Source organism: Parus major, chromosome 27 (assembly GCF_001522545.3).
Source record: "Parus major isolate Abel chromosome 27, Parus_major1.1, whole genome shotgun sequence".
In the NCBI taxonomy this organism is placed as follows: Eukaryota; Metazoa; Chordata; class Aves; order Passeriformes; family Paridae; genus Parus; species Parus major.
This window is the reverse complement of record NC_031796.1, coordinates 1,974,344-2,076,807: the sequence shown is the minus strand read 5'-3', so window position 1 is coordinate 2,076,807 and position 102,464 is coordinate 1,974,344. Positions and strand designations below refer to the sequence as shown.

Sequence of the window (102,464 nt, the reverse complement as noted above, 5' to 3'; positions counted from 1 at the left end):
CTTCCCAAACTTCCCTCTTCCTTCCCTGAACTTCCTGAACTCTCCTTAGTCTCCTTTCTTCTTTTTAAACTGGCAGTACAGTAGGAAAAACCTGCCCAAGATGATTTGTCCTTTCACACATTTGTCATTTCTCACATTCTGTTGTCAAAACTGCAGCAGCTGGGCCACATTTCCACTTCTGGACTCTCACAGAACCTCAAGCATTGTCTCTTGACAATACCCTGTGGCATGCAGTGTGCATGAGAGATTCCAAGCTGTACATCCTACTCTGCTCCCAGAAATATCCAAATTCCCATTTTAAATTACTGCTGTTGTCCTTTGGAGATGCAGACGGGTGAAACTGCCCCTTGGAAAGGGAATCCTCCCCACAGGGCTGTGATGAACTCCTGTGTACTTTGTTTTAGCTACTTGTTTATCATTTCTGCCATGTGCTGAAGGCATTGGAGAGCTGCTGCAGCCTCCACGAGTCTGTGAGGGCAGCACAGACCCCAGGGGATGCCCAGGGACTGGTGGCAAAGTTCCCAGCAACAGATCCACACTTCAAATCCTGATTCCCCACTGCTCCCTCCCAAATCACACTTGTGAGCCCCTGGGAAATGTGATAGCGTGTCTGTGCTGCAAGGGATGAGAACAAAGGGGATTGTTAAACTGAGGGCAAAGTCATGGGGAGAAACTTCTGGAATTTTGTTCCTGCACATTCCCCATCTTTATTTGTGGAGTTCTGAAGCAGCAAAACCAGTATGGAACAAACCAGACTGATTCCCTTGGAATGGAAAGTTCCACTTCTGATGGCCAGAGATCAGGTCAGCTCAGCCACCCAAGTCCACAGTCACACCTCACAGATTTCTCCAGTTTTACTACTTTGGCCACCAAAATGACACCCAGAAGATGAAGCTGCACATCATGGATAAAAATATTAATTGATTGATTTCTAGCTTTTGCAGACATTTGTAGAATTTAAGTTCATTTATACTGAAAAAAACATGTTTAGGCAAAATTGTTACCATTTTGCTGATCATTTCTGGGTAGAAATATTACACTAGGACACACAGAACTCCATTGCCTACTGGTTACACACAAAAATTAACTTACTAATTCTCAGCATAACAAAAATACTGCTGGCATGTTTAGTTCAGGGAATCTAGCAAGAGGAGCAAGAGGGGAGAAAGCATCAAGGAACTCATAAAACTGAGTCCCTGAAACACTGGCAGTTTGGACTTTGCTCACTAAAGGAAATGCATTTTTCTTTGCACTGCTTGGAGATTCTTTGAGCACCAACTTTAAATACACAGGAGGAAAAAAAACCAAAAAATAATAAAAAGAAAGGAAAAGAAGAAGAAAAAAAGAAAGGATTGAAAAAAATGAAAAAGGGTTGCCATAGTCTCAGGCAAAGTCAGTTTAAGTTTGCTTTTTATCATAATTGGTACAGCATCACTTTGGCTATGGCTTGAAATTTGGCCTTGAAATAAGACTCTTGACTGAATTGCAGAAATGTACACAAATAGCAAACAGGTTTTTCAGGACATCACAATGACAAGGATGATACTGAGGCCAGTCATGTACACAGACACCAGATCTGCTTGTAGTTTTCATTTAGCAAGGATTAGAAAAAGTAATGTACACACAGAACTGAAAGTCCTGGGATGTGGAATTATCCACTCTGTTATTAAAACACAAGAGTGTTCGAGGTGGGCCTGGGTAAAAACCAGTTTCTCTGTTTTGTTGTTTTACTGCCTTACATCCCCAGTATTTCCAGGCCATGCACCACAGCTGAGGGTGCTCACTGAGTGATTTGTTCTTATGTCCTGCACCAAAGCTGGGCACCAAACACTCCTAACATCCTGCATGCTGCATGTTCTTGGCTGCCTGCTGCATGGTAGATCAGGGGAGGATGAAAAAATGTATATAAGGAATAAAAATTATAATGTGGGGAAGGAAACTCTTTCGATGCAATGGCAGCAAGGAATGAGAGCTTCTTTCCCACAGCTCCTGTTCTGTGACTGTGCAGACCCAGGCAATTCTGACAACACTCCCCATCCTGACTGAGCTGTCCCACCTCTGTCCTCTCAAAACCAAGGCTGGCAACACCACTCAGTCATGCTGAGCTCGAGGGGGCATAAAGCAAAACATCTTAAAGCTTCCACTGAGCACTTCAAGGAGTTGTTTAGATCTCTGCAACTGCACATGTTCACACACAGCAATTACACAAGTGTGCTTGCCTCCTAGAGAACCAGAACTCAAGCAATAAGGCAGAAAGCAGCAGCAGATCACGGAAGGAAAGGACAGCTTTCACTAAGGAGCAGCTGCGGGAGCTGGAAGCTGAATTTGCCCACCACAACTACTTGACAAGGCTCAGGAGATACGAGATAGCTGTGAACCTGGATCTCACCGAAAGACAAGTACTTTCCAAACCCTTGTCTCCCCAGCTCCTTCTTCCTCCCCCACAACTTCTCCCTAATGCTAAAAACCAGATATGTTACTCAAGAGTCTGCTTTTGCAATGGCACAAAGGTATTTTAAAACAAAGCCTCCACATTCTTTCAGACACCTTTGTTACACATTTTTGTAAGTAGTTAATAAATTTAATTATGTTTCTCTAAACTAAAGATAGACTTGGTAATAATTGGTCTCTACTGAGTTCTTGTTTATCACCATTCATTGGTACATATTGATATATCAAAGTTTACATATGGGCTATGGATATCACCTTTGACTTAGAGGAAATTATTCAAATGAATGTTTGATACCCTTCCTGAGTCAGGTGGTATTTTGAGATGATAAAGAAAGACAATTATACAGAGTTTTGTGGAGAGAGGTATTTCTGTTCTCTCATTGTCATCTCATTGTCCAGGTTTCCTTATCAAGGCTAAGTGGACAGCAGAACAATTATGTAATTATGTGAGGCAAATTAAAAATCCTAAAGCATTAGATTGAATGGCCTAGATGTTAAAAATATATGAGAGGCACTGTGCCTTATTTGACATGAAGATAGATTCTAGGCAAAGCACTTGTACTATCTTTGAGGGTTTCAGAGGAACATCTGTGTGGAGCATTTTAGAAAGAATTGTTCCATAAAGGATTAGTCAAACCTGTGAGGCTCTGTTCACCTTTTCTTCTAGAATTCCACAAATCATCTCTCTACACACTTATGCATAGCTCTGCTTATACAGCTCAGGTTGAGGCAACAAGTAATTATTTTCTTTTTATCACCCAGGTCAAAGTATGGTTTCAAAACAGAAGAATGAAGTGGAAACGTGTTAAAGGTGGGCAAGCAGTGCCCCCACACGAACATGACACAGAGGATGTGGACTCTGCTGCCTCCCCCAGCTCTGAGTAGTCCCTGCAGCAATGGGAGAGGAGTTTGGAGAAAGTCATTGATTGGAATGTGGGTACAACTGCTTAGAATCAGCTCCACAATGAGATCACCCTGCCTGCCCCAGTCCTGTAGCTCATAGTCTTTAAAAGGTGCAGGATGCTTGAGGTTACTGAGGCAATTAAAGAGCACAGGGGGGAAAAAGCCAAGGGAGAGCATGATTTTGATTTTTGTCTCTCAAACTTACTATCACAGATGTGTCTACAGAAAAAAACAACAAACACCAAATAGAAAACAGAGACTCTCACCAGAAAATCCAGACTGTTAGTCAGCATATGAAGCTGTATTCTCATCCAGGGGTCACACCTATTTCCCTGGTCACACCTATTCATTCTGCATTTGGACTTGACAATGCACATCTTCCTGTGCCCTTCTTGGAGAGAAATAAATACTTTGATAGTCACTGGTTTTTCTTGCAAAATGAGTTGAACACCTATATAATTAGGCAATAAGATTACAAAATAAAATGTGAGACTAAAAACACACACAGAAGTCAACTCACCAGTTTTAGAAGAGATGGCTTTCACACTGACAGTCCGAAAAGGTAGGTGCCTTGTTGATGGCAGCAATTTGCAGAGGGAGATTTCATCCAGGCTTAATGTAAAACTGAAATTAAATTGCTAGATCTCAGTTTCAAATATTTTTTCAAAACAGTCATTACCAAATGTCCCAGCAGGCACAGCAGAGATTGAACTCTCAACACAACAGCTAAAATATTGTTATTTTGGTTTCAAGTTTTTCCAATAAACTGCCACAGCACCACCAGAAGTCTTAAGAACACCTAAGAACATTATCACTTTAAATTATCCCTGCTTTCAACCAGAACTTGTAGTGTATAAAATTATGATGATTTAGAAAAGCATAGTGCCTGCTCGCATTTCTTGCATCTTTTTTGTTTAATGCCATATTTTAAGCAGAATTTTACACTAGTGTACCACATCATGACTATTGAGAATGCTGAAACTTTGGTTTAAATATTTCAAATGTAACCATTAATTGCAGCTACAGCCTTCCTCTGATGCACTGCTGTTGTGAACTGTAGATATGCTGGGTATGAATTTGTATATCTGGATTCTATGTTTATAAAGTTGTTAGTGGTAATTCCACTTGTAAAAGACCTCAAATTTGATAAATATCAACTTCTTTTTTTTTTAAGAGATGCTGTATTCTTTTCAAAGAGGTGCTTACTGTACTTACTGTATCTACTAAGAGAAAACATACATTCTTCAGAGTTCCAAACTCTGACAGATGAAAAAAAACCAACAGTTTAGAGTAAATATTTATGCAAAACCAATTTAAAAGAATTAATATTTTTAAAAAGAAATATTTAAAACTAAAGAAACTTGAGCAGTTTGAGCAGCACTGAGGAAGTGAGTTTGGTTACTGTCTGATTTCTCATACTGCACTGCTTGCTCTTATCCACTTCATTCAAAAACAACACACAAACAACAAAACAAAAAAGTTACACAAAACAAAATGCCAACACTCCTCTGCCCATGAAAAAGAAAAAAAACAAACAACAAACTAAGAAATCAGCATCAGGGATTTCTAACACAGGTCCTTCCACAAACCTGCAGTCACAGCATGGATGTAAACCCATGTAAATTCTGTGAGTATAATAAATACTAAATGATCAGTTATAATATTTAGGGGCACACAAGTTCTCTCTCCAAGCTAGACCTACCCCTGTCTCTTCAGGTCTTTATGATAAGGAAAAAATACCCTCAGCTTCCTCCTGGGACACTTTTGGTAGATGTTTAAATGGAAGGTGGTACAGAGATGGTCAGATCCCAGTTACTTCAGCAGTGATAAGGGTGGAGAATGAGAGAACACCATTCTTTTGGTTAACAAACCTAATGTCAGAAACAGGTTAATAATCTCATTAGGTGACATAAAACTAGTTGGCTAAAATGCACAGATGAGAAGAAGTTACAGTTTACTGTATCTTTAAGAAAATAAATTGTTTTTGGCTTTACTTCTTGAACCTTGGTGCCTTCTGATTCGACTTCGGACTAAACTCAGTTTGGCTCTTGGCAAAGACAAAAGAAAACTGTATTTTGTGAAGAACTCTGGTGCTCAGATATCCTACCCTCTTCTGGAACAGAAATCACCAACAGAAATCAGGAGTCCTTTTTTACCTCTATCCTTGTAACCTCTTAAGCCATTTAATACTGTACATCACCTCCTCTCCACTGTGGTTAGAAAGTTTGCAACCTGCAGGAACAACTTATTTTGAGATGAAAACTTTCATGCTCTTGGCTACTAGCATAAACCAAAACCAGCTCACCAACCAGAGGAGAGGTTAATAAATCTTCCCTTTCAAGAAAGCACAATGAATCCTAATTTACTTAAAAACTGATCAATGGGATCTCGGTCTGTACCCATAATTACAGCTCCTAAAAAGTCCTTGCTCTGAATTTTGAGAAATAAGCTATGAGTCACCTGTGAGATTGTCTTGTGCTTAGGCAGTTTCTTCATTAAACCATCTGCTCACTCTAAGATTTTAGTGTTTTGAGAAGGAACATTTCACTCCTGACATCAAAGCATTTGACCTCTGAACCTCTGGTGCCAAGAATCTTCCAGGGAAGGCCTGTGGTCTGCGAGCAAAGTCTTTGACCAGCACTTATTTTTCTCAGAAATACACATCAGGCTCTATTCTCCTCACAGAAGGGAGGGAAGCTACCTGGGGATGTTTGGCAGTGTTTTCCATGCCTTACTCTCAGTAAATAATCTGAGCACACAATCACCCCATGGCATCAGAGAAGTCTGGCAGGGATTCCCCAGGAAGCACAGGCAAGCAGAGCAGTGAGACTTTCTGCCAGTGCAAACAGCTCACAGGGAACAGGGATATCTGGATAAACACAAAAATATGTGCTGGAGCCCTTTATATCTGTGCTGCCTCTTCCAAACAGAGCAGGAGAAGTGCTTTCCTTAGAGCCAGAGACTTTATGGACTCTTTATCTCTCTAGCCAGATGCCAGTGGAGCAGAGGCCCTTATTTGTTTTACAGGTTCTGTATCCTAGGAGTCCTCTCAGTTGCTCCATGCCATTCTACAGCTTTAAGCCAGTGATTTTTTCAGTCAATGGAGCTAATTAAACTCCAAAGACATCCCCAGGCCAGTCCAATGTTGCCTTGAATGTGTCCAGGGATGGGGCATCCACAACTCCTCTGGGCAACCTGTGCCAGGGCCTCACCACCCTCACAGTAAAAAATGTCATGGATTTGCTGTGAATAAGGAGCCAAACCCTCCAGTTCACACTGTCTGGGAAACAAAAGAGCCCTTAAGCAAATATTTCACAGCCAGAGATTTTGACTGGGACAGATTTTACACGAGCAAAGCTTACAAATCCTACTTCCTGTAGAATTTCCTACGCATGGAAACAAGCACACACAACAAATCAGGGCATTTTACAGAACACACCATTTTTCAATTACCCTATTTTCTTCCCCCACCTCTAGCAGTGCTTATATTAAGTTTGATCAGCCACTATCTCAAATTTTAGATAATTCCCTTCCCTTGAGGAGGGTGCAGAGCCCCTTCAAGTCTGCCTCAGTTACTGGGCTGAGCGTGCTGGACCCGCACAGCTCCTCTGGACAGATGGACAGGAAATCCACTTTCTTTCAGTGCTTACAGCAGAAGGGCTCAGTCTGACTGGAACTTGCCTGGTGTGGCTGTAAAATAACCTCAGGCTCAGGCTCTTGCCTTTCAGGCTGTATTTGTGAGTTATGATGGGGCAGCTTCCCCTCAGCTCCGGGTCCAGGTGTTGGCTCCCCATCCCCACCCTCCCCACACACAATGCCACATTGTTCTGCTTTCTGCACAAAGGAAGGATTTTCATACACTACCAGACTCTTACACCACCGTTCCCTTCCTCTATACCATAATTGTTATTTTATTCTTTTAAATAACTCTTAGACAGGGATAAACTTCCAGGGTTGTCTGGAAGCTCCTCTGGGACCAGATTGCAGAAGAGATAATGGGAGTGAGTAACAGAGAGGATGGTGACTTCATACCACAGAGCTTTGAGTCGTGTTTCTCTTTCCTTATTAAAGAAGAAAACAGTTTTTCAAGCCTTGCTGAATATCCCTGGCTTTGGAGCAGGGCACAGACACGTGACTTGACATGCTTTCTTACAGCCTTTAATTTTTAGTTCAGTGAAAGTTTATTATGGCCCATGCTCATACCTGAGGTTAATCTGTCACCCAGAATGCCACGTGTGAAGTATTTCCTATACCCAGGAATTCATCACCAGGTGAGTGTTAGCCCAGCAATGCTCCAGTTAAGTTGATGGTTGTAAAGACACCCAAAAAAAAAGGAGTTTCTTCCTTTCGACACTCACCACAAACATCCTAGCAGTTTTGTACCTCCATCTACTTTTAATTCTATATTTCTATATTTCTATGCTTTTGTATATCTACATTTCAACACTTTCCATTCTCTATTTCTTTCATGAGAGATGATCAAGAAAAGTGATGTAACTGTTGAGAATCTGTGCAGTTTCCAATCAAGAAAAAAAAATAAAAATATCAGATATAATTTAATTGCTCCATCCACTTTTCTTAGATGAGGAGGGCAGACCCCTGAATCTGGACTGGAAGTTATTTTCCAATAAATAGAAATATAACTCTCCATAATAATTATCCACAGTTGTTTCTGTCTGAAGTTAACTGGAAAGGAGATTCTGGGGAGAAGTGGAGCCAAGAAGACAATCTTCATTCAAGTATACAAACATCCAGTACTCTATTCTATGATTATACCTAGAAATGGCACAAAATATAAAATGAGGCCTCTTACTTAAGAGCCCTGGCAACATGGACTTGTGTCAGGCTACTTGGTGTCTTCAAGTCGCCTGTATTTAGCTGGATTAAGTTATAAACTTCTTTAAAGTATCCTAATAAAAAAATAAATCTATTAAAAAGAGGATAGAATAATGAGGTGAGAAATTGTCTGTGTCAGGAAAATGTTTTAGGCCCATCTCTCTGGTTTATTTGCAGGAGAAAACACAGACACAACTGGAATAAGTTTCACATTACAAGACTTAAGGGTTCTTGTATGCACTGAAGATGTGTTTATACTGCTGGGTTCCAGTCTGAATCTGGTTTATATCCTGTGAATGCTCAGGGTCCTTCATCCACTCCAGGCAGGAAGTCTTTAATGGACACACTGAGAAGACATTTTCAGCTATTCAAACATTAAATAAATAAGCATGAAAAAAAGTCATTCTACTGCAATAATTAAATTCTTCCTGTGTCTTTACAAGAGTTCTGGAAAAAAACAAGCCTCCCAATCCTGGCAGAGCTGTTTAAAAAGTCCAAGAAAGCCATAAGGGAAGGAAACTCAGTGGAAACCATTTTCCCTTTGCATTTTGTAGCACCATGAGATATTTAAGACCAGAGGCTCACAGCACTTGGCTCAGAGCAGGCCTTGTCTCAGAGACATTCTGTCATTTAAAATAGGCAATTAGCAAGAAGAAAACCAAAATGGTCATGTGTATGTACCCTCCTTCCCAAACTGGAAAGTGGGGACTTGCCCAGTGCTGGAAAAGCACTAGAGAGAGAACTGGGGGAACTGGGGGAACTGGGGGAACTGGGAGAACTGGGGGAACTGGGAGAACCGAGTCCTTGTCTGCTTCAATACTGATCTTCTTCAGGAGATGAAATATGGCCCACATTATCTCATTACTTACACATCATAGCTGCTTCTCCTTGTGCACTGTGAGGATTTCTCAGGCAGTAATTAGGTGAGAGAATAGCTGCAGAGGAAGCTGTGTCTGAAACTTTCTGGAGCTTTCAGTGCACTTGATAATATTCTCAGTAATGTGCTCTAATTTTTGGTCAGCCCTGAAGATGTCAGGTGGTTGGACTCAGTGATTGTTGTCACAATCACTTCCAAATGAAAATAATCTCTTCTAGTTGCAGTTGCTTTGACATCTTTTAAACACATGAATATGTAGGAAAAATGTAACTCACCATATGGAAAACAATGCAAGGGTAATAATGTTGGACTTGTAATCAGTGTATAACTTTAAATATGGAACTGGGCTTGAATTTTCACTTTCCTTCACAGCTTCCAGGGCAAACTTGACTAGCATTATTTTCAGGAGAAAAATGATCTCTCTTTTTTACAGTCTTCTCTCTGCTGTAATTTCTTTGTGTCTCTGCCAGAATCAAGATGAGGTGACGCCAAGAAAAAGGATGAGCTCATTGCATTTAATAGTATGAGATTTCACAAATAAAAACTACATTACTCAATTGAGAGGTAGTCAGTTGTATAAAACAGGGTTAAAGGCAGGTAGTTTTAATTGGAAACAAAAAGAATTAATTCAATTCTCATGCTGGTTGTCATTAGTGAACTGATCTGATTAGCCTTCCTTAGGGATGGAATTTTAGATTATTCACCATTATTGTATTGTTACTCCACTTTTATGATAACATTAAAAGAACAAGATAAATGTTGTTGGTAAAACAACACAGTGAAAGCAGTGAATTATAAGAAAGAGTCATTTAGATTTTCCTGTTCAAATCCAAAGCATAAATCTCAGCCTCAGGAACAACAGGTTCAGCACTCTCTCCACGACTTTTCAATTTCTAGCATCCCACTGAGCTCAAAAAGGTTTTATTCCACAGAAAACTGAACCTTTCTCAGTGGTGCCAGCTCAGAAGAATCTCTCAGACCTGAGGAAACTGTTGACCATCAGCTCCACAGCAGTGCATTTTGCAAACAAAAGCACAGTCTCTTTTACAGGTCCCATGCAGCCTTTGCCATGTGCCACCTGAAAATGAAAGAGCCTTCAAGAGGGAAGGACATTTTGGGTGTCTGAAATGCAAATCTGAGCTCATGATGAGTTTGACTGGGTGCTAGACCTTGGCACAAGGTACAACTGAATCATTTTGTGCAAGGCAGGCAGCCACAGGTGTCAGAGATCACCTCACTCTCTTATGGGAGCAAAATTTAAATAAAACTTACGGATCTGTGGTTTTCCTGTATCCTTATGAAAATCCTTTACCTATGCTGCCAAGAATGCCATGACTGCTATCTGGAAAGCAAAGGAAGATATGATCCATTCTGTCTCCCTCATTCTCCCTGCAGCAGAACTGGACCAGAATCCCCAGTGGTGTCTGCTCCAGTGTCTCACTGACACAGAATGACCTAATTTGTTATGGCTGGTGAGAACTGAGAGAAATTAAATCCAGGGTCTGTAGTTAATTGGGGTCAGGTTGAGATGATTTATGACCTGAGGAATGTACTCACTCTTTACACTTATCATACAAACAACAGTATCAATTGGACCCAGCAACCTTTGGAATCAAATTGAAATTGGGATTTTCCAGAAAATGAGAAGTAGCAGAGGCAGGAGCCATGGGAGGAGACAAGCTGGTGGGCAGATGAGGCTGTATCTGAACACAAAGCCAGGTTCTCTTCCCACTCTTGATCAGTTACCCTGCAAGTCGAGATTTATTGTGATTCAGAGGAGAGATGGAATAGGTCTATGCCAAGGAAATTTCATCTGTCTGGAATCTGACAGGAAAAAAAAATAGTTTGGAAATTTCAGAGGAAGCTGGGATTTGTCCCAGTTGCAGTCTCTGTGTTCACTCAGCCAGCTCATGTTAGCAAGTTAGGCTCACTGAAAAACAGAGGCAAATGCTTTTCCATCAGTCAAGAACCTGGAGTTTGGTCCCACATCAGAGGCTGTGCAGTGCAGCCTTCAGCAGGTCCCCCCATGCCTTTTGCAGGACATCTGAAACAAACATCTTTCTTTTCTTTGTGGACTTTAGAAAAGGATTAGAGGAGAGTTACTCTGTTTTCAAGTTCAGAGCATTTTATCACACTTCAGCAGTTAAGTTGAACATGAAAATAGAACTATTCAATAATGGTTTTCTATGGGGGAAAAAAAAAGCACAGTTTCTTCCCTAATTAGGACTCTGCTTCTTCATTTTTCCTAACTTTGTGGCCTGTTTCTGATTACACCAGATGCAGCCACTCTTGTGCCCACTGAAAGCAGTGACTGATTTGGTTTGTTTGGTTTTTTTAAAGTAGAAAAATCATCTCTATTCTGCTAATGTCTATCAAAATAGGCAGAGAAATTGAAGGAGAGAAAGAAAAATCGCTGCAATCCCAGGAGTGGAGGTTATAAAACCCCTCTCCATGGGTTTCTGTGCTTCTTATTGAAGTTTTACTCACACACACCTTAACCTGCCAGCTCAGTGAAAATACATCAACCCTTTACCTTCCTGTCCCCTCTGAGTGTCTTTACACTCCACATAGATATGAGCTCAAAACATGTAAAAGCTTCTTAGGAAAAAGAGTGGTTGTTACAGAAGGGTGCAGAATGCTGTGGGAGGGCAGAGGAGGCTGCCAAGGCACAAACCAGTCTGGGTGGAATCATCTCTGCTGCATCCCAGAGCCTTCATCCCAGGGCACGTGCTGCAGGAGAGCATCAGGCTGAGATATTCCCTGCTCCAGCTGCAGCACAGGGAGCTCCAGGAATTTTCCCTTGCCCTTATAAATCTTCTTGATTATAGGAATCTCATCTGTGGGACTGGCAGAGGCTGCATTTGGCAGAGCTCTTTGCTACCTGCAGTTTAACTCCCAGGCAAGCAGACTGCAATAACACAGGGTATTTATTCAGCTGTGCCTCTCCTGTGTATCCTGGGGAGAAAAGGTATGTTCTGGCCTCTTTAATCACTTCATTCTTTGCTGGAGTAAACAAGAGGAGCCACAGGGGGTTGTCTTTGCTTGTGAGGTTCTGCTGTGCATGGGGATTGCTGCAAGAGATGCCTTCACTGTTAGAGAACAAAGTTCTTGCTCTGGAAGGAGGGAAAGATGAGCTGGGGTGACTGCAGATGTTAGAGGGAATGCAAAAAAAGGACTGAATAATGGTCCAAACAACTGTTTTCCATCCCTACCAACAGACCAGGCACTGGTCTTAACTGGTGCACCCTGTGCTGCATCCAGGGTGGGACAATTTGTCACCACAGACATTGAAAAGGAGGAGGGAAAGCTCAGAGCAAGGCAGGAATCTGCTGAGTTTCTGCCATTGTGCACTGGGCTTTGTCAGGCCCTTGCTCCACCACCTCTGCAGCTTTCAGAAGGAGCCACTGCAGCCTCTGATGAAGGGCAGTGCTCTGAAAAGTGCTGCAATAACATGAGCTGACAGCAAAGTCCCCTAAGAAACATCTGGCCAACTCACTAGCATGAATTTACACTGAAAACTCTGACAAACAGAAGTTATTGGTAGGTTCTTTAAAAATATTGCCAGAAATGGTTGAGAAATTCGTGTTTGTTTTATTTTTTCTTGTAAGCAAGCCCTAAACACTCTTACACGCTGACAACTACTCTAAGGAAAAATAACAGTTTATTTCAAAAATTTGGATTCTTGTTTTATTTAGGGGCTCCTAAGAAAGAGTAACTTCAGTTGAGTTCAGAGCTGAGGAATTTTTACACTGCTGCTGCCCTTCACACAGAAGGTGAAGACAGAAGGATGGGATCTGGCAGAGGTGCAGGAGTGGCTGCAGCTGCAGCAGGACGTGCTTTGGGCTCAGAAACCTCCCCAGCCTGCACCCAAAGCACACAGAGCTGCCCCCTCCCCATCTCCAGGCAGGGCACACCTCTTGGCCAGAGCCATGTAAGGTGTCAAATGTGAAAGGACAAGTGTCTTCATCAATATTTACAATCAGGTTACTTGCCCCACATAAATATATCCAGAGCCAAAAAAAGGAGACACGATTTACTTCTCTAGAACAAGGGTGGATTGTTGTATGAGGCACATTTGTGTGACTTCAAATGGCTTTTAAACAGTGAATTTAACATTAATTTCATATATAATACATATTATGTTTGTCTGTCTTTAGGTTTTCAGTATGGAACACACCAGGTTGTCTGGCAAAGCAGTTTGAGCCCAGAAGGGGCTCAGAAAATGCTGAGTGCTCCAAATGGGCTCTTCACTCCTTCTTGGCCAAACAAGAGGACTAAACAGCTTTCAAAGAAAAGAAAGTAAAAATCTAATAAGGTAGGATCCTGTTTTCAGACTTCCAGAACCTGAAGTTTTAATATAATGATTTAATATAATGATTTAATATAATGATTTAATATAATGATTTAATATAATGATTTAATATAATGATTACTCCAGGCAGAAATGTCTCAGGTCCTGCAGCTCAGTGATCTTCCATTCCCAGGGCAGGTTCTTTGGAAAAAAAAGTTTTCTCAAATTGTAATCCCATGGATTCTTCTCACCACTTTTAAAAAGAGCAGAGGTTACACATGTTTTTTACACAGCCTTCCATTGCATAGAAGCTTTCTTCCTCCCATCTCTTTTCCTCCTACATGGAATAAAAAAAAGTCAGAGGTAGCAAGTGAAGATAAAGGTAAAAAGGGCTAAGTGTCCCTGGGGGCAGATTTGCTCTATTACTTCCAATACTTTGAAGATGTGAAAACACATTTGACTGATATTTCTACTTCTACATGGATAGTCTCAGCTTTTTTACTGTGATTTATATGCAAGAATGAAGTCTATATTGATTATCAAGACCTAGCTCTGGATAAAAAATTTTCCTAGATACTAGATTTATTTTGCATCAGTGAATTTCTCTTCATTTTTGGATAATGAATGGGGATGGCCTAGCATTTAAAAAATAATAAAGTCATTGAATCAAATTAATCTTAGCTGGAATTTAATGCAGAGGATATTCTGAATTTTCTGATTTTCAGGAGGTCTGTGTTAATAACTTGTTTCAAGTTGCTTTTCCCACTTTTATTGTTATTGAATTATATTCCAGGGACTTTGGATTCCCATTTATCTTCTCAGACATATCAGAAATTGCACTGATATGTCAAAAAAAAAAAAGGCACAGATTTTTTTTTTTTGTCTTCTAGTCTTAACAATCAGCCAATACTGTCTATAGGTAAACAACAGAAAGCTGTTTTTTGGACCAAAAGAAGAATCCTATGAAAAATGGATTTTTTTCCTCCCAAATTTAGTTGGGTGGGATATTTTGAATTTGTGTTTTCCTTCATAATGCACTCCTGTGTCCATCAGATTCATCTTCTGCACTGCCCCAGGCTCAGGATGCCTCGCTAACTGGGGTTTGAATATCTCCTTTGGTAGAAAAGAGCTGAGTGTTAATTCTGGGCACACTGAATCCACTGCTTGGCCAGGGGAAATATCAGCTCAAAGCCTGGTGGGATGAGGCTGTTCCTGGAGCTCAATTCCCAGCATTTGGATACTCCAAAATCCACTCTGAGAACTCCTCAGCTGGGTCTGAAAGGTGCTGCTGCTGCATCCTTCCCACCCCATTGTTGGAAAATGATACAAAATTTAATTGGTTTTGGTAAATTTAGTCACCTTTGCTTCAGGGGAAAGGAATTTTATATTTCTGTTCAAAGGACTGTTTCATCACTCAAGATGTGATGAGTGTAACATCTCAGCAGATGAGAGCAGCACAGAAGATACACAAAGATAAGAACCATAAATGAACATCAAACATCACCCCTGGCATGGGCAGAGACACCAGGTCTGGGAAAAGATCAAGAAATGAACAAAGAATGAGAACTGAAATAACATCAAGGGTGAAGGGATCAATAGGAAACCAAACCCTACAAACTGTGGAACCTGGGAGCAATGAACATTGAACCAATGAATTTCCCTGGGTTTTGACTGTATAAGTACAAGAAAAATCCAGTGAAAACCTTGAGTGATGGAAGGATTTTCTCTGCACAACCCACACAATGTGTGGATGAAATTATTTCTGTTGCACATCTTGGCCAGAATAAAGTAATGCCTTCATTTTCTAACACTAAAAAACATTGTTGGAGAGTTTTTGTTTTTCCTGCAGTTTTGGTGACACCATCACAGCCTCAGCACTTCTGGGCACTGCAGCAGCTGCAGGGTTAAAAATCTGCACTGAGTTTTTTTGTGGCTTCTTTCCAAAAGGTTTCAGTTAACACCAAAGGTCTCCTTATAGCTCCCTCACTTTAATAGATTTTTCCCATTGAGTTCTCACTTTATAGACTATCATTTCCTTTTCTGCAGGGGAGCTATTTTCTGGGTCACTGATCCAACCAACTTAAAAGGGATTTCATTGATTAGATTTTATTGGTGGTTACTTCAACCATAATGGCCCAAGTTGCTGGTACCTGCTAACAGCTGTGGGTCTTGCTTTGGTACCCTGGCTCTGCACACTCTTCTACAAGTGAAGTTCCTCTCTCCTGTCTTGATTGCTTGCTAATTACTTAGTACCCTCTTTACCATCTAACTACCTCAGTTGGTTTTTATATTTCAGTGCCCCAGGTCAGCTGCATGGAGAAGTGCTCCTGACAAAATCTGCACTTCACTCCTCTCATTTCTGTGTTTGCCTCTGGTCATCCCTGTAATCCCACAAAACCCTGATACCAGCCAGCATTGTGCAAACAGGGGGAGCTTGGAGATCACCACTTCCAAAGCAAAATCAGCTTTAATATTTTAATTTTAATTTTATAATATTTTAAGGGATTTTTTTTTTAAGTGAAAAATTACCTGACTAACATTGAAGAGTCCTCCCTTGACACTCTTCACTTTTGATGCTTCACTGCTTTGTTTCACTGCTTTGTTTTCCTGCATGAAGGACTGGGGGGTTGTGTCTATTGGAAACACAGATTGATAATCAAGACAAGCCTTTCTTCAAATGCCTTGCAAAAAGGTACAACTCCCTCTTGGCTCCTGAACAATGCACACTCCATGCTCCATCCTGTTCTTCGTGCTGGAATGATCCCATTCCAGCCTTTTCCCTGCTCCATAATCCTTTGCAGAGTTTTGGCCTGTGCATCTTTCACTACCTTTGTTTTACAGGGTAACAGATAGAATTTAAGGAGAAATTGCTGTGATTTCTGCCATTAGAGAAATGAAGGTGCCAAACTTTCATAAGAAAGCAATTACAGCAATTATAATTACTACAACCTCCACTGCAACAGAATTTAACCCAACACTTTCCCCTTTGTGGTGCACTTTGCAGGCTCTAATTAATTGTGTGTCTCTTATGAAGTAACAAACTACCTTGGCTCTCTGTAGGTGAGAAACTGAGGCACAGAAGTTTCCAGCTGACCCAGATCCAGACAGAATTCCTGCTGGTCAGTGCCTGCCCCATCTCTTCTGCCAGCCCCAGACACTGGAGAGCTGCACTCTTGGTCCTCATCTGCTCCTGGGGGTGTTCTCTGTGACACCCAACCAGCTGAGCTTTTTTGGATTTGTTTTTAAGTTTCATGGTGGTGCAGGGAAGTGAAAGCACCCCAGTGAAGCTGCAAGCCAGGCTAAAAAATTAAGCAGAAGAGGTGATACTACATGGTGTAAAATCTGTGAGTACCAGCAAGTGAAGACTTCACAGATTTTAAGAAAAGGACTCTTCAGAGCAATAATGCAAGTGATTTGTAACTGGTACCTCTAGCTTCATTTCCTTTCCTCTAACACAGCTGCTTTCCTGGCTCCATGCTTCTCTTTGTGCTAAACAAAGTGCAATGGCTTTATGAGAAAGGATATCATTTTCTTCCAGCTTCTTTAAAAACCTGTCTGACCAACAGGCCAAGAGGGTTTACAGAATGCTGAGAACTCTCAGAAAGGATCAGGAACAGTTCAGTTGGTCCAAACCTGCCAGGAGCAGCCTCTCTGTTTCTCTTATTTCTGGAATCCAACCCTGAAGCCTTTCTGCTTGCTGCAGTCATGAGGAGCACTAAGAGTGATCCTGCAGCATCAGGCTGTGGAAACTCAAGGACAGAGGAACTCCCCATCATTCTCTTTGTGAGAATTCTCTTCTTATCTATTCTCTATTATCTATCTTATTATCTATTCTCCTTCCACAGCACAGAGAGAAGGAACTGAGGGTGACAGCCCACTGCTCATTCCCTTTTCCCTACAAGATCTGGCCCTTTCTCTGCACTTCCTCTCCTGAGCAGAGATCTCTATTTGCTCTCACAGCTGTCCTGCTACATTATAGCCATGTGACAATCAATTAACTGCACACTCTATCAGAATAAAGAAGCCACCCAACCTTATATAACTCTTTTTAATTGTTTTCTTACATTATAGCATTTTGCTAAACTTATTCTGCCATAATTCACATAAGTTAATTTCTCAAAGTGCTAATAAAATAATTGCTTCCTTCCTGTAGACAGAGTGCTTGAAATGTCTTCTCTCATTCAGAACATTATAAAAAGTGGCTGTCATGAATGCTTAAAAGGACTGTTTTATTCACAAGATGATACAAATTTGTTCTCTCAAGAGTCTGTGCTGTGTCTCAGATGGCCACAAAAGTGCAAGAAACCAACCCAGACACTTCATTTCCTACTGGGACTACCTGCACTGGAGAAAGTCACTTAGACTTGAAAAGCATGGCAAGTCTCATGAGTAAAGGTCTGTGAGCTGGTGGAAATCTCCCATCCTATTGCCCTTATACAACAACCTGAAAATAAAACACAAAATTCAAACCACAAGTAAATAACTCAAACTACCATAAATCCTCTTGCAAAAAGAGACTGAACAAAAGCAACCTTTGTGATTTACATATTTAGGCTTGAGAAAGAGAACTTCCTACCAGGAGGACATTCTGTGCATTTCAAACTTTGGTCAATAACCCATGTCTGTAATTTAGATTTCTCTGCACATCACATCTCCCCTGCACTGATTATGCCAGATCCAGTTCTGGGCCTCACTGGGAACCTTTCTTTTTCTATGCTTTTTGCCTCAAAATTAACGAGGATGAGGAAACCTCCAAACTGTGGAAAGGTTCCTGGGGGATGAGCAGGAAAATGAGTGAGCAGAGTGCTGGTGCAGCAGAGAAATCACAGCTGCATCAAGCAGAGCATCCCCAGCACTGCCAGAGCTCTCACTGTCCCTCTCAACACTCAGCAGGCCATGCCTGGAATACAGCTTTGATCCCTGCTATAAAGAAAAAAAAGAGATGTGGACAGGTTGGAAAGGGTCCAGAGAAGAGCCACAAAGATGATCCAAAGCCTGGAAAGCTGCCACATGAGGAAAGGCTGAGAACTGAATGTTTTAATTCTTGGGGGGGGGGGAAAAAAAGGCTTAGGGGAGAGCTTATGACCGTGTTCCAGTGTTGTGGATAACAGCTGCAGCAGCCAGGATGCTCAGATGGACACCTCAGGAAGGGGATTGCAGAGCAGCCTGCATATTACCAGTCAAAATTCACATTTTCTGCTGTTCCCAGCACCCCTCTGCAGTCTGGTGGTTAATTACAGAGCTTCACACTCTTTTAGCAGACTTGTTGATCACACTGATTTGGAAAATCCTCATTAGGATTCTGGCCTAAGTCAGGCTGGATGGAAGATCACACAAACTTCAAAGGCAGAGCCTTTACTGACAACCTCATCAGCTGCACAGGCTCAAAATTCCAGAGATTCCAAGATTAACAAGAGGCTCCTGCAGGGACAGCAAAGCTGCCATTGGTAGGTGCAATGTCACCAACACATATCCAATAAAAATCCAAATACTGAGAACTACCTAACTTAGGACAGATGAACATTGAAGCAATGAATTTCTCTGTAAGCATCTGAAAAATCTAATAAAATTCATGTGTCATGGAATGATTTTCTCAGCACAGCCCAGGCTCTGTGTGGATGAAATGATTTCTGTTGCACATCCTGGCCGGAATAATGTAACACCTTGATTTTTTAACACTAAAAAAGTTCTTGAAGGGTTTTTTTGTCTCTCCCACAGCTTCAGTGACAGCCTCAGTCCAAGTGCAGAGCCTGTGCTGTGTGCTACTGAAACAGCAGAAGCACAAACAGGGTGTTTGTCCAGGGTGGGAGCAGTGAGAGGATGTGCTTTGCTGGGCTGAGCTGGGACTGCTCAGGTGTTTACAGAGGGATTTCTGTGTTTCCTGAGGTATTGCAGCAGCTCCAGGGTTGGTAACAATAGGAAATTCTAAACTCAGCACCTTACTGTGATATTCCTGCTCGAGCAGCAGAGGGGTATTGAGGAGCAGCTGGGCTGATTTCATGGTGATGTTAAGGAACCTGAGCTCTTCATCCAGCTGTTTGTTATTATTTTTATAAAGCTGCAGGTCTGTTCATGCTCCATTCTATAGTACAGAGAGGGTTTTTTCAGCTTTCAGTGTGTCACTTTCTAAGACATTTGTCATTTGATCCTGGCTGTGTCAGCATCTCTGTCTGAGAGCTTTCCATTACACCAAGCACAGCTGCTGTGGGCTGCAGGGGATGCAGCTGAAATTCAGGGTTGGGGGTTCTAAAACCAGTACAATAAATGGAAACAGTTAAACCTTAGGGATGGACACAGGAGGGGGAGGAGGATTAGGCACAAAATTCAGTTGGTGACTAAGAAAAATAAAATGTAAGTCTAGGGAAGAAACACCTCAGGCAGTGTGTGTTACAATGATGGAATAAATCTGTTGCTAATACTTTATAAGCAAGAATCAGCTCTCTGGTTTATGTGTCACATCTGAACTCTTCACACACTCCACATCTCAAGAAAAAAAAATAATGGAAGGCAAATAATCACCCTGAACATTAATTGCTCACATTTGATTAGCCAGCCTTTGAAAACAAATGTGACATAGAAATAGAAAAGGCCATTGATTGCATTGACAGGACATTTCTGTCAGAGAAAAAACCCACAAATTTAAAAGATGGCATTACTGCCTGGCTGGTACAAATGACTGTGAGGTGCAGAAAGGATCACCTGGCTTTCTAAACTCCTAACCAGAAAGGACTCTGGGTGCTGCTGGATCAAGTAGTCCAAAACTTTGTCAGCAGTTTATACCTAAAGGATTATGTAGGTGTAATTGAAACTTTACACAGCTTTGTCCCACAGGATTAAGGATGACAAATCAAGTATATTAATATAGAAATTAATTATTTATGATAATGATTAGACTAAAATATCTTCATCAGAATTTTTTACTGCACAGTATGGATAGCTATAACTACTAATACAGTGTAGTGCACTAATTTTGAAACAATATTGAATATTACATTAAAGCCAAAACTATTATGAAGTAGAGATTGATGTTGCTCACCCAGACCAATAACTCTTTCACTCAGCCAAGGAGTGAGCTTGAGAGCCATCCCCAGTCCAGGGAGGGATTTCCACACACAGTCTAAGGAGAATCTGCTGTCACAAGGTGGGACTGGGCTCTTGAAGTGCCCAGGCCATCTGTCAGCTCAGCAGGTTAATAAATATCTGTAATGTCACCTGGTGGTTCCTTCATCAGGTACTTCACCAGCTCTGCCACATTTTCATCTCGCTGTCAGGATGGTGAACTTTGACAAAGAGCCAGGCACCAGAAACACTGTGAATCCCTCCCTTCTCCATTCCCCACTGACAGCTTTGCAAATTGGCTGAAGTTTGAGTTGTTTCACCCCCACTCCAGGCAGAACATCCTGCTGCAGGTGAAGATTCCACCCCTGTCCTGGGCAGCCTGATCCAATTCCTGACAACCCTTCCAATGAAGAATTATTTCCTAATATCCAATGGAAACCTTCCCTGCACAACTTGAGGCCTTTTCCTCTTCGTCTTATCCCTTCTACCTGGGAGATGAACCTCACTACACCCTCCTTTCAGGCACTTGTAGAGAATGAAAAGGTTCCCCTGACCCATTTTCTCCAGGATGAGCCCACCCAACTCCCTCAGCTGCTCCTTCTCAGATTTGTGTTCTGGAGAGTCTCCAGTCCCTCTGCACAGTGACAGAGGAGTGAAAACACAACTGAGACCTAAGGCTCCTCAGACATCAACATTCCTGTTCCTGCCAGCTGGATGGGAAATCAGAACATCACAGAGTGAACAAATCCCACAGCAGAAAATCCCATCCTGTTTGGAGCTCAGAGCAGAGCCAGGGATTGAAGTCAGATCTCAGTAACAAGTTTTTATTATCACTTAACTAGTAAGGGTAGCATGTGAGTGTGTGTTAACACTTAGACTTCATAAGACATTAAAAGCATAAATTTTGTAAGAACAATCTAACCAGGAGAAATATCCTCTCACAATTGTCCCATAAAACTGGATTACAATTAAAAGCCCCAATAGACTGCTACAAATCATAAGGAGCAGGAAAAAATGTGGTAAAAGTGAAAATTTAGATTAATTCACATGCTTCAGTGATTTTCTCAAAGCAGAGTGAGCTGAAATTGTGCTGCATTTGACCATTGTAGAATGTTTGAGGATGTGGGAGCAGGTGCAGGTGTTGGATGGAAATTCCCTGGCAGTTCACAGATGTGGTTCTGCTCCCACAGACATGAACTGGGTCAGTCAGGTCCTCTGGCACAGAGGGGACTTGTAGCCTATTAGCAGAAATATCAAATATACATTGACTAGATACTTAAACTCCACAGACACCCCTCTGCAGCAAGCAGAGCAGTACAGGGAACTGGGAGAGGTGAGATCTAGAGAAAACATTAAAAATGTAAAGTTCCATTTAGCCTTACAGATAACTATCCTGTTTTCTTTTTCTCTTGAGTACCTATTTCTCTTCCAGGAGATAAAATTCCATGAATGATTATCTTACTATCACCAGGTCCTGCCTGTCACTAATATTTTTTGGAGGATAAAGAGGAATAATAAATGTTATATAGTATCTTGGAATTTTAAATGAGAAATTTGGGGGGGGAAAAAAAAAGCACAGGGCCCAGGAGACAGCATCTGGTATCTGGAAAAAAAAAATACACTTTTTTTTAGTGTGAAAATCCCAAGACTAATTTTTTTTTCTTAATGGTCTCGTCCCTTAACATTTGCATAAGTAGAACTGATTCTGGTAGCCAGGGCTTTAATTATTTTCGCTCCTGTTGGATGTGTGAGATTTCTTCCAGCTCTTGCTGAAACTTCCTCAGAACAGAACTGAACGTGAAGAGTGTTTGAAAATGAGCTCCGAGTGTGAATGAAATGAAAACGGGAGGAGGCGCAGGGCGGGCCCGGGGCGGCCGCTCATGAATGAACTCGGCGGAATTTTAGGTTTTTTTTATGAATGGGAGCTGGGCCATGAATGAACCGCAGCTCTGCGATGTGATTGGTCCGCGGGGCAGAGGCCACGCCCACCCGGCGATGAGTCACGGCCGAGGCGAGCGGGGATTGGCGGGCGCGCCTTGACGCGAAGCTCCATTCACAAATTCGGTGAAACAAAGGAGTGGGCGAGCCGGGCCCGTGAGCGAGGGGCCAATGGGCGACCGGCCCCGGGCCCACGGCGGCCTCGGAGCGCGCACGGGGCGGCTCCGCGTGGGCCGGGGCCGCCGGCGCTGAGAGGCGGCTCCGGACGGGACCCGGACCCGGACCCGACCCGACCCGAGCGGGGTTCTGTCCCGGGGCTCCGTCCCGGCCGGGGGCTGGCGGGCTCGCTCCCTCCTCGAATTCCAAGTTTCGGCAGCTGCGACGCGGTCGCCGCCTCTCCCGGACAGCGGCAGCGCCGGGGAGCGGAGGCGATCGCGGTTCCGCCGCTGCTGCGGATCTCGGCCCCCGGCGGCCCCCGGAGCTCCCCTCCCCTCCCCCGGTACCCCCCAGATGCCCGGGGAGAGCGGGGAGCGCCGAGGAGGATGAAGGGGTACCTGGACCAGCAGGTGCCGTTCACTTTCCCGCAGGTGAGTGGCGGCTCCGGGCTCCGGGCCGGCTCCGCTCCGCCCGGGGCTCGGTTCTGACCCGCTCCTCCCTCAGCAGCCCCCGGGCCGGGCCGGGCCCGCTGGCGGAGCCGTGCTGGGCGCTGCGGAGCCTCCCGGGGAGCCGGGCGTGCCGCCGGGACAGGACTCGGAAGGTGAGGGGGGCCTGGGGCGGAGGGAGGGCCGGGCACGGCCGGGCGGGGAGCGGCGCCTCCCCCGGTGCCGGGCCCGGAGCGCTCAGCGTCCCGCCCGTTCCCGCAGAGCTCTTCCACGACCTGAGGCAGCTCCAGGAGACCTGGCTCTCGGAAGGTAGGAGGCTCCTGCCCCCAGCTCCGCTTCGCTTTTGCTCGAGTTGTTTTTCAGGTTCGCCCCGCTCCTTTGCTGTGTTTGCTCGCCTCCAAACAAAAGTGGTTTTTTCAGACTTGCCAACTTCTGCCTTGTGTAAATTAAGACGCTGAATGACACCATTGTGCTGGGCATTTGCTTATGAATGGAACTTGGCTGCTGGCCCACTTTCCTGGGTACAATTTTCCCTTCAGGCTATTTGTAACTGCTTCGATTTTATGCTAATTTGTCACTTAGCTTTGTTGGTTGCCAGAACGTTGATATTTTCTTAAACAATAAAGTAGGTTTTAATTTGGGGAACCAAATGGTTCTATTCTTTCTCCTTTTTTTTTTCCTTTTTTTTTTTTTTTAATGTAATACTTCTGGGGGACCTTCCTGGAATTTCCATACTTTTCAGTTTGGTGTCTTAATTGTTTTGACTTTGAACTTCAAGGAAAACTTTGAATGCCAGAGAGTCACATTCATTCCAAGTGAAATTAGTTCTAAACATGGTGATTTTGCTCTAATTCCAGTACTACAGATGATCCATTTTCTAGAAAATTCAAAACACTTCCTCGAGTACAGACTCTTGATAAACACAGAAGTATTTATTGTGATCTAGGTACTTAAAAAATATTTAATAATGATGTAAAAATATGTGTGGCATTTTGAGCGGGGTTATTTCCTCTAATTTTACCACAAGTGTGGGAGAATCTTGTCAAACAATTCTTTTTTTAAGCCTTCAAAAAGATGTTTGAAGGAAGATTATTAAGGAAAAAACATCAGAAGTTTTATGTTCATTTCAAGCTGAGCTGAAGTGAGGTGAGGTTGATCAGGCAGTGTTTTAGGAGGGTTGGAAAGGTGCAGCAGGAATTATCTCCAGGCTGTTTCCATATTGAAATATTCACATAACTTTTATCAGAGCAGGAAAATAGGTATTAATTGCTGGTCGTGTAATTGAGCTGCTGAATGTGCAGGAGATTGATTTCCTTCAAATCTTAGAAGAACTCGAGCTGCCAATAAGTTTTCCTCAGAGCTGATTTTTGGTAGACTCTCAATTTTAGATTTTTCTCATGTCTGATAATGTTTTTAGCTCACCAATCTGAAGAATTTCCATGGAATCTCTTACAATATCTGAGTGTTTGTAGGATGTTTGTAAATCCCCTGTGGTCACATGTGGGCTCCCAGCACCAGAAAGAAAGAGATGCTCTGCTTCTAGCCAGGATTAGTAAATGATAATGCAAACCTTACTGCATGGTTTTGGAATATAGGCAGAGATTTATTATTATTAATATTGTTATTATTATTATTATTATTATTAATATTGCTAATATTATTATTATTATTGTTGTTATTATTATTGTTATTACTATTACTATTACTACTATTACTATTATTATTTTGCATAGCTCATAGCAGCTAATCAGAGTCTCAGTGAAATGCCTGAGAAATTCAACATAAGTTTTAATATTATAATTTATGATTTTAGTCTGCATATGGAAGAACTGGCTTCTCCCATGTTGCTCCCATTTCCAGACTTTTAACAGGAAAAATGACCCTCTGAAGCAAACTTTTGTTTTTTCCTATTCATCACTATGCCAAAATATCTTCCTGAATGGTGAAAATATTTTTTACTAATGTCCTGTGTGTGCCTCCCTGTCAACATTTGTTCTAGAGATGAAGGCATCAGAACACTGAAGAGTACCTTCCTAAACAATGCAGAAGAAAAAGGGAAAACATAAATATGTTATTTATTATTTTTTCTTATCACATTTGATTTAGAAAAAAAATATTTATTTGTTTACAGGTTTTTATGTTGCTTTTTAAATAAAAGGGAAGGAAGCAAACTAGAAAAAAGGCATCAGCCAAAAATGTTAATGAATTTAAACCACATATACATCTGTATATATGTTTATGTGTGTCACTACATGTATTTGTGTGATTTCAATCATAGGTGTATCTCTTTGTTATCTTTTAAAAATACTTTTAGTAGTGTCAGTTAACAGTTGTTTTCTCTTTTTGGGAGTCAAATAATTACTCTGCCTGTAGATGGCTCTTAAAAGAAACTCATACTGAGAAATCCTGGGCCTGGTTAGTAAAAATCCAGTTTTCCTCTGCACTGTTTTTACCAGGCTCTGGCAGATTTGGGTGTGTTACCAAGTTGGTAACTGCATGGAATTAACTCTGAGCCAAATAATTTATAGAGGCATTCAGAGAAACAAACAAAAGGAAATTTCCTTGGGGAAAAGAAGCACAGGCAGGTGCTGTGATGGATGCAAGGAGCAGATTCACATCTCCAGGTGTCCTTAGGCAGCAAATTTAAGTTCCAGTGTTCCAGGTCTTGGAAGCTGTGTGGGAAATGGTGGGGTCAGTGTTGCAGTCTGAGAGACTGGAACAAGAGCAGAGCTGGGTTTAGATGTCTCATTAATCATCCCAGGTCTTCCAAGTACCTGTGTTGGTTTGGGGAGAACAAGAAAATACCTGGTTTGCAACTGTATGAAGTGGGTAGTGAATATAAAAATTGAAGTTGTCTTCTGGCAAATGTCTCTTTAGACTTGTAGCCCAGGCTTGTAGCTGTGTGCAAACATCACTGCCCAGCTTTCACTCCAGCCTTGCCCTTCATTTCACCTCTGCTCTGCAGCCTGTTGCTTTCAGTATTTAATTCTCTTGTGACATCACCAGTGATGCCATGGAGAGCCTCAAGGCTGGGAAATTCAAATTCTGCTCATGCAATATGATCCCTGTCATTTCCTCTATTTCCATGTCACTTTTCAAAGCTAATTCAGAGAATGAATTTTCTAGATGTTTTTTCCTCAGTTCCCCATCTTGTATTGTTTACATTTCCAGTTTGTTGGCACACAGGTTATTTGAAGGAGCAGCAACTGCAGAGTGAAGGGTTTGGCCAGTTCCATTCTTTTTCACCACCTGTTAGCACAGTGATGCTCCCTGAGGTTTATTTTTGGCATGTCTAGTCTAGCTTAGTTTCAGCTGAGATTAGTGGGCTTTATCCTTTATGTCCCTTAATTTTGACTACATCACCTCTGTTTTAGAGCTGAGTGCAATCTGTTGTCCACTCTGCAATAACAAAAATTGTGGGTTTGTCTGTTTTGCACTAGCAGCAGCATTTCCTTCAGCAGCAGTGACAGGCTTTATGAAATAACAACAATCTGTAATAATCTTTCCCTTCCCTGCAGTAAAAGGGATGTAAAAGTAATTGTTAAAGTTATAAAACAGGGGTAGGATTCTCCCCAAGGTTTGTCCCAGGACACACATGTATTCATTAATCCCAAAGGGAAACTACCCTTAGTCACTAAAATCATCCCTGCAGAAAGCTCATATTTTTCCTGCACAGATTTATTTCTGCTTTAGTGTTAATTATCCTGTACAAAGTGCCAAAAGTAACTCCTCCCTCCCTCTCTCTCCTGACAGCTCAGGTTCCAGACAATGATGAGCAATTTGTGCCTGACTTCCATTCAGAAAACTGTAAGTAGCATGGGGATGTTCACATCTCTTGGGGAAGGGCAAATCCAAATTCTGGTGCCTTTTCCCCCATGTAAACTGAAATTAAACACTTTTACTGCTTGCTCTTGTTTTCCTCCTTTCCCCAGACGTGGCCCTGCAGCACAGCTTGGTCTCTGAGCCAGAGATGTTATTTCTTTCTCTTTTTGACCTAGAACTGAGGAGAGGGATGGCCCCAAGTTTCACCCTGAGTGCATCAATGAGTCAGGTGTAATGTGATAGCCTGTTCCAGCTATTAGGGGCTGGAAAGAATTGGCTGCTCCTAACAAATCCAGCTTCTTGAAAATTCCATGCAGTTCAGTATCCTGGAGAGAGCAGGACACCTGAGACCCAGCTGATCCATCAGCATTTCCAGACAGGCTGCATCCATCCAGACATTGACAAGAAAACAGACACAGAAAACTCTTTTCTGGCCCTCCCTTGGGCCTGGGCTTTTGCAGAGATGCAGGAGTGTCATGCCTGGAATGCTGAATCCACCCCAGGTGTGTGGAGATCAGGTGTTCTCCCCTCTCTCAGTTTGGGCAGTGCCCAGAGCTGTTTGTGGAGCTCCTCTGGGAGCCAGGAGTGCCTGAGGAGCAGCAGGAGCCAGGAACAACAGCAAGCTCTGGGATCTTGTGGGTTTATTTATGTATATCGAGTCTGTCAAGCTCTCTGAGTGCTGGCAAAATGGGCCAAAAGGAGTCAGGGTTTTTTTTGGGGGGAAGGGGCAGATATCCCCCTCTTGGTGTGAGAATTAACTCTGGGGGAGGATGTTTATAACAGAAGTGTCCTGTGCCATGAGAGGCAGCAAAGCCCTTTTTCTGGCCCTTTAGCCAGCTCCTTGCTTCTGAAGGGGATCTTAGTCCTTGATGTGAGGGAGAAGTGGCTTGAAAACAGCTGGTTCATGTCGGGTTTGGGTCACTCCTGAAATAAACTCATCAAAAATATGAGGTGTTAATGGATCAGGATGTTCCTTCCCATCCTTAAAAGCAGTCACAGTGCTGAAAATCCCAGACACAGCAGCACCTTGGGACTTAAAGAGGTGGGAGTAAGCTGGTGATGAAGGACTGGAGATGGCCTTACTGAAAGATTACAGCTTGGATTTGGAGGGCTGATCCTTCCCTAATTTGAAAAGGTAGCCTAGACTTAGGTTCCTTTCTGGGTACTTTCCTTCTTAAATGCTCCTCAGAGCAGCAGCAGAGCCCACAGGCAATGGTAGAGGATGCTCAGCCCATCCTTCAGCCAGGACAAGCCTTTCTGAGGAACTATGGAGCAAGTTTTGTCCCCTGCTGGATTGAATAAAGCACAAGAAGTAAACACCCACGTGCCACTTGCTGGTGCTGTAAACTGCAACCCACATTTGTTATTCATGAGATTCTGACAAACCCAGGAATATCTCTCCTTGTCTGCATCAGGCACTTGCCATGACCAGTGCACTGAAAATGGAAATAAACCTTTTTACTTTATTTTCCCTGGACTGTCACTGGTGTTTTGGATGAGCTGAGTGGTTCTGAGACCTCCCAGTCCCACATTCAGGGGTGCTGCTGTTATCATAGCAGAGATTCAGCAAGGGGACTCCTGCATTTGGAAATGCCTGATAATCACAGCTCCCCATAAGGAAGAAAATTGTCAATTTGATCTTTCCTTTCTGTCCTGCAGTAGCCTTTCACAGTCCTCCTGCTAAGGTTAAAGAGGAGCCCCAGAGCCCCTCGGAGCCCTGCAGCCACGAGCAGCCGTTCCAGCACAACAGTGAGCAGTGCCTTTATGCCAGGTAACGTGGCTCCCACAGCCAGGGCACAGGAGCTGCTCTGAAATCAAGTGCTCTGCATTAGCTGCTGATGGAGAGTGTGGCAGCAGCCCTGTCTGTCTGCTGAGCACAGCCCAGCAGCTCTGGCCCCCAGCCAGGACTGCCCATGGGAACATCAGCTCTGGGTTTGCCTCCTTTTTATTCTCCCTTTTTTATCCTCCCTGTCCCTCAGCCATCCTCAAACTCAGCGATCTTGACATCTACCACCTGCCTCTCCCCACTGCTTTCCAAGATCTGCCCCACACCTGACCCCACTTGTCTGAGCTTCTCCAGCACAGACACCTTCCCCAGTTTTCTGCTTGGAGAAATGAGACAGCAGGGAGTTTATGCTGGGGTTTTCTGGCCCAAGGGTGGGGACAGCACACTTGACATGTTCCAGGTGCTGCCACAAGTCCTTCTTGGAGCACTGAAATGCTGCAATATCTGTTTGGCTGTTCCAGTGCCTATGACCGACCCAGAGAGTCCCCCAGCCCCGGAGTCCTGATTCAGCCACCGCTCCAGCAGTTCCCCAGACAGCACAGGAGCTTCCTGACCCCTGCAGGGCCACCCCACTCCACATCCAGCTGTGGATACCTCAGTGAAAACAGGTGAGTTACTGCCAGGGGAGGCAGGCACAGGCAGGGATTGCCCTCCCTGGTGGTTAAAGGAGGCAGGGCTGAAGTGTTCCTGCATTTACAGCGAGCACTGGATCCCTCCCGTGGGACCCACCAGTGCTGCCTGGGGTTTGATGTCCATAACCTTAACCCTGCCACGTTCTGTGGGTGATGGGCTGTGTAAGATCCTTCTCTGGGAAGTTTCTGTCCCTCAGCTGAAATCAGAGTGCTGAGAAAGCAGCTCTCTCACATCCTCTCCCTTCTCAGCTCTGCGTATCAGCCACCTGTGGAGATGTGCCATTCCTTCCCACCCTCCCAGGGCATGGCCCAGCAAGACCCCATTGCCTACCAGTGCCAGCTGCCCAAACCCTGCCTCCAGTACCCCCAGCAGGGCTTCAAACAGGAGCAGCAGGAGCCACAGCACGAGCAGGAGAAGCAGGCAGGCAGCAGGCAGCAGTTCCCAGCTGTGGTGGTCAAGCAGGAGCAGGTGGATTATGTGTACGACTCAGGTAGGCAGAACTGGCTCTTCCTGACTGGGTGAAACAGGCAGAAATGGGCTGAGCAGCTCCTTGGTGAGCATCCATCACTGCTGCTGGCTGAGCTTTGGCACAGCACCCGCTGGGAATGGGGAGTTTGTGTTGTCTGGGGGTGGCACCAGGGAAATAAAACAGTTCTGTCTCTTCACTGCAGCCAAGATAAGGCTGGGACACTCACCATGGCTTTCTGTCAGAGAGCTGAAGCCTTTGCAAGATGGGAGGTAAAAGGTGATGTTAAATCCATTCAAAGCAGATGAAAGTTTGGGGTTTTCCCACCCAAGGGAGTATGTAGAGACTCAAAATTCATGATTAGCACACTCACACCATCAGAAATGAAGAAAGGGGTGTTCCCAGTTTCACAGGGAGTTTTTTGTCTTTGGGGTATTTTTGAGCTGGAATGTTCAGAAAATAAGTGAGGTCAGCTCTGAAACTGAGCCTGGAAAGGGCAGCAGAGGGGAAGGAATCAAATATGTTGGACCTTGCACAGAAAAAGTGCCTTGGATCCTTGCAGCAGAAGGCTTTTCTGAGCTCTGGCAGAGAAAGGGGGCTCTGGGTGGGCTCAGCTCAGTGCCAGGGTTTTGTTTGGTGTCCCTTGGAGGATCAGCTTCCACCTGCTACTTCCCATGGGAACAAGGCTCAGAGAGCAGAGATTTCAGGGGATGATGAGAAAAAAGTTGATAATGCTAAAAATAGCTCTCTAGATGCCAGATCCACCAGGTGATCCTCTTCTTTTTCCACAAGGGATAAATCCTATTTTTCTGGGAGATCTGTCCAAAGACTCCCTACCCTGAGATCACAATATCCTCTTCCAGAGGGAATGTAGGTACTTCTGGTTTCCTGGTATTTTAATGGGCATCTTGAATTGTTTCCTTTAGCAGAAATAAACACATAAATAAAAAGCTCCTATGAGGGTTTCACTGTGATATTGATATTACTCTTTCACTGGGTCCTTCTGTTCAGAAAATGTGCAAACCCAGAAGATAGGAATGTGTTTTTTGTGAGTAGTTTATGATTGTAATAACACCCAGTCTGTCAGCTCAGAGTTTACTTCCCTTAGCATCAGCAAAATATCTGCAGGAAGCAATGGCCAGACATTGGTGTGTGAGGGAAATGTAACATAAACCTTTCCAAAGCTCCCAATTTCAGCTGTGTACAGGAAATAAATTTGATACAGGAGACACAAAATGCAGTGTACAGACAGCACTATACACTACACACAGAAACAGGAAAAGATTTCCTGCTTGTTTTTAACAAAGGCTGTTTTTTATTTTTTATTTTTTAAACTGTGAGAATTGCCCATCATGATGTGAAACAAAACAGGGAGACTTGAGACATCTGAAATTACATTTGTGAGACTCTGTCTGCAGAAGCATTCAGGTGCTACTGCTCTTCATTTACATCATCATAACCCTGGAAAAATGAAATGCCTTCTTACCTGGGAAAACAGCAGAAAAGTGTGTAATTATCTTAAAAAGATGAGAGAGAGGTTCATATGTAGCCTATTGTCCATGATTTTGTATAAAAGTGATGTAGAGGTGACTGGCTGGCTGTCCTGGCTGCTCTGAAGGATGGTGTGTGGTACACAGAATATTTCTGCTCTAATTCATGACTGGGAGGATGATGGAGATGAAGCTGTGGTTACCAGGCTGAGCCCTCAGGAGGGCTCTGGGAGGACCTTGGTTGGACAGCTGCACTCACCATCCACCTTTGCAGTGCAAGATAATTTTACCACCTGTGCTTTTTAAATAAATGACTGTTAATTGTTCTGTAGATGTTCCTGACTGTTCTTCCATGTACATAAACACTGAGAGTTACCCAAGCCATTCAAATACAGAAGATACATTAGGTAAGAAATGCAGAGATTGTCTTCTTTTCCCTGCACTGAATTGTCCTCTGGTACCACCCTGGCTGGCTGTGACTGCTGATGCTGCTTTCTCTTTCAGGCTGCAGCTATGACAAGCAGATGAGGTCCTTTACTGATGATGTCTGTGTTGTTCCAGAAAAATTTGAAGGTTGGAGAAAGAATGGCTTGGAGTTTTGGTGTAAGATAGGGTTACTCATCTTAGCCAGCCACCAGACTGGTGCCTACGTAGTTCATTACAGTCCTTGTAGGTTTGTTTGTACCCAGCTTTTTGGAATCCCATTTTTTGAGCTTTCTTAGCAGCAACCAGGCCCTCTAGCATAAGTGGCTTAATTGTGATATATATCAGAGCTGCTCTTGGAAGAGTTACTTGTGAATTGGCCACTGTTGTATGTGAACTGAAATATTCCAGGTAAACATTTGTGAAACTGTGAAATGTGCTGCTGCTTTTTTTTTTTTTTTTCCCTTTTTCCTCAATGTTTTTTGCACTGTTCTCTTTAGAAACATCCTGTTTGTTCCTCTCAGCAGGAGACATCAAGCAGGAAGGTGGAGGGTACCGGGAAGGACCCCCCTACCAGAGACGGGGATCGCTGCAGCTCTGGCAGTTCCTGGTGGCTCTGTTGGACAATCCCACCAATTCCCACTTCATTGCCTGGACTGGCAGAGGAATGGAGTTCAAGCTGATTGAACCAGAGGAGGTGAAGCCATTGAGGTTCTCTACAGGCTCAGGGGAATCACCCACTGTTTCTGGGGCTGCAGGTTCTCAAGTGGCTTTTCCTCTGTCCCGTGGAGCTTCTGCCTGCCAGTCGTACTCACTAGACCCTGCAGCAAGTCAGGGTTTTTAGAAGAGGTCAAAACACTTGAGTGACACAAATATCAGGGTTAAGAAAGGCAGTGAGTCAAATTATCCACTGCCTCCATTTCCCTGGACACTTCACTCTCAAGCTTGCAGTGACCTGTGCTGTATTTTCATGCTCCATACTTGAGGCTGACATTGAGGTTTGGAGTTTTGAACTCTACTGATTGCAGAAGTTTTCATAAGAATCTGGAAGCAGATATATCCTAGCCTATCTTTATTTCAAAATTACTTTCACTGAAGTGTAATTTCAAATGCTGCCAGTGGTACATGACAGTACTGGGGAGAAATGTCCATTAATATCTGTTCGTATCTTGTTCCAATTAGAGCTGCATTTAGCACTGTTCCTGCTACATATCAAAATTTATGGGCACTTTCAGTGCCAGTGAGTTGTCTTGGCAGGTTGTCATCAGCTTACAGCAGACTTCAGAGTCTTGTGGATAAAGCTGAAAATCATGTAGGAGTAGGAAGGCACAGCTCTCTTCCAGTGTGTTCCCTCAGGATTGGGCTCCTGATAAACCTGGGACACTTGAAAATTAAATATAACATACCCTAAAGAGGCCCTTTAGCATCCTCAAGCTTTCAGAGTACTGACAGCAAATGAACTCTGGAGTGGCCAGAATTTCTCTGTGAGCCAGTGTTTGAGTTCACTCATGTTTAAAAGCTGCTAAATTATTGATGAGTCTATTATTGAAATGTTTGTGTGTGTCATGGTACCATCTGTGAAAAGAGAACCAGTTGGAGAGCATTCTTTTCTCTTGGGCTGGGTTCACAGACATTCCCAGAGTTTTGGGGCTTTATTTGCAGGTGGCCAGGCTGTGGGGGATCCAGAAGAACCGTCCTGCCATGAACTATGACAAGCTGAGCCGATCGCTGCGCTACTATTATGAGAAAGGAATCATGCAGAAGGTCAGTTTGCAAAGCAGGAGGAAACTTCATGCTTTAAACTTTGTGCTTAGACTTTATGCTTCTCTTGTTTGAGACAAGCAGTCCTACAGACAGAATGTCCTTGAGCTAGCCAGGGATCCCAGGCTTGCTCTCCCCAAAACTTCTCTTTGCTGTAGCTAAATGGAGAAGCTGTGAAGGAGCTGAATGTAGGCAATGCAGGAGAAATAAAACAAAGAGGAATTATGATTTCTGTATATGGCTGGAGAGTTGGAATTTATGCAGCTTCAAGGAGATGTAATCATTCCTTCCTCTGGTGAGAGAAAGGCTGCCTGGAACCTGGTCCTGTGTGTAGGGATGGTCTGTGGCACACCCAGGGCCCTGGAGAGATAATTGGGGGTGTAACAGTACAGACTGTTCAGGGACTGCTGCTGCTGTTGTTAGCAGGTCAGGGAGTGTCAGCTGGCAGCATCCCAGTTCCCAGGAGCTGTTCCAGGGGAGGTCAGAGCAGCAGAGAAGCCAGAGGACAGCACAGGGACAAATGTACAACTCTGCCACGTCTCAGGGCAGGCAGATGTTTTTGCAAGCCTTCCCTGGTGCTGCCCCTGGGCCTGCAGCACTCAGCTGCCCTGGTGTTGTCCCTGCAGGTGGCTGGGGAGCGCTACGTGTACAAGTTTGTGTGTGAGCCTGAAGCTTTGTTCTCCATGGCCTTCCCCGAGCAGCAGCGGCCGGCGCTGAAGGCAGAGTTTGACCGGCAGGTCAGCGACGACGACACGGTGCCTCTCTCTCACCTGGATGAGAATGGCTCCTACCTGCCAGAGCTTGGGAGCTTCCCTCCAGAGCTCTACAGCAAAGGCTACACGTACTAGCACTGCTGGGAGCACTGTGCTGTGGCTGTGGATGGAAGGAGGTGGCTGGTTAGTGTTCAACTGGTGTCAGCATTTGTTCAGGCCAGCACCCAGCTCTGGATCCCTGCTTTGGGCAGGACAAGAGCTCAGGTACACAAGTGGGTGATCACCTCACAGCAGACAGGGCTCTTGTGTGCTTGTGGTAAAACTCTCTCTATGTCAGGATGGGGCACGTTCTCAGCTGTGCAGATTTCCCAGCAGCAGAGCTACAGCTCCAGCAGCAGATCAGGTAATTGGTGCCTCAGATGTATCAAACACCTTCACAATCCCCCTCACTGCAGAGGGACAGGATGCTTCCCCACCAGGTTTGGTTTCTTTTTTCATGTATGAGAATGCTACAATGCTGCTGCTGACTCCATTCCTCCAGTACCTGTCCTGAACCTCTGCATGACCTCCTGCTTTCATCTCTGACCAGAGGAACTCCCTCTGAAAGGCCAGTTCAGCCTTCTTCCCAGCCTGGCTGCAGGACAATGGTCACAGACCTTGGGCCTTCCTTGAGGAGTTCTCATTGTCTTGTAGGGTTCACACTCCTGTTTTTCACCTCCTTGCTCATGCCAGGAGTTTCTGGTACTCAGGCACTCTGAGCAGGGTGGGTGGAGGATGGCCAGGATCAGAACATGCCCCAAAGCCATTTGGGGAACAGAGGAGTGTGATTGCACTGGTCTGGGGCACAGATCAAAGCCAATGCCTCCATCAGGTAGAGGGACTGTGGGAAGCAGCAAGGCCTGAGACACCAGTTCAGTGTAGTGGTGTGGCTTTTCCAAACTTTAAAACTCCTTCAACAAACATTCTCAGGATATTTGAAGAGCTGCCAGGCTCTGGCAGCTCCTGGTGGAACACTTTGCTGCTGCTCTCCCAGGTAAGGAGGCATTACCTTTTTCCAGGGTTATGATGATGATGTAAATGGAGAGCAGTAGCACCTGAATGCTTCTGCAGAGTCTCAAAAATGTTGTTTCAGATGTCTCGAGTCTCCCTGGCTTTTTCACATCATGATGGGACATTCTCACAGTTCAAAAAATAAAAGTGTGCCTATCCTGGCCTTGGCTAGAGAATTGTCTGAGGCGAGAGAAGAACCTGGTGGAGGTGTGATTAAAAAATGCTATACAAAGTAACCTAAACCATACATAGACCTTAATATAGGAATTCAGACTTAAACACAAATATTTGCATGTTTGAGGGGAATTTGGATGTGAGGAAAAGGCAGCTCTCTCTGCAGTCCAATGCAGCACATGCAATTTAACTAAACTGGCAGGTTTTCCACCACAGTAAACAGTTCTAATGGGCACCACATCCTGATTAAGATGTGTTTAATTTTTTAATTAGCAGCTCCACCACGTTCCCAGTTAGACAAGGAGCAGTACAGTGTATTCATACAGAAAAAAGTCTGTTTCCACTGCTTCAGATTGATGTTTCAGCTGCTGAATACAGAGCATTGTCAATCCTGCCAGCATGGTAGCCTGTAGAAAAAATTCTGTATATTGACTGAAAGCCTGATATTCCCTGATGACTCTCCCCTGCATGGCTAATGCCAACCCATGAAAGGCAGCATTCCCTGCCTGAGGAGAGGCCAGGTCCTCAGAGCAGTCTGCTCTGCTGCTGCCTTTGCAGGCCCTGTGCAGAGTCTTGCTGTTCTGACAGTTCCTGACCCTCCTGCCTTGCCCTGCACCTCCCTGGTCAGCACGGTTCCTGTGCTGTCCCAGAAATGAGGGTGGAGGGGAACCCTTCCTTTGGTATAACTGCCTTTACTATTTATGAGTGTAAAAATACTACAACTAATAAATTGGTCTTTGGCCAGCACAACTTCACTGATTGATCCTTTTTACTTTCTGAGCTTGCTTTGCACTTGTCCTTGGCACCAGCTCACAGCTTTGACACCTCCATCTGCAGGATTCCCACAGACTTTACATTTATCCAGTATCCTTTGGGCTACCCCTCTGCCCTTCCTTCCAGAACAGGAATTCAGGGAGTAAATTCATACATTTCAATGCAATTTTAGCTGCACACTTCATTCAGGTTTCTCAAGTCAGGGCAACTGATCAACAGCCACAGAGCAGTTCCAGGAATCAGCAAGGTAAGGTTCCCCTTATTGAGGGGGAGTCACCTCCAAAGCTCAGAGATTCATAACATCCAGATCAGAGAGCTGGGAGTTAATAAATACACTTCAGCTAGACTGGTATGGGAGTAAGAGTCCTAAAGTCCTCCTGCTGGTCCTGAAAATGACCAGGAGATAAAACACACAACTCAGAAATTGAGAACTTGTGCTTATTCCTAACAACCACATCTACCTGCCTTCTAAATAAATAATAAATAATTAAGCTTTGGCTTCATGGTACCTGTTTCTAGTTCCCTAAATTAGCTTTTAGCATGTTTTGGAGGCACTTCCATTCCTGTCCTTTTTGCTTTGACTCTCTGAGTCCAAACTTACAAACTTTGTAATTCCCTTTAATTTTATGATGATGTAACATGAGGGAAAACTCAGGACATTTAACAGTAGCCCTGCTCATCACTGTACAGACAGGTAGTTCCAATATAGCTATTTTTCAGTGTGAAACATTCTTCCAGTTCACTGTGTAAAACAACCAGTCAGCCTGATTATCTTCCTTTCAACAATAATTTTAGAAAATGTCCCAGCTTTGGAAAAAAAAATAAGGTTTTTGCAGCAATGGAGTCAAATAAATTTCATCTGTTAGCCACAAAATAAAGTATTTTACAGATAGTTTGGGCATGATATAGCACAAACTGGGCAGTCAACTTCTTTTTAAAACAAGCAACTGGTACACAAATTTTACAGACATTTATCTGTAAAAGCTCATTCTATTACAAAAACCCAACAGCTGTGATATCACCAAACATTCTAACTGAAAATAAAGCATATGGTCCAAAAGGTCCAAACATTTGTAACCACTTACATTTCCAGACAGAACTGTGCTGCAGAGGGGATGTGGTAATCACTAGTTGATAATCCCTTCAGCACCCAGGGGATGGGGATGAAAGGTAAGGCAGTCTGACCTGTGCCATTGTCCAAATATATTCTAACTGGGTTTCAAGATTTTTTTGTACCTTATCCCAAAGCCAGAGATACTAAATATCTCACCACAGACGACTTAAATAAAAGACAAATAGTTACATTGAATGGGAAAATGCATAAACTTGGTAAAACAGAAGAGGCTGCTCCCAAAAAGCAGTCACTGACCAAGAACGTTAAGTAGAAATAAATCCCTTTTAGCAGGGTGAAGACACAAACTATTCCAACTTCTGTTTGTCTGGTCACTCAGAACCCAGTCAGGTTGGTGAACAACCAGTTTTAAATCACCATTTTTTTTGTGTTGTTCAGCTCAGTACACAGACTTCTGAGTGTTAATTTTGTCTCTTAAAAGGGGAACCACTAAAGTGCTCCAAGACCTATTTCTGAGAGGCTGCAGTGGCCTGTGCAGCTGCAGCACATCTGGGGTGCCCCTTGAGCTCCTGTTCTGCCAAGGCTGACTGCCTGCTCATTGCACAGGTGAGCTTTATGGCAATGTCTGTCTCCCAGGACAGTGGCAGCAGTGCAGAAGTCCCAGTCCCACAAAGATGAAAGCAGGCAGAGCGCAGGAGGGAGCCGAGCTCATCGCCGCCGGAAGGCACGGGATATCCTCCAGGCGTTGGGCTCCTCGTAGCGGTTGTAGAGGGGCTCCAGCCGCTGCTGCTTCTTCTGCTTGCTCAGCTTGGTTGGATCAGAGACCTTGAAGAAAGCTGGGGCAAACTCCACCAGCCAGCGAGGATCGATGGTTGTCACCTCCCGCATGTATTCCTTGGTGGTCAGCACCAGCTCGTGATACACCACCCTGTGAAAAGGGACAGCAGCTCTGGAAATCAGCATTTTCTAACAAGAAGCAACAAGACAAGGGCTGGAGTAGCTAAGCTTGCACCTTTTAAGCTCCAGTGCAGGCTCTAGAACCATCCCAGAGGAGCTATCCCTATTTTCCCTCTCCTACTTCAGAACTACTCTTCAGCACAGAATTCCTTCATTCCATTTAAAACAATGCTCTCTCCCTCTTCAACACTCAGTGTTTTAAACTCACTCCAACAATAAAGAAACACACAGCTGCAAACTTCAGGCCTGGCCTTGGCTCCAAAAGTCAGTCTCATCTCTGCACAGGCACTAAGGTCAGCAGCAGAAAGAAACAAAAGTAGACTTGAAACTTTTCTCAGTCTGCTGATTGCTAAGGAATCAGCAGCCTCTGCTCAGATCTGTACTCCACAAACAGCACACACCACGACTTTCTCTGTTAAAAAGTCCAAGAGAAACAGGAAATTCCATGCTATTGCCTTCCTTACCACTCAGGCTGCCTGTTGAAGAGAGCACTGGATGGGTGGATGTAGACAACTTGCTGGTCAATGAGTGTCCTGTACCCTTCCTGGGGATCCTTCTTTGCTGCATTTCTGAAGAAGCCACTGCAAATGGCCTTCTGGACCCGAACTGTTGCCTTCCCACAGGACACCACATCCAGCTTATGCCTGCCAGACGAGAGAGAAAAAGATTAGAACTCTCCAGATTTGGATGCAGCTATCAAGATCAGTTCAGCAAATTTTCTTTAGCTATTACAATGTAAGAAAGCAAGAAACAAAGTCAGTTCTTGTCCTTGACAGGCTCACCTGTCCATGATGCCCAACATCTGCTTGCGAATGTCCTGTGCCCGGCGTAAGGATCGGGCCTGGATAAAATTTTCATAGCACCAGGGATTTGAAAACTTATTATTCTTCCAGGAATTGTACACAGCCAGCAGCGTGAGGTGGTCACCTTCTGTTTGATGGAACTTGGCTTTCTTTTGATCAGCAAGTGCTTGCTTATCCTAACACATAAAACAAACATCAATCAGGTATCTACATCACAAACAAAATCCCTGGACAATATGAATGACACAGCTTCCCTGTCATTCATAGCATGAGGTTTTAAACCTGTCATGAACAGATGACACAAGATTAAGACAACACAGAATGTTTTTTTCAATTTCAGTCCCTATTTTTAAAAGGGCACATCAAAGTAAATGGCTCATTTATACTGCAGGAAGAATATGCACACACTGCACTAACTGGTTTTCTTACTGCAATAGAAATAACTTGTTATTCATCAAGAAATGTGCTGAAGCAGTAGGTTTGAGCCTGGTGATCCACTCACCTCTCCCATCTGCACATAAAACATTAATCAAATGCTGCAGTTACATAGATCAAAACTGAAGTTAACAGACTACCCTGCAGAAGTAGTAATGGATCCAAGACAAACCTGATCCCACCACAGCAGAGCCTGCTGCTTACTGACTTAAAAGAAAGCAGCACAGGATAGAGGTGCCATGAAGAAATACCTTCTGTGTATCTGAAAATGCAACCTGAATTCCAGAGCTGGGACTGACTTGGTTTAGGCTGTATGTGTTTGCTGGGAAATGCAAGAGTGATTTTAAGACTTTTCCCTTCTACCTTCCCATCTGCAAAGAAACTGCCAACAGCACAGCTACAGGCCCTTAAATGAAAAGGAACAGGAGAGTGGTGATGCACAAGCAAATATTCTGACCAAATCACAGGTTTCTTTTGGCAAATATGCTCACTCTTAGCCCCTGAGGCATTCACACCAAACCCACCCAGACTGCAGCACTGCTGCCCCTTGGCTCAGCTCCTCACCTTTGGCCTGTAGAACACATTCTGCACAGACAGCATGGAGACAATGGTCAGCATCTCCTCACTGCACCCCAGATGCACAGACATGATCAACATCTTACACAGCATAGGCTCCAAGGGGAATTCTGCCATCTGCAACAAACACATTTCAGGGCATTCAGTCAGTGAAAAACCCTGAATCTCCTCAGTGCAAAAGAAAGCAATGCCCTTTCTCACATATTTACTTTCCAAAGAGGTTTGCTTCACCCAGAATAACTTCACTCAACATGAAACAAATTATCTGTCTGTATTCCCTATCACAAGAATATCCCAACACTTACAGGAAGTTTTGAGACATTAATAAAAGTAAACTTACAAATAAGGAGAAGCACTAGTTGCTTCCTGAAAAAGCAGAAGGTATGTAACTGTGGTAAATGAAAAGCTGCCAAAAAACCACAAGCAAAAGGAAACCAACAGTGCAAAGCAAGGCCTGCTGTGACTGCTCTCATGTCATCCCCTGAAACTGGCAACCCAGGCACTGGTAAGAGGTGTTTTATTTCACCTACCCTGCGCCCAAGTCGAGTGAGCAGCCCCTCATCATCCAGAGCTCCCAGGGTGTAGAGCTGCTCCATGGCAGTTATCAGAGTTTCCATGGGGGGAGCATCCATAAAGTCAAAGGACAGCAAATCATTGATGCCCATAGCCTGGGAGGGATTGGAGAAAAGGCAAGTTAAAACACTCAGGAGGAAGATGACAAACTCCAGCCAGAGATAAAACACCAAACAGTGAGGCACTACAAAACTTGAGGCAACCCCAGCCTCATGTCCTTATCCTGACTGCAGGTGCTGCCTTCCTGTACTTGAAATAATGAGCACTGGGCCATGGCATTCCTGCACTACTCAGCTTTCTGGTCTGTTTCCTTGGTACTGTTCCACACATCCCCCAGGCAAGATGATTCAGTTGAGGAGAAACACAAGCTAAATGCTGCTTTTGAAGATTTCCTGTCTTGCAAGGCAGTGTGGCCTGACAGCTCCACAGGACGTTCAGTATGTTCCCAGAAAGGGGAATGGCAGCAGCTTTCCCAGCTGTGACTGGGTTAATCCAGTTCACAGACTTCCAGAGGGGTGGTACACACTTAGACATGCCTCAGTTTGCAGCTCTAAACCCACTCTAAAGCTCATCTGTGTCTCATCTGTTAATCATATAAATATATCCTACACAGAAAATGTTACTGCTCTTGAGATTTCTGTTTCTCCTACCTCCTGTAAGCAACTTTTCAGTGCAGCTGAAACTCATATCCAACAGAATAACCCTCAATAGAAAAACACAGGAGCAAGCCCAGTGCCTGACAACTGCTTTTGTTGAAGTCTCCCTTCTGAAATACCTCTGTTCACTGGAAGGATCTGAAATTACAGCACTAATTCTCAAAGGCAGAGACTCATTTATTGAAACACTTACTGTGCTGGCTTGCTACAAGCTGGTGAAATACCTACCTTCAGGGAGAGCACTGTGCTGGCCAGATTTGTTCTCTGGATTTCAGGCACGTTGGTGGTTAACATCTCATCTCTATATGCACGTTCTGTGTATAACCTGTAACATTTTCCTGGGCCTGTTCTCCCAGCCCTTCCTGCACGCTGCTTGGCTTGAGCCTAAAGACAACAAGGCATCTCAGTGAACAGGTGAAAACAAGTAAAATTAAGTGGTTATTCACAATTTTACTTGGATTGATAGAAAGGCTTTCAATACAACACAGGGAAGTATGTATTCTGTAGGCACAGCCTCATGGGGCTATAAAAATGTGCTTTTCTCATTGCCTCAGCTTGGACACCACATTGGCAAGATACACAACACCCATGGAGAGAGCCAAACACAGAATATCTACCTGAGAAATTGGTGTCACCACCAGCTGGTCAATTCCAGTCTTGGAGTTATAGACTTTCTGCTTCACAAAGCCAGGATCAACCACATAATATATTCCATCAATAGTCAAAGATGTCTCTGCAATGTTGGTGGCAATGACAACCTGCAAATCACAGTTTGAGTCAGCACCAGTTCTGTATCAGGCTGCCAAGCCAACCCCACTCAACTTCATCACTGATATAACATGAGCAGTTTGTTATAAATGCAACCCCTGCCACCTAATGTTGAAAGGAGAAATGTGTTCACAAGGAACAGATGATGTTATCTACAAAGCTGGACAGGTTTTAAGTATGCACTTTGTTTAAAGTTTGGGCAAAAAGGGAAAAGAGCATGATAAAATCCACATTAAAAGCAAGAGAAAGCTTGTAAGTCGACTGCACTGACTTCAGGGAGATTTTTTACCTATCACTTAGACACCACCTGTATTTGGAGAAAAATCTTCCTGAGAATTTATCTCTAGATATTCACAAGCTGTTTGGTAGGAAATGTACCTCCATTCTACAGGAACTGTATTTAGACTTTAGATTATTAGATTAACTGAAGTTCATTTCCTTTAAAGACAGCATTAAATAACACACCAAGATACATTCCACACAGAGATTTGCTACACCAGATGTTTTTACATGTGTTCAAAGGCTTAGATAACTTGCTATGTATAGAAAGAAAATAAGTTTTAAGCTGTAAATTGTCTTTTCTCCAAAAACTGTATCCTTTCAGCAGTGTAATACACCCCACTATTAAAATGTATCAGAAGATGAAAGGGCACATAGATGAAATTACCTTTCTGCTCCCTGGTGGGGCTGGGTCAAAGATCCTGGTCTGCATTTCACTGGGCAAAGCTGAATATACTGGCAGGATAATTAACTCTGGAACATCAGGTCCTAGAGATTTCATCCTCTCATAGAGGATTTCACAGGCAGTGTCAATCTCTTCCTGGCCAGTTAGAAAGACCAAAATATCACCTACACGGGAAGTAAATTAAAACAGCCACAGAGTCAGTTCTGTTTAGTACAACTGCTGCATCACCATATTCCCATTCCTCATCTTTTTTATTGATGAGGATCCCCCACTTCTGCTAGCCCTGAGCAGCAACTCTTAGCCAGAGGAAACAGACTTCAGTCTTTCACCCAAATTTTTCAGCATTTTAGTTACTCTATTTGCAAACAAGAAGGAACAGTCTGAGAGCATTTTGCTCACATTACTAACATGATCCATGACTTATAGAAAGACCTTGCTCAGAGGTCTTTAAATCACCAATAACCCAAGACCCTTCTCTACTCACCTGGTGGCTCTGTTAAATGGATCTGCATTACTGTAATCAGACTGGCATCCAAATAATCTGTCTCTGGCTCTTTTGTGTACAGAATTTCTACTGGGTATGTTCTGCCAGGAATTGTGAAGATTGGTGCTTCATAGAAATACTGAGAGAATTTCACAGCATCCAGTGTTGCTGATGTCACTATCAACTTCATGTCCTGCCTTTTCTGGACTGTCTGCAGGAGGACAAAGTTCTCAAGTCATTTATTGCCTTTGGAACTATTAAAATATGGCACTTGACCAAAGACAGACAGATACAACCAGTAATACAAGGTGTTTTAATGTCTGAGGAGAGGGGCAGCTCATTCCAGTACCCAGAATTTCAGAAAACTGGCCACTGAGATCCCATTTGAAGCCTCCCTTAGCAACATTATCACAAGAAAGCTTTTGGCAGAGAAGCATGAACAAACCAAGAACACTCCCCTATTCATCCACCATTATGAACATCCAGGAAGGCAAATTCTTATTGTTTCTGCTGCATTTTGCTTGCTCTGCCTTCACACAGAGGATCATTTCACCAAGATTCAGATCACAGACCTTAAGAGCATCTGCTCTTGAAGTAAATGTATGAACCTGACTTGTGTGACTTCACCTTTGCCTGTGCTCTCCAAACCACACAGAGGACACTGAAAGCAGTAAAAAATCCAGTGCTATATTACCTTCTTCAGGAGCCCAAAGAGCACATCTGTATGTATGGTCCTCTCATGGGCCTCATCCAGCATGATAATGGCATACTGGGTCAGATCTGGGTCTATCAGGCACTCTCTCAGTAACATCCCATCTGTCATGTACTTGATGACAGTCTCAGGGCTGGTGCAGTCTTCAAACCGAATGGTGTAGCCAACCTGGAAGGAAGAGTTGCACAGAAATGAAAGTTACACAATTATCAGCCTCATTAACTGCCACTTTGATTATTCCACAAACTCACTTTACAGCCTACAAGAGAATAGACAAATGGACACACAAAAAAACCAAATAGATCCAGTACTGATTTTTCCTCATGCTTATTTTGACATGTTCTTCAACATGGAAATTCACCTCTTGTCCCAAGCAGCAACCAAATTCTTCTGACACTCTCTTTGCTACAGACATTGCAGCCACTCTGCGAGGCTGAGTACATCCAATCTTTCCTCTTGAGGTATATCCTGCCTCAGCCAGGTATTGGGTAATCTGGGTTGTTTTCCCAGATCCTGTCTCTCCAATAACAATCAGAATCTGGTTGTCATGCACAGCCTAGAAAAAGTCAGAAAACATACACTTGTTAAAATTTTTAAAAAATCAAAACAAGTCAAACAAAAGCAGCATGGGCTATCTGGGACTAGATTGAGCAGCTCTTGCTTTTGCTTCAATTGACCCAGACCAAAAATCATCTAAATATTCCTACTGATCAAGTCAGTGTTTAACTGCTCAGCTGACTTATCCCTTGCTCACATGATCTTAGCATCAATTTTGACTTACATCAATAAATATCTCAATCATTAAAGTATACATATACATATATATATATAGTACTTTAAAATACATTTAATGAAATAAAGTTCTGCACTTAAAATTATCAGCTGTCAAAAAAGCTATACCAAAACTATTTTAAATTACTGCTTGCTCAAACCAGAGTGTCTTTTCATGAGTCTTACTTGTATCAGCTGCTCCTTCAGTCTGAAGATTGGGAGACTCTCTCTCTGTTCAATGATGGAAAGCTGTGTCTTCTTACCATAAGAAGCTTTGTTGCCACCAAATGCATGTTTCTTCCACTCTGGGATATCATTTGGCATCATCCCAATACCTCGCATGTTTGCAGCTATTTGTCTTCCATCCACTAAAAGAGAAACCATTTCATCATTACATCCAGATTCACACAGCACAAACCCCTGATGATCCTGCTCCATCATCCAGGCCTTCTATTCTGTGTGTTTAGATGCTTTTTAAGTTCCTACATGTATACCCTCACTATTACAGGATATACCTGTACACTTCCCTTGACATTACTATTTCCATTTCAGTAGTAAAGCATTTCATCTTTGATTCACTTTTAAAGTGTGGCAGATAAACCCAGTATCAGTACATTTCTCCTGGGCTCCTCAAGCAGCACAAGAAAGGCACAGTTTACCTGTGCTCAGACATACCATCAGGGAGAGGATCCACCCAGTGTGTGTTGAGGCCCATGGGGATGGAATCCATCTCTGCTTCTCTCTGGGCTTGTTTAAGTTCTCGCCTCTCTTTAGCTAAAGCACTTTGCATCATTGCAGCCTGGGACAAGGAACCATCTGGATTCTGGAGAGCAAGAAGAAAAGACTTCAAGCACTACCATTCCTTCAATTATCTTTTTGTTGTCACCATCCTTTAGAAGCACCTTCTAAAATGCTTTATAAATGTTAAATTTTGTTTATTAGATTTCCAGGATATTTCCATCAGGCTTGCCTCATGAGCTTTCACAGTCATAACTAGCACGGAGCATCCTTACACTGCCCACTCAGGACTTTGGGCACAACCAATGAAAAGTATTTCTTTATTACCTTCTACTTTCAAATGATAAGAAAAAGCAGGACAAAGAAATTTAGTTTTAACACACCTGTAACAAAATGGCATTTCAGCTCCAGTATTCCACTCTAGTCACCAGTTAAGTTAGAACCCAGCTTTATTTGGAAGGAGCTTCAGTTCAGTGATTACAGTTTTCAGGGCTCTCAGTAATGTGCAGGTGGGAAATCGGTTGTTAAATTCACAAATATTTTTTTTCATTTAATCAAGTACATGTTTTAGCCCTGGAAATCTCTTACCTTTACTATTTTAATGGGACTCATATCCATGCTCTGTTTGGTGTGACCTCGAAGAAATGGTGGCTCCTCTTCAACTAGCTCAATCTCAAGATCCTCATCTAAAATTCACAAGTGACAATTGTTACAGAGAAGTTAAATATCTTTCAGGTACATAAAAGTGCCTCTTCAAATAATTCTTTCTGTGTATTCTTGATTATGAGGTACTTAACAGCTTTAAAAGTGAAAACACTGCAAATAAAAATGCTCAGGGCACATGCAAATGCCACTAATAATAAAGTCAGAGGAACTCGAGTTCCAAATGTACAAGATGACAGCAAACTGTGAGATGCTTTATAGTTACTTCTATCATCAATATCTTTTTGAATCAAAATACATCCAGAAAGACAAGGAATTTACAGCAATAAGAATACTGGGAAATACCTTCTTCATCATCAACTTTAGGAAGAATCCCAGTCTCCTCATCGAAGTCAGGAAACTCTTCCTTGGAAAGCACATTAGCTGCAATCATCTGGGAACAGAATGAATACAACATGAATACATCACCATGACCGAACACAACTCATGCCTGTGACTCAGTTCTAACCCCATTCCTGTAAAACAGGAACAAAGGAATGGTCCTGTATCCTGGCACACCTCTCCCTAACTCATCCAACCTCTGACCAAAACATCCTTTCGTTACTCCAAATAGCACCAAAACAGTACCAAATCAGAAGACAGCAATTCACAGTTAAGGACTAAGTTAGAGAATCAATTAACCCAGGAGCTGTATCCTAGTTCATTAAACTCCCTGGCAACTTTATTGCCTGACATCCCATTTCCCTGAATGCAGCACACACCTGTTTTATTTCCCACTTCTCGGGGTCTGAAATGCGGGTGAGGCGTTTCCGTTCCAGGCTGTCGTCCTCCACCTCGGGGGCGCTCACCAGGGACAAGTGACTGGGCCTGTCTGGGTTCCTCATGGATGTTTCCTCATTGATTTCTCCAACCAGGTTCCTTCTACGGTTTGGGTTCAAGTCTTCCCCGGTGTCTTGATCAACATCCTACATTAGGTGAATTGATTAATCAATCAGCTCTACACTTCTCCTCATCTATTAACTCTGGTGCTTTCTAATGCCAGTAACAGCCCATTCACAGAAAATCCTGGTTTGAAGGCTTTTCAGTTTTTTCAGCTGCTACTGCTGGGTAAGACATCCTCACACTCTACTCTGTCTTGGCAATAGTAATAATTTAGGTTAAAACTAGAAGTTTCTCACCTACTGAAAAAGGAAGACAAACAGCAACACCTTGATGTTTGCCTTGCCTCTTCAATAATCATGTAAAGAAATTGTTAGGAACACTACAATAAAACTAGGAGCTAGAGGAAATGAGTAAAAAAGTAATACAGAACAGTAACTCAGTTTTTAACTCCCAGTTGAATGGTTATGTATTAGTTGCCATCAAAAAGAGTGAAAAATAGCAAAAAAAGGCATCATTTTAAGAATTTTAGCACCTCAGTACCTTCATGCTCAGGCTGGTTTTGGATCCAGTAAAAGATAACACTTTGACTTTCACTCTTTGGCCTTTGCTCACAACATCAGCAACGTTGGCAACCCGTCCTTCTCTTCGCAGCTCTGAGATGTGAACCAAACCCTCCCAACGTTTCCTGGGAGTGAAACAGAGGGGCACAAGAGGGGCACATTATTACTCTGACAGCCCTTCAGATCACTCAGAATCTATATTAAAATATTTTGCTGTTAACAGATTGTGTACAAATCGTTCACAAACTGGTTTTTGTAATGAGAATTTTATTATTCTCTGCTGGCAAATTTATTTTTCTGAAACAGTCCTTCAAAGCCTAGAATACCTGCTGGTAGCCTCATCACCTTTAAGGTACTAGCAGAGAAGAGAACTCAGCTGAAATAGTATCAGACCTATTGTAAACCTCAAAGGGTACCTTAGTCCTTCCAGCTGCACAAAGCACCCAAACTGCATTATGCTCGTGACTTTGCCGTTGTAGATGTCTCCGATGGAAGGCTCCTCAGCTGGTGGACGGTCTATGTGCTTGTCTCTCCACCTCTCATGGCTCTTCTCAAGGTACTTGTCTCGATCCTTGCGGTCCTTACTGGGACTCCAACTTCTGCTCCTTGACCGGTATCTGGATTTTCCCCTGTTCCTATCCCAAGTCCTGGAACGAGACCTGGACCGAGATCTGTGCCTTCGCTTCCTGTCCCTGCTACGACTTCGGCTCCTCTTCCTTTTCTTCACTCTAACAAACAAAAATTACATCTTTGCAGTGGATTTCCACCTCAGGCAACCACAGCAGCCAAGACCTTCCCCCCAGACACACAAGCACCCACCGATGGTCGCTGCTCCTCTGCTTGCCCTTGTCTGCACTAGGCATCAGAGCTTCGAGTTCTTTCAGGGCATCAGCTGCCACTTTCACATCATCTTCATCCAGCATATTCTGCAAGAACAGAAAACTGTTACCTCTTTCTGCAAAAGGGCTGATAAAAAGATTGTCACGAAGTATTAATCTACAGAATTATCATCATATGTACGTATTTAGAAAGAATGCAAGATAAAAGAAAATCAGACTCAATATGTGATAAAGAAAGAAAATAATAAAGCACTCTCCTGATTTGGCCACAATATTGAGACAATTATGCTTTGATACAATAGAAAGTTCAACCTCGATGTCCCTAGTTATTACAGAATTACAAATGTAAGTCCCTCACAGCAACTGAATCTACAACATTTCTAATTAGTTTGTAACACATCATTACTTTGAATATTATATAAGGAAAGCCAGGCTACAAATTTCATATCACAAGAGTCTCATCTTCAAAATATTCTGCAATATAGTATCAACATGGTAACTGCTAACAGCTATTATTTTTGACAATGTGCAGTAACACCAGCCTTCTACCTCTTCCACGTTTCGTGTCTCAAAGGTCACATTTATCCACGCATTAAACAGAGAAAAAAGGTTGGAACTAACTGGGAAAAAAAAAAAAGTTTTCACACAGTCACAAAAGCAATCTGAAATGACCACCTTACCCTGATGTTGGGATTGTCTGGCCTGCAAAGGGCTGGATACAACTCCCTCAACTTCTCTTTCTCTGATTTGGGTTTGACAGCTGCCTCTGATTTCGAGATTAAAAAAGAAAAAAAGAAAAAGCACAATGAAACACAGAACTGCTACAACAATTCCCTTTAGATTTTTCCATAACTGAATATAAAGTTTAATTTTCAACTGAACACAAAGGTTGATACAGCTTTTACAGAGATTCAACTCAAGGAATACCGTGTTACCTTCCTTCAAACAAAACTCTCATTAGTAGTGAATATGTGAAGACTGAATGAGCAGCAGACACAGAATACCAAGAGCAGGATGCATGGTGCAACAGGATTTGCCTCACAAGATTAAAACTGCATCAGCCTCACCAAGCACTGAGCCACTGGCTCCACGTACCTTTGCTGCTGGATGGTTTTGGTGGAGGCCGCATTGTCTGTATGAGACGTAGCAAGTTACTAATGAGGGAATCCTGAAAAAAAAAAATCAATGAAATACTTCAAGAAATGATTGCAACACGTTATTAGAAAGCACAAGTGAGGGTTTATTCACAGGGAAAAAAGCCCCTAAATTCTGAAGATGCAGTTTGATTTTTAGAAACTGTCACTGGAGTTTGTGTACATCGTAAAAAGGGAGAAGTTGAACTCAAAAACAAAGATAATTACATGTAAATTACTTTTCTGTTAATCCTTTTTAATCACCTATTTAATCCAACTACAGTTATTCCTGAGGAATCAATAAACACAGCATATAAGCATCATAAGAAAATTCATGACAACATTTGCTTTCATAAAAAGTTGTTTCTTCCATGTTTTATATGCTCAACATAACAATAAGCAGTTTGAGTTCTCAGGAAGATGCTTTTCAAAGACTACAAAAGTTTTAAAAATATGAGGGAGGGGAAGGCAGGGAAGACAGGAATATCAGAAGCAAATTAGTATGTAGTTTTCCAATTGCAGAAAACCATTAGTAACTCCTCACAACTCTCTCTTTAAAACAGAAAGCTCTACAAAACATAGCACAACAATAATAGTAAATAAATAATGTTCAGGTGTCACTTACAGTGAACTCAGCACCATTCTTCAGAAGAATTGCTTTAAATGTGTCAAACGTGGTATTTTTCTCGGCAAGACTTATCACAAACTCGGCTGTGAGGAAAAAGCATCAAGTAAATTGAATAATTAAAGCAGTGTAGGGACTTGTCCTGGGGTGACTTTATAATACTGGTATCCCCAATCCCCTGGTTTATGTTATATATTAAGTTCTCCACCTTTAAGACTGGCTTTGAGAGCAAGAGAGGGGGAAGAAGAAGCACGCAGTTTGTGTTAAAGAAAAACATCACTCCCACACATCCCGCTCCCGGACTGTGGTGTCTGCAGCACGGACAGACAGCGGGACAGAGCTTCTCTCTGGCTTTTTAGTTAGTTTTAACTAGCTGAGGCAGAGGAGGTCCCTGGACCTTTGTTTTTTTCTTTTTTTTCTTGGATCTGTACAAGCCTGCTCTGGACTGAACACCCAGCCAAACCCCGGGAGCTCACACCTGTGACCAACCGGGGCCTGGGCCTCGACACTTTCCAGAGCCGAAAGGACTGGTAAGAACCTGAGCAAGCCGAGTTACACCACATGAAAAGGACTTTTCTTCCTAGACTTGCCATCCCATCGAACAGCGAGAGGTTTTATTATTTAATATTATTCAATTTCTGTTAAATAAACAGCTTTTTCCACTTCTCTCCAAGGATTTTTTTTTTCCCTTTCCCGGACCAGTTGGTGGGGAGGGGGCATTTCCCTGGGGAAACCCCCAGTTGGAGTTTTCCTCCCTAATTTGCCCTAAACTAGGACAGGACTGCAGGTGGGGACAGAAGCTGCTCCGGGGGTGCGGGGACCAGCCAGGCCCCTGTGGCTGCTGCGGGGAGCTCCTGCTCCTCTCCCTCCCTGCCACCCAAACTGAACCCTTCCCTCAGGCTCACCAGGTGTTTTTTTTAAGAAAAATGACAGGTTTTAACATCTAAATTCGAAAAACACCTTCACAAAACGCATCCGGCCCCACGGAAAGAGCTACTACGGCGCTCCGCCGGGAACGCGATGCTCACCGGCCGCCGTGGCCGGGAGTGGCCCGGAGGTGCCCGCAGGCCGCGCTCGCCCCGCTTACCCAGGTCCTTGTCGTTGATGCCCAGGTGGTTGTCGAGCTCGGTGCAGACCTTGGAGACCAGCGACAGGTACTCGAGCTTGGCGAGCTCCTCGGCCGCCGCCAGCTCCGCCATGGCCGCCACGGCCGCGTCCGGGGCGCGGCGGAAGCGGCGCCGTGACGGAAGCGGGGTGGGCGGGACAGGGACACGGGGCGGGGCCTGAGGGACAAAGGGACGGGACCGAGGCGGGGCCTGAGGGGAACGGGGCGGGGACCGCGGGGCACAAGACGGGACCTGAGGGACAAGGAGGCGTGGCCTGAGGGGCAAAGGGGCGGGGCCTGAGGGACAAAGGGGCGGGTCTGAGGGACGCCGGGCGGGGTTTGCCGGGCACAGAGTCTTGGTGGGCTGCAAGCCCCGGGTGAATCGGCGCTGCCGTGTAAAAGCTTTCCTTAGCCAAAGCGGAAAGGCGTCTCCAGCAAAGGCCGATGAGCTGAGGCTACCCCGAGTGTGGCGTTCGGGGCCACCCAGCGGGCAGAGCAGAACGGGAGCGCACCCCGGGAGTTGCGGAAGGAGAAGGCTCAGTGCGGGCCCCGCTCCTGTCCCGGCCCCGCAGGCCCGCCCCGGGCACGGCCGAAGGAGATGAGGGCACAGGCCGTGTGCTCCTGGCAGGGGCGAGGGAGGCCAGGGCAGGCGAACAGACTTGGCTGCGGTGCCCACCACCCCCGCTGGTCCAGAGCCCGCGGCAGCAGCAGGGCTTGGAACCCCATCCCAAACCCCAGCCCCAGGCAGCAGCAGCAGGGCTTGGAACCCCATCCCAAACGCCCAGCCCCAGGCAGCAGGGCTTGGAACCCCATCCCACACCCCAGTCCCAGGCAGCAGGGCTTGGAACCCCATCCCAAACCCCAGCCCCAGGCAGCAGCAGCAGCAGGGCTTGGAACCCCATCCCAAACCCCAGCCCCAGGCGCCTGCGCTCGCCCGAAATAAGATACAGAGGTCTCATCTGCTCTATAGAATATATTATAAATTATATCATGCATCCATTAACAAAATATACAAAGCCAACGGAAATATATCTATCTTAAGCCAGAGCATACAGCATCTAAACTCTAGTAAAAAGTAACCTAAAGAGAACAGCATCTCACACTTGCCATTTCAATCCTCAATGAAGTGTTCCTCCTCAAATGTTTTAGTTTTATAATTCATGGAACATGTGAATTCATTCCAAGTATGAAGGTATGCACGGCAAACGTGGGTCCTGCTGGGCCTGAGAGACCCAAGAAAATAACCACACTGCTTCAGTGTCATCAGCTTCTGCATTTCACCCTTGTGCTTTCCTCCTCCTTGTTCTAGAGTTGGCATTAGTCAAAAGCTACTCAAAACAACACACCCAAGTTAAGGTGGAAAGTTACAGAAGGATCTTTAACTGGTCCACAGCACACAGTTGTACTGGTATACAGAGAGATGGGAAACACTGCAAAATACCTCTACTGTATTTCAAAATAAGCATTTAAGAGTATATCTTCCACAATCTATAAAAATAGGTTTAAAATGAAAGTGGTATGATACATTTGTTTCCTTGAACTATTTTAATGGTATTTTATCTCTATGGGTACTAAGTCTTTTAAAAAATTACTGCTAACTTGGTCAGCCACAATACTGACACAGCTTCAGCTATACTGTGACAAAACAGAACACTAGTTTGAAGCAGGAGTAATATAAAATATTTTAGAATCAATGGTTTCTTACTACAGCAAGGAAAAATGTTTACTTGAAAGTAAGAATGTAACCAACACTGTCAGCTGCTGAGGGACTGAAGTCTGAGGAGTTATCTATGGATACCCCCACTGCACAGCAGTGTCATTTCTTGTCATTCTTCAGAATCAAATCTCTCAGCACATTTAGAAGGGAATTCTTAGATTTCCAAATTAAATACGGGCTTCTAAAAAATCTTACGAGAAAAATGAATTCTACAGATGTGGCTATGGAAACACAGGACCAGCTAAAACCATCAGAGGAGACTGTACATTTGAAAGTGCTTAAGTTAATGCATTTTTCAAACTCTAATGTAAAATTATGTGATCCCTGCTTCAAGCCTTCTTTACATTCCTGAACATTACCAAAATTTGTACTCAAGTTCAGGTCTGGATTCCTACACATTCTTGCATTTTTTAATGTGATATTAACAGAGTAAAATGTTTGCATTTAGTAGTGAAAAAAGGTAAGGGTCAAATTTTTAATATTTTTACAAAGAGCCTGTAAAGATTCCTAGAAAAGCCTTTCCTACCCTTACACTCTGTTTTTAACAAAATATTTTATGTAGGTTATACTTCTATTGTTAGAGATCTGGTGTGCACTATCATTACTGATTCAATTGCTGGTGGTAATTCTCCTGCTTCATTCCACTACAGCAAGCAACAACTTCACTGGTGTTCATCAGTTTAACTGCAGTTACACTTTCAGACTTTTCAAAAGTCATTTGATGATATAAGATGGCTTTCTTCTATGAGTAAGTTCTTTTTCTTAGAATAATTCATAAGATTTAAATTTGTCAGTTTACTATCACACATTGGAAAACCAATTACTAAATCCTCAGAAGAAACTCCTAGTTTCAGGCATCTCTTGTAAATTAAGCAGGACTACATTTTACAGCAGCATTTTACACTGGTTTCTATTCCAAAGCTAACTAAGCCAACAAAAAATTTCCAGCTGCCTGAAGAAAAAGTGTATACACAATAAAATGGGAAGTTCTCATCTGAGTACAAAGTTTAGTTCTACATGATTCCCTGGTAAAAGGATTTGATCTGAAATTAGATTTAAAATCTACTCATTTAAGTATGAGATTCAAATAATATCTGAAATTCTGGTCTCCATTTCAAGAGATGCCACAAGGGTTGTTTGACATTTCCATGAGGGTAAAAAAAACAGAAATAAAGAAGTCAAATGCTCAAAGAAAAGCCAAAATTTTAAGTCAAACCTCCAAACAGAGAGCAGCTGAGGAGCAGCCTGCTACTCTTGTAATCTTTAATTCGAGTTTACTCAATGAAGATTATTCCTCTCTCCACCAGGCAGGTTTAGCACCTACTGCACCAGTCTCTGTTACTGATATGAAGCAATTCAGTTACCACTTCAATCATGTTATTGTTGTGTTTCTTCAGCAGCCTCAAGTTTAACTGCCTGTCACAGAATCCCATCTCACACAGACTGGACAGCAGAGTGGCAGTCTGCTCTTCTGGAGCTGCAGGCTGCTGAAAACAAAAGACAGTAAGGTAAGCTAAAAAAGGTAATTTACTTTTTGCCATTTGAACTAGAGGCCCTGCATTATACTAGACTCAAGCTGAGGCACAGAGGCTCTTCTGGCCTTTAAATGGCATTTAAGCCATTTATAATCCCCTTCATTGCTCACTTAGAAAGGTGAGCTACTACTCTTACACGATGCTACCAGAGATGTGCTTCCATCCCTACAGCATGGATTTCCCAGTCTGCTGAGAGCAGCAAACCTCAAAGGGACAGCACCAAATTTAACATTTTACATTAACTCCAATATAGCATATTGATACACTTAAAAAACATGCACCTATACATTTATGGTTGTCTTAATTCTATGAAACTCATACAGCACACAAGAAAGACATTCACCTGTTCAATAATGGGTGGTCCAGCAAATAATGCTTTGTAGGCAGAAGCAGCGACTGACAAAGCTCCTTTCATGAGTTCTCCAGCAATGCTGCTTCCCTGAGGGTACCTGTGAAGAGAGCAGGTGCTGCTTTAGGGTCAGTAAAACCAAGGGTTTTTTTAGTGAAATGCAAGTTGCTGCCTGTTGAGGCAAGGACTGTTGGAGACAACAGCCTGTGATCCAAAGGAATCAGCAATCTTTGGGAAATGAGCTATACAAGAACTCGTTCTTTTTTCTTGACACCTTCTATTAAATTGTGGGTGTATGCTTTCCATGAAGTGACCTTTTGTAAAGAGTTTCATGTTCTCATCTAGAAGAGAACATACCTACATGAAAGCTGTGCACTGACACACCCAGGGTAGGGTAACTTCTATTTGTTTTCTATGAATACTTAAGTTACTTAATATTCTACTCAACGTTTTAATTTACTTCTTTAGTCTCAGTATTTTAAGACAACTTTATAGCTAACTTGTAAAATCCCCATTCTAAGAATGCTGACATTTTCCAGATTAAAAAAACACAGAATTTTACAAGAATTTACAAGCATCAATTTCAACTTGAGTTCTTCATTAACTTTGGCTTGCCAGTTCTGCATCCTTTCAATTTGTGCCCAAGTAGAAACAAAGACCTTATGAAAATATAACACATTTGCTTTAAGAAGGGAGGCTTCTCTCCAAATTAATGACTACATGAAATCTGTAGGCCAGAGCTTTTTCCTAGGTGTCTAATTAAACTGTTCTCAGTCTAAAAAAGGTGCTTGTGAAGTCACAGCTTCAGCTTCATTACCTTGGGTTTTCTGAGAACTTAGTGAGAAATGCAGAAGATCCTGGCCCATGATTATCTTCACCGCTGGGGTCTGGAAGAGGAACACAAAATGTCAATGTATCCAGTTAAAGACAGCTAAGCTGGAGAAATGCAACACATACATAAACAGCAAAAAGTTTATCTCAGTCCAACACTAATACTCTTGAGTTTAGTTATGCAGACCAGGTGTTGCAGTGAAAGCAGTCAGAAGATTTTCAGAACCATATATGACTGATTCATCAGAGGTGTTTAACACAAGAGGAGCTGCTGTGACTGTAACAGCAGCTTAAATGCATAGCTCATTAATTCCAGAGCAAGGTAATTTTCCACATGCCTGTAAGTACTTTTCAGTATCCTCTCACCATTTCCTATAATAGATGTTCTTAACTGATCCACAAAGCAAATTATTTCTTTATTTGCAACATCCATATAGCAAAAGTTTAACACCCAGAGAAAAACTAAAATCTTTATTTGGTAGATTTTCTGCTCTCCTAAAGAGAAATGAGACATCAAATTCAATACTAAGCATAAGGAAAAGGTGATAGCAATAGTCTGCACCCTTCACTAAATACTGTCAATACCTTCTCTTTGTATTTGATCATGAGGAGCAGAAGAGATATTCTCTGAAGCTGGTGTGTTTGGTTCTTGGAAGATAGAATTCTGAAGAGATGAAAGATTCCTGAGAACATAAGGCAAAAACATCAGTATTTTTATTCTACATGTACACACATAAATAAGTTATGGTCAACAGAAAAAACTTCACATGCTCCTCTCTCTCCTTCCCTTGCACTCACCCACATTGGTGAGTACAGGCTCTATAAAAAGTTGCAGGGTTTAAGAACATTTACCTCAGTGTATGATAAAACTGTTGTTACAACAATTCCTGTTTGGAAAGTGCTAGACCTTGCAGACTTTACAGCAATACCAGCATCACCATTTTGTTCTTGTCCCCAAATCATACCTTTGTGCCTGGGGTAAGCTGTCCACAGTTGCTGGGGTTAATGGTCCTGCAGCCAGTGTTGGGGAAGATGTCAGTGTATCACTGACCCTCTGGATCTGTGGCTGGCTTCCTCCTTCTGTGTTCTCTGCTACTGTTTCAGGTTCTCCTGCCTTTTCTAAACCAGGCTGAGAAAGAGCTGAACTATACATGGAGTCACCCAACGGCCGACTGGTGTCAAAGCACTCTGGGAGAATAATGATATAATCCTCTGAGGAAGCAGAGGAGCACTGACTCTGAACATCATCTTTATCATCTTCCTCTTCATCACAATTGCCAGTACCACTACTGGGGTTTGTGCTCTCACCAGACAGTGGAAGATCCCCTAGTAGGAAAAAAAGTGAGGTGTTAACCATAGTCTATTTTCTTTGGACAACAACAGAGACAGAATTGTCCCAGTTGTAAAAGACAAGTATTTAGAAACAAGTGTAAACCTTAGCTGCTGCCATTAATGGTGTAATTTTCCCTTTTGTGGGGGGGTGTATGTGAAAGAGTAACAGATCTTAATGTTAAGCCCATGCAAATACACTGCAGGTATTAATGCTTCTAGTAAAACCAGGAGCAAGAGCTATACAGAGAACTTAAACTTCTTACACATGATCTTTTTACAGCTTTATCTTACATTCAAACCCATTTTACTTACCACTGGAATTTTCTGTCACTGGTTCTGACTGATGAATCTTTGCTTCCTTTTTGGAAGTGGAATTAGTATTTATCATAGGAGAGTCTTCATTTATCATATTGCAACTGAAGGTGTCTTGCAAAGTTTGTAAGGAGTCTAATAAAACCAATCAGGAAAAACAATCAAATGGTATCAAACACCTGAGCTGAGCAATTTCTGCCTCATGTCTGACTGCAAATACATCAAGCCAGAGTAGGCAACTAATGCTAGTACTTACTTTTGGGGTTTTTTTGTGGGGGTTTGTGGTCAGGTGCAGCATCCAGGGTCAGAGATCGAATTACAGTTTCACAGACAAACTGAGTCCCACTCATATCTTCCTCCCCTTCCTCCTGGTTCAATGCATGTTCAGCTTTCACTGTCACCACAGAGGAGTCCACAGAAAGGCAGGTTTCTGCCATTCCTTGGAAAGGGAAACATAACAGATTTTACCACCACAACGAGGAAATGTAACTATATGAAGAATTTTTTAGACTAGCCACAGCTAATATTGACTCTGTGTGTAAATTCCTTCCAAAAATTGAAAGATTTTTTGAATTTAGCTCAAGTTGAATGTGGAAGTGATTGAGAAGTATGGGGAACACACCTGGAGTGTTTGGAGTACAACCTAGTCTATAAAGGGCAGATTGTTAATTCTCCCAACAATTCTAGTGGTCAGATAAATCAAAAGAAGAGTTTGAAAGGACTTCATACAAAGGCATGCAGTAATAGGACAGCAGGGAATGACTTTAACATGGAGGAGGGTATATTTAGATAGATATTAGGCAGAAATTCTTCCTTTTGAGGGTGGGGAGGCCTTGGCAGTTGCCCAGAGAAGCTGTGGCTGCCCCTGGATCCCTGGGAGTGTCCAAGGCCAGGATGGATGGGGCTTGGAGCAGCCTGGGATAGGGGAAGCTGTCCCTGCTCATGGCAAGAGGTGTGGAATTGGATAATCTTAAAGATTCCTTCCAACTCAAACCATTCTGCAATTCTATGATTGCTATTTCCAAATCTATATATATTATACTCCAACCTCTGTAATCACTAATGTAGTGTCAGACTCCAGGCTTATGAGCCAAACATTTTTTTTTTTTCCCCAAGGAAGAGGAAGACAGGAGTTAGAATTCCTTTTAGACATCAGGTTTGCTGACTACACAGAAGTGACAATATCCTCCCTTCACCCCCAAGCTCCTCAGGACTACTGCTTACCAGGCACTAGTTTAAATCCACTCCCCTCGTTCTCCTCCTCTATCTGACCTAAGCCAGGTTTCTCCAGCAAGGGGCTGTCACGTGGCAAAGGGGACATGCATGGAGTCATGTCTGGAAAACACAGGGAGCAAAGATAATTGGCACTAAAGGAGAAGGAGCCTCCATGAGGTAACATTTTTAAAATTTATTCTTTTTAAGGGACATTCTTTCAAGACTGAAGAAACTTAGTTATTTTGCAAGATAATCTGGTGGAATAAGCAACTAGCTTTGCATTACTCTGCCTCTGGCTGTGCAAAGAAAATGGCAGCATTCCTCAACACCTGGAATGTTATGTTCTTGGGGACATGAAGGTGAAAAGAAAGCCAAGACTGAAAAACACAAAGGATAGCTATCTGTGCTCTAGAGAGCACACAGAATACGGGAGCCTTACCAACAGGAGTATTGTGTGGCACTCTCTCCAATTCCTGCACAATATTAATGTCCAACAGCTCAAAGGACAGCAAATCCTACAGGAAAAAACACACAGCTTCCATGAGCAAACTCTGAAACTGCATCCTATCTGTACTTGGCAGCACAGACCCCACTGATGTACAAATAACACTTTGCTCCTCAACACAACCTCAGGGGGCAGTTTTCCCACAACATATATTTCCATCATTGAATATGGTGCACAAATCAGGGCAGCAAGGGACAAATCTAAGAACTCCCTTGTTAGGGCCAGAGAAAGACTCAATGCTGACTCTTTTTTGAGAATCTTAATCTTTCCTACACATACCCTCCACATAATGACAGTGCCTAATACCAGTTTGGGAAAACAGCTCCACTATATAAAATGCAATATACTCTTTCTGAAAATAGTGGCCAATTTTAGAGCTCAAAAGCTTTGTTCTTACAGATGTCTACCCACCTATCTAGGCATCAAACCCAATGTGGTTTTCTTTACATCTACCTGAATTTTAACACTTTACCTGTGCAGTCAGTAGATCAACAGATGGGATATAAAATTCTCTCTCACTTGGCAGATTTTTGATCTTTAAAGGAATAGTTGGCAGAGATATTTCAGCCTGCTCTGCAATTTCACCTATCAGTTGAGCACCTGTTTCTGTCTTTAAGGAAGCATCCTGCAAAAACAAAAAACCAGAAGCCCCTTAGCCACAGTAAATAAAAGATCACATGGAATCTAAAGCCTGCATTTTGTGTAAACACACAAGTAATTTGAAAGACATTTCAATCAATTCATTACAAAGCTAAAAGGACAAGACCTAACAAAGAGAAATGCTGCAGTGTTTCAGTTCAACCAAGGAAGAAGACAAACAGCTGCAACAGACTGATAGCTAATGTCTTGCCTGTCATAAAGAACTACTTTAGAATTTATAAATGCAATATATGTTGTATTTCCTTCCTATTAAAAGTAAATTTAAAAGCAAACAGCTAAAAGAATCCCCTGGAATAGTTAGATAGGAATACTTTGCCAAATAATACACAATGCTCCTTCTCCAAGGCAATTCTGAACTGCCCCAAATACCAGGTGAGTGACTTGCCTGTTTGGTTGTGCAAGCTCTGCTCTTCTGACAGGAGTCAGAATCCTTCCAATCACCTTCTACATAGTCAGCAGCTGGAGAGGGATCCACAACAATACTGCACCAGATCCTTGGCCCAAACTGTTCCCCTCTGTGCGACAGTCTCCAGTGAGAAGTGTAAGTTCCTTCTATATTGGGAGCTACAAACTCAACTGAAACAGTTCCTACTTGTCCAGATGGAAGGGATGGCACTAACACATCTTTTTTCTCAGAAGATGCCAGGGTCAGATTACCCCACATAAGTTTCAACTGAAATAGACAAGAGAAAAAGCCAAAAGTTAACTTCTCAAGCTTCTCTGCCAAGTGTGGGCAGCAGGAAGCAGGGCTGCTCTGCTGAAAGGTCTTGTAGATACCAGGCATGGGGAAGACAAGGTGCTAGTACACATCCTCACATCAGTCACTACCAACACAAAGACAGCCTCATCTTTCAACACAAATGCAACCACTCGCAGAACAAAGGGATTTGGGAGGTCAGAAAAGCAAAAGAGCAGTTGTAAACAGGGTCAAACTGTACCATTATAGCACGGGGGACACACTATTAATGGGAAACATGTCCAGTGATGGTATTCTGAATTGCTTTCTTCCTATAGTCTACACTTCCGAAGAGTAGCAGTGATTCTGGCACAGCTTATTGCCCCAGAATTCCCAGCTATGAATCAACAGGCCAAAGGAAATCTTAAACAGATCCTAACAGAGAATTCACATACAAATGTTATCTTCCAGTATGATTTTAGTCTGTAGAAGGAAGAGCTAAGACAAGATACCTTTGTGTCTGAGCTCCATTCCACATTGCCAGTATTTTTCATTCGCCAGTGTTTGATAAACTTTGTTCCTGGCTTCAGGTGAGTACCATCAGGCAAATTCTCATCCACAAATACTGCACTTAGTGTTGGGACAATTGCTTGGAAGGGTTGATTAGGATTCCTGGGATTGGAGAGAGGAAACAAAAAAACAAAATACACCAAAACTGAGGAAGTTCAGCTGCTGATTAATGTTAATTTGGCTTTTAAATATCCTAAATAGAAGGGATGAATTAAAGAAACAAACTATACAAGTTTTACACTGCATATTCATAAACTCAAAGGGAGTGGGAAATGCAGAGCAGCTGCCTGCAAAGGCTGCTGTCTAATGAACCTCACCTTAAGAGCACATTAAAATAAAAAAGAAATAGCACTGAACATAAATATACAGAATGCACTTGACTTTATGCAGACACAATAAAGCAGGAAGATACAGACTTTTTTAAAACTGGCAGCAATGTTAATTTATGCTGTATGAGCATGCATGTGTATGTATAATCCTAGACACTCCCCTTCCTCCTAAATCTGCATAAATCACTAAGTCTCTGGTAATAACCATCAGTCCCTTTTTTTTTTCCTCTTTCTCCTACTCTCCTCTCAACTATAAACACTCTACATTGCAAATTGCATTTAGACAGAATTCTCATACAGTCAAATGACAAATCATACTTCAAACGAGCAATTTCATAACCTTCCTCCTGTTACTTTAACTTGGTCTCATAACCAAAGGTCAGACAGCACAACTACCAGATGCCCAGTTAACAACAAGCCTTACAGGAAAGTATTAGGCTGGAGACTCTCAGATTTCAGAGGAGGTGAGCCATTTGTTTCCAATACATGGATAGAGTTCCACAGATGAATTTTCCTGTGCAATTTTAGCTGCTTTTTGAGCTCTCGGACCTCTGCTTTTCGCTGTTTCTTTTCTGCTCGCAATCTTTGCTTCTCTGCCTTCAGAAATCTTTTGTCCATCTGCTTCTGGAGCCTGCAAAGCAATTAACACACTTTATTACATTAAACTGATCAGAATTTATTTTTAACCAACAGAGTCTTAGTCTCAAGGAAGCCCTTCATGAAATATACTACACTTCTAGACTGGATAACAAACGATTTTAAAAGAACATCCTCACAGTTGCTTTTGGAACTATTTTGAATGGTCACTGAAAGAACAAAAAAAAGGCAGACATAGAATGCTCAAAGAAAAAGCAAGTTGTCAAAGTTTATTACCCATCTATGACACAAAAGTCTGTCTTTTCTACTTTGTTATTAAAAACATTTTAAGATTTATGACTTAGGCCCTTTATGAGTATGTTGCTATTTTAATCTACTCACAAAGTTTGAGTACCCTTTCCATTTCTTGTTATCTCTAAAATAAAATAAAAGCTGAACCTCAACTCCAGCACAAGTGTTTTCACTTGCAATCAGGACAATCTTGCCAGGTATTGCCAGCATTTACCTGACTTGCTCCAGAGTAGCAGGCAGGCGTGGGGAGAGCTCTGCCAGGCTGTAACTGTCAGCAGCACAGAGGATGGGTCTGCGCAGCTTTAACAAGACGTGGTTTGGATCATGTGCATATGTTCCTGCTTCACACTCTTCACAGATATTGTAGGCTGGGCAAAGGCTGCAAAGCAGAAAAGACAGAAGGTTATCAAGAGGCAAAGAATTTCTGCTGAGAAACTTTGTATGATGCTATCACTGTAAGTAGTTCCCAAGTGACAGCAGCTGGATGTCTCACTTATAGATCAGTATTGGAGCCATGTGGAATACCTACATGATTATCTCTCTCTTAGTGGAAAAACTGCAACACAGTTCCCACTTCTCTGAACACATATTGGAAAAAAATTGATGCTTCCTTTAGCACAAGTGACTAAAATTGTTGCTACAAAGGGCAGTACATTTTACCAAAATCCAGGGCCAGAAACAGCACCATACTTATGAAAATACAGAGGCTAAGTCAACAAGCATTCAGGAATGCAAAGCAGATTGCTCCTCCAGGAACAAGGCTGATAAAAAACAGATTATCCTCTCCTGACAGTAAAAAAAATACCCAAAGAAAAACTCCTGTTGGCATTTCATCCACTGTTTCTGTCTAATCCCAAACTGCTGGTCTTTACAGCAATTGCCTCATTCAAATAAAACTCTCACTTTTAACACCTCACTTAAGACATTCATCAAAATCTACTTCATATTTTTAGACAGACAACAGTGCAATCATTAAAAATAGTATGACCTACCTCAGTCTCACTGACTCTAAGAACCAAACAAACAACTGTAACAGACTAGCAGTTCCCAGCCTTGCTTTTTTTGTTTAGTTAACCAAACAAAACATTGCCTGTTACAATTACTGCATGTCCTATGCAGATATGATGAGGAGCCATTGGGAATACAGAGTACTAAAGTTCTCACACGTTAACAATTTCCCAAAATAGTATTAATCTTGCTTTTATGCAGATGAAGTCTAGTGACCACAGGAGAGAACATCAGCTGTTGTTGAGACACACAGCAGACATTCTACAGCAGGCTGCAGATTAGGAACCTGGGAGTATCTGAGCCCAAGGCAGTTTCTCAGACTCACCCTCAGGCTGTGCCCATCAGGTTCCCCCAGCTCCCATCACACTCTACCTGCACTGGTAGCGCACCCCAACGATGCGAGCCTGGCAGCTGCAGCAGGAGATCAGCCAGTCACACGGGCTGCTGCTCCCCAATGGGCTCTCTGAAGGTGCAGCTGCTGCTGGAACTGAGCTCTCACAGAAATCTGGAGGCTGATTGCGATGAACAAGCTTCTCATACAGCTTCTGCTCCAGCCTCTCAACAGTCTCCTTAACTACTTGTTCCCTGAACTGGAAAGAAATTAAAGCGGTCATAAATGAGAGCCACTTACTAAGTTTGAAAAGTTGAGTTATATTGTCACAAGTCTCCCAATCTGTCAGTAGTCACAGACTACTTCAGAGTCATTTCCCCTACCCCCAGCACACTCTTCATAAAATTAAACAAATACCACATTCAGCAGAGAGGACTTTTATTTTAGAAAATACCAACCCAGAGCTTTTAAGAAGTCAAGTTAAAAATCACACATTTGTGCTTACAATATTGTTTTTCCTTCCATAAGCTTGCCTGAAGGGAAGGAAACTCATCTCCAAAACAATTACCCCAACTCCCAAACCCCTCTGGACTCTCTACCACTAAGTTCTGATTAGCCCATCAGTGTTTTACACATAACCATGAATTTCCCCTATTTTTAGTTTGTATAAATAGGTGGCAAAGGAAAGGAGACATTAGAGAAAAAAGCTTAAAGATAAATGCACATAATTTCAAAAACTTGCTAGCTAATGAATTCTTTGCAGTGATATCAAACTGCTTTTCAGTGATGTTTATTAATTGTTCAAAACAACATCCACATCTTAACTTGTAGCTTATTGTCAATGGCTGCCTGAAAGTATTTTCTCAAAGTCAAGAAAAGTAAGGTCATTAAATGCTCTGTTTTCAACCACAGGAAACCAAAAGTATTGCCCTGGTGAAACTGGGCAATCAAGAGCCTGCAAGAGCACCACTGTTCCATGCCCTCCCACAATGAGTGGTCTGCAATTCCTATGGCTGTCTGGAGCACCACAAGGATTATGTTATAGGAGCTACTTAAAACTACACTCAAGCTAATCAAATGCATAAACTAAACATTCCACTTTCCACAAGTTGTATGGAGCAAGTTCATGGTTTTGGGGTTCTTTAAGGTACCCTTCCACTGTAGACACAGTTAGATATCTAGTTCTCAATAAGAACCTGGTCACAAGTCCTGATGGCAAGAGTGTTCAGACATCCAGAGTCAGGCATCACAAAGATCTCTTCCATGCACAACTTCTTATGTATTTAAGTACACCAAAACTTGCAAAACAATACACTTACTGTTTCCAAGTAGCTAGTAAACCATTCTGGAGGATTTTCATTTATGATTTCTGGTCTGGTCTGATTTAACTTTTGCTGGGGAAAAAAAATAAACAACAAAATAAACACAAAGGAGACAAATTTTTTTAAAAAAAACCCTCAACACAGCAAATTAACTGCTGAAATAGCTTTTAAGTGTCTTTACATAAAAATATTCAAAGTTCTTCAGAAAACAGTAGAGAAGCATCACAAAATAGCCACTGACATTTTCCTGAACCATTTCTGCCTCATTAGCATTTGAGTGTAATTACACACCAAAGAAGTCAAGTCAACCAGAAGTTACCAGATGTCAATGAGGGCTTCAGGAGATGAATTGCTCCATTTATCAAAACACTTAACAATGGGCAACATGAAAGCACCTGTATTTCTAAAGATAGCATCAAATTATCTTCTTGAAGACATTCAGACTATTTGGTGAGCTTCAACAAGTGCAGGTAACTGAAAACAGAGATCAGCTTCTGAACTCACTTTTATATATGGCTAAAGAGGACAATCAGTCTACAAAGTGAATTACATTTTTTAATTCTTTGCTTTAATGCAGCTCAGTCTCTTACCTGAATGGTCAGCTCCTCGTCATTTTTTAATTCTTCCTCTAATCCCTGAGCTAGCATGGAATGCAAAAGTGGTTTCTTCTCATCTTTAGGAAGCACCAGCTTTTCTGTCACAATTTTTTCATGTAGTTGCAAACCACGAGAAGAGTTCTTCTCATAGACATTCATCTGAAGCTGATTTCCTTGTTTAACTGCAATCTAAATAAACAGTACATACATACACCATGTTTTCCACTCATAATCAGGATAAAAAAATCTGTAAAAATACAGTATTACACTACATTGGAGAGTTTGGGGAAAGGGTGGGGAAAGACTAACAGACACAAAATGAAAAACTGAGAGAGATGCCAAGGTAGAGTCAGCTGATGCTCTACTTCTGAGAGGCTACTAATATGCTTATTCAAAAGTTTATTAAAAGCCAAGATAATCATGCAAATATCCTAGTGGAATTTTTCAGCCTACAATAAAGTGTTCATAGGAGCCAGTAAACAATAGATTGTGTCCAGCAATTTATGATTATTTTGAAATTATCAGATTTGAAATTGAAACCATGAGCAAAATGTTTTGAAAGACTTAATAATGTAAAATAGAAACATAAAGAAATGCAATTCTTATTTAGTCTAACTGCTTATAGAGTAACTAAGCATTGACTAAGTTTTAATTATATATTCTGCAGCAGAGTCTATGTGGCAAGATTTTTGAAGGGTTTCACTAAAGCCCAATATTTCCAAATATAGGATTACTGTTGAAGGGTTTGAGAAAGTCAGTCTCTTAACCAACCCACTGCTGCTCAAGGTCCTGAATCCCAACTGCATATTCAACTAACTTATAAAAATGAACATAAACCAGGATGGAAGAAAAATATAATAAGACATTCAAGCTACTGTCCAAAGCTAGAAAACAGCTATTCTGATTTCCTGGGCCAGGTAATGCTGTTTGTTCTTTTTTCTCAGCTACACCAATTTTAATTGGAGAAGGATGAACATATTGAAAAAAGTCAAAGAGCACATTTACCTTCAGAGCTTCTTCATATTCCTCTAAAGAAAAATAGAAAGAAATGTGAATGGCCCCTATCTCACACAACAGATGTAAGTTTTGCACACAGTATTTAGAAACCCTTCCATGACAAGGGGCCTCCCCTACCTTCTGTAAATTCTCTTAAAATAGTGCAAGAAATTGTATACACAGCAACAAGCACACATTTTCACAGCTAAGAGCCATAACATTCTACTTATTCAGTCACTTCCAATTTGTACCTATGGATCAAGTATTCTTTCCTTCGGGAAGAACTTGATGCCAAATCATATATAAAATACAAAAATCAAAAAGCAAGCATTCTCAACTGCATCTTCAAAAAACTCAAGCAACAGTTGGGGTCTCTTTCTTGATTTGTAAATAAATAAAGCAGCAGCTCACCTTTGCTGTTCACAGAGACCTGCAAAGAGAAGTAACAGTGAACAAGAGCATCAGACCCAATTTTGCAATTCTCTTAAAATTAACATACTTCAGAATAAACATACTTTTATCCACAGTTTCCAAAACACCAGTCCTTTAGACATTTGTTATTGCTGCTGTGTTTAATCATTACCCAAAGCTGTGGTGCTTTGAAGCAGCCCATGTTTGTTACTGGATGGGCACAGGAGGCAGCTCTGCCTGTACCCCTGGGCTCACTGCACAAGTCCAGAGCTTGGCCCCAGTTGCTTTAACTGCCCAGTTAAGGGTTTCAAAAGACCAATTAAGTGTTTCATAAGCCCATTATTCTAAAGAAATTTATTTATCAATTCTGCACATAGAAGTCACTAACACAAGAAGCTATTTAATCTCCACAGCAATGCAGGATTCTGAACAATGTTTGCTCAGTATTTCAGAAAAAGCCTTCATAGATGCATCTATGTATTTATATATTATACAGGCTGGAAAATAAAGGGAGAATCATTCTCTGAAATGTTACTGGAAGCTTCTTGACATTTCCCCTTAGGGGAAGAAAGTAAGAAGAACCCCCATCTCGTTTTGTAGAGCTATAATCCAAGCAGTGGAACACTGTATCTGTAAAAGGTCCTTTCTATGTGAGAGTTACACTCCCCTCTGAATCTCCAGATAAACAAAAATAATATGAGAGGGTGAGACTGTGCCAAGCAGGAAGTTACTCAACAAGGACAACTAGAAGTAACCAATTTGTTTTCTGAGTCAGTAATCTGCTTGGAGATTACAGCAATTGCATAAAGCAAGCAGAGGATTTGAGTACACCAGATCACTGAAGCAAACATATGCTAATAACAGAGGACCTACATTTTCCAGAGAAAGGACTCTAGATTCAAGAGACAGGGCTTTACCACAGCTGCAAACACAAATAGTTACAACTACCTTATTCTAGTTAATAAAAAAAAAAAAAAATTCCTCAATAGAAACATTCCTCCCTCAGAGCACAGAGAAACACTGGGTGTTTCAACAGGGTGAGAAAAAGAATGGCAGTAGCTTCTAAAAATGTATTTTAAGATATGTGTACTGCATTAAGAGTAAAACTACAAGCCTATCAGCTATTTTCTTATTAAAAAGGCAAACATTCCCCCTCCCCCATCTGCATAACAGACTCTTCTGAAGGACTCACTACAAATTATCACAAGGCAGAAAGTCATTTCTGCCACCAATCATTTTTCTGCTGACTTATTGGGAGGGTGGGGTGGCAGGTATTTTACCTCATCATTATCCTCATCAATGTATTTGATCTGAATGTTGTCCAGGTCAAATGAAACTTTAACCTGTAATGAAAAAAAAGAACACAAAACCACAGTGAGGCAGAACTACAGAAGCCCACAGTTACTAGTGATTATTAACTGGGAATAACATTAAAACCCTTCTATCCCTCTCTTCAGTTTCTCAGTTGAAGCAAACACTGTTTTACCAGATCCATCCCTCTGGAGTTGAACTCCTCCCAGTGCCTTCCCTTCAAGTTTTACTAACTTCCCCTAATGAAAATAAACAAATTTCTTTCCTGTTGCACCTTGCCCAGTTAATGTTTACTCCAAAATAAATAATAATAACCTTCCCATTCTAAGAGGACAAGCTCAGGGTTAACAAACTCAGTCATGGTAAACACTGCAAAATACGAACACGAAGGCAAACAGTCCCTAAATTCCATCTTTTACATTAAAAAGCACCTAGAAGATAGCTCAAATAGGTGATCAGTGTTTTTTCAGCCTATCAAAATTCAGAGACTAAAGCTAAGCAGCTGTTTTGCATTTTACATTAAAAAGGCAGAATGAGCAGCACCAAATGAATCATAAAATGAAAGCAGTTGTTTCCATATGCTGAGTCTTTGAGGCTCCTGTACATTTTTGTACCAGGTTCCTACAAAAGCTTCACTTTTCCCAACTCTCTGAAACAACTGACACATGTCCTGCTAGCCCAGACCTAAGAGAACAGCAGCAGCCTCAGCCAGGAGAGGCTGCTTGGGGGAGTTACACAGCCCCTCTGCAGCACATGGACACAGGGCACACACAGACACATTCTGAACTGAACGTGCTCTGCAAGAACGTGCTGTTCTTCCAGCAGCACAGCCCAAACTGTGTGAGTGCAGTGAGAGAACCAGCTTCTTTTGTCAGGAAGAAACTGTGCTCTGTACTTACATAGTCTAGCACCACAGATTGTTCCCCTAAACTCAAGGCAGAACAAGAGTTCACCTTACCCCTTATAAACATCAAACATAGTTAATAAAATATCAAAATATAAGAAAGACACAAGTTTAACTGATACTCCCTTGAAACAGCAATTCACACAACAGAGACAACCCGTGGTTCTATTTTGGTCAGGGAAACACTGTAATAGAACACCACACCTTGAACAAACACACCCTGGCTCTCAGAATACCTAAGATTAAGGGCAGTACAGTGCTTACACAGTAATCTGCTTCCAGCTTTGATGCAAGCAGGATTCTAACCAGCTCAGACATTCCTGCAGGCTCTACTTGCACTAAGTAAATTCAGTATTTTAAGACTGAACCAGTGCTTGCCTCTTTGAAAGGACTGAAATACAACAAGTGAAGATGATGCAGTTCAAATTTTGAACTTGAGCAATTCATAAAGCAAAACCCTCCTATATGTATATTCAGATATACTAGCCAGAAAAAGAGCTGAAAGATAGAAAACAAAACAGCAACAAGATCTCTTCAGATGGGACTTTGAAAGCAAGCTAAAGAAATAGAACAGTTGCTACAGAATTAATTACAACAACAACAACAATAATAATAATAATAATGTCAGTTACATCACAGCCAAGGGAATCTTTACAACACAATTTCACCCTACGCCAATACAGGAATTGTCACTAAACAGCCCCGAAAACAAGCACCCAAACAAACTCTTATCTATACCAAGTACATGATACAGAGACCTTCAAAAGCAACTGCCCACACATGGCCCAGTCAGGCGCTGTTCTACCCAAACCAGCACACACAAAGCTCGGGGAACCAAGGGACCAAACAAAATGTGTTAGTGACTCAGTGCCCCAGAGAGCACAGACAAACCGTCAGAAAAGCGACAGACGTGTGTCATTTCACCAAAGGTACTTCAGTAAGAATAGGAAACAACAATAGGAATAGAATGTAATTTACGGAGGGATACAGAGCCAAACTAAGGGCCCATACCTGTGGAAAAGGGCAAAGAACACAGCTAAGACCACCTGCTCACATAAAAAAATAATGGCCCTTGAGAATCCTTATCCAAACCAGGCCGTTCACGTCAATCTAAGCACACAGCAGCAGTAAATCATACTGTTAAGGAAAAAACATAAATCAAGATCGCAGCCGCATGCACCAGCAGTTCAAACAGCCTGTGAAATGCGGGACACCGCTTTGGAAGACGCTGGGCCCTCAAAGCCTGGCTGGCACGGCCAGCACCCCACCGAGCCGGCTCCCCGCGGGGGACACCCCGCTCCGCCTCCCGCGGCCAGCCTGCGCTCACCATGGCCTCCACATCGGCCCATGTCGTGTGTGCTGGGTCGGCCACGAGGAATGTGCGGGTGTCCTGACGGCAGGTGACGCGCAGGGTGACCCGCGGCTCCATGGCGCGCTCCCGCGGGGCCGGGGCCGGCGGCGCCAGCCCTCCCGACAGGCACAACATGGCGGCCCGAGGGCGGCCGGCCCGGCTCCCGCTGAGCGCGGCTATTGGCGGAGCCGCCTGTCACTCATCCGTCCGGCCGCTCTGATTGGTCGGAGGGCGGAGCCAAGAGGGCCGCGGAACCACAACAATAAACAGAGCCGGGCGCGCGCGCGCGCACCGCGGCCACGCACGTCCGGCGACTGCGCCGCGGCGGCGCCGGCGTACGCCGGGATCACGTGGCGGCGGCAGCCAATCAGCGGACAAGCACGGGCGATGAGGCCGGGCAGGCCCCGCCCCCCCGAGGCGGAAGGAGCCCGTCAGAGGGCGCTGTGGGGGCTCGCGCCGGCCCCGCGGCCCCGGATTGGCCGCGCGCGGCGGGGCGGGAAGGGCGCGAAAGACGGCGCGCGGAGCGGGCTGAGGGGTGACGGGCCCGGCTGTGTCCCGGTGCTGACCGTACCGGTACCGGCACCCGCAGCGACCACTCCCACCGCACCCGCAGAGACCGCGCCGGCACCCGCACCCGCACCCCCACAGAGACCGCGCCGGCACTGCCCTGGCCCTCACCGCATCGCCGCCGCCCGCACCGGCGCTGCCCGCTCTCCCTTCTCCCGTACCTGCGGACAGGCCTCGCTGCAAGGCCAGACCCGAGCTGCCGCGCCGGGAAGCTCAGGCGCTTTCTCCTTGTTGTCAGGATTTACGACGTTCGCTGTGGGCTCTCCCCGGTGCTGGCCCGTGTGGGTACGCCCAGGCTCCTCTGCTCAAGCCTGCCGCTGTCTTTGCGTGCTTTGCCACCTTGCCGGCCCCTCGCTCTTGCTGTTCTGTGCTCTGCGCCCTTGCTGAGCTTCACCTGAATAAACTCCTTCTGTGCGCTCTCCACAAAACACTCGATTAATTTTATCTGTAAGCGCTCAAAGTAAGAACCCCTCTGTACTGTAAAGTATTGCTTTAAGTAATAAACTTAGCTTTAAAGTAAGTATTTAATAAGTGTAGTATTAAAATAACTTTTTTAAGCAATAAAAGCAACGTATTTGATGCCATTGTGGAGCTAGAGGAGGGCGGTGTGGGAGAGAGCATAGTCATGGGAGGCAGCAGACTTTTTTGCAGCAACAAAGCTGATAATACTTTCTCTTTTTTTCTGTAGAGTATTTTTGGATGTGAAGGATGGACTTCTCAGTGATTACTATTGGACAAGTACAAAATGTGCTTTCAGCCATGCAGAAGATCTTGGAGTGCCCAATATGGTATGTGTGGGAATAATAACAGTATAGTTAATTTTTTGGAGGTGTATTTTTTTCTCTCGTTTCTTTGAAAATACTTTGACAGTTCTATGGCTTACCAGAGAGCAAAGAGATCTGTGTTTGGGATTAAACATACTGATGTTTTGTAAGGCTCAAATGAGAAAGTGCAAGAAAAAAACTTGTATTTTGCTCTTATATTCTAGTAAATTTTGCTTTTCTCTTAAAACCTGAATGTGTCACTCCTCTATTCAGTGAGGGGGAAAAAAATTATCTGATTGGATTATTGTTTGTAAAGCCATGTGGGTTTTGTCTCTTGTCTCTGAAAGGTAAATGAGGTCTGTAGTTCTTTAGTGCAACCAAGTGCTGAAATAGCAAAGGTTCTGGTTGAAATCTGTCTCCCCAATGTCTGTAACCTCTGTGCTCTTGTTTCTGTTTCCCTCTTTGTAGCTTGGATGTGGTACAAGAGCCTGTTTCAACAAAATGTGATCACATATTCTGCAGGTAGGTTTGAAAACTTGCAAGTGCAATGCAGTTTTTCATTTCCATATATAATGGTTTTGGGTTTGTAATTTTTAATTCCATATATCCTGGTTTTAATTGTCATATATGCTTCTTCAGTGCTAATCATGTATGTATACTGTTTTCATAACTTCACATGTAGCTACTTGAGGGGAAAAAGTCAATTCTGTAGGAGAACTGCAGCTTACAAATGTGTCAGAGGGGATCAGTTAACTCACTGTAACACCAGAACAAGAATGCATGCTTGATTCACTAAGTGGTGAATGTGCATACTCAGGGAAAATAATATCCTTTTCTTGTTACCATCATAAGTGTTCTTTCTTTCTAGATTCTGCATATTCAAACATATCAGCAAAAAGAAGAAAGGTGTGGTAGAGTGTCCTCTGTGTAAGACAGAAGTTAGCAAGAGGTGAGGAATGCATCTTTGTGAGGGGGCTGGAGAGTGAGGTGTTTGAACTCTGATGAAAGACTAACATTTTAATAATTTTAATTAGGCTTAAAATATATTAGCATAAGACTGAAATATAGAAGAAAAGGTGTTTATAAGTAAGCTGTCTATTTCTAAAGGAGTAAATGTAGTATCTTACCTCAATGTGAGCTTTTTCCAAGTGATCACAGGTGAACACACCCCTCTTAACAAATGTCTCTGCTATACTGGTGTTTAATCCTTGCAATCCTGACTCCTCTCCTAAACCTATATGAGAAAACCATAAGTTTATTTTCATGATAGTTTCAATTCCCATGGTAATGGTTGTTTGGGGGAATTGTGTTGTTATTCCTTGGCAGCATTTTCATATTTTCTCCTCTTCCACTTTGGAGTTTTACCCCTTTTTTGCTTCAGCCAAAATTGTAGAAGTATTTATACTTTAAATATATTTGTTTATATTTATTTATACAGTTAGCCTGTTCATTTTTCTTAAAATAACTGAAGTACTGGTGTTATTTCAGAAGTCTGAAAGAAAATTCCAGATTTAAGCAACTAATTGAAGGATTGTTGGAAACTATCCATGCTTTTGAGCTTGACACTGGAGTGAAGTGTAAGTATTGTAAATGTATGCCCCCACTTTTTTTTTAAATAAGGTTTTGACATATCATGATTCTTTTTAAGGTATCCCATTTATTGTGCAATAATAAATATGGGAAGAATTATCAAATGGCTTTTTTCTTGGATGTAGAAGCATAAGTTCCATTAAGTTTCCAAGATTTTCTTAGAAAAACCTCTTGAAGAGTTTTACTGTTTGTGTTTGATGACTCTAGCCAATCTTATGTTCAGTTCCTGAAACATGGATGAATATATATCAAATCATGTTTAATCTGTAACTGTGAGGAAAAGTCCTGCTTTTGATTATGCCCAGCCTTGCAATTTCAGCTTGTCAGTCTCAGAGCCTGAATTATCAGGTGCTGTAGCCTTGTTTGTGAACTCATCCCACTCAGATGGATCCTCAGGGAATCCAAATTTCCCCTTCCTAGAATCAGTGCTTTGTTTAGGGTCTTGTTAGGGTATTGGAAAGTCAGACATGTCCCTGATTATATTTTGGTAAACCAGACATTGTGGCTGGGGGCAGATTGTGGGGTTTTGTATATTCTGCTATAAAAAATGGACTTCGTTTTTTAATTCTTTTTAACTTGCTCAGACATTCTAAAATAATCAGAATTAGATTCTCCTCTTGCTAGATTATCTATATAACCAAATTTGATTGAGAAAATTAGTTGGCAGGATCAAGATTTTACTTACTATTTGAAGAGTGGTCAGAAAGAATTATCAGACTAGCAATTCAACAAGATTTCTTTCTTGCATAAACATTTTAGCTGTATATGCATTAAGTGCACAGAGTATACACAAGTCTCTTTTATTAGTATATAATACTTGAGTCATAGTCAGTGTTAAATAATCTTTTTTTTTTTTTTTTTTAACATAATAACATCTTTTAGTTTTAAAGAGTCATTACTTTCATAAAACATCCACGGATGTCACTGCTGCTGAGTCCTTGTGTAAAGAAAGTTCTGTCATCCAAAGTAAAGGCTTCAGAAACAGGAGAAAAAGTGCTAAAGGAAATGGACAAGAAAACTTAACCTTGGTAACTGTTTTTTCCCATTTTATTTCCGTGGATTGTTTAAAAATGTATTTGGAATACATGCATATACATAAAAGAATGAAGTGGAAGATTTTGGGTTGATCTCAGGTTGTTGTTTGACCTGAGTGATGTTCTGGACAAGGGCATCTATATATTTTTGTCTTCAATGAGACAAAAAGATATATATGTATAAAAATATACATATCTATATACATATATATACACAAGTATGTGTAGCTACATGTATTTATACATACATATATATATATATGAAATCTTGTCTTCTTGAGAAAGACATTTGCATAAAATTACCTGAACTTATATATAATGCTGCCATAACACAGTCTGTTACTGAAACTAGGCTTGAAAACTTATCCAACCTGCTTGTTTCATGAGGCTGTCTTGCTATTTGTAGAGTTTTTACCTTTTTAGGGGTAAGATCATAACTATCTAACATCCTATATCTTAGGATTCATAAGGCATTACCAGCTTGGGGTAATTTTTGTGTGTGTGACTTTCCATGGCATGCTGTTTGTGTTTTCATCTGCTTAATGCTGAATAGAATGTATGTCAATACAGAATGTAAGATCACACTGTTAATGATTTGATCTGTTAAATGCATGATACATTGTTTCTACTGACACACTTCATTACTGATGTCAATATGATAAATTACTTGTATTGTACTGTGCATAGAAGCTACCAGTGCATATGAACTAAGTAATTATGTCAGCCTTCTATTAAAGTTTAAATAGCTATGATTTTTTTTAACACCCCACTGTTGTAAATAACTATTCCTTTCTGTTTTCCTGTCAGCAGGAATCTAGTGTGAATATTCAGCTTACAGATGCCAAAATGTGTCGCTCAAGAAACAAACCCCAGAAATCTGATTCTCAAAAGGGTATTTACATAGAGTTGGGTAAGATCTCTTTTAAATCCACACTAATTGATCCTATGTACAATGCTTGCAAAGTAATGAAAGGTGATTATGTTCAAAGTCTTTATAAGCCCTAATTTCTCCTTAACACCCAAAATGACAACAAAAGGACAAATTATGGACAATTCCAAATTGGTAAATCAAAAGGGTTTTTTACATAATTTATTATATCATGGCAAACAATGCTGCTGTAATGAATCCTTAAGCCTTGGTTTACAAGATCCAGAGAAGATTTTTACACATGTACAAAAAATTACAGCTGTTACAGCTAAAGGTAGCCACTGTTTTCTGAAGAATACTAAGCCTTGTCACCAGTGCTTGAAATAAGAATGGAATCTTAACAAAATTAATATTTTTTTGCTATCTATTCTAGCTTTTCAGAATTTTATTTTATCTGGTGTTGGCTGCTATGAGAAACAAGACAGATGCCATGCATAGCTTATTTTTTATGCTGTTCCTTCAAGGAAGGAATTGCTGCTTTTAATGGGTAGAGTTTGTTTCCTCACTATTTTCCTTATTGCATCTCCCAGGATCAAAGGATCTCTGAGAGACATTTGAATATATTTCTCTTGACTTTCAGCTCAAAATTCTAAATACTAGCTGTTTCGTGTATAAATTTAGAAATTAGAAAGTAACTTTTAGCTAATTAATCTTATTACCAGTCTGTTACCAGTAACTCTATTTAAACACAGTTTTATGCTGGACCCATGTAGATAGTTATACATAGAAATCATTATTATTAGGTAAAATACTTGACAATTGAACTTGATTTCATCTATTAAAAGTTGAAAGCATGTAGCTCTAGGAAGGAGTAGGCATGTATGTAATGATAACCTCTGAATTTGGCAAGTCACCTTTCTCTGAATGATTCCAACCAGAGTAAGATTTTTTTGTTTTCAGGCTCTGAATCATCTGAAGATTTTTTCAAACAGGCAAGCAAAACTGGGTAAGTAAAGGTGATTAAGGAATTCATATTTTCTAAAGACAATCGTTCCATATTCTCATTTCTTGTGTTCTAGTTTCTTAGTGTAGGACTGATATAATTCTTAAACTGACAAATGATTTTCAACTTGGAGGGCACGAGGATAGAATGAGTAGCTGAATTCCAACAGTTTGCCATGTTAAATGCTTTAAAACTGTTTTTTAAGCGTTTTATTGCAGACATAGATCTTTCATAGACAGGCACTGTGCTTTGGAAAGTAAATACTGAATTCAGGATTGCAAGAGAGATTCTTTTAGATCACTGAAGAAATCTGGTTGTGGTGAGAGTGTCGGTAATGTAGCTTGGCTTCTACAGAAACTATTTCAGAGAGCAAAAAGGGAAAAAAAAAATAAGTATCATCTTCTATTCTGTCTATTATGGTTTTATCTTAATGAGAGCAGATTTCCTTTCCTTACAGGTTTGAAGACAAAGTATCAGTTCAGATTTCTTCTCAAGAAAGGCTGGAAGAACTTGAGAGTGCTGAGAAGGGGAATGAAAATTCTTGCAATGCACAGCCTGACAAGCTGTGTGCCAAAGAAACAACGCTACCAAATGTCATAGGTGTGTTGTTATTCTGGTGACAAAGGTGACTAAGCCTGAAAGAGACCCAAGTTAACATTTTTATTTCATATGATTGTGTGTGTGTGTGTATATATATACATATATGTATATGCTTGCAGTCTTGTGTAATGTAGTTCTGTGATGCCTACAGCTAATACTAGACTATTCCTGTAGCCTAGATACTTGAAATGTGGATATGTTCTATGTACAGGAACAGAAAGGAAGAAAAGTATCTTGATCTTGAACTTAAACTATTCTACATAAGCCAGCTTACACATGAAAAAGCACTGATCTTTTTGTCTTTCTTTAGAGGGAGATTTGTGCAGTGCAATATTCTGGTTAGGGAGGAAATAAGAGCAGTTCTTTTAAAACAAAGTAGCCATTAAGCTTATTATTGTGCCTGTGTGTGTAAAATAGAGGTTAATAATTTATTATACCTGTAAATCTAACAGGTGAAAGTGATTTCTCAAAGGAATGCTTGAGCAAGAAAAGCACTCAGAGCATTGCTGAATGTGCCAAACCTGACCAAGTGAATGTGACTGAATGCCAGAGTTCTGCTTTAAATATCCTTGCTGTAGACCTGCTCCCAGAGCAGTGTGACAGGACAGGTGATGCCAGTCACCTGTCACCTGTGGATGGGGACACATCATTCAGAAAGAACACAGAAGAAATGGATAAACAGGAAACCCAGTACAACAGTGAAAGCCAAGAGTTTGATTCAGAAGACAGTTCAGAGAGCAGGCTGGATAAAAGCAAGGAAATGGATGCTGATGTACAAAGTATGGGAGCTGTAGAGGCATGTGAACCTGAGAATGACTCTTCCCATGACAATGAACTTCCTCTGGAGAAGCTGCCTCAGCCAGAGACACCTCAGTCTGCCACCCTGAATAAAATCTCCAAGAAGAGACTGAAGCAGAGCATTCAGAAAGTCAATGAATGGTTTTCAAAAAGTAATGAAATTTTGTCTTCCAGTTCTTCCCTGGATGAATCTGCTGCATCAGCTGATGTTTCAGGTGAAGGAGAACTGTGTTTATCAGATAAAGGGTCTTGTATTTCAGAAAAAACTGACCCTTTGGCAGATTCCACGGAAATTCCAGCAGTGGAAGGAAAAAAGAGGTGGTCAAAACAAACAGTAGAAGACATCAAAGGCAAAATATTTGGGAAAACATACAACAACAGAAGGAGGAAATCAAATGCCCCTTCTACCTTGAGAGACGTTTTGCCTACTAGGAGAAAGGAAGATGTGGCTGCTGAAAAGTGCCTGAATGATTTCAGCAAAGACAGACTCAAACAAAAGAGGAAGACTGCCTGTGTCCTGCAACCTGAGGATTTCATAAAGAAAAAAAAAAATACAGAAGAAGCAGACAGGGGCCCTCAAAGTGTTAACTGGGGCCTTGGAGATGCTGAAAAGAATAGATGTGATGAAAGTGTTTCTGTTAATGAAAGTCACCTCTCTCAGAATAAGGCAAATAAGACACTAACAGAGCTTGAGGAGGGAGGGGAACCCACATGCAAGAAAGCTTCTGACAAGGTCACTACCAGGCACTGTGATGGGGAACCAGAAATGGATAACTGTGATCAGAAAAGCACCAAAAAAAGAAGTTCTGCAGCAAAAAGATGCAAGCATTCTAGTAGAAATATGTGTGCTCTGCAGTTAGTAGTGGATAGAAGCTCTGTTTTCCGTGATCCAGCTGAGCCACAGATCGATAGCTATCCCAGCAGTGGGGAGCCCAGGAAAGCTGATTCTGAGCAAAATCCAGTCAGACGCAGCAGAAGGCTTCGGATCCTTTCTGAAGAAATGACAAAAGAAACAAGGAAAGGAGTAAAGGGAGCAAGAAAGAAAAACAGTGACTGTGGAAGGTCTGTCTCTGGAGACCAAAGGAATGTGGCAACTCGCTCTGCTGAGTGCAAAGACCTGTGTGAGCCTCAAGATGAGCTGAGTTACAGGCCAGTCACTGATTTGGAAGGAGGTGATCTGGAAGCAAATGAAATGCAGGTTAGTCTAAAGAATTTATCTGACACTGCAGAAACTGGGAGAAGTCTGTTCAATCCTTCATGTCAGCCTTCAAACTGTGGCTCCACTGTGCCTGATACGTGTTCTCAAGACAGTGAAATACTAGGTAGCCCTCTCCTCCTACAACTTCCTTCAGTGTCTGGTGGGAAAACTACTTCTCACCAGACTGAAGAGGTGACTGAATCACCTACTGCTTTTTCCCAGGAGTGTGGACATGATTCACAAAATGTTCCAGGGGACTTAAAAACTGAAAAGTTGCCAATGGCTGAAAATGTGTTGGAATTGACCAAGGAAGCTGAGGACAGTGACTTGGACACGCAGTATCTGCGAAATATATTTAGGCATTCAAAGCGCTCCTCCTTCAGCCTTTTTCAGACTGCCAGGCAGGCACATGCAGTGAAAGATCCTCCTCCTGAAACCTCCAATCCATCATGTGCTGCTCAGGTAGAAAATAAAGGTGGCAAACAGGTACAATTGGAAAGCTTACAAGAGGAGAAAGCAGCTGCTCAAAACTTGAGCAGGGTTTCTGAGAAAGAGAAGACCTGTGAGTCTGCCCATGTTGATCCTGTGCCTTGCTTTGCTGTCAGCACAAGAGAACACAGGGATGACATTTTACAGGCTGCAGAGGAAAGGACTCTAACACCAGCAGGAGCAGGGACTGCTCAGACTGAGCACAAAAATGGATTGCTACAAGAAGAGCAGGGCAATGAAAAGCCAGTGTCAAATGAGATAGGGATAGAAAAGTTGAGACAGAATCCCATCAAAAGTAATGGAAGCCAAAGTGATCAGAGTAACACAGATGATGATTCCAGACAAAATGATGTAAACACAGGCCAGGAAATCAGCTTCAGTTCAGAAATCAATCAGGCAGGAAAGACTGAAGTTGCTGATTGCAAAGGACCGGTTCTACATTTTCAATCCCCATCAATAATTTGTCCTGCAACTTGTCAGCAAAGCCCTGCTGAAATCAGCTGTGAAGTCACTGAAACAAAAAGTAGCAAAGTAGTAGTTCCTGTGAAGGGGAATGAAGAACAAGCAGCCCATACTGTTAGCACAGCAGTGCCCAAATGTTCAGCTGCAGAGGAGGAACCTCTTGGAGAGAATCGTGACCTCACAGATTTGTCTGAAACCCCTAATGGCTTGCTGTGCTCTGATACTGATATTGAGGAGAACAGCAGCTTATGTGAAACTGATAGGAAAGAACAATCTGCAGTGTTTGTAAAAAGTGGCAATGCCCTGGGAAAAGAGCTGCTCAAGAGAAATGCAAGTTCCAGGCCAAGATCTGGAGGTATTCAAAAGTCTCGAAGACGAGTTCAGAAACTGCCATCTTCAGATGAAGAGTCCTGTGAGGATGAAGATTTACCATGCTTTCAGACATTAATCTTCAGCAAATCAGCAAGCACACCTTTGCAGACTGGTAAACAAATGTCATCTGTGGCAGAGCCTTCAGTGGCAGAGTGTCCAGTGAGTCCCAGTGTGTTGCCTCACAGTGTGAGTAATGACAATATTGTGCAGGAAGTGCCTGAAGCTGCCCTAAGTAATGTGTGTGTTTCACCAAGCCAGGAGTCAGAATGCTCTGTCAGCTTATTTTCTTCCCAGTCCAACATGTCTGAAGAACCACTTAATGGAGCACAAGAGCTGAAGAAACATTTACCACATGTGTCCAAACAAATGAGCAGTGTAAACAACAGTAAAGAAACTTCTCAGAACTGTAGTGGAGGGCTGAAGACAACCAAAGATGAATGTCAAGAATTTCCAGACATTGGAGCAAATCTAGGTACAAACCAAGATTTTTCTCTCTACAGCTGTGTTTATTATGTCCTTACACCAAGGTTTTTGGTGTTTGCATGGAAAATTTGCTCTGTATTTAAGGGGTGCTTGCTCTTCTAGAAGAAGGTATGAACCTTAAACAATGAAACAAAAAACCCTCAGTGGTTTATTTCCTGAAAGTTCTGTTCTTCCAGTGTTCTTTGTTCAGAGCACAAATGAACAGACTGGGCACTAGAGACTGATAGATGGGAATTCGTGTTTGAATTGAAGGAAATGCTGGTTCTCTTACTGCAATGTGATATTTGCATTGTCAGCAGAATTTCAGCCTATCCAGGCTTTTTCCCCAGATGAAATGTTTGTTGAAATTGGCTGTAGAATTTTGTAGTGAATATTTTGCTGGTTTTATGGCCTTTGTAAATATTTAGGACTCTTTCATCCCTGTTGAAACACTGAATTCTGTTTACTTTGCCACGTGTGGTCCTTCTAACTTCAACATTTTAAAAACTTTTCACTTTAGTGTTCTAGTTATTAGTTCTCTAAAACCTCTATGTGCTGAGAGCTGATGGATGATGTTGGTTTGTTGTTGTTTGGTGTGGTTTTTTCCTTAACCCTGAGAGTTTTTTTTCATCTTCTTCAAGGTGAAGCATCTGGATATGACAGTGAAATAAGTGTTGTAGAAGATTCCTGTGGGCCATTCTCTCAGGGGGAAATCCTCACTACACAGGTGGGTGAGTTTATGCACTGAGTTCCAGAAACAGTTTGCATTCCAGGAGTTAAGCAAGCTGTGAAGTCAATACACAGTGGAAAACTTATTTCATCATAGTTCTTTATCACTAAATTACTTCCAAAAGCATAATTAATGAAGAACTGTAGAGCTGCTTCTATGCCATTATTTGTCCAACTTTTCCTTGCCTGGTGACTTTACACTGCAATGGCCAGTTTGTTATGTGCTATAGGGCTTAATTGTGGGAGATGCTAATTAATTAATGCATCTCTACACTTGGCCAATGCTGGAAATTTCAGCTCCCTATATTTAAAAGTTTTAATTGTAGGAATTTATAAGGATTTGGTGATAAGGATTAGATTTGTTACAATATATTTAGAAGCATGGAGACTTGTCTTCTCTGTGTAAAGTTTAAATCAAATAATTCTGTATTAGAATATTATAGATACAAGTCCCAACAGGCAGTTCCTAATGCAAGGTGTGTCTTGCAGTGTATTTTTTATCTGCTGTTAAAATCCTGCTGCTCAGTGGCCTGAATTTATGTATTGGGTGATTTGGGCTGGGGGTTTAGTCCAGGGTTAGGGACTTGGATTTTTTTGTGCTGCTTTGGGGTTTTTCTTGGTCCTGTGTGACCTTAAGGTGCCTTATGCCAACTCTCTCTTCAGCATTATCAGCCCTATGGGCTTTATGTATGTCAAAGAAAAGTTAATTGACTTTTTGTGGGTGCTTCTTCTATTCACAGCATCAGTGTAAAAAGTGGTCAGCTGGACATTGTTTCCTCCTGTAGCTTCATGGATGGAGATCCTGGGATGTGCCTAGGATGAATGGGTTAATGGCAGCATGGATGAGGGATTTTGGGTTGTGCTGGTGTTGTTTTCTGTTTATTTGGGGTTTTTATGGGTTCAGTAACAGAGAGGCTCCACATGGTGCCAGTGCTGGAGCTACAAATGGAATATTCAGTTCTGTGGAAATTGCTTCATCATGTAAAGTGAAGGGTTTTGGTTTTTAAAAAGGTCCTTTGAAACCCTGAGCTGTTCTTATGAGGACCTGCCTATGGCATGTTTTTGATCATGTAATGTAATTTTTGAGGGGGAACATAAGGAGGAATATTATAAAATGTTTTAGTCCTTTAAATGATCTTTGGGGCTTTTAGTAATGGTGGAAAACGAAGACTCAGTTTAATACTTAATAATGAACATCATAGATTGAGCTACTAATGGAGTTCAGACAAAATTACTTTCAAATAAATTGGTGCAGGAGCTGTGTTGTTTTCTGATTGATTAAAATCTGAGACATCTAAACTGACTGGAAAATATGAGTGTGTGGTTGTTTAGGTGTTCTTGCTTCTGATGTGGGATGTGTGCACTATTTATTGCAGTAAAAGCACCATAATCACCTTTTGAACACGTGGCAAAGACTTAATTCAAAACTATTTTGCTATTTCTAATTTTCAAATGTTTCTTAGAGAAATTAATCCTGAGTTTGCTTATGCTGGCATTCCTGTGCCTCTTTTGCAGCAGAAGAATGCTATGCAGAATAGCCTGAGAAAACTTCAGCGAGAAATGGCTGTGCTTGAAGCAGCACTAAAGCAGAATGGAAGTCAGAGCTGTGAAGTTTTACCTGTCCACAGGGAACTGCCACATTCCAGTACTGAGGGGGCACTTGAAACAGATCAAATGAGAGAAGGAAAAAACAGGTCAATGGTTTTGTTTGGTGTTTTGGGGTTTTTTATGTTTATTTCTAAGTTTTTATTTTAAAAAAAATTAAATTAAGTATCTCTGAGCTTCTGGGAAATTACAGTAGTTACACTGTTACTACATTTTTCTGATACTTATAAGAGTGAAAAGTGTATTAAAATCAATTTCCCTCTCTCAAGGTCTCCAGAATTGGTTCTCTCATCTTCTAAATCCTCTTCAACAAAGAGATCAGATCTGGAGAAAGGCCCTGAGTGTGACAGTGTTCTGAAGAAGGAAACTCCCTCTGAAAAGACAAAACCTGTGCAGGAAGCAGTGCAAGAACACAGGCAGTGTCAGCTGGAGGAAGGTAACATTTAAGAGATACCCAGTGCATTTTGATTCCTGGTGGTTTTCTCCTTTCCATGTTTTTACATATCAGCATGATACAACTTTTTCCTGTAAATCAAGGATTTTTATTTGTATGTTCCTGGTCATTTTCAGAAGGTGTTACTGCTTTGTTTGGTAGCCCAGCTGCATGGCTGCCCAGCAAATGGGGTGGACAGTAATAGGGGTTTTTCTATCTAAATCTTCTAAATTTAATTTAATATCTTCTAAATTCAGACACTTTGACAAATATGCTGCTAAAAGTTTCACAGGTGTTCTACTGTCTTGCCTATAGCTCAGGAGAAAGTAATGATAGGGGCAAAGATGAAATAATAAACACATAAGGAGAGGAAGTAACTGCAGAATTTAAACCTAAAAGAGAGAGCAACAACCTTCTACCATGAATACAAGAAAGAGATGCACTTTTCTCAAGGAGTAATTTCTCTTTTCCTTCAGAAAATTCGAAGGAGAAGAAATCTGGAACCAGGCAACACAGTGCATCTGTCTCATCACTTTCTGGAAATGTGACCCAGTGTCCAGATAACTCTTCCTGCTCTGTAAGGCTTTTTACCCCTCAAGCTGCAGAAGCCACAGATGAGCCTGTTGTAGCTCAGAACACTGATAAAAGCTGTGGCCCAGGACACAAATTAAAGACAAGTGAATGTTTTCCTGTACCTGTTCTGCACAATGCAACTGGGGAAAAAAATGATACAAGTCCAGTTGTGACCAAGAGGAAAGAAATGTCAATTGTGGCATCAGGTCTGAATCACAGTGAGCATGTAAGTAAATTCCAGAATTTTGAGATCACTAGTTAATAATTCCTGATTACCACTCTAGTCCTCAGTCTCTAAGTACAATAAAGCTAATCTGGTAGGAATTGCAGGTGAGTAATGCAGAAACTGGAGTCAAACTTAATCACTCCAAAACACTGAGAATGCTGCCAGTAATGGCACTGCTAAGTTTAATGAAATTTACACTTTTTAAACAATCCCTAATGTCTGGGAGAAAAATACATGATAACAAAGCCAGAGGACTTGCAGAAAGCCTTGGGGCTGGGGAGGGGCTGTTTGGGGGTGTTTGGTTCAGTGTTCTCAGTTCTGCTTTACCCAAATTCTGACCCATAGTGGGCATTTCTGTAAACAGTAATCCTGAGCTGCTAATAAACCTGTTTCTGCACTCAGTTTCCAGAAAGATTTGGCTTTTGGGTTATAAAACACACACCAAGAGCTCTGCATTATTTTAGTCTGTTGAATGGTGCCAAAACTGACAAGGAAATGTACATTTTGTGTGCCAACACATAAAACTGTTACTTTAAAATAACTATCCTATTACATTATGCTTCTTCAAACTGGGGCTGTTGAGAGGTTTAAAATTGTTGCTGACTGTTAATTTTCTTACCTACTTTTCAGCTGGTGGTCCAGAAGTTTGTGAAAAAAACTCAGAGCACTTTATCTAATCACATTACTGAAGGAACAACCCATGTCATAATGAAAACAGGTTTGTTGGGAGCTAGGGGACCAAATCCTCTATTGACAAACAACCTAGAATTTTACCTTTAGTCTAACCAGCAAGCAGACAGGTCAGCAATAAATTTAACAAGTTTGATTGTTTTCTCTATTGTAAGTTTTTTGTTTAAGCTTGTGAGTTTTTCTCATTCTGTTTCACAGAATCAGTGTGAGGGCAGTTTTCCCATGTGTAATTCAAAGTTAATATTAGTTGATATTTGTTTCTGGAACCTTTGTATAGCTTTGATATTTTACTGCTGCACTTAGCAAAAAATGTTTGCTTTTACATACAGAAATACCCTGACCTGTGGTTTTTTTGCTGATGGCAAAACTAAAGAGCTCTTGGTGTTGTTTGCTCTGCAGATGAGGAGCTGGTGTGTGAACGGACTCTGAAGTATTTCCTGGGCATTGCAGGAGGAAAATGGGTAGTTAGTTATCAGTGTATGTATAACTGCTTTTGGACATAAATGTTCTCTGTCCTTCTACCATGAAAGCAGTCTGCACTTCTAACAGTAAAGAAGGAGAATCTCTTCATGTCTTGTCTTCTGATGTTTTGCAGTGTTTCTTCTAAATACTTTAAATTAAGAAACACAAACAAGGAGCAATATCAAGCTCATTACTCTTGTGAATTACTCTTACTTTTTCTGCTTTCAGATAGCTACACTGGATTGCTCCCCACCGTGGCAAAAGCCTTTTGTACCTCTTAATTTTCATCTTGGTGATGCATGGCATCAATCAGTGTAAAATTAGTATTATTTATAAATGGTAAAAAAATGATTCAAGTACTTTCAGTGTTATACTGGATTCCTTTAGTACAAATACATTCAATTTAATATAGCAATGAAGTCAGAATAGTAGTGGAAGAACCATTTTCCTGGATAAAATTACTTGTTCTGATCTTTTTATTTAGGGATAATTCAGTCTTTTAAAGAAGGAAGAATACTGGATGAGGTAGGTCTTTTATCTTGAGTGAAATGTCCAATGGTTAAATAATGCTGTTACATGATGGACTTAGGAGTTTATTTGCATTGTATAAACAGATATTGCCTGAACAGTTAACATGGAATTTTAGCTCTGAAACCTGGAGTTCTAGTTTTACCAAATGCTAGGACCAAAAGCCACCCTTGAGCCCTATGCATTCATTGGTGTTGAAGACACAATGAGTCCCTATTATTTTTAACAGGTTGTAGATGTATTTTTATAAGTGTTTCTAGTGATATTAATAGATTATAGCATAGAGCAAAAGATCTGTTTTTTATTGAAAGAAGTGATGTTATATACAGATAATTTCTGTCAAATAAGACTTTACTGATAAGACAATTATATTCTTGGTGTGTGCTGCTTCTTTTATTTAGTTTGCTACACTACTATACAGTTGGAGTATAATTTGTTTCTTTAAAAATTGCTGCAGGGATTTCATTACTCCAGCATTCTCTTGCAAAGCCTTTTTAATTCATATTCTGAACACACTCATAGATTTTCAGCTCTGAAATCTGACATCTCTTCCTGTTTTGAAGCAGAACTCTCTGACAGGAAAGTGTTCTCAGTCTCTAAATTCTGATTTCTTGCTTTTGTTGTGTTCCAGGAGAACTTTGAAGTCAGAGGAGATGTAATCAATGGGCGAAACCATCAAGGTCCTAAGAGGGCCAGACAGGCCCTGACTGAAAAGGTACAAACACATCAGGGATGCCAACTCTGACTGTTTCAGATGTGTGGCTGTGCTGGCTCAGTATCTGCAACTTCTTCCAATTTCTCTGCTGTTCTGTACACACAGAGTTGTACAAATTAAGCATTTTTCTACATGAAAGGTGAGCTCTGTCAACAGCAGAGCAGACATTCTGAAGGGGCTCACTAAGCTTGGAGTGAATGCTTTCTCTTTAATATTCTTCTGGTTTGTAGGTTTGGATGTGTTCTTTGGACAAAGAGCTTTGGATATGCCTTGTGAAATAGCCATGGCTTGATAACAAACCCTGGAAGTGCAGTGAAAACAGCATATAAAGCATTGTCCTTTAAAAACCCTGTTGGAGCTCTAACATGTTCCTTGCTTTTCAGATCTTTAAAGGCTTTGAGATCTGTTGCTGTGGACCTTTCACTGGTATGACTACAGGTGTGTCATTTTAGTGGAGTTGGATGAATGGTTAACATAAAAATACCTGGAGGGGCACTGTGCTTTCACCAGAATTTTACATTGATTTCTTCTTGGGTGATTTTTTACCTCTTTTCCTCTGGAACTTTTAAAACACCTACATGGGGTAAAGTGTAGCTAAGTAATTTTATCCAGTTCTATCTCCAAAGGGAATAGAAATGGTGTTTTCTTCTGTTTGGATGTCCTCAGACAACCCCCTGGCAATTTTTCTGCATTTCAAACCAGGCATTTTATCTAGTTTATCTCTGATTCTGTAGCACTGAAGGAAAAGCATCAATGTCATGCTGCCTGGCAGTTGTTAGTGATGCTTTTGATCATTCATATTTGAGCATTTTTTTCTTCTATCTTAGTAAGCAGAAGAATTATCCTAAGTATCCTTTTTCTAGCAGTTGACACAACCTTATTGTAGCCTTCTGTCAATAGGAGCAAGTGTTAAAAGTGAAATACAACAAAGCTAGAAGTTAATATAAAAGGAAAAAGCTGTTCAGGATAGCTTCATTTTTTACTTTTAAAATTTAATAAAGTGTGCTACAAATTTTTGAAACTTTAATTATAATTTTTTTACTTAAAATATTTGTACCTGACTTCCCATTTTTGTGGCTTATTCAGCAGATACTCTCTGATTTGTCTAATATAACTTTTTTTTTTTCACTGGGTGAAATATATTTATGTTTCTTGACATTTACAGTAATTGATGCAAAAGATGCAGTGCTTTCACCTGCTGCAATGATCCTCAGTTTTGGCTCTTATAATTCAGAGACTTAATCTTCTTCACTACCAATTCAACAAATTGGTGCAAATTAAGTACTTTGGCTACTTTTGTTAATAGAAATAATCACAGTTCTGATTTCTTGTTTTTAATTTTCATTTCAAGTCCTGCATCCTTATGATAAGAGGAAATAAATTTAAGTTCTGGGCATGTGCTCCAGTGCTTTTTCAAGGTTTTGTTTAGTGCAGACCTGTCAGGGGGGGAGGGAGGAGGGAGCTGATGTTCCCTAGCAGGTTTGACAGTGAAAGGATTCTTTTCCTACTGAGGCTCACATCTCTTTCAAATGCTGGTGGTTTGTGAATTGGAATAATCACACCAGGTCTTAGGCAATAGTGTCAGCTTGGATGTGACATAAAGCACTGACTGATTTCATCTGATTCCTTCAGAGCATCTGGAGTGGATGGTGGAGCTGTGTGGTGCCTCTGTGGTGAAGCAGCCTGACCTGTTCACACACACAGCAGTAAGTGCTGAGGAGTTTTCACCCTCCCAGTTCCCAGAGCTGCCTGCACAGCCTGGCAGTGCCCCTTGGTTCTGGGCCTGGCCAGCCTTCACTGGGACATGAGGCTCTCTTGTAGTGGAGAAAGGATTGGTGTTGGCCAGATCATTCATTTGTCTTGAAATCAGCTCTGAGCCTCCCTTTGCAGCTCCAAAAGCCTTTTAGTGACTGAGTGTAGTCACAGCATTTCTGGAGAGAAATCACAGAAGAATCTTAGGAACTTTCTCCCTCTACTACTTAAATTCCTCTGAAGTGAAACTCTGAAGCAGAATTAGCCCAGTTATTGCTCTCTGTAGATAAATATGAGAATTATGTAAGGTCAGACAACAATAACATTTTATTTTTTATCTTAAAATCCTAGAATTCTACTGCTGTTGTGGTTGTGCAGCCAGATGCTTGGAAGGAAGACTTGGATTATAGAGGTAAAGCAACACTGTCCTGAGCTGCCCTCTGATACACATCAAGTGTCTTTATTACATCTGTCCTTTTAATAGCTAAATATCAGAGGGCTGTAGAGAAATCAAAACTCTACTGCATCTGAAGGTGGAATATCTTGTAAAAAAAAATCTTGAAGGACAAAATATACTGTCTCAAGGAACCAGCAATAGTCTTAAAAGCTACTCTGACAGACAAAAGCTATTGCCTCAGTTGTCCTCTGTGTATCATCAGCTTTACAGAAACTTTTCTCATTGAATAGTTCTTAAAAGGTAAGGATGGGTGTCCTTGGAGGACCAGTAAGATCTCTGAGAAAGCCTCAGATGGAACAAGATTCTCTTGGTCTGAAAAGGTCATGTTAAAAAGCCTTAACAGATGTAGTTTTGCATTTTTTTCTTTTAAGCAAAATGCTTGGGGGAAACCAAGAGACTTTGAAAATGCAAGTGTTCCAGCCTGACTCAGAGAGAGTGGGGTTCTGGAAGGAATGGGAGTAGTCAGGCTACAGTGGAGTCCAACAAAACAGTGCAGCAGGATGATGATGTAAAAAACCCAGCTGTTTCCATGGCACTGGAAAAATGAGAAAATAGAAAGATCCTGGACTGAGGAAGAACAGTCTGAAAACACTTCAGTAATTTTCTGTCTCAGTGAGGCTCGTTGCTTGTCACATACTCAGTGTGTCTGGGCAGACAGGAAGCAAAGCTCTGTCACTGAGATCCTAAATTAAAAGACAACAACTGCATCCTTTGTTTTTAGTGTTTATGTTGTGCTGTTCACTGCTTCCTGCTTGGCCAGTGGCCAAAGATCTCTTCTCTTGGGAGCAGCAGCAGTACCTGCCCTGCTGAAGGGAAAGCCACATCTCTGCTCTTGGGTGTCTGGTTTTTATCAAGGCTTTTAAAATATTTTATTTCAGATAAAGCAAACAGCTTATTCTGAAATACATCAGTGGACTCACCTTGTTTGGACTCCTTGATAACAGCTGCATCATTTATTTGTGTCTTTGTCTTGCAGCAATCCACCAGCAGAGCAATGTTGCTGTGGTAACTCGGGAATGGGTCCTGGACAGCGTGGCTTGCTACGAGTGCCAGGAGTTCAGTGCTTACCTCCTGTCCTAAGGGTGAACAGCAGCTCTTAGCAATAATAAAATTACTTCAACAACATTACTATCTGAAGGTGGAATTACTGTTCTTTAAAGCTTTACTTTAACTTAAAGATCTATGAGATTATAAATGTTAAACTAATTTTAAAGGTTAGAAAGTGTAGTATGTGACCTCAGAGAAATGGTGATTTATTATTTGCCACTGCAGCCACTTTCTGTTTAGACACTTGGGGACATTTTGGAGACAGTCATTTAAAAGAGGAATATTGGGCTCAGGGTTTGAATTAAAGCATATTTTAAATACATTAAAACTCCTGCACTCTGGAGTAACCTCCATATTTTCATTTTGCTTAAATACAGCCCCTGAATACTGTTTTGTGATTATTAGTGCATCAGCCTTGGCCATTTATTGATTATGGTTGTGCTGAAAACTCTACAAATAGCTTTCCTGTTGTGCATCAAAGTGCCAGCTCACCTTATCCAGAAACCCTGGCCACAGGTATGGTCCCCAGAAAGGTTAAACAGAAGGCAAAGCTGAAAACCAGGAACTGTCAGGCTGATTTCTGACAAGTGCATGTGGCACTGTGAAAGGATAACAAATAGAAGCATTTTAGTATCCTGGTGACCCATGATAAGCCCAATAAGAATCTGCTTATAATAGACTCTGCTTATAAAATGAGGCTGCAAAGAAATAGGTTTTTTATGAAAGAAAATGTCTTGCTTGTTTCTGTTGCCAAGCAATTCAATTTCATACCTAATTTTGTACTTTGAGAGCAGAGCTGCTTGTTTAAAAAGAGAAAAAAATGTAGCTAAGTTGTTTTGTGGTAAGATGCTGCTGTCTTGGAAAGTTAGAGAAAGTATGTTTATAAATATTTGAATCCACAAAGAAATAAAATTATTTTGGCAAGTATTTACCTAATTGTTTAGCTTTTATGTGAACCAGTTTCTTGGTCTCTGCATTGAGGCATATGTGAAAAAATACCTTAATCCAACCTCCTGAAATGGGGAAGGAAAGTAAAATTAGGAGAGAAAAGTAAAAAATGTAAATGGGAGTTTCAGAGACACAATCAGAATTGCAATTGCTATCAACCTGAGAAGTGAATGTTATCAACTTCCTTAGAGCTGCCAAGTGCAGGTAGGCTGATCAAGCATTGCTGCTGGCACTGGGAGAGCTGGAAGCATTTGCCACATGCTGCTCTTTCCTTGTGTGTGACAATATTCCAGAAGTACCAGGCTGCTCAGCACAGCCTCACTTGCAGCCTGATGCTCCTCTTATCTCCACAGCCCATGCTGGCAGTGGGAATTTTGTAATCTACATTTCAAAGGACAGCTGGAGGCAATGACTAAATCCTGCCTGTTAGATGCAAGGAAAAGGCCAAGCAAAACTGCTTTGCTGTGGCCATTGTGAAATTGTCCCCCAGATACTGATGCAAAGATTCTTTCTGTCAGGTGAGGTTCCAGCTCCAGCTGGATAATTGTCCACAGGGATGGCACCCATGGTGCTGCTCTTCCTCCTTGGAGGTCACTAGCTCTGTGGAAGTTCTGTTTCTGTAAAGTGTTAGCTGTGAACTTTTGTAGTGATCTCCAGCTCATGTAAGGTTTGAGTGAAGTGGAATGACTCCCAAGCCCAGATCTGCTTCCAGAGGAGCAGGCAGTGCAAGGGGAGCTGATGGAGACTCTCCTGCCATCCATCTGCACTTCTCCACTCGGATTTCCAGCTTTGGTAGTAAAGCCACAGCACCTGGAGTTTCAGGGCACTCTTTGGGTCATTCTGTATGTCAGGCTTGAGCTCCATTCCTTCTCTGCTCATATGCCAGAGCAGATTTGTGACACTTGGTGGGGAACCTGAGGTGGAAGCAGTTTCCAGGTGTGGCTGGGCTGCACACACAGCTTGGGCTGCTGCTCCTGTTCCCTGCAGGGAGGGAGCCCAGGAAAGGTTGGTGCCTGCTGTGCTTGCCTGAGGCTTTGCCATCAAATAAATACCAGGTCTGTGTTTAAAACTGCTCTGGGTTTGCAGCTCAGCTGTTTTCCATGCATCAGTGAAGTTGCAGAAGCCTGAGTTGTGTTGGATGCAGCAGCTGGGCCCAGCTGCAGGAGGAATGTGATGGACACTGGTCCTGCCCTTGCTGGCACCTGCTCAGGCTGAGCCCAGGTTCCCAAAGCTGCACCAGGGACACTGAACCTTCCTTCACCTTCTCTCTAAGCTATTAATTGCTTAACTAGGTTTAAAGCAAAGGAGAGGGATTTGCTACTTTGGGGCAACGAAGTGATAGGAAAGATGAGTGCTAATGTCTTTTCAAACAATTCCAGGGTGAGAGGTGAGTGTTAACACCTCTGGGAGGGTGTTGGTGTCTCTACCCCCTCCAGCAGGTTTGTCACAGTCCAGGCAGTCTCACTTCTGACCCAGGCAAGGCTCTGCACAAGCCTGAGTTTCTGAACTTTGGGGTAAATCCAAGTTCAAGGGGGAATAGGTTGAAGGCATTTTTGGGAAGGTTGCACCTCCCAGCACCTCAATGGGCAAAGGGAGAATTTGGGATTGAAGGAGGCTCGGTGACCTCTCTCTAATGAAGCTGCAGGACTCTGCTGCCTCCTCTATGGACACTGGCTTTTCACAGCCTGATTTTTCCACACAAAAGCACATCCTGAGCCAGTGCCAGCAGACCTGCACAGGGCAAGGCTGCCTTTGTGTAGGAACCACTGGCATTGCTGCTTCTCCTTCCCCTGAGGTGACAATCCCCAGCACCTGATCCTCAGCAGAACATTTTCACCTGCTGCCTGGCTGGGCCATGCCCTTTTCTCTCTTGTCCTTCACCAAAGCCTTCAGCTCTGCAGAGTAACAACCACAGCTGTAGTTCCAGGCAGGCTCTTCAGAAATATTTATCCTGGCTCTTGTCTGGTGTAGCACCTGAGTTCTGGAGCAGCTCAAAGCCTTTGAGATGTTCTGGGGCTTTGTTTCTGCCTTTTCACCAGGACAAATGAGTTGAAGTATTGCTGTGGGAACAGATTCTGTTCACAAGCTGTGGGGACAGGGAGGCAGAAGTTGTCCACAACTTTTTTCTAATGTGTGTTAATTATGCATAACTTTATCTTGCATTCTTCTGAGCTGTGATGATGTGGAGGGCAGCAGCCTGTTCCCAGTTCAGACTGTCCTTTACATTTTGCTGAGCACTGACAGAGTTCACTTGGGTTCCAGTTGTGTTGTTGGGATAAATTTGTGATTGATTTTCCTTCATAACTGTTGTGAAGGCTGCAGACTGAAGCCATGGGGACAAGCTTGTGGACTGAGGGGGTAATTAAAGAGCATAAAGTAAAAATAATTTGATAGTTAATAGCCCTTTGCCTTTGGCAATGTTGAATTTTCTTGCAGGATCCTAGTGCTTCTCAAGGGGAGTTTGTGACCTTTAGAAGGACAAACAGCAGGCTGTCTCCTGGAGCAGAGTGCAGCACATCTGGATCTGAAATGTTGGAGCAGTGTCTCTGCTGCCTTTCTCTTGCTCTGCCTGACACTGAACCGTGTTTCTGCTTCTCTTTTGCCCTCCTGGTTCCTTGCTCAGAACTCTCAATCTTGCAGCCACAGCTGGAAGAAAGCCCTGGGAACACCTGCCCAGCACTCTGCAGACAGATGTGCTGGAAGAACCCACGTGCTGGGTTTGCCTACCCTGAAGAAGGATAAAGCTGTAGGGGGTGGGGGATAATTGAGAATCTTTAATATCTCTGCCAAATTATGTTTTTAATACAAACTGAACATGCAGGATGGTGCCAGCACACACTTTTTCCATTCTGCATCCTGGTTTGGAGACTCACACAAGGTGAAGATGGCTGTGGTGGTTGGACAGGAAACACCTTTTACACCCCTAACAGGTTATGGAGAGCAGCTTCTGCTCAAAGGAGGTGGAAAGAGGTTTGGTCTCTCTGCTGTAGTGGAGAGATTTTAAATGCATTTACTCATCATTATGCAATTGTAAATGAGCTGCTGTGAGGCTTGCTCTAGAAGAATATTCAAGTGGCAAATCCATTTATCATGTGGGAGGCAAAGGAAGGAAACAGCAGCTGGGATTCCCACAGCAGGCTCTCTTCTCTGCTTAGTGTGGGGAGGCTCTCTATGCTCCACTCCCTGCTGTGACATTTCATAGACCATTATGGCTTGGAAAGGGAAATTAGTGCAAAAGTGCATCTTTGATTTATTTAAACTCAACTCCCCTTACAGGAGGAGTGGGAGTTCCCTGCCCATGGGATGGATGGCAGAATTTGGGGGTGTGTTTAGTATGGCCCAGAACTTCCAGAAGGGAAAGCTGGGTTCCAGCAGGGCTGCAGTGTGGTGTGGCTGGGGTTTTCTCTACAGCCCCACAGTGGAGCTCAGATTCCTCAGATTTCCCTGATTTAGAGAGTGTCTGAGCCATTTGTGCTCTGCTGGCAGGTGAGTTGTGCTGGCATTGTCCAGACTGTGAGGGCCAGCCCCAGCTATCAATAAATTCTGGGTATTAAAACACTTTGCAGGTGGGATTGCTCATTCTCTCCTGATTGGGTATTACTGTCCCTGCTTTTCTATTGTTTCTGTGGGATTATTTTCATCTTGGGTCTGGTGGCAGTTTTATTTTCTGATTTTATGAATAAAACATATAAAAAATAAATAAAGAAATAAAATTAAAAAAAAATAAAACTTGTGCATAATCTGTAACAATCCCCCTTGGAAGGAAATGCCCATGACCTCACCTGGCTCACAGAACTGGGTGTGAAGCTGCCACCCAACCCCTTCTAAACCTCAGCTTAGATGGAAAAGCATCAATTCCTGTTTGCTTTTAATGCACAGAGCACTTCTGCAGGGCAGTTCTTGTTCTGCTGCAAAGCAAAGGCAGCAAATTCCAAACCCATCAGGCTCTGAGCCTTTAATGTTGAGAGTGCTGGTAAGATGTGGAAGGCAACAGGTATTTATCTTCTCAGGCACCTGAGGAAGGGCAAGTTCCACAGCCTGTGGCTTATTCATGTGTCAAGTGCTGCTGAAAAATCTATTTTTTTTAAAAAAAAAAGCTTTTGGGAGGTGATTTACTGTAAAGTTCGGATTTTCAGCAGAACACGAAGTCTTTTTCCCTAAAGCAGGATGTGACACAATCATACCTTCAGATCAGCAGCCAGGCTCTCTCTTCCTCCTTGTTCACTAGTTAAATCCTGCAGCACTCAACCTTTGGAGAGGTTGAAGGCCTGAGTAGAATTCAAGGCAGTCATTTGTCTTGCATGGGCTTTGGATGTTAGGGTGACATCCTTATTCCTTAACCCAGCTGCAGAGGAACAATCCACTACTGAAATTGTCAGAAGTCAAAAGGCTGCTGGAGAAATTCTTGATAGAATTATTTCTTTTTATTTTTTTTAATGACTTACAAGTCTGGTTATTGCAACTTTTGGTCTTACTGGATTCTCTTCCCCAGGTCAGTACCTAATTCTTGTGTGAAAAGCCCAAAAGGAAGGCTGTGCTCAGTTGGATCAAGCTGTACAGAGAAACAGTTCTTTCCTTCTGCTCCCTGTGGGGATGGCACCCTACAGTGTGAGAGCTGGCTTCCCTGGAGCTGTGTTACTGATCAACAAAATATTGTGTAGGTGCACAGCTCATTCTTCTGCCTCTCTGGAGAAGCTGCTGTCCCAGCTCGCTGTGCTTTGTCTGGCAGGATGCACTCACTGCACAGGTCACGATCCAGCAGCCTGGATCAACCAATGAAATCTGAGACTGTGCTCAAACAACCTCCAAATTCCCTTCCCTGTCAACCAGAAAGTCCAGAAATAGGAATGCTGCTTCATTTCACAGCATTTCCATGCCTGTGCCTTGCAGTGTGTGCAGAGCTCTCCAAGCTGCCTGCTGAGCACCCACCTGCACCCATCTCACAGCATCACCTCTCCAGCAGAGCTGTGCCCTGCCATGGCCTGAAGGGCTCCCACTGAACCTCCAGCAAATGGGAATCTGTGTCAGGCTGGAAAATCAGAGATCTGCTCTCACTGTGCCACAAAACCTTCACAAGCTGAAGGGCAAGCCAGAGATAGAAAAGCCACCAGCATGTGGCTGTGTCCTGCTGGTGAAGGCTGCTAAAATGCCATGGCTAAGCCAGATCAGACCATTTCAGCTCCAGCTGGTGCTGCTGGTGCACAGCTCAGTGCTTGCAGCCAGTTCTGCTCAGGGCAGTGCTGGGGCTGCTCAGCCCTGCCAGCCACAGCAGCTCCTGCAGCCCTTCAGCTGGAAAGGGGCAGAAAAGGAAGAAATCCCTAAGAATGAGCCTCTCTTGAAGCTGGCAGAGCTGCTGCCAAGATCCTTTTCAAGCACTTACCAGGCAAGATTTGACAAAGGGCAGACTGGTCCAAAGGGAATGCAGTGAATCAGGGCAGCTATTTATACTCCTGTAGGGATGCTGGGTCAGCCATTTCCCATGAGCTCTTAATTCCTTTGTTCATTTTCCCCTATTCATAGGAACATCTCTAGAGACTTTCTTAGGAGGTGTGTGGAGGCTTTCCCCCACCCCTGCTTGTGCTCTCACATATTTCTCATTCCTGGCTTGAAGGACTTTGATTTACTGAGGCTTTATTTCAGCTTAAGAAATGTCTTGCAGAAAAATCATCAGTACTGGTGAGAGAAACACCTCAAACCAGTTCAGGATTAGACAAACACATATCAAAAGTTTCTACTTTAGAGGAAGAGGAAGCTGTCAGGAGCCAAGTACTGACAGACTGTCATCACTGCTGGAACCGAGTGTGGGTGAGGAAAAACATCAAAGAATTTTCTATAGCCTGTTTCTCACCTGGTGATTGTGGTTATTTGTCAAGTCAGGGAACCAGAGCCTTTCCTTGGACTGGGGGGCAGTGACACACAGAACCCAGAGGCTGATTGTGGAAAAGCTGCCTTCCTGCTGCTGCTCTGGGGAACTAAGATTTTATAGCTCATGCACCTGATCCCATTGCACATTAGGATGCCCTTTTTCCTTACCAGACTTTTTCTCTAGACTAGCAAATGAAGGAAACTTATTTTCCCTTGTGTCAGGGAAAAACTCAGTGCATTTCCCTGTAAGGGGTGCAGGCTGTTCAGTGTATCCTGTACCCATTCCTTGAGAACAGCCAAGCACAGAAATACCGATTTTAACTTTTAAATGATAAACTAAAGTTTCTATGTAGCCAGTGAATTTAAGAGAGATTTGTGTGGTGAGTCTTGCAGCTAATATTTCTCCTGAGAGCTGCAGAGAAGGGGGAAAGGAGACTGAATTGTCTCAGCCCTTAGCCAAGCAACCAGCCGTGCATCTGTGCAAGAGTGTGCTGGCAATACTAATCAAAGCTGTGCTGGCAGAGCCCTGCACAGACAGCTCAGGGTTATGGGAGCAGCTCATTAATTTGCTGATCACCATGCAGTTTTCTGAGAACCACTGACCCCTTCTTAATCCTAATTTGACTCTAGCACCCAGACTGCAGGGGTTGTAGTTTCCCCTGTCCTGGTCCCACAGCGAGTGAAATGTTTTGTGCTGTTGGGAGCTGGGAACCTGACTGGCTGTGGGGAAAACACACACGGGTAAAGACAGACTTACCCTGACCTGCAGGGCATTGCTGTAACTGCCCACAATTACAGAGGATTCTGACAAAGCTGCCCAAGCCTGAACTGCTCCTCTCAGCCCAGGGTTGCTGCTGCAGGCTGCGGTGGAAGCGCCACCAGAGCCCAGGAGGATTCCTGGGGCTCCAAGGGGCTCCAAGCCCATCCTGCTCATTTCCACTGGGAGAGACTTGGCTGGGAAAGGGTTCCAGGGTGAACTGCAGCAGGCTGGAGGCTGCTCTGCCCACTCCCACAGTCACACCCTGCCCTGAACAGCTACAGGCAGCAGGAACCGTGCTGCAGGCTCAGTCACAATTTCAAACCACCACACTGGGCTCGTTCTGTGACCTCAATATTAACAAGCACAGTCAAAAAGAAGGAGGAAATTTTATCTGTGTCTTGCACATCACTAATGATGGCCTTTGTGGCTCCCCTTCCCACCTTTCTGTGGGGATAAATCAAGGGCCAAGAATACACTCGTGCAACACAGGCAGGAGCAAGAGATTTGGGGAGGAGGTTCTGTTCATGGAGCCCCTCCAAGGCAGGGCCTGGCATGAAGTCATCTGCCAGAAAAAACCATGTTTAATTACCTGCATTAATATTCAGGTCCCGAAGTCCTCAGCATTTGTATTTATTCACTTGTATAAATGAAAGAAGCTTTGCAGAGCGTGGCTGCTGACAGCACGTTCCCCCGAGGCCCTTTCTGAGGGAAGCATTTGCCATTTTGCATACATACATACATTTCAATTGATTACCATGGGTTGATTGATTAAATGAAATTGGGTGATTAATTGACAGCTGTAGAAATCAGCTAGGGGCAGAGTAAACACATGGAAAAGACAGGTGGTTCACTACTTTCAGTCCAGTTTCACCTTAGGTCTGTGGTTCTTTGTCATTTCCTACATGGGGGTTTGCTTGGAGCAGGGCACTGATGTGACAGAGGAAAGAATTTTATGACTGGTCACTGAAAAACAAGGCAGGGCCATTGCCAGGTGCCCCAGTGTCTCCTTCTGGCCTCAGATCCACTCTGAGCTGGGCAGCTCAGCAATTTTCTGTTTGTCACGACTGTGGAAGTTTAATGTTCAGAGCTGGGAGCAACTCTGGATTCTCGTGCTGCTCCCTTCCCTTCCACCTCCAAACAGGAATTGCAGCCCCCACACACCAAAAGCATCTCCCCATTGCCCTGTCCCTGCAGAGCTCTCACCCTGCTCTCCATCTGCACCAAACTGAGGATGATGCTGTGTTTAACACCCCCATTCCTGTGAGAGACAATTCCTCAATTCCCAATTTCCTGCTGAGGGATCTCTGCCCTTGCCATGTCCCACAAGACAGCCCTGGCTGCCAGGCTGTTATAGATACATTTTATATTTTCACAAATATTAAAATGAATGTTATGTGTATAAGAATGAGAAATTTTGTTGTATTAATATAGTTTTCTTTATTTCTGTTATTGATGAAATTTAGAAATAGTGGTATAATACATATATGTTAGGTTATGGCATAGTATTAAAATAAAAACTGCTTTTGTTTGTATAACCCAAAGACCAAGGAAAAAAAAAATAGCTGGAGAACTCCTGCATTTATAAACTATCTTATCCAGATGGAACCAGCAGTGACCAGAACTCTGGGGGAGGAATTTATTGCATTTCTGTGATCAGGGAATGTAAATCTCAATGGCACCAAGAGGATTGATCTATTGGGAAGGGGGCAAGAGAAAACTGAACAGAAGAACCCCAAATATCCTAAGAAGAAAGTCTGAATATGTGTGAGAATTTATGGATATGGAGCAGGGCTCTGTTTTTAAGGGACAATCCTTTGTCAGTGAGGTGAATGCAGAGACACCCAGCCCTATCTGTATATTTTATTTTTTTCTCCTAATTGTCTTTTTTATTAAACTTTTAAATTCTATAAAAATTGAACCTCGTTTTTCACAAGGGGACACAGGCAGGGGGAACTGCCCTGCACTCCAGGAACCCCTGAAAAGAATTGGCTGAGTGAGAACCTCCACCTATTTTTGCCTGCAGAGCTTTCTTGCTGTTCTTTCTTTCTGAAAGAGAATTTTACATTTTTAATATAAATAATTAATATAAATATGAATACTTTATTAAATAATTAAAATAATTAAGATGAATATCAAATTAGAGACCCTAAACCCAGAATTAAGTCCTAGGGTAGGCTAGGTGGAAAGGGAAAAACCCAGCTTGAGGAGCAAACATTTACTACCAGACACAAACTGAGAGGGTTTGGATAGGGCAATAAGATAGAAATAAGCATGGAAAACACATTTAGAGTGGTTTTAAGGATAAATTCTTGGCTTTGCAGCACTGACACACTCAGGAGGGAGCTGCAAGCTCTCTGTGGGTTCCAGTCCATGGGGTTTGTGCATCCCTCTGCTCCTGGCTGTTCTCAGCTCCGGCCTCAGCGGTGCCAGAGCTGCTCCTTCTGCCACCCTGGGAGCTCCTGCTGCCTCCTGGCTGATGGAAAACTCTGCCTGGCTTCACTCTGCTCACAAATTATCACCCAGCTGCCCAGGAGGATGGCTCCTCTGATTTCCATTTCCTTAAAAGCCACCTGGCAACACCAGGACCTGAAGGAGGTTCCTGATGGGCATTGAATTTAATCCCCTTCTGCCAGGAATTGCAGAGCATCTCACACTGATTTTCCTTCTCCAGACAAAGCCCACAGTGAAATCTGGAGCTGGAGCTGACAGGGGAGCCCAGAGGAGCTGAATGCAGAGAGAAATCTGCCTTCAGCTTCACCTTCTTGCATTTCAACCAAGGCACAATATCCATGTGTTTTACACTTGAAAACTGCTAAAAAGGCTGTTCTGTCATGAAGCCCAACAAATCACAGGTGAACAATCCTGAGTCCTTAGTCTGTGATTTTTGCTGTTTGACTGCTCCTGCCTGTGCTTTGAGAATCAACAATAATTAATATCCACCTCTGGATGGATGAGAGGAGCACAAATCCTCTTGCCACAGCATCACTACAAAATAAAACTTTCTCAGAAGTTTAAAATAATTTTAGGTAGATACTGCTAAAATTATTAAATACTGTGATTTTTATGCCAAGTAACAGTAAGCATGATAAAACCCTTCTTTCTTTTTTTCCATTCCCAAGGGAAAACACAGTCAGGACACAAGTAAAATATTTTGAGTTTTGCTTGGAATTTCTGGTACATGTGACAAACTTCTTTTTGTGAGAATATTTAATTGTGCTGTGAACAAATTTCTATCTAGTAATTTCTGGATTCTCTTGGACATAACAGCATTCCTGTAACCCAATTCAAAGCTGAAGCTGTGACCTCTGAAGGTCACAGTTAATAAGAAACCTGGCACAGGCATCACTCTGAGGATGAGACCCTGGGGTCCTGGTGGGCTTGGGGGCTGCTGGAAAGATGTTTCATCACTAATAACTCATCCCAGGGGTTACAGTGGAAGCCAGACCAGGAATATTTGGTTGGATCTTGGTTTTCCAAGGCTCACAGGCTCAGTGATGTCACCTGACTGTGTGATTCTGTGATTTTACTCTTTCCCACATAGCAGTAGGGCTGTGCCACTTCCTTCTACACTGTCCTGCTCCACCCCAAATTACTGCCAAGAATTTAACCACCCCTGAGCTTTCAGCAACAGAGCTGCACTGACTTTGTGCTCAGGAATTTGTGGCAAGAACAGGCTCCTTGCAGTGTCAGTTCAGCCCTGTGGCTGTCAGGGACTCACTCTCGAAGCTTTGCTGAACTCAGTGAGAATTAATAAGATGTTTATTAAAGAACAGTCAGTCTGTGGACTGAGAAGGTAAAAGATTAACCTGACAGCTGCTGCTGAACTTAGCAGAGACCAGGCCTTGCCATGGGCGACTGTCTTTACATCCCTGTGCCATGGTGAGTGTCTGTCCTGTGCTGCCTGGGAAAATAATTCCCAGTGCTTGTTCCCCTTGTTTTCCTCATCACAGGCTGACTGTGCAATACTGGAAAATATTCATTGATCCACATGGGCTGTTCCTGATGGCCCTTTGGCTCCAGAGGCTCTCCATCCCCTCCTCTCCACAGGTATCTGCCTTGTTGAATGATTTTCTTGTGCTGGGTTGAGAAATGACAATGAAATACAAACTGGGAGACTGACAGGGAGGAGATGTCAGAAAGAGAAAACAGGCTCAGCTGTTTTCTGCTTGTGTGGGGAAGACTGACCAGGCCTGGGTGTGAAGGTTTGCATCAGTGCCACTCTGTGGAATTTCACTGAGATCTATTTCTCCTGGAATGGAAATGGAACCCCTGTCAGAGGTGATGTGTTTATTTGTGCACTGTGGATGTAGAGGCCATTAAAGTTTTGCACACATCAGATTCAAAAAATCTGGGCAAAAAGTAGTATTTCCAGTTTGGGAACAACATTTCATTGCTGTAAACATGCAACAAGGGAGATGTGTTTTCTTGGCAGGAATAGAGAATGTCCTGTTAGCTGTTTGCTGTGCTGAGCAGCTGAAGCCAGGGGGAAAGTCAGGAGCTCAGCTGAGCTGTTCTGAGCACTCAGCCTGGCCCAGGCTCCAGTGAGAGCCCTCACATCCCTGCCCCTGTGTCAGCATCTTCCCTGGCACACAGAGGTGACAGCCTCTGGTCTCCCTGGGGTCTCATCTTTCTCTTACCTGTGGTGGGATCACTTTCAAATGTGCTTCCATAAACAGACTGACCATCTCAGAAAAGACTCTGCCTGAATGTGTTTAATGCAAACATTTTCTGAATAGAATAGATCCTACAATCACCCAAAGCTGTCCAGGTGTTGTAATAATTGGAACAATAAAATCAACCTTACAGAAGTGCATTGTATTGGGTTTGCATGGTTTGGTTTTTGGGATTGGGAGGGGCACAGAGGTGGCTTCTGTGAGGAGCTGCTGGAAGCTTCCACCACATCCAGCAGAGCCAAGCCCTGGTGGCTCCAGTGATGGATGTGCTGCTGGCCAAGGCTGGGCCAATTAGAAAGAGGTGGTGGCACCTCTGTGATAACAGATTTTAGAAGAAACCAAAACAAAAGTTATTGCACAGATTTGTGACTAGAGAAGAGCAGAAGATGTGAGGAGAACAATCTGCAGGCTGCAAGGGCAGTGGAGAAGGAGGGGCAGGAGGTGCTCCAGGTGCTGGAGCTGTGATTCCTCTGCAGGCTGTGGTGAGACCACGGTGAAGCAGCTGTGCCCCTGTAGCCCACAGGGATCCACAGGGATGCAGAGATCCATCCACAGCCCA

General features: G+C 42.5%; 5 protein-coding genes across 18 annotated transcripts in view; 3 read left to right on the top strand and 2 right to left on the bottom strand.

Moving 5' to 3' along the window:
- MEOX1 (mesenchyme homeobox 1) overlaps nucleotides 1–4,517 on the top strand; it is a 7,548-nt gene extending 3,031 nt beyond the window's left edge. Inside the window, exons 2-3 of the mRNA XM_015651223.2 lie at nucleotides 2,227–2,399; nucleotides 3,214–4,517. Coding sequence (XP_015506709.1) covers nucleotides 2,227–2,399; nucleotides 3,214–3,336 — 296 coding nt within the window. The 3' untranslated portion in view covers nucleotides 3,337–4,517. The remainder of the gene's footprint in view (nucleotides 1–2,226; nucleotides 2,400–3,213) is intronic.
- A 17,848-nt stretch (nucleotides 4,518–22,365) lies between these two features.
- Nucleotides 22,366–36,030, top strand: ETV4 (ETS variant transcription factor 4). Of its 5 annotated transcripts, none has more exons than XM_015651199.2 (12): nucleotides 22,366–22,942; nucleotides 23,016–23,112; nucleotides 23,219–23,320; nucleotides 26,711–26,764; nucleotides 28,439–28,550; nucleotides 29,027–29,173; nucleotides 29,447–29,688; nucleotides 31,487–31,561; nucleotides 31,659–31,727; nucleotides 32,102–32,274; nucleotides 33,240–33,341; nucleotides 33,965–36,030. In XM_015651199.2, exons 1-12 carry the CDS (start codon nucleotides 22,898–22,900, stop codon nucleotides 34,184–34,186), a joined length of 1,440 nt encoding a protein of 479 aa, XP_015506685.1. In that variant the 5' UTR covers nucleotides 22,366–22,897; the 3' UTR covers nucleotides 34,187–36,030. The 5 variants fall into 5 exon arrangements, with proteins under 5 accessions (XP_015506685.1, XP_015506687.1, XP_015506686.1 ...); XM_015651201.3 differs by having other exon boundaries at nucleotides 22,487–22,942; nucleotides 23,019–23,112; XM_015651200.3 differs by having other exon boundaries at nucleotides 22,487–22,942; nucleotides 32,105–32,274.
- Nucleotides 36,031–36,646: 616 nt separating this feature from the next.
- DHX8 (DEAH-box helicase 8) lies at nucleotides 36,647–51,180 on the bottom strand. Its single transcript, XM_015651179.3, has 23 exons — nucleotides 51,069–51,180; nucleotides 49,982–50,067; nucleotides 49,319–49,391; nucleotides 48,904–48,989; nucleotides 48,204–48,310; nucleotides 47,801–48,112; nucleotides 47,365–47,509; nucleotides 46,704–46,907; nucleotides 46,288–46,375; nucleotides 45,868–45,965; nucleotides 45,217–45,364; nucleotides 44,728–44,909; nucleotides 44,132–44,326; nucleotides 43,753–43,938; nucleotides 43,059–43,269; nucleotides 42,557–42,738; nucleotides 41,739–41,879; nucleotides 41,350–41,505; nucleotides 40,423–40,560; nucleotides 39,881–40,009; nucleotides 38,861–39,057; nucleotides 38,543–38,722; nucleotides 36,647–38,049 (listed from the first exon to the last, which is right to left on the bottom strand). Exons 1-23 carry the CDS (start codon nucleotides 51,178–51,180, stop codon nucleotides 37,830–37,832), a joined length of 3,576 nt encoding a protein of 1,191 aa, XP_015506665.1. The 3' UTR covers nucleotides 36,647–37,829.
- Nucleotides 51,181–52,041: 861 nt separating this feature from the next.
- Nucleotides 52,042–70,381, bottom strand: NBR1 (NBR1 autophagy cargo receptor). 6 transcript variants are annotated; one of them, XM_015651181.3, is made up of 21 exons: nucleotides 70,212–70,381; nucleotides 67,950–68,012; nucleotides 66,670–66,688; nucleotides 66,268–66,290; nucleotides 65,257–65,451; nucleotides 64,664–64,738; nucleotides 63,386–63,603; nucleotides 62,220–62,384; nucleotides 61,542–61,748; nucleotides 60,731–60,890; nucleotides 59,928–60,215; nucleotides 59,355–59,507; nucleotides 58,817–58,892; nucleotides 58,387–58,497; nucleotides 57,419–57,601; nucleotides 57,163–57,297; nucleotides 56,484–56,844; nucleotides 56,104–56,201; nucleotides 55,505–55,574; nucleotides 54,682–54,787; nucleotides 52,042–54,287 (listed from the first exon to the last, which is right to left on the bottom strand). In XM_015651181.3, the coding sequence occupies exons 1-21, from the start codon at nucleotides 70,368–70,370 to the stop codon at nucleotides 54,117–54,119; spliced, it is 3,036 nt and encodes a 1,011-aa protein (XP_015506667.1). In that variant the 5' UTR covers nucleotides 70,371–70,381; the 3' UTR covers nucleotides 52,042–54,116. The 6 variants fall into 6 exon arrangements, with proteins under 6 accessions (XP_015506667.1, XP_015506666.1, XP_033375959.1 ...); XM_015651180.3 differs by having other exon boundaries at nucleotides 52,042–54,290; nucleotides 70,212–70,380; XM_033520068.1 differs by lacking the exon at nucleotides 70,212–70,381 and adding an exon at nucleotides 69,896–70,006 and having other exon boundaries at nucleotides 52,042–54,290.
- Nucleotides 70,382–70,742: 361 nt separating this feature from the next.
- BRCA1 (BRCA1 DNA repair associated) lies at nucleotides 70,743–90,586 on the top strand. Of its 5 annotated transcripts, none has more exons than XM_015651170.3 (22): nucleotides 70,743–71,083; nucleotides 71,491–71,590; nucleotides 72,035–72,088; nucleotides 72,435–72,515; nucleotides 73,055–73,143; nucleotides 74,039–74,184; nucleotides 74,998–75,100; nucleotides 76,019–76,064; nucleotides 76,519–76,661; nucleotides 77,114–80,452; nucleotides 81,084–81,169; nucleotides 82,687–82,865; nucleotides 83,046–83,212; nucleotides 83,686–84,008; nucleotides 84,639–84,726; nucleotides 85,098–85,175; nucleotides 85,645–85,685; nucleotides 86,320–86,403; nucleotides 86,787–86,841; nucleotides 88,036–88,109; nucleotides 88,507–88,567; nucleotides 89,589–90,586. In XM_015651170.3, the coding sequence occupies exons 2-22, from the start codon at nucleotides 71,511–71,513 to the stop codon at nucleotides 89,690–89,692; spliced, it is 5,421 nt and encodes a 1,806-aa protein (XP_015506656.1). In that variant the 5' UTR covers nucleotides 70,743–71,083; nucleotides 71,491–71,510; the 3' UTR covers nucleotides 89,693–90,586. The 5 variants fall into 5 exon arrangements, with proteins under 5 accessions (XP_015506656.1, XP_015506655.1, XP_015506658.1 ...); XM_015651169.3 differs by having other exon boundaries at nucleotides 70,743–71,087; XM_015651172.3 differs by lacking the exon at nucleotides 70,743–71,083 and adding an exon at nucleotides 71,114–71,249 and having other exon boundaries at nucleotides 71,493–71,590.
- The last annotated feature ends 11,878 nt before the right edge of the window (nucleotides 90,587–102,464 follow it).

What these genes read in the sequence shown, in the direction of transcription:
- ETV4 (XM_015651199.2), top strand. Translation starts at nt 22,898, where the DNA reads ATGAAGGGGTACCTGGACCAGCAGGTGCCGTTCACTTTCCCGCAG. An exon ending in TTGCTCGAGTTGTTTTTCAG is followed by an intron (nt 23,321 to 26,710) that starts GTTCGCCCCGCT and finishes CTCTCCTGACAG; the next exon opens with CTCAGGTTCCAGACAATGAT. An exon ending in AGAAAGGAATCATGCAGAAG is followed by an intron (nt 33,342 to 33,964) that starts GTCAGTTTGCAA and finishes TTGTCCCTGCAG; the next exon opens with GTGGCTGGGGAGCGCTACGT.
- NBR1 (XM_015651180.3), bottom strand. Translation starts at nt 70,370, where the DNA reads ATGTTGTGCCTGTCGGGAGGGCTGGCGCCGCCGGCCCCGGCCCCGCGG. An exon ending in GCTACTCTGGAGCAAGTCAG is followed by an intron (nt 61,749 to 62,219) that starts GTAAATGCTGGC and finishes ATTGCTTTGCAG; the next exon opens with GCTCCAGAAGCAGATGGACA. An exon ending in CTCCAGCCTAATACTTTCCT is followed by an intron (nt 60,891 to 61,541) that starts GTAAGGCTTGTT and finishes CTCCAATCCCAG; the next exon opens with GAATCCTAATCAACCCTTCC.
- BRCA1 (XM_015651170.3), top strand. Translation starts at nt 71,511, where the DNA reads ATGGACTTCTCAGTGATTACTATTGGACAAGTACAAAATGTGCTTTCA. An exon ending in ATGAGAGAAGGAAAAAACAG is followed by an intron (nt 82,866 to 83,045) that starts GTCAATGGTTTT and finishes CCCTCTCTCAAG; the next exon opens with GTCTCCAGAATTGGTTCTCT. An exon ending in GTCTGAATCACAGTGAGCAT is followed by an intron (nt 84,009 to 84,638) that starts GTAAGTAAATTC and finishes CCTACTTTTCAG; the next exon opens with CTGGTGGTCCAGAAGTTTGT.
- DHX8 (XM_015651179.3), bottom strand. Translation starts at nt 51,180, where the DNA reads ATGGCGGAGCTGGCGGCGGCCGAGGAGCTCGCCAAGCTCGAGTACCTG. An exon ending in ATGTGTTCTACAGGCCAAAG is followed by an intron (nt 39,058 to 39,880) that starts GTGAGGAGCTGA and finishes TTTATGTGTTAG; the next exon opens with GATAAGCAAGCACTTGCTGA. An exon ending in TTCAACAGGCAGCCTGAGTG is followed by an intron (nt 38,050 to 38,542) that starts GTAAGGAAGGCA and finishes CCCTTTTCACAG; the next exon opens with GGTGGTGTATCACGAGCTGG.